Source organism: Strix uralensis, chromosome 1, assembly GCF_047716275.1.
Source record: "Strix uralensis isolate ZFMK-TIS-50842 chromosome 1, bStrUra1, whole genome shotgun sequence".
Lineage (NCBI taxonomy): Eukaryota > Metazoa > Chordata > Aves > Strigiformes > Strigidae > Strix > Strix uralensis.
The window spans coordinates 54934959-55063739 of NC_133972.1; the positions used below are offsets into that span (position 1 = coordinate 54934959).

Here is a 128781-nt window from a genome sequence, read left to right on the forward strand (position 1 = left end):
GTGTAATTACACACCTCATTTATCCAATTGTTAAGCCAAGAGTCTGATTAAATATTAACAACTGCTTGGTTCTCCTAGTGTCATTAGTTGGAAAGCAACCCTGTAATCTCAGGTAACACATGATGGTAATTATCCTTCACAGTCACACTTAGCTGAAAATCCAGCACAATCAGAGCAGATAAAGTTGCCCAGCAGAAAACACATTACCTCTGTTCCTCCTTACCTTAACGCTGCCCGAGCCACGTACTGCGTGCATGGACTTTCCACAACAGAAAAGCAAACAGGTACAGAATCACAGAATCATCTAGGTTGGAAAAAACCTTGAAGATCATCTAGGTACAGAGCACTGCAGAGGAGAGCACTGGCTGTTTTTGCTCTGCTAATCCCATGCTGCATGTTAAGAAACTGCAGCCTGGCTTCCAAAGTTATAATGTCATTTTTTACTTCAAGTCAAAGCAGGGTGAGTTTGGTTTTGCCCAACCATCCCTTCCCATAGAAAGCAAGGGGGAGAGCAGAGCAGCTCAGCTTGCGACCAGCATCGCGAAAGCTGGGAACGATGCTCTTGTGTCTGGCCTTGCATCAGAGGGGAGTGCACTCTGTGAACTTCACAAATTATTAGGCAACCTTAGCTGAAATACATAAACCAGAAGCAAGCTGCACTTCTGTTGCGCTCTGCGTGAGAGTATCACCAGGCTCCTTAAAATAAAATGTTGCAGAAGAGAGCATCAAAATGCTATAAACAACCCAAAGCAATGGCAAACAGATGTTTTGTTCAGCCCTCCAAGGAGCGCTGTGCGGTGCTGCCCACAGCCTTCACCAAAGACCTCAGGACCCAGGGGACCCTGAGCTGTGTGGGGGCACCTGCTGCCTCAGGGAGCGGGACCACGTCAGGGGAAAAGTGTGAATTGGAGACCCTGAGCTGTGGGCATGGGGGGGATGCATGGGGGTGGGCATTGTGGAAACTGATCCAGGAGATCCCCCTTTCCCAGCTGCTGTAGCAGCGTTAATAGAGGACTGCCTGGAGCAGCAGGGCTTTCCCCCCGTTAACATCTTATTACAATGAAAGGAGCAGTTTATATCTCCCAGAGTTATTGCTTCCAGACTGTCTGTAAACTCAGGTGAAACCTTGCATCTGGTTCAGGTTTTCAGGCTTTCCATTGCAGTGAAGAGGATGTGACCATAATTTGTGTGTGATGAGACTGGGGCTGGAGGTGGGCTGGGACAGGGGAGCTTGCCACCCACCAAGCTGGGGCCACCAAGCCACTGCCTGATGTCTGCTGTGCACAGCTCACAGAATCACAGAATCACAGAATCGTCTAGGTTGGAAAAGACTTTGAAGATCATCCAGTCCAACCATTAACCTAACATTGACAGTTCCCAACTACACCATATCCCTAAGCGCTAAGTCGACCCTACTCTTAAACACCTCCAGGGATGGGGACTCCACCACCTCCCTGGGCAGCCCATTCCAACACCTAACAACCCGTTCTGTGAAGAAATGCTTCCTAATATCTAGTCTAAACCTTCCTTGGAGCAACTTGAGGCCATTACCTCTTGTCCTATCGCTTATTACTTCATTAAAGAGACTCATCCCCAGCTCTCTGCAACCTCCTTTCAGGTAGTTGTAGAGGGCAATGAGGTCTCCCCTCAGCCTCCTCTTCTACAGACTAAACACCCCCAGTTCCCTCAGCCGCTCCTCGTACGACATGTGCTCCAGACCCTTCACCAGCTTCGTTGCCCTTCTCTGGACACACTTGAGTAATTCAATGTCCTTTTTGTAGTGAGGGGTCCAAAACTGAACACAGTAATCAAGGTGTGGCCTCACCAGGGCCGAGTACAGGGGTCACTTCCCTGTCCCTGCTGGCCACGCTATTTCTGATACAAGCCAGGATGCCATGGGCCTTCTTGGCCACCTGGGCACACTGCTGGCTCATGTTCAGCCAGCTGTCAATCAACACCCCCAGGTCCCTCTCTGACTGGCAGCTCTCCAGCCACTCCTCTCCAAGCCTGTAGCGCTGCTGGGGGTTGTTGTGGCTGAAGTGCAGCACCCGGCATTTGGCCTTATTGAAACTCCTACAGTTGGCCTTAGCCCATTGCTCCAGCCTGTCCAGGTCTCTCTGCAGAGCCTCCCTACCCTCGAGCAGATCAACACTCCCACCCAACTTGGTGTCATCTGCAAACTTACTGAGGGTGCACTCGATCCCCTCATCTAGATCATCAATAAAGATGTTTAACAGGAGTGGCCCCAAAACCGAGCCCTGGGGGACACCACTCGTGACTGGCCACCAACTGGATTTAACTCCGTTCACCACAACTCTCTGGGCCCGGCCATCCAGACGGTTTTTTACCCAGCGAAGCGTGTGCCCATCCAAGCCACGAGCAGCCAGTTTTGCCAGGAGAATGTTGTGGGAAACGGTGTCAAAGGCCTTACTGAAGTCAAGGTAAAGTACATCCACAGCCTTTCCCTCATCCAATAAGCAGGTCGCCCTGTCATAGAAGGAGATCAGGTTTGTCAAGCAGGACCTGCCTTTCATAAACCCACACTGACTGGGCTTGATCATCTGGTTGTCCCGCATGTGTTGTATGATGGTACTCAGGATGAGCTGCTCCATCAGCTTCCTGGGCATCAGCTCCTTGTCTTCCCTCTTCCACGGTGCCATGTGGCATGGCATGGCCAGTGTCGGGCACAGCCATGCATGGGGCTGCGGGAGGGGAAGGCGTCAAGGTTTGCTCTGAGACCTCTCAGAGCATCAGGATAGACTGCTCCAGAGCAGGGGATGCAGAGGAGCTTTGCAGCTGGTGGCACTAGAAAGACCATGAGAGAGCTCTCTCATCCATAATACACTGCAGTTCAGCTCAGGCTCCCAGTACAGCCTTGGCAGGTGATGAATTTGAAACACGATTTGCAAGATCAGAGTCAAAAATCAATAAACTCCATCAGCTAGGATCTAGCAGCTGTCTGCAACAACAGGTTACAGCAGCTGATGAATACTTTAAGGTGGGGGAAATGAATTAAAAATAAGACCAAAATATGATCAGAAAGCATGCTCTCCAGCTGCTAGCCCTATAGGAGAGCAAATCCCAAGAGAAATAATTACATTCTGGTATATTCCTTAACACAGCTAGAGCAATCTCTTCAAGGATGGATAATACCTTTATATGGTGGGTAGGGTATGCTACAAGTTACCAAATAGCTCCTTGTTCAAGTTTTAGCTGCCCAGTTTTGTGACTTGTAAAACTGAATTATCAATTCCTGTATTCTTTCTGAAATCCACTTTAAACAACCCTCAACCACCCCTCTCCAATAATCCTTCTGTAATACTTGCACCAGTTGTGTAAATAAAGGCTTCAGTGAAATTCTATCGATACTTATTACTCAACCCCACCAGGGGTTTTTTTGGAAGCTGAGTAAATGCTTGAGCTTGCCTCACCAGCATGCAGCTTGCAGGTGGCACATGCAATAGGACATGCTCTGGCCTGGGAAGCTGTGGGGAACCCCCACATGGTCTCTGACACATCAGCACGTGGCAGAGGCCTCCCTCTCCATCATTTTCTTTTCCAGCCAAAGCCATAAGAAATGGGATTTAAGCCAAAAAATGTTAAATAGGGACAAGAAAGGCAGCAGAACACCAACGCATCTGGGAGGCAGAGGTGGCAAGCCTGGGGAAATTGGAGTAACATCCATCCTCTGGGATCAGAGTGGGAGTTTCCCAACTTCTCCAGCATGGGCTGGGACACAGCACTGAGACCTGCAGAGCCAGCCTGTGTGGGGAAGCCACAGACTTCACTCTCACTGGAAGCGTTACCTCAAAGCCTGCGAGGGAGAGACCCAGCAGCCTGTGAGAAGAATTAATTTCTCATGAATTTGTAACACCAGCCAGGTACCTGCATGGCTGCATTTCCCCTCACATTGCACAGGTCACCCACAGAAGGAAACCTGTGGACAGTCACCTGTGGATGGCAAGTGTGGAGCTGCAAACTCATGCGCCTACGTCCCACCAGCGTCACAGAGTGAGTCGGAGTGGGTGGGAAATGAAGCCTTTGTGGTCAATGGATGAAGAACATATAAAATATTGGCAAGGACACCTGTTTCCAGCTTTAGCTTTAGTGGGCTCCTAATGACTAGAAAGATAATTTCAGGAAAGGAGGCACTGACATGGCCACTGTTCGTGGAGACATTTCTGGCTCACTACAATCTTTGTGTGTCACGTTAAATAAGCCACTTAAAATCACGCTGTTGCTATTTAAAGGGATTATAACAATTGATCATCAGAAAACATTTAATAGGCCTGTGATGAAAAGTCAAAAAGAATATACATAACAACTAGATTTTTGCAGCACAGCACTATCTTCTGTATTGTCACAAGGAGTTTCACTGAAAAATAAAACCACCTGTTCGGTTAAGGCTGACCTGAATACAAGGCTTTTTTTCTTTCTGGCCTTGCACAGATATTTCACAAACAATTGTTTTCCAAAACAGTGGCTTGATCTTCACCGGTTACTGATACTGATGCTATGTGCCAGGAGTCCCTCTGTCCTGGTGATGCAGAGGAGTCGAGAACGTGATCACCGCTCTGCAGCAAAATTCCCCATTTCCCCAGAAAGACGTAACTCGCTGTTCAGAAAGCCCAAGCAGCACCAGTTCCAGCAACAAGGCCATTCCAGCAAACAGAGATGTATGATCTCGGGGACCCACCTGCAAAAGCCCACACAAAAGTGCTCCCCAGAAACCTTCCGGCCTCATAAACCTCTCACGGGCCCCTGAAGGCCGTAAATTCTGCAGAGCCTCTCACAACTGTTTCAAAATACTTAATGTTTTCCTTCTGCTCTGCGGTTTCCCCGCCTATGGTGGGGATCTGTGCACCCACCTGATACTGAGCCTGGCTGAGTATTGCTCCATATGCCAAAAAAACTATGGAATTGAGCTAAATTGTCTTAGCTGATGTCTGTCTAGGTAAGACATCGATTCCACTTCATTATGACTTGATTTATTTTAAATTAAAAGGGAAGAAACAAGCAATAAAGGTAAGTATTTGAGTAAGATTTTCAATTTCTAATGTCAAGATTTAAGAAATCAGTGAAACAGGTTAATGACATCAGGTGAACTGAAGAATTCTAGCGTGGGACAAGCATGATATTTCTCTCCATAAACATAAAAATACTACTTAAAAAACAGCATTCCAAACAAGGAGAAAAAGCTTGTAAGGAAGATGCCTTATCTTGTCACCTCAGAGAGGGTAGCAGGAGTAAGCACTGAATGATTTACCGAAAACAGAACTGATTGGCAAAGCAAAGTTACTCATACAGGCAAGAAGGCGTAGGGATGTGGACAAACCCAGTTAGACTCTGCAAAGGGAATTAAATGGGAATGTGACTGTAAAACTGGAAGTGCTCATATCCCATTTGAAAAAGATTTTGTTGCACAGAAACTGGGAATGACCAGCCTGTCTCCATTGCAAAACACCTATCAAATGAAGAGCATCAATATGTGAGTCAAAAATACATCATAAAGAGGGAAAACCAAGCAATCTCAACAACTGTGGGCATTTTAGTCTGTCCTCAATATTGAACTATAATTTGGAAACATTTATGAAGTCAAAAGATAACAAAAGACATGAAGGTCTGTATATACTCCCCAAAGTTGTCTACTCTCAACCTAATCTCATACCATTCTTCAGTAAGATGAGCAACCTTTTGCACAGTGGGTGTGTTGGATGTAACCTACCTGCACCTCAGTTAAGAGGTGCCATACAGAAAGAAGTTATTTAACCAAGTACTTTTGTTGTAGGCAGAAGCTGGCCAAGAGGAAGACAACCATGGGCTGTGCTGAGATGGGAGACATCAGGTAAAGATGGTTACCACCATTTTTGAAGGCTCAGCATTTTGACCTATTCAATATTTTTTATTAACCAGGTAGGAGAATCCTAACGAAATCTGTGGATCTGGTAGAGTTAGTTGGTATTGTAAGGGTCATGGGAATACTGGAATATTATGTGTGAGACTTAGATGACTTTGTGGGTTGGAATATTAGAAATGGATTAAATTTGATTGTACCAACTCCACATCATGCACCTGGAGACACCTAAGCGGAACTGTAGCTTTCACATGGGGACTTGTTATTTGGCTTTGACAGCAAAAGAGAAGGGCTATTAGCTCACAAGATGATTACGACCTACCAGAACAATGAGGCAGTAAGGAAGGAGATCAAACTTTATGATCTAAGAAGTTTATTCCTATTGCTCTGAGCCTCACCCATGATCACTCAGGCTTTCTTCTACAGGGCGCTGAAACAGTCCCATTTTTCCCCACTGCCTGCAGCCGCCGTGGGAGCTGCCATAACCCTCCCGCTGGCAGTGGCAGAGCTCCTGGGGCTGTTTGCAGGGGCAGCCAGTCTCTCTTTGAGCACCAGCTTAGGGCACTGACACCTAACATGGAGAACGAGAGACAATAAAATAAAACCACGTGAACCCTTGTGCTGTCTCTGAAGCTTGGCCGAGTCTGTAAGCTATCCTTGCAGCTGGGCAGTGAAAGCAATGGGCTGCTCTTCCCAACCTGCCACTGTCTCTTAAAATCTTTCCCCACTATGCCACCAGCACCCCAAGGCCCAGAGGCGCAGGAGAGTGCTGCATACTGCCCACTCCCACTCATTAACCAAAAGCGCTTTGGCTGTTGAAGTATCAAAGTGAAGCACACTGAACTTTACATTGATTATTTCATTAGGAAAGCATTTCATATGGGATAAAAAGTATTCTATTCCCAGCAACAAGTCACGTTTTTCTTACCAGGACACTGATGGAGCCTGCAAACAGTGCCGGTGGTGGTAGTGCCATGCCTGGGAAGGCTGAGGCTCAGCAGTGATGGGAAACACTGAAATAGCAGTGGTAGGCTTGCTTGTACCTCTCAGTCTTTGCATGGGGAATGAGACCATGTGTGAAAGAGCAAATGGGAGGGAAGGAAAATCTCCCCAGTGAATTTAAACCATGATGAGGAACCAAATATTCTTTCCTTTTAATCCCTTGCAGTGACTTTGGCAGATATACAAAAAATATATATCTATAACTTTTTAGTTATCTTTATTTGCCTTCATTCTTACCAAACATCCAGCTCTTGAAATACTTTCGAGTTTCTTCAATGCCTTTCCAGCTGATATTGCCCTGGTTCAGTATCTTCTGCAAACTGCAATTTAGTGGCTGAGTTCAGACCAATTTATTTCAACTTGTATTGTAATGGCATACAGCAATTAACCTCTTTCTTTGTAACGAAGTAAAACTACTTCTTGGTTTTCCTCTGTCTCAGTTTAGGCTTCTTGACAGAACTTCACTCTTCATGCTGCAATTACTAATGCTTGCAGGATAATAACCTACCAGTGAGGACATTCACTGAAGTCCAAGTAAGGTCCTTGTACTGGGATTTCTTGACTTGTTTTTCGGATCGCTGTAATCAGCACAAGGAACAGGATTTTTCCTGTTACATACACAATTTTCTCATGAATTCATTAGAAGGCATAAGATACAGTGCTCTGTAATTCAAATTAATTCCCACTTTTCATTGTATGCTCGCATACACTCGCCCAGTGTATGCTGTTAGTCAACAGGCAACCACTACATGCCAGAAAGGGCTGGGCGTCAGAGATGTCACATCATGGGCATCAGTCCTGCAGAGGTTTGCAGTGAGAATGCTATTAACTGCCACAGAAATACCCAAACTATCTAAAAATTAAGTCTTTGCAGGATCTGCTCGAATCGCCTGCTGGGCACCTGATGCAGTGCACCACTCTATAGGCAGCTCCTCCTGGAAGCTCCTCTGCCTGGAGGGAGCACCACGGCCTCTGCTCACACTGCAACCTGGCACTGGCTGAAGAGCAGAGCACATAAGTCCTGAGCAGTTACAGTACTCTGTTATTGGGGAAACACAGAGGCTGGGACAGGGGACTGCAAGGCACGGGACTTGACACGCCTGGCTCTGTGCTTAGCTTACCTGGGAGCAGGCAAGCCGAGATGCATGGCGACCTTGGCCCCTCCTGAATGAATCTCACTCCTGAGACACATTAGCCTTTTGCAGTCTATGAAAATGTTTCCAATATATAATATTAATATTCCACCAGTTGAAATATGGAGCAGCTCAAAGTTCCCCCACCCAATTACAATTCTGGCCATTAGTACAGCAAGCTATTAAAACCAAGTTAAAGAAGGAAGGTGGCTGCATTTACCATGCTGCTTTATTTCTCAGAAGCTTGGCATTTAGAAATAAACTAATCACTTCCATTTGACAGTGAGCAAAGCACTATTTGCTGTGTTGTCTGAAAGCCTTGAGAAGGATTTGGATGCATTTAAAGGTTTATTAGAATAGTGACAGGGTTTGCCTGTACAGAGCAAGGATGCTGGATGTCTGTGCTGAACTGATACTGATGTGTATTAAATGTAACAGTGATATAATGAGGGGCAAGAAACTTGAAAGGTGAAAAGGTGAATGGTAAGAGACTTAAGGCTTCATTATAATAGCTCTTTAAAAAAAAAAAAAAAGACTGGAGACTTCTGCCACTGTAAACTGAAGATTCAGTCACTTTGCTGACTTAGCAGTGATTAAAGTTCTAGTATCTGTTCTCCACAGCAAAACACTACTATAGCACTAGGGCAAAGAAAAGCATATTGCAAACAAATGCTGCACAGAGAACTAAGCAATGATTCCAAGTGACCAACTTAGTACCTGCATCTCTCCCCTACCTCAGGGAGAACTTCTCAGTCTTCCAAAGCTAAAAGATCTAACGTTTTCTTCTGGTTCAACAGTTCTGCTTAATTATATTGCAGTTTCATCAGAGCAGCTGAACAGCAAGTCTACTCTACCATGAATTTTATACAAAACAAGTTATTTATACTCAGATAGCCTGCACATGTTGGGGAGTTTTTGTTGATTTTTTCTCGAGGCTTCATTATGCTGTGTTTACAGTTCACTCACTTTTTCCTTCTTTATTTTTTTCAGCCTGGTGTTTTTCAAAACCACTGCCACATTTCAGGTACTCCAAAAAGATTTTGACTAAGAACCAACCCCTAAATTTTCTTTTAAGTGAGAATGAATCCTAACAACTTCATGAGCTAGAAAGCTTTAAACCCAAGAATGCTTTCCCATGCCTCGCAGCAGCCATTATCTCCTAGAACAAAACCTTATTCAATGCTGAGTAAACAATAATGCACTTCTCCCCTCTTAAATCTAACTTGTGGATTTATCATCTTACTTTCCTTGGACACAACTGCAAAAGGGGAATTATTTTTCACAGCTGACAGTGGGAATGCGGAGCCCAGGAGGCAGAGAGCCCCAGAGACCTGACAGTCTGCTTGAACTGTGCCTGAAAAATGCAATTCATCTGAACACTGCAGAGAGAAGGGGGGAAAAAAAGGATGAGCCTAATTGGTTCTGACTATAAAAGTCAGATCTCAGTTTTCTCTAGAGATGCGCATTGCAGGAAATACTATTAGTGAACCTGGATCCCTTTTAAAAGGGCTAATTTAATCAAGCACTACAATAATTTAAGAATATGACACTTAGAAGATTTACATATAATACTTGACTATCAAAACTATCAAATATTTGTCATTAAATGACATCGAATGAATCATTTGGGAGAAAGATGATACGTATTTGCAGTAGCCAAAGGGAGTGGTCTTGCATACAATAAAGCTTCAGAATAGACAATCTGTTGAGTATTAATTCAAACAGAGATCTTACCTATTATGCATAAAATGCAAACATGAGACAAAAGCTCAAAGAATAAAGGATGCCTACCATGAAGATATGGGAACAATTTATCAAGTGACAGACGAAATGACTTTGGTGTCAAAATACCCTCTTGTACTGCACATGACTCTGAATGTTTCTAAATGCAAACTCTTGGCTGCAAAGAGGAGCTTTTGTTGAGCAGCGTCCCCAGGACGGCTGGCTGCGGCACGGCTGGGAAGCTCCCATCACACTTAAGGTGAGCAGGTATAGAAACTGCATCAGACCTACCCTGCGTTCCTCTGCCCGCCTGTGGAGCTTTCAGACAGATCCTCTCAGGGCTTCAGGCTTCTCATTTTTTTCAATCTCTCACCTTACATAAGCACTTCATTTATCAGAAAGAAAGGGGAAAAAATCCATTCTGCGTTGAAATAGACTGCCACCTGCATTGCTTCCTAATGTAAGCAAATCCCAGTGGAAAGGTTTAGCACCAGACTTTTCTGCTGGACCAATAAATCACTTTCAGAAATATCGTTTAAACCCTACATGTGGTGTTAACCAGCAGGAGTAGCACATTTTTTAAAAGAAATTCCAACAATTCAACAATTAATCCAATTTCCTGGAAGAACTCAGGTGACCACTGTGTATTTCAGGTTTCAGATCAGCCATAGATATTTTAGCAACATGATACTGTTACTGCACCTTAATAAAAGAAAAATAGCTGGAATACATGGTACAGTGTGACACTAACACACAAGTTTAAAATGTTCTACAGACTTAATCCTTTTATGATTTTGTGTGTTCGTGCGTGCATGCATGTATAAAGACACTGAAAATGCTGCTCCTGAAAGACACAAGACTATTAACCTGTGCAGACATCGCGGTTGTCTCCCGGAGTGCCGGTATCCCGTCCATTTATCAGCACAGCTGTCGCACAAGGTAAAAATAAAATGGTGCTTTGAGTTTAACAGGCTGCAATCGACTTACAAAGCATGGCTGGGCTCTGCTGGGCTGTACTTGGAAGGGTCTAAAATCTGGAATAGGAGAGCAGCACATAAAACAGCATAAACCCCCAAATTCTTCCCTGGAAAACTTCCTCTCCCAATTATTCATAAAAGAGAATAAAAGTAAGTGAGCTTTCAAATAATTTGTATCAGCTCTCTATTTTGTAGTTTGCTGTAATTTCTTTTAATTAACTTGCACAATTTAAATGGCTTGAATTCTAGAGCCAGTTCCCTTTAAAAAACATCTTCTTGCAAACTTTGATTAGCTCCAGAGAAAAGATGGCAGATGACTTTAAATGGCACAAAGGTGGATTTATTGGCAAGAGTGTCAGGTCTGCACTTAGCAAGGAATTGGCAGATAGCAGAAAAAGGCTGGACAGGATTCAAACTCCAAGGACTCAGAGCTGAAAAAGGATTTATTTGAATAGCAAAGTATAGCAGTGTATTTACTTCAGTTAAAATTAATAAAAGCTTTTAACTAAAAACATGAAGAAATAAAACTTCCAGTGGAAAGCAACTGCATTGCTTCAAAGATATGGTCACAGGGATATTTATTGCTTTCCTCCCTCACCGTGTCATTTATTGCTTTTAGCAATGGGAAGGTATATTGATCTCCTTGATCAGGTGTATGTTCAGAAGCCAAATTAAACCTGATGCTGCACAAAATTACTTAGCATATAGGAAATAAAATGCTTTATTTTTGTCCTATATCAACTGTAGAAAAAAGTAGTATATTCATTGCATGTGAAAGGCACAGAGCCTAAAGCCCCCAAAAAAGGCAGAGTAGTCAAAGGAGTGTAAGCTGCTTCTTGCAGGTAGACAAGAGGCTTGGCCATGGTCTGCAACCACAAAAACAACAGGGTTTTGTGCCAGAAGTTCTCACTACTAAAGAATCACCAGCTGAAACCATAAATTTATTTGGGTTTGGGGAGATTTTTTTGTCCCAAGTTTTGTGCTTTCTTTACAAATGTCATAAAATTGCTTATGACAGTGCTTAAAGTATCAGCTACCATACTGAAGCCTTGTTTACACTCGTGACTCCACCACTGGCGATGGACCCAGGGGAACATCAAGAGAAATGGTTTCCAAAAAGCCAAACACCGCTCTGTTTCTGGGCTGGTGCTAAGGCCTGCTTTCGGCCCGGCTGACCTGCAGGGTCTCTTGCAACCAATGTTTTTATGAAACATTCTGCAAAAGAGTGTTCCCAAATACTCAATCCCAGGCTTTGACTAGTAGCAAAGATACTACACACAATGCTGACTTTGTTGAGTCAGACATTTATAAATGGCATTCATCCAGAACATCTCACAGAGGATGCTGAAAACGTAGGGTGGCTAGGAAGAAGACGGGAAAAGGGGGGAAAAGAGGGGGAAAGAGGGGGAAGGAGGGGGAAGGAGGGGGGAAGAGGGGGAAAGAGGGGGAAAGAGGGGGAAAAGGGGGGAAAAGGGGGGAAAAGGGGGGAAAAGGGGGGGAAAGGGGGGGAAAGGGGGGGAAAGGGGGGGAAAGGGGGGGAAAGGGGGGGAAAGGGGGGGAAAGGGGGGAAAAGGGGGGAAAAGGGGGGAAAAGGGGGGAAAAGGGGGGAAAGGGGGGAAAAGGGGGGAAAAGGGGGGAAAAGGGGGGGAAGGGGGGAAAAGGGGGGAAAAGGGGGAAAAGGGGGGAAAAGGGGGGAAAGGGGGGAAAAGGGGGGAAAAGGGGGGAAAAGGGGGGGAAGGGGGGAAAAGGGGGGAAAAGGGGGAAAGAAAGAGGAAAGAGAAAATCTCAGTCACAGTGTCTCTGAATTGCTTTCTACTGTCACATCTGCATGAGATACTTTTATGGAACTTCTGTGATTCTGTTCTATGATTCTAACTAGATAATGGGACATTCTAGTCTTTTACAATGGCACATAAAGACCCCAAATCACATTTAGCAGCTTCTTATAGCAACAGGTCACTTTTTTTCCTACTACTTATCAGTGTTGTGTCTGCATGAAACCAAGTGAGCCATTTTCCTATTTTGCTAAGTACAGATGCAGCATTTGATTTCACTTTTATGGACTAAAGCTAAAAGATGCTTTCCTCAGAAAACTGAAAGACCTCATTTCAAGTCTGAAAGCAGCTGGTCTCAGCAGCTAGCATGTGGCTGACCTAACTACAAGCGTGTAACTGAGACACCAAAAGAAGACATTCACAAAGTCAGCTTTGCCATTTGGAAGAGCTCGTGCCCAAGGAAGCTGAGGGTGCTCCAGACTGACATACCTCATGTGGGAGCAGACTCTGGAACCATGTAACTACAGGGGCTGGAAGGGAGAAGTTCAGACTAAGGCTACAGGACACTTCCACATATGCAAACCATCACAGACCAGTCATACTGAAGCTTATATTCAACATGTTGTGCCAACCTTCATCTTCATTACTGCCTTCGTGTATTTCTTCCACTTGCCTCCATTGAATTATGCTCTAAGTCCCCCAGAAAGTGCTTGAGTATCTACATGCCTTGGACCATGATCTGGACTGGCACAAGAGCAGATCTATTTAACAAAATTCAAGTTAAAGAGAAGGTATGGACATTTTTTAATTCTTACTTCCCTTGGCCACTCTAAATAACTCTGGATAAGAACAAACTGCTTGTACCTACCAGTAGAAGACCTATCATCTATAAATTTCATCTACAGCAGTGTAATTGTGCAGAGAAATCCACATATGGGACAGTTTGCTTCCATATCTCCTTCCAAAAGAGTTTTCGTTTCACTGTTTTAATCTGTTATTCTGGATTAAAATCGGAAGTTTCTGCAAAATAACTTCAGAATAATGTTTCTGGATTTGCCAGCAGCAGAAATCATAATTCATCCCATCATTACAAATGCCTACATGGAAAAGTCAATGAGAAAAAAATGGAAAGGGAGAAAGCTTCCTTTGTACTCGACAGCACCAGACCTATCATATTTTAGAACACTACTGGTACTACCACATCAATAAAATTGTCAAGCAAAGCACAAGTAGGGAAGTATGCTATTGTAATTTTTTAGGATTTCTTGAAGGTTTGTCAATAAGGTATTAGAAATTCACTCTAGTCTGAAAACCAAGTTATTTTTACACTCAGATTTGCAATTTCTACTTTGGAACTGCAGAATGGTCAGCCACATAAAGCCATACACTGAACCCCAAATCTTGCATGTTGCCACACATTGTGCATGTATATATAAGGCCACCAAGACTATTTTGATTCCGTGGATGTGTCTGCCTGTACTGAGAAAGGAAGTAAACACATTTTTTTCTTGAAACTTGCTTGCAGGCTCAGGTCTTCTTCAGTATTCCTAAGCAAGAAAAATTATGGCAATTTAATAAAACGTGGAGAAAATCCTACAGTGTGACAGATCAGCTATAAAAGCACACACTGAAATGAGGACAACGTTTAAGCCATCAGAATCTTCTTCATGTGACCAGATTTTTCTGTGTCATACTCAGCACACAGACATTTTCATTTTTCAGAGCTGTAAGGAATTTGACAAGTAAACCTACTACGGTTAATAGCATTTTAATCTTTATGCATAATAATCACAAACCTACATTATACAGGTTTGATAATAACTGACAGCTGAATTTGAAGTATACATTTCGTTCTAAAATAGATGCGCATGTAGGTGGATGTGTTGTAGAAATATAATATACTACATGGCTGAGCCTAGATAAGCTGGTGATTCTCAAACGTCAGCATCATCCGCACAAAGTTAGGGTTGAAATCTGCTCTCTTAAATACCTGTTCATCCTTCTTATGGCACTTTCTCTAAAGAGCTCAGTGAATAGTAGATAAAATAAGTATCTAATGAGGTATGACAGAAACTCTGATGGAGCTAAACAGCAGAGATCTAAATTCTAATAAATAAATGAAGTCAAACATTTACTGCCAGCAACTATGTCAAGTTAGCCATAGGAAACTGTAGCTCCGCAGCTGGAGAAGGGCAATACTCTGCAAGCCAGAGAAGCGATGGAACTCCTCCAGCTTTGATTATTTATGGTGTGATGATGAAGGAACAACTTTCCATGTGAGGAACAGCTTTAAAGTTGAACAGTGAAGCTGAATCAGAGATTTAATGAAAAATCAGAGGGGAACAAAACTACAGCTACAAAAACAATAACATTCGTTTTAACAATTTAAAAATATAATTTATGTGCAAAACCAGATGTTAACTTGTCCAGCTTGAAGGTAAACAGCAAACTGTATTCCTAACAACCCTTCCGCTGAATAGCAAACATGCACTATTTAATGTTGCCGTAAATAGGGCTCACTTTGTACCTCCAAATGTTATCAAAATGAACACAAATGCAAAACAAACACATTTTAAACAAAGGGCACATCTGTATTTAATGCAAAGCTATTTTCAAAAATCCCAACCTTTCGTAATCTACCATAATCATAACAGCCTGAAACATAAGAATGCTTTCAGACTCGGAAAAAAAAGCTTCTAATTTTAAACATTTATGAGGACACCGAGAAGTGCCTTAGAACCATGCTTTAAAAAGATGTTTTCAGGCTTTAAATTGCTGAAAGCTGAGACCTCTTTACACATTTGGCCTGGACTAGAGAAGAGGAAGGGAAGCACAAAAATATGATGAAAAGACTATACATGAGAATTTCCATTTAAAAAAATTCAACCCACTCTCTCATCCCAAACCTTCTTCCTCCCATCATCATTGCAGCTCCCCTCCTTTTACCCAAAATGAAAGGGAGTGGCTCTTCTTGCATGATAACCGCCACTAAACAACTCACCAACATCACTAGGGCTGATGCACCACCATTTTTAACAAACACTTCTTGAAAATATTTTTGAAGGACAACTCTGCCATCATTGGTGCTGTTCCTGAACAGGAGGGACTCCATCTCAGAGCCGCATTCATTTCAGCTTATTTTAAACTGGTATAGTTTACAATATAATATAGTATAGGAACAGGTGATTTTGCAAGAAAGGTGATTTAACATCCGCTCTAAATAACGAACATGATCAAACCTTTTTATGTTTTTTGCCCAACTCTTTCAAATGCATGCTTTATGCTTGGAATGAACTTCCCTTTGATATATTGTAACTATGTGAAGCAGGGACTGTTCTCACATTTCTGTTTCAGGGAAAATACCAAGCTGTTTGATTTTCAAAGTTAAAGGATTAAGTTGGGGGGAAAAACACTTCTAAATGCAAACACACTCTACTAAGTTAAATATAGTCTCAGTCTGATATGAAACACTGACTTTAAAATTAGCTACTCCTTTCCAAATACGCCATACATTCTCCTCCATCTACCCAGTGACAATAAATACCTTAGGCATTAAAAGATGGGTGTGTCAAGAATAAGAACAAGTAGTATATTTAAAGTAGTTCAGCATACAAAAGTACTGTACGAAAGCAAAGAAACAACCACAAATATGTATTAATACCAACAGATAGTAGGAAGGAAGTTCTGAAAATCCATGGGGATTCTTCCAGCTTAACAAGCACCTGTACAGTTCTATGAGCATTTTCCTTTTGTCTTTTATTTTTCTTGGCTCCAGTGTTATAGTTCAACTCCAGGGCAAAGCACCATACAACAAGAAATTACATTCAAAACTATTAGCTCATCAAAATTGCCTTTACTGTTTAAAACCAAAACACATACACAAAATATTGCAACAGCTTCTGGAATCCCACTCAGAAAACCCAATATTTTTAGATCCCTTCTCATGTTCTCATCACCACAATTTTTGCCAAACAGCGAGAGGCGACCCAGGACATCTCAGGAATGACTCTTTCATCACTGCAATCCCTCAATTACAGTTTGACCGCAAGAAGAAATGAATAGAGTAGTACTGTAGAGACAGTACTGGTGTATTTTCCAGTTTGCCCTCTGATGTGCTCTGACTTCTGTTGAACAGTGATATAGTGATTTCTTACACTGTCTCCATTATTGCTCCCAAAATAATTCAGAGGTACATAAGGCTCTAAGTAACAGCAGTTTAAACACCAATTTCACACTAGATTCAATGGCTTCAATGACCTTTTCATCAAAACTGAGCTCCAGAACTCCATCTCCTTACAGCTTGAACTGACTTGCCCCCTTGGAGATGTGCTGAAACGGTCACTGTGCCTGCCCTGTAGCAGGGGTCACAGAATGCACTATTCCTGCACTTCAGGCTGCCACAGCTTTGCATCCTGGTAAGGTAACTGTTAACTGGCTCCTGACTGCAAGGTTAAGGTGCTGCATGCAATTCCTCTAGTACAGTAAATGTGGCAACACAAGTGAAGAAACCTCATTACCTGTACCAGAGACTTGTAAGTGAAGGAGGAACAATTTCCCTTTAAAGCCATAGACTGGGTCAACTGCAGAGGTACAAAAGCTATATACCAAGTGTGTTAAAGGCAGAGTGCTAACGGTGTTGGCAGCAGTAGTGCTGCTGTCACAGGAGGTGCAAGGAACATGCTACAAGTTCACTGTGAAACATGCAGTCTATTGCAGAATGTCAAACTTCCAAGGAGTAACCAATTCAGATTACTATTTTTAGAACAAGCTTGCTTTTTTTCATAAAGAGTCAAGCTTTGAGAGTTCCATTGTCATGGGTGGCAACTCCCTCATCTTCAAACCAAAAAGCTAGAGGCAAAAAAATACATGTAGATTTTTCACTTAAAAAATGCAAAGATCTTTGCTGTTACCAGGACAGAATATAACAACTAAAAGACCTGCCAATAACAAACCTGCAAGCAATGAACATGGTTGAAGATACTGAAATCAAGAAAATAAGAATTAAAAGCTCTTAAATTATAGATTATAAAGCTCCTGAATGCCGGCTGCATGTATGCACATTCAAATGATCCAGAGAACTGCACGGAAATATATATTTACCATAAAATATGGAAACATAGTTGAGACTGAAATTACACTTCCATTCTGGTTTGTCATTTCATTCAAGACTGAGATTACTTCATATAAACTGATTTACTTCTGTGTGTATAGTATAATTTAGCTTGAAAATCTTTTTCCTTGCTGTTAACCATTAGCATTGAGTATTTGCTGCTACTAAGTTCCTTAAGCGTGAATTTTAAGTCCAGTGTTTCATAATCAGCTTGCATGTACCCATCTGGAATGATACTGGATAAATACATTTTCTTTAAACAAAATAAAGGTTAGCGTAACTTAAAAACCCCCCAACAAACCCAAACAAAGTGATACAGCTCTTGAGTTAGTTTAGCAACACAGCAAAAAAACATAAACAATTTGGTAAGGTACTTGATGTTTTTCATGGTATTGTAGAATTGAGTTTCAATATTCACCATTATTAGAAAGTTCAATAATTCCTTGTTTTGATAACAAACTAAAAATTGTCCATAAAGTGGAAGGGTCTTCACAGTTATGATGACCCTGCCAATGATTACAAAGGTCCTCTTTTCTTCCAAATAACTGTTTGCATAAAATGCAGTTATATCCCACTTTAGACCAAATTTCTATTTTTTTGCTTGGTGTACCAAAACCTACATTTTGCATCTCCTTGGCTGCTTCACCGCTTCCTGACTGAGTCAGTTCACTTTTAGATAACATACCAACATTATTTTGATGGTGAAAGTATATCTGTCTTTTCAGTTTTGGAAAAGTATAAAACTCCTCTTCATGGGTACTGCATTTTGCTAAATGTCTTCTCTCATTGCGCTGTTTCCAGAAGTGGGTTGCATGTTTGATCAGTTCCCCCTTAGCTCCTCTATTTCCCTGCAAAACCCCTTCCTTTACTCTTCCCTGGATCTCTTCTCCATGAGAGCACAGTAAGTGAAACTTCATTTCACCAAAAGACTGTGCAATAAACTGGCATCGACCACATTTGATCTGTAATTTCACTTCTCCTGGGTTATGGAATAGGTCCTCAAAATTGCACTTATTTCCCCTGTTAAAAAAAGGAAACACAAACTATTTCAGTATTACCCATGCATAGAATAGAGAATGCAATTTCTGTCCTTGTAAGTTCCAAGAAGAGATGACATTCATGAAACATCCTTTTAATTAGAAACAGCCACTGTTGCTACAGTATCTAATTCATTTGGAACATAAAAAAAAGAAAAATAAAATAATAGTAAGGCTGATTAGGAAACAACTGAAACCAAATATTATTCAACACTGCTGAGTTTAAGAATTGCCTCCAAAACTAGCCTTGGTAGAAATAATCGTTTAACAACACTAACCTTTTAATAAAAGGTTAATAATGGTTTTTTAAGTTCCTGATTTAGTGAGGTCAATCCAAATATTTCTAGCTTTGTGCTAGAAAAGTGAAAATGAGTATTACTTGTAGCATACTCCTAAGAGAAACTAACTTGTTTACACTGAATGATCTAAGGTCAGTTTAAGGCAAAACCACATGTCCCACCTCCTACTCCAAGATGGAAACAATGAAACTTCAAAGTTTCTTTTCTTTCCCTAAAAGTCTGTAACACAGTTTTGGAGTTTAAATGACTAATTTACATTCAGACAGCCCCTCTCATTGATTTAGGACAGCTCTGCACTATAAAGGAAATATGTACACACAGAGCTAGCAAGTACCTTGTTTAAGTTAAGCCAATCAAAAGAAGATCTCCACAGAAACCTTCTCACAACATCTACAAAAAGGACCACATAATACTGTGTATTTATACACATTAGACAGATTACTCAAAAAAATAGATAAACTGAATGATTCATTGCATGACAGCTAGCAAGGCTGAAAGAAAAGCACTGCTGTTTCTTAGGTTCAGTACCTTAAAACCCTCTAACTGATGCCCCAGAGAGTGGAGCTATGCAAAGCAAAATGTGCAAAGTTGAACTGTAGTGTCATAGTAAGGCGCCAGGTTAAAGCCCTGAGCTTAATAAAGCGTACTTCAATGAAAGTAAATGCACAGTGGAACAAACAAAAAAGCCAACTTTTATACTGTGTCAGGAAATTTCACCTCAAAATCATAATGCAGAGATAAAAGAATGTTCTATCCATCTTAATATGGTAAATGTTAACTTTTCTACTTGGCTAAGTGATTGCAAAAGCAGCAGTAATCAACATACAAGATGGATTAGCTCACAGCACTCCAGAGAAGGAAATAGGATAATGATATTTAATAGGGTAAGCAAACTACAAGCTAATACTGAAATATGAATTGCTTTTCACTTATTGCAGTTGGTTCACTTACCTTCTGGGGAAAACCCCAAAATGAGCGTGAGAAATCAACTGACCAAAATAGCTCCACTGGCAGTATATTGGGTATTACTAGAACATATGCAAAATTGCTCTGGATATTCAAGTGTCAGTAATAATTTATATTCAATAAATCAGCTAAAATATCAGATGGTCTAATGGATTTATTAGATTCCTTAACAAAATATTTAAATCATTAGGAATCTTACTTAGGGGGGAAAAAAGCAATAATATTAATAAAGGTGCTATTTATGAATTTCCACTGACAACCTGAAATCCCCTTTTCATTAGCATTTAATTAGTGAAAACACTCACCTCTCTGTTGCTTCTTCTGCCTCTTTTATATTTGTGTCTCTCTTCTTTAAAGCATCTTGCAGCTGTTGCTCACTAGTAGAGGGCTCTGTGCTGATAACAACCCTATGAACTTCTCTGAGGTGGCCAAAATACACCTTTGCATGGCCAAAAACTTTAGCACAGAATTCACAGCACACAAGCTTTTTGGGTTTGCCTTCATTGTGATGAAGTTTCATATGCGTGCTCAGGCTTCCAGAATGAATATATGCTTTCCGGCAAATTCGACAACTGTAAGGCCGTTTGTTGGTATGTGTGTTCATATGGTCCTGAAGATGGTGTTTAAATTGGAAGATATGGTTACAAACATGACATTTATGCAATGGCTTAGGTACCACTGAACATGCATTTCTACTTAAATCACTTGATTTCACTGATGTAGCATCACTATGCTTGTAACTTAAATATTTATTGGGAAGTGAACTATTTAAAAAAATATCTTGGTCTAAATGGTCAGTAGACGGTGTCTCTACTATTGCTGCAGAAGTCAGTGGTGCAAAAGCCTGCACAACTACCACTGGTTTTGGTCTGATACTACGGTATTTTTTCACTGCCTCTGCTTTTTTGTCTTCAGGTGGCTGAAGATCAACTTTTGCCCTTTCTCTCCCTTCTCTGAACTTATTCATGATACATTTCCTTCGCTTGGTCTGAAAAGCCAATAAATCATCTGGGGCTCTTCTTTTCCTGCCTCTTCTTTTAGAGGCTGCACTGTTCAATTTTTTAAGACTGTCGACATCCACTTTACCGGATGGAGAGAAGGTATTTTCTCGAATGGCTTGTTTGGGGATTTGTGTAAATGATACAGCTAATCGCTTATCATATGCTTTAGTAGGAACATGAAAGGTTTTCGCCAAAGCTGGTATCTTTTCACATTCAGATCTTAGTGAAGGACCAGATACATCTGTAACATTAGTATTCTGCTTAGATTTACAGAACACTGAATTTTTAATCCTTGAGTAAGGCAAAATAGGAAGTTTTCCTTTTGGTGCTGATGGAGTCGTCTGTACTGTACTGCCAAAAACTGCTGGTGACAAGACAGCAACAGAATTTGCAGAATTTGTGGATTTTTCCTTTAGTTTCTCAGGCGTTATGAATGACTCTCTTGTGGTTTCAGATGCTGTCTTCACAGAGCGTAGACTCAGTTTCATGGGATTAATTGTACTTGCCGGCTTGGATAAAGAGTCTTTAACTACGGATCGTCCAGAAACATTACCGTTAGCAATTTCGGTTTTGTTCACTAAAGGAGATCCAGATTCCACACAATTGCTTTTATTTACTAATGTGGCAACTGTAATTTCAGCTGAGTCACGGTCTGTTAGCATCGCTTGTTCAGTTGAATCTGAACTAGAATGAGTTTCAGGACAGTCTTCAGTTAAAGCAGTCACGGGGGAAGTCTGTGATGAGATGGATGCTTTGGTAGGAATCTTGCTATGTGCATCCAAAACAGAGATTTGTGCTGGTTTTTTGTCACTTAGCAGTTTTTTTCTTACAGATTGGTACCTAGGAATAGGCAGCTTTAGGTTTTCAGAAGGGGCCACATTTGACTGCTGGACTTGCTGCATTAGGGCAGGGGCAACATACGGCAAGGCCAACAGAGAAAAAGTCCCCTCATGACCAGCGACCTGCATGACAGCATAGTTTTGAGTTGGTACCACCAGAGGTTTAGAAACTGAGGCTGAAATCGGTGTATTTTGCTCAGGCAAAGATGACTGAAGACAAGAAACCACTCCAGATGTTAAAATTTTTGGTACCATTTTTGGAGCAATGGTCCTAAACTGACTTTTCTTCTGAAAACTTCGTATTATATCCGAAGGGGATTTGTGCTTATCTGTAATAATAACATAACAAAGATGTAATATAATATATAATACTTCTTTTAAAAAAAATACTGTATCAACTATAAAACTGCTCACAAAGGATACTGTTACACACAAACTCTTTATTAAAAGTATTTACGTATTTAAGTGACCACTAACTTAAGTTTAGAAATGCAAAAATTTCATGGACAAAACAAAAACACTCCCTGAAGCAATGTGCTTGAACATACAGATGCAGAAAAACCCCTCTTAATCTAATCTTAAATGGATGTTTCATTCTAGTTAGAAACTACATGACATTTCAGAACAAATACACCTACAAGTCTCTTTTGCCCTGGAAAAGCTGCACTAGCAAGATGGCAATATTCAGCTGGAAGAACTAAGAGGGACAAGATTTAAACTCCATGATGCAGAACTTTTCTGCACACCTGCTCTGATCATCTCTCTCAACCAGAGCCATGGCATCTTTCAGAGTTTCTGTAACATTTAGTATTTGTGGGGTTTATCACAGACCAAAGCTTACCTGATGAAGTCTTTAAAAAATTACGGCTACATAACATGCAAATAAAATCAAAGAGGACTTGAGAGAAGGTGTACCATTCTTAAATACCCAATCACATACATTGCTTACGTGCCTTTAATGCACAGTAGAACTACTGTAGTAATTCAAATATTTTCTTGCAAGATGCGATTTATCAAGGTTATATCACAGTTTCTTCTTGTTTCTATTTGTGTTGGTAAATGTCATAAATATTTTTAGCAAAAAAGAATGTGATGATAAACAAGTAAAACAAGTAAAAGGCAAAAGGTAAAATGTAAAATATAATCTGCATTGAGCAGCAGAGATATATGCTGACCTTTCAGACACTCCATAAAAAAGGATTTGATATATAATTAATTATACCACTACCATTTCAGGTAACAGCCTCATTACTCACTCCCAAATTCAACTGCTAATGATTCCAGTTCTCAAAAACTGGGATAGGTTTCCTGAAAAAAAAAAAAAAATTCTCCACAATTTCAACCACTGAAAATTCAACTACAAAGATCCCAAGCAGAAAGGCAATTTGGGAAGGCAACAATGTAAGAAAAACTCATTTCAAGAGAGGAATCACATTTGAATAGAATATGTAAAAGTAAATGTTGGCACCCTGAAATACTACAGTAAAGTAATTCCACGTGGAAGTTTTCATTCTTTACCATTTTAAAGCCTTGTACTACAAATGCATTTATACATGGTTATGGACTTAAAGAGATAACTGTGAATTACTACCAACACTGGAAACTCCAGTAAGTTTATCTTAATCCTGGATGTTCTTCTCAGACATCACACACTTTGCAACATGCACTGCAAGTTACAGAGCTATCATATTTCATGACCAGAACTCCTGGACAGATATACGTGCATACTCATGGTATGCACATGTGCAGTAAATCCACTGCCTTCAGGACATGCTAGATTCACTGAGCAATCACATATAAACTGTACAGTTCATACATAGTAGGTCTGATGCTTCTCAAAACTCTTTGACCTACAGCAGGTTCATAGAGTAATAACTATGCAGGGTATAAACCTTTGATCCTTTTATTGCCATCTACAGCATCAAACTCCAAGTCTATTATGTACCTTCTTGATCCTCCAATTAAGTGAAAGTACTATGCACCACCCTAACTTTCTTTCTGCTCAATGTCTGTACAGATATTCTGTGCAGACTGGACTACTGTACATATGGAAATCCTACACAAAATAAGGAGAGATTCCTATACACAGGGATAAGTCTAGACCTACCAAGTTTGTGCAACCTGGAAAAACCAGAAACTTGGTAAGTTTAAAATTCTGTTTCCCTACAGAAAAGGACCTTTTTATTCTCCAAAAGCTAGAAGCATGTACTATTTCAACCTACAATCACGAAATATATAGACACTTTTGTCTTTTCAACTGCTAAGATTGCTAATAATACTCAGGTTATTTTTTGTTTCCTGCAGGGTATCTTCTTGTTGCTGCTTTTGAGGAAACACTGTTAAGAGCCTCTGAGAAGTACAATAAAATGATGAAAAGTCCTGTAATCATTAACTAAACTAGCCCTGAACTTCAATGCCAGTTAACAGGTCAAACTGTACAGTTTAAATACAGTAGAGGACAGAATAAGTGTACTTTTCTTTTAGGGTACAGTGTCTGCTCTTGTTTTTCCAGATTATGCTTGCCATATACTGACATTAAAGACTTCTTCCAAATCAGCAGTTACTCAGCTTGCCACAATTTTCAACACGAAGCAGTTTCCATTCTCTCTCACACTTGGCTTGTACCTCTCCCTTTTTATTTCAAAATCTCATTCATTGATTTGCATAAACTTTTTAGGAAAGCCTGCACTTCAGTAGACTGCTCCCTGTGCTACTTTACACTCCAAGTTATAAGGTACCTGCTCGCCAACCAACGGTAGCAAATGATGTGAGTTCAGGAAAAGACGGAAGTTTTGCTGTTGACGTGCCACCTCTACAAAAGTGCAGAAACGGCAGCCAAAGCACCACAAAAGAAAGTTTAATTTGAGATTAGGAGAAAATATTTGTAGAAATAATGCATGACACTAGCTTTAAAAATAAGTATATGCCTCTCAAATGCATTGACTTGCCTACTGCAAAATTAGGCAGTAAAATCACTTTTCTTTGAAGAAGGTCTCTCCACATACTTTCTCAGCATTCCACAAGAAAGTATCATTCTAGAAGCCAAGACCTTCATGAATATCAACCACAAAATGCTCTTTGAAACAAGGTCCATTTAGATTAATGTTGTTCTTATGCAGTTAACATAATACTAAGCATTGATATAACTGTTTGAGAAGGGATTTTTATACAAACATTCTTTTCCCAACTAGCGTAATATTATCATAAATACATCTTCCAGGCAAGCTATGTTTGGTATCAGCCTTCAGTGCAACCTTTTTTTTCTTTTTTTTCCCAAGTTTACATTAGACAGTTTAGTGCAGAAACATCCACTGCAGTGTCTCTGGTAAGCAAATGATACTCAGCTCTGTATTTCCCTCTCATCCAACACAGCTGCTGTAAGTTAAGCAGCTTAGCCAGTGTCTAAATATAGAGATAGGCTAGATGCAGACTAGCTGTCTCATGATCCTTCAGAATCAGTTAAGATTTTGCTTGTGGACTGGGAAAGCTAATTGGAAGAACTCGTGAAAGACTATTTAGCATCTTGGATCAGGAAAAAGCCACCAGTCAATTCACAGACTAGAGGTCCTCCTGACCGCATCCAGAGTGTGCAAGTATCATCAGTGGCCAAAACTACTTTTTCCATTTCTACTTGGTGAAAAGTTTCACCAATTTCCTTTGCACACAGAGATCGCTACAGTGATTCATGTCTTTGCCACCCTGACACTGAAGGACTTGAATATGCTCTGGCTGTCTGGCTACCAGAACGCCACCTGGAAACTTAATATGCATCTTTCAGGGACATTCCACTTCTATTCCACACCTTCTTCCAAATTATTTCTGTCTCTGATTCAAAGGACTCATTTTCACTTGTCAGTTGTGACCTGAGGAAAAGCCTTCATGACTATGCAAACTCATGAAGTCTTGCATCTAAGAAGGGGAATTTTCAGTTAAGGGAGACTATGCAATGGCATTTTTGAGGATGGCCCTTGGTTTTAGACAACACTCTTTCTACAAGCCAGTCTACAGGTCCTTCACTGGAAGGCAAAAACTTTTATGCTTTCTCTAAAATTTTCATTAAGAATAAAGGAAATTAATAAAAACATTAGATTTAATATCTGAATGATGTGAAGCTCATTTTTAACTGCTGTGTTCTCAGTCTTTCAAATAGGCATGGAGTTGGGGCAACATAGACACTTTTAACTAATTAAGCATAAGGTTAAATCAAATGCAATTCAATCAATTTACTTTAAAAGTCTCTGTTAAAAGATTGTTACCATGCTAGTACCTGCAAGTATCAAACCACTCAGAAACTTGCAGGATGTCATAAGCTTTCACCCCTTCTAAATAACAAAATTGTATAGGACTGGACAGTGATACCCCAATAAAAAAAAAATCAATGATGCATTAAAGTCTCCAATATAGTCATGCTGGGAAGAGTCCTCTGGAGGAAGTAAAGTCTTCCACAGGGCTGCTGTTCATTCATGGTTCCCATCCCTTCCTAACTCATTCAAGTCTGGTCTACTCCAGTCTGTTCCGCCTTCTCTTTGTACCTCTTTCAGTTTGTTCTCTATGTAAAGCACATAACATTGTTGAACTCAGACACTGTAGAAAGGACCAGAAGAAATTTAATTTTCCCCACTAATCTGGTCTACTTTGAACATTAACATAAACCACTAAAATACCATAAATCACTGTGCAATAGTGTTAATTTTTAAAATAATCCTTGTAGGACCACCTCACTTGTGTAGGTATGTATTTAATTTGCGTATGACTGGACAAGTGACAGAAAATAACACAAAAAAAGGATCACCTGGTTTGAAGGGAAAAGCAGAATAGAGATAAAAAATATGAAATATTTTATTAAGTGCATGTTTACGTTGCTGAGTCTTTTGCTGACTTTGAAAGGAAGAATATCTGTTCTATGGGAAAGAAAAAAAATGCACAACTTTCTAACAGGCAATACTAGATTTATTTCTGTCAATGATAGTTAATCATTCATTTTGCCAAATCTCCATACACACTAAATACCTGTGGATACCGTCTTTCCAGCACAAGTTTCTTGTTTTTGCTGACCCAGCATACTTTGTTGGACACAATGTTTCTCTGCAGGATTAGCATGCAAAAAAACACCACCTGCAAAAGTGCTTCAGTCAGTTATAAATAGATCCCAGGACAAAAAAACCCCAAACAATCCCCCAAACCAACAAAACCCAGAAAAAGACAATATAAAACTTTAACTTCCAGTTAATGCATTAAGAAAACTACTGCTTCTTGCTCTTTGCCATTTTTCTCTCCTCAAAAAATGCTTTTAAAATCTAATATATCACACACCAAATGCAAGGTGATAGCTTAATAACTGAGTAAAGCTGGTTAATGTTGTAAACAGATGGGATGCTTTAGCTTCAGTGTCATGGCAGACAGTCAACAGCACCAAAACAAACAGCTCAGAAAATAGGAGGTTTGGTAGCTTTAGTGAGACTTTTAAATATGGGGACTAAATTCTACGCTGATTTACACTTTCTGTAATCCCATGTAAATCAATGGAATTGCAGATATTCTAGAAAATAGAATCTGGCCTTTTACGTTAAAAACTAGGTTTGCCACACACCTATACGAAGTAAGGTTAGTAATAAAGCCTACAAATCAGGAGTGCCCAACCCTACATATTATAACAATTAATTTTCAGTTGTTTCTATCTTTGCCTAATAATAACTATTTGGGTGGAATGTTCTGTTCTGAGTATTTGCCTCAGATAATTTTCTAAAGTTAATTTCAACAGAAAATGCCAGCTATCCCCAGGTATGTCTGCATTAAAAAAAAAAAAAAAAAAAATCTAGTAACACATTTGTGCATTAGACAAAGACCTTGATATTTGACACAGCAATGTCCATTTTGACTGTGAAAACCTGCCCAAATTTGGCAATGTTGTAAACTCTCGGCAGGTGTTCAACAGGCACTTTAAGCAGCTAATTTTTCCAATGATTACATTTTATTGAACATGTTCCCCCTTCACGCTGGGCTAGATTTTTCCTAAAACTATATCTTTAGGTCTAAACACCCAAGTAAGAACAAAGAAATGTCCTCTCCTTATCTCTTAACTGCTGAGCTGACAGTGTGGAAGAGAAACTAGGATATATACAGGGCAAGCAGGAAAAGGACAAGAGAACTAGAAACGAGACTTGGGAAGTGTCTAGGCCAAAGAGTCAGGATGCGATATGGGAATCAAACACAGACTTAGGATGGGTAATGAACATTACTATTATATGTGATTTGGAAAGGAGAAGCATTTAAGCCACAGGGATGGCATATCTTGCATTTCTTACCTTTTTAGTACTTGGTTTTTAAAAGAGTAACATAATTATGTCTACATAGGAGTCCTTTTGTGCAATTTAAAATAGATTAGAAAATTAATCAATATAAGGAAGTATTCTAATGCAAGATTAGAAAATCACAGTACATCATTCACCCAAACACTAAAACACAGAATGTACAAATATGCTTAGAAAATGTGTTCTGGTATACCACAAAAGGAACAAGATCAAAACAGTTTGTTAAAACTCTAAAAGGGAATATTAGACGTCTTTAAAGCTACATATAATTAATTCTGATTTGAGCATCAATGTGATTTGCTAGCTGTGCACTAAGCATTTTATCATTTGGAAAGGTCGTCTTTGCTTTCAAGTCTGTGCAAGTTTATTATCTTAAGGGATTAGGATTAAAGTGCATTTCAAGAAATTCTGTGAGCAGAGGGACACTTCCTGGATGCCTTAAATAGTCTCCAAAAGACTCTTCTTAGCAGGAGAGAGCATTACAACAACAAAGTTACACAATAAAAATGTTTTTTTGACATTATCTGGACTCCATTAAAGCAGACATTCAACCTTAAAATTTCTAGTGACATTTTTCAGTGTGGGAATAAGCTAAAACTATTTTTGGCATAACCAGTCATTTTGGAGAGATAACTCACACAGTAATCCAAGATCATGTGTACATAGTTCATATTTAGGGAAGTTCTTCAGTTTCCTAAGTCAGTCTTTTTCTTTTTTCCTGAAACATCCTTATTGCACTGTCAACCATATATTAATATATGCCAAATTTATACAGATCTACTTTTCAGAAAATTGGTATGAATATTAGTTATATTAGAAAATTATGCAAAAAAAATAAGATGGAGAAAAAAATTAATAATCTCTATGGTTAGGTAACTCCACTTTCTCAATTTCCAAATCTGCTTTCCTCTGTTGTTTGAAAGTATCCATAGGAGTTGCTTTATTGTCATCTATCTGGACTTCTGTAAGGGCCTTGACACAGTCCCCTACAACATCCTTCTAAATTGGACAGAGATAGATCTGATTGAGGGACTATTCAGCGCATAAGGAATTGGCTGGATGGTTGCACCCAGAGTATGGCTCGATGTCCAGATGGAAGTTAGTGACAAGTGGTGTCTGTCAGAGTTCCATATTGGGAGCAGTACTGTTTAGTATCTTCATCAGTGACATAGCCAGTGGGATCAGGTGCACCCTTAGCAAATTTGTAGATGACACCAAGCTGAGCAGTGCAGCTGACACACCTGAGGGATGGGACGCCATTCAGAGGGATCTGGATGAACTCAAGAAGTGGGCCCATGTGAATCTCGTGAGGTTCAACAAGGCCAAGTGCAAGGTCCTGCACATGGGTTGGGGAAACCCCCGCTATCTATACAGGCTAGAGGATGAAGGGACTGAAAGCAGCCCTGCCGAAAAGGAGTTGGGACTACTGGTGGATGACAAGCTAGACGTGACCCAGCAATGTGCATCAGCAGCCCAGAAAGTCAACGATATCTGCATGAAAAGAAGTGTGGCCAGCAGGTTGAGGGAGGTGATTTTTCCCCCTCTACTCTGCTCTGGTGAAACCTCACCTGGAGTTCCCTGCCCAGCACTGGAGTCCTCAGCACAGGAAAAACATGGACCTGCTAGAGCGAGTCCAAAGGAGGGCCACAAAAATGATCAGAGGGCTGGAACACTTCTCCTATGAGGAAAGGCTGAGAGAGTTGGGGTTGTTCAGCCTGGAGAAGAGAAGGCTCCAGGGAGACCTTATTGCAGCCTTCCAGTACTTAAAGAGGGCTTACAAGAAAGATGGGGACAGACGACAGCGATAGTACAAGGCATAGTGGTTTTAAACTAAAAGAGATTGATTCAGACTAGATATAAGGAAGAAATTTTTTATGATGAGGGTGGTGAAACACTAGAACAGGTTGCCCAGAGAGACTGTAGATGTCCGTTCCCTGGAAACATTAAAGGCCAGGTTGGACGGGGCTCTGAGCAACCTGCTCTAGTTAAAGATGTCCCTGCTCGCTGCAGGAGGGTTGGACCAGATGACGTTTAAAGGTCCCTTCCAACCCAAACCATTCTATCATTCTATGATTCTATTTAAGGTTTCTTTCTGCAATTAAGGCTTCTTTCTGCCAATACAATCTTGCTAGCATCTTGGCTCCAGTATCTCTGTCCTCAGAGAAAAGTGTAACATAAAACAATACCCATGCAAAAGCAGACCTGTTAAACAAAAGTTAACACATCAAGAAATAAATCCATCTAGATACTATATTATCAGCATTAGCAACAGTAATAATCTAAGACATCATTCTGGGTTTCTCATAGATTTAGATTTCACATAACTCTGTACTGTCCCAACACAAGTAACTTTTAAAATATATATGAAATTCTATTTCTACAGGCAATAATGAGTGGCCAACAGCTTTGAGGTAATCTTTTTGAGTTGTAGTATCAAATGTACTAGCCACATGTGGGTAAATCAATATTCAAAAGCGACCTCTTATATAAAATGTGGGCAATGCAAGGCTTAAGACAAGCTCCTATAAAAAAAAGCCATTTCTGTGCTACTGTATAAAGGAATGAAGTCTTGGAAGTCTTTCCTAAAAGTCAGAACATATACACATAAGAGATTTTGAAACACTCTTTTGCAGTGAATTTAAAATGCATTTATTAGCAGATCCATATGTTCTCTTAACACCTCTCATGCAGTGTTTGTGAACTTTAAAGGCTTTCCATTTTTTTGAAGGCACAGTCTTTCAAGTTACAAGCTACTCATTTCATATTAAGGTTAACATAAATAATAGGTTTTAAGCAGATCAAAATATTTTCATATCAAGAAATGAAAACTGACATAAAGAGAGCTAGACATAAAGCATCTGTAATTATTAATACCTTTTTCCATCTTTACAGCTGAAGAAGTCACACAGCTTTTTCTCAGTATGGCAGTAAGAGAACTCAGCAGTAAGGTTTATGCAGACAGATCTATGGGCTCAAGATGGTGCCTGGCCTCTGCAACCACACAAATCACGATTAAAGATGAAAACACTGGTTCTTTTCTCTTGAAGCATGGAACGTCTGTCTGAGAGAGACTGCTAGATACATGAAAGACTGTGCTTCAGCTTCTATGTGCCTCTACTAGTTTCACCAACCAACCATGTCAAACTCCAAATGGGCCTTATCTAGAAACCATGCATCTCCAACAGGACTCAGTTGAGTAGAATAGAAATTATTTTGGTGTCACTGCAAATCCAGTGATTTATCTTTGTCGCTTTTGCCCAGTCACTCTGTTCCATATAGGATACCATCCCTGGAAATTTGCGAAGCAAAGCTTCAGTGACACAGCCACTTGGGGGAACTAATTGTTCAGAAAACAGCTGAAGGGAGGTGATGCAAGCACTGGTCATAAACTCATACTTCATAAGCCTTCAATGGCATTTCAAATATAAATTATGTACTTTAGAAGGTGGGGATAAACAGAAGATTCAAAAGAAACAGTTGTAATTAGATATTTAAAAATTATTTTCTGGGAGAACTGCCAGTTGAAATTTCTTTTAGCAAGCTTCAAGAAAGATATGGACCTAAACAGTAATTCGCTCACTGTAAAGTCAATGTAAGTCATTTTTAAAAGGTCTATCAAGATCACATCAACCTGGACAAAATCTTGATATGCCTTATGTAAGTGGTAATTAATAGACTTACATTTTCCTTAACTGCAGGGCACACAGCAAGCTCATTGCCCTGGATTTCAGGAGAGCAGAATTTGGCCTCTTCAGGAATCTTCTTGGCAGAGTACCATGCAATAAAACCCTGGAGGGAAGAGGGGCCCAAGAAAGCTGGTTAATAGTCAAGGATCGCCTCCTCCAAGCTCAGGAGCAATGCATCCCAACAAAGAGGAAGTCAGGCAAAAACACCGGGAAGCCTGCATGGATGAACAAGGAGCTCCTGGACAAACTCAAACACAAAAAAGAAGCCTACAGAGGATGGTAGCCAGGACAGGTAGCCTGGGAGGAATACAGAGAAATTGTCCAAGCAGCCAGGGATTGGGTTAGGAAACCTAAAGCTCTGATGGAATTAAATCTGGCCAGGGACATCAAGAGCAACAAGAAAAGCTTCTCTAGGACGTCAGTGATAAAAGGAAGACTAGGGAAAAGGTAGGCCCTCTCCAGAAGGAACCGGGACACCTGGTTACACGGGACATGGAGAAGGTTGAGGTACTCTATGGCTCTTTTGCCTCAGTCTTCACCAGCAAGTGCTCCAGCCACACCGTCCAAGTCACAGAAGGCAAAGGCAGGGACTGGGAGAATGAAGAACCACCCGCTGTAGGAGAAGATCAGGCTTGAGACCATCTAAGGAACCTGAAGGTGCACAAGTCCATGGGACCTGATGAGATGCATCCGCAAGTCCTGAGGCACCTGGCAGATGAAGTGGCTAAGCCACTATCCATTATATTTGAGAAACAGTGGCAGTCCAGTGAAGTTTCCACTGACTGGAAAAGGGCAAGCATAACCCCCATTTTTAAAAAGGGAAAAAAAAGAAGACCACAGGCCAGTCAGTCTCATCTCTGTGCCCAGTAAGATCATGGATCAGATCCTCTTGGAACCTGTGCTAGGGCCTATGGAAAATAAGGAGGTGATTGGTGACAGCCAACATGGCTTCACTAAGGGCAAATAGTGCCTAATTAATTTGGTGGCCTTCTACGTCAGGATTACAGCATTGATGGATAAGGGAAGAGCATCTGATGTCATCTATCTGGACTTGTGCGAAGCATTTGACACTGTCCCACATGACATCCTTATCTCTAAATTGAAGAGACATGGATTCGATGGACGGACCGCTCAGTGGATAAGGAAGTTGCTGGATGGTCACTCAGAGTTGTGGTCAACAGCTCAGTGTCTAAGTGGGGACCAGTGATGAGTGACGTTCCTCAGGGGTCAGTACTGGGACTAGCGCTGTTTGACATCTTTGTTGGTGACATGGACAGTGGGACTGAGTGCACCCTCTGAAAGTTTGCTGACGACAGCAAGCTGTGTGGTTTGGTTGACACACTGGAGGGAAGGGATGCCACCCAGAGGGACCCTGACAGGCTTGAGGTGGGCCCATGAGAACCTCATGGGGTTCAACAAGACCAAGCACAAGGTCCTGCACATGGCTCAGGGCAATCCCAAACACAAATACAGGCTGGGCAATGGGTGGATTGAGAGCATCTCTGACAAAAAGGACTTGGGCGTACTGGTGGATGACAAGCTGGACGTGACCCAGCAATGTGCATTTGCAGCCCAGAAAGCCAACCATATCTTAGGCTGCATCAAAAGATATGTGACCAGCAGGTTGAGGGAGTTGATTCTCTCTCTACTCTGCTCTCCTGAGACCCCACCTGGAGTTCTGTGTCCAGCTCTGGGGGCTCCAGTATAATGACATGGACCTGGTGGAGTGAGTCCAGAGGAGGGTTGTGAGGATGATGAGGGGGCTAGAGCACCTCCCCTATGAGGACAGGCTGAGAGAGTTGGGGTTGTTCAGCCTGAAGAAGGGAAGACTCTGGGGAAACTGTATAGCAGCCTTTCCAGTACCTAAAGAGGGCCTACAGGAACAATGGGGAGGGACTTTTTACGAAGGCATATAGTGATAGGACAAGGGGTAATGGCTTTACATTGAAAGAGGGTAGATATACAACAGATGTAAGGAAGAAATGCTTCACTGTGAGGGTGGTGAGGCACTGGAACAGGTTGCCCAGAGAAGTTGTGGCTGCCCCCTCCCTGGAAGTGTTCAAGGCCAGGTTGGACGGGGCTTTGAGCAACCTGGTCTAGTGGAAGGTGTCCCTGCCCATGGCAGGAGGCTTGGAACTAGATGGTATTTAAGGTTCCTTCCAACCCAAACCATTCCATGATTCTATGAATAATGACCAGGTCTGCTACAAAAGCAAAGGCAGAATTCTTCAAAAACCCTGCAGCACAAAAAGGTCATAGAGCCATTTTATTAATAAATCATAAAGTCTTTTCTGACTAGACTCTTGCTCCCCTATCTTCATCTTACTGAGAGTTCAACCTTCCTCCTTTCCTTCCAAGGGACAGAAAACACATATGTCTGATTGCAGTAAGCGAATTATGCCTCTTACTCCCAAAATTTATTTTTTGCAAACACTGATGTGCAATTAAAGAGCACAACAGAAGAGCAAAATTGTTATTCCTTTTATAGAGTATCACTTTTTTTGTGAAAATCATAGGACTTCTTTCTGAAGAGAGACTGTATGCAAGAGAAAACAAACAATTCACCACTTTGGTTCAATAGAGTAAATATATTTTACTTGAGGCATTAAAAACATCTGTATGGTGACTTCTGTAGTATAAACCTCGGAAAGTGCTCCCTCATGAAAGATGAGCAGAGAATCGGAAGACTGTCAGTCTTGGCCTGGCCTATTTTGAGTCTTCCAGTATGAACTATACACAGGGTTTATCACTCCCCAAAGAAAGGGCCAGAACACGTTGTTAAACTTAAGATGATAGCTGAAGAGTATTTTCTGAGGGATTTTGTAAATAGCTCATTTCTTTTGAAAATGACCTAAGTGATCTAACTTTTGAATGGGGAATCTCTATCCAGGGTTTTTGTTTGCTCCAGCTGTCCTCCCTTTTCTTTCTTCATGACCCAAATCTCTTCAGAAAAGGACTCTACAGCTCTGGCTGAAATATGCAAAGCATTGCCACCTGTAGTCAATTCCACTAAGGATTAAAACAAAAATAAAGATTAGAGGATCTCTACAGTACTTCAAACAGATACATATATTTTTTCAAGGACAGACACAGCCCTGCAGAGCATACGAAAACTAAAACATTGTCAAAAAGACTATGGTCCTGGCTAGGAAGACATTAGTTTTCAGAACACATAAAATTATCACTTGCTGCTGAACCTGAACATAGCTAGGCCTTTCTGGCAGTAGGATGTAGCAGAAAACTATTTAAATTACAGTATCGGAATGTTTTTTTCCTCCCCCTGTGCATAATTACAATTATTTGCAATGCTTATTGGCATTGTAAGCTTGCCCAGGCTAACCACTGCATTGTTTAAAGGCAGCACCAGTTCTCAGAAAACGGCACTGGATGTGCTGTAAAGGAATTGATGAATACACTGCTGATAAGTGATAATGTATCAGCAAACACTTGTGATGGGTGCCAACCTACGAGGGAATTAAACCAGGAATGCAGTCAACAGGAATGTAGGCCAAAGATGATATCCTTAACTCACCGTGTGCCGAATCATCAGCACATTTCTAATTAAATTCACGTGTATCTGGCGTGTGCTGGCAGACAAAGGAGCCCCTTGGCGCCGAGTCCAGCAGGGGGAGTCGGGCGGCCGTCACCGCTGCCTCCGGCCCAGGGCAAGCTGAGCTGCCGCCGGGAAGGCCGCACCGGGGCACTTTCTGCTCCTTAAGTGCCAGCTCAGCTTAGATCTGCCACTCACGTCGACCACCCTACAGTAATTTTCAAACAACAGAACGGACAAGCGACTTGTCTAGTAATTTTTGTAACACTAAATACGACTTCTACTGAAAAATCCCCAAAGTCACGAAATCTGTTACAGCACCGCACACACCCTCTGAACAACTTCATGATGAGTTGTTCATTTCAAAATATTCTACCTTTGCAAACTTTTCAGTCAATTCAATGTTTTCAATAACTTGAGAACATCTTGAAGCTCAGCAGTTGAGCCTTCCTGGTAAAAGTAATTACTTCTATTAAACTACTTAGTATCTGTAACTGCAGCACAGTATGTGTGAGAGAGATTTTTTTAAAAAAAATCCTTTACTGGTTTTGTGTTAATCTAGTTGATGTCCCAAATAACATCCATGTTACTAAAAACATCAGTATTTATAACAGATGTTCTTCTTTTGGCTGACATCTGAAAACGAAACCCTGTTACCAACATATTTTCCCACCCCAAGCAGTACCCTGAAATCTTTGTCAAACTTTCTTGCTTTCATCATTGCTCAGCTCATCACACAAACCATCTGCATAAATAAAGATGTAAGCATCTGCTGTATGGCAAATGGTCTCAGGGGCAGATGTTTTTATCCTTGCATTCATGTCACTGGCTTGGATACATTATCTGAACAGATGTACACAATCTGAAAGTGTCGTGTCCCACAGTGATATGTCTCCAACTGCTTTCTATCAAAGTACATAAATGCTATTTGCACCTGCATTTATGTTAATGATATAAAGGCAGCAGGGGTGCCAGCAAAGTGAGAGCTGATGCTAAGAAACACATTTACATGGCTAATTGAAGTTTTGAGATCTCCCCGCACCAAATGACCATACTAACATGGATACAAAATGTACTAAACTATACAATGGTTTTTTAAAAAACTGCATGATTTTATAAAAAATTAAAACAAACATACTCAAAGAGCAAAACTATGATTTCAGCCTCTAATATACTTTTCCAATGTATATTTAAAAAAGACAAACAAGTATTAAATAAATTCCTACATAAACCAGGGCAGCCTTATATTTTGCACAACTGTGTAAGATACACAATTATTTTATGTCAGAGTGATTTAACAAAAATGTTTTATAAATCTGACAATGCCAAAGGTATTTCAGTTCTCTAAGGCACGCTGGTATTTTATGTCATTATGAAGCACTATAAAAAAGCCCAGCACTTGCTCAACAGCAAATATTAACATGACTATGAGTGACAGAATATGATGCTTCAATGATAATTTCATAATTCCTAGGAAAAAATTAATATCTGAGAAGTTAAATATTTATCATTATTCAGAAAAGTACATGTTTGAACATGGAGTTACAACTGCTTGTTATATAAATTGTAATCACCTTTCTTATAAAATATTTTAAATTGAGAAAACTACAGAGGCCCTGAAGGAGTACGTATCAAATTACAGATCTCCTGCTATTACATGACAAATGGTAGCAGTGAAGGGTTTATGTTGTCACTCAAAGAACTTGCACTAACCATTACTTTCATACTGAACTGAAAAATAACAAGCACTTTCAAAGTATAGAAAGACTGACAAAAATGGTATATATACTGAATGTAACTGATGGATAGGTTCTACTTCCGATACCATTTGTTTTTAAACTTTCTATTTGTAAGAAATGTACCAATGTTACAGTTGTACATAAATCATTATAAATTGCTAATAGTCTCAACATTTTCAAGTGCCATAACACATTTAAGAAACAAAAGTGATGCTTGATACAAGGACAAAGAAGAGTGATAGTAAAAGAATACAAAAAAATACACTGAGACTAGTAGATCATGATTTCACACTGATATAGCTCTTGGTCAGGATCTGGTTATGATTTCAGATGTGAATCCTCACTTCCAAAGTTTACAACATGGCTGTTATAATTCACTCTGGGTGCAAGCTGATAATAGGATACTGACTGAAACTGATTTTTGTTTAGAAAAAAATAAAAAAAAGTCTTCCCAAAAATCTCAAAGCAAATGATTCATCATCGGTTTCAAGTTTGCAAATAGCTTCATAGTCTGTATTCTCCTCTTGTTATTCCGAAATGACTTTAACATAAAGATAACACATTTCATTTGACTATAACAGTGGTCAAATTCCTGTTATTTAAAGGAAAAATTGAATTAAGGCTTTTAAGTATTACAATTAAGTATATCAGTCATAACCATACAGATGTAGAGCACACCGCAGGGTGGATAGCTTTACACAACAGTAAGTACTGTCTCCCTTGAAAGAACAGTCCCATTAGACACAGAACTCATCAACTAAGATCAATTTGCATGACATCCTTCTGGAATAGCTTCCTCAGAATGATTACAGTACCATGAAAATACTCAGTCTTCACAAAACAGATAAAGTATAAACTTACATGACAGTAAAAGCTCAAGGCTTCAAGTTAAGTAATACACAGTGCTTTTCTTAATCAACATACGTACTAACAATGGAAACCTAACTGACAACCTGCAATGGTTCTGAAAGGTCCATTAGAGCTTATGTCATATCCATCAAACATTCACTCACGTTTAAGAAGTATCATTAAAAATGACATTCAAGTTAAAAATCATATTTAAACATTAGCATTGTGACACAGATCAAAAGGGAAAGGAAATTAAATTACGGCACATTTAGAGGCTTGGGAATACACAGTTGCAGCATGAATACCCTTACTAATAACAGAGGAAAAAAATTCAAGTCACTAAGCCTACTGAAAAGTAAATCAAAAGATGACTTCTGAAGAGACAAAACATAGAAGAAATGTAATTAAACACAAAAAAGTTAGTAAGGATAGGAATGCTGTAGAAAAGGCACTTAAAATCTAAAAATCTAAGTTTATAATTAGAAAATATTTATTTTCTTGTTTGTGCTAGTCTTGCAGCATAACTTGCAAATAGATTTGACCCCCAATTATAAGGGGGTGAAATATGACAATGATTGTTGAATATATGAGGATAAAAAATTGTAATAAACCCTGAACACGTAATTCTGCTGAATCAAACAAGAAGCAAATTTATATATTTAAAGTTTCAACTACATGTGTAACGGTAATTAGCAATGTCCTAAAGAAGAAAACATTCTTAGCTATTGCAATTGTTTAAAGTGATAAATGGTGCAGTATAATGGCTTCTTTTTTTTAAAACTGCATTAGGGTAGAATAGTAGACACGAGTTATACAGTGATTTATTAATGATGATGGTATTTCTTCCACATTTTGAACCACAAGCATCTAATATCTCAAAAAAAAGTATAGGAAGTATACTATACCTGCAGAAAAAGTTAAAGGATTCTGCATTATGCCTTTTAATAGTTACGACAATGTTCCTGGAAAGAAGAAATACAGATACTTAGAAATTCTGATAATTTTTCATAAACTAAAAAAAATAGGACATTGACAATAGTTTTCCAAAATTTTATTTCAGAATGGATCCCAGCATGCCCACACCTCCTGCAAAACACCACCAGAGTTTTAAACCAAGTGTTTCTCTGGATCACACATACCCTTATATGCACTCTCCATATTTCAACATTGGGTACAAGTTACTTAAGGCTTCTTGTAATTGAAAACCCCCGTTAAAGCCAGAAAAGAGGACATGTCACAAATTCCCATGTTGCAAAGCATTCTAAAGAATCACAGACAATGTAGGGTTTAGCAAACATTTTCCTTCAAACATCTGACTTCATGGGTCCCATACAACTGACTGACAAGAAGAATCTTCCATGGATGCTACAATGAAAATAATAGCTTGAATTTGTGAAGCTAACATTACACCACCATCTCTCCTGAATGTGACGTTGGCACTTATCGCAAAATTTGATGCATAATGTTTGATATAAAATAGCATTACATCAAGTGCCCACCCACTTGATGGCTGTAGTTGGTTATTTCTTTCCAGTGCAGTGTGTTGCTTAAGCTTTGGTCAAGTGTGATTCAACAGTCAAGTAAGAAAGACATAGTATAATATAATGACAATATAAAATTGTGTTATTATCTACTTAGATTTTCTTTATCATAAAATGGTCTAGCTTTTGGAATGGCTGCATAATAGTTTGGTTCAGCTGAACAACACTAACACGTTAAAAGTTACTCAGGGTATAAAACTCTTGTTCTTCTGAAGCAGTTGAAGGCTTTGGGAAGGTAACAAAGTCCATTGACCAACACAGATGGAATTCCAACTACTTGGGGCTTTACTTGGATCCAGGCTTTCATACCAGTGCATACCTATAACATTTCCCATATGCAGAGACAGCTGTGTAGATTTGGAGTTTGCTTACTTTCCTGGCCAATTTAACAGCCGGTAGAATCTTACATAAAGAACATTCCAGACATGCACTCAAGAGCCCTCTTCTGAGATTGTTTTTGGATAAATACAAAAATAGTTAGGGCAAATTCTGATGCAATTACCAAACACAAAAGTAAGTCTTGAATATGTTTCTTTACCATCATGCAATTAATTGACTCTCAAACAGCAATGGAGAGGTTCCAGGAAGGAGATGATTCTGTGGGCAGCAGTAAAGTATAAAGTGGCAAAACCAATTCCTTTTCCAGGAAGGTCAATACCAAAGCATGAAAAAACAATTGGTGTGGCTGCTGTGAGGAGACCTCTCACACAGCAACCAGGTGAGGCTCTCTGGTCCCTGCATCTTCTGTGCTGAGCCATATGTAATAAGAAGCAGCTCTTGTGTGTCAATCAGCACCTCTTGGCATAGGTTTGCCAATGGGGATCAGCAGATCCCAGGCTGCCTCAAAGAGCCTCTGTCCGTGGTACTTAAGCAGTCAACCTCTGATCTGTCAGGCCCAGTATACAAACGTATGTCGGCTCATCTATACGTAGTTTTACATTGTGGTAACATACAGACAACTCCCTCTTAACCTACAAGAATGGAACAGACCACAATGATGTAATTTTGGAATGGCAAAACACATCTAGGAACCAGCATGTATTTTCAACTTGTTACCCAGCATGTAAGGCATCCCTCTTTAAGGCCATATTGCTCAAGAAGATCTTTTTACAGGAACAAAATCAGAAATCTTTCTTCCACTTTAGGATTTCCAACACTCGAAAACACACTGAAATAGTTACAGCAGCACATATTCTTGAAAAAACAACGTAAGAAATGATGTTCAAATGAAGGTTCTCAAAATTATTATCCTAAAGTTACGTTTTTATAGGTTTTCATGATCCCTCCCAGTTGTAAGGAGTATTAAATCATTTAAAAGGGTGCCCCACTTACAGTTACTAATTTCTCCTGGAATTATAGCAAACAAACCAGACTTCAGGATACAGATCAATAATTCTTAGAATACCACATGGAAATACAAGCTCCACATCTTCTTCCAAACTTTCACAAACTCTTAACACTAGGACAGAAAATTGGACCATACAAATCCAAATATTTTGTACAGGCATCTCTGATTTGAATTCAACCCTAACTGCAGTAAGATAATGGTCCTGATCTAGAAAATCCTGTGCTTGTTTGACAGACTAGTACATTAATCAGCTACTGTTAATAAAAAAGTATAATTTCTCAAATTAACTTTCCATCTTCTATGATTCATGAATTTTTTTTATTATTGTTATACTGAAGAACCTTTCACTGTCCTTTATTTTTGCAGATATTTAATCAAGTAACCTCCCTTTTTGGAAAAACTGAACAGCTCCAGATTTTGAAGACAGGGCAAGCTTCTTAGCATCTTTTCAAATTTTTCTATCCATCATTCTATGTATGACTATATTAAAGCATGTTTTCTTTGAATACAAATCGAGTTTACAAAGCAAACCACATAACTCTGTGTGACTGTCCTGTCTGCATTTCACACAATTTTCAAATTTATCAACAGTGACAGTGTCATTTTGATCACCGCCTAGTGCTAGTCTTGGAATCAGTCCCACCACAACTTTACTGTAAGTATAATGATTCATGTTCCTTTCTCATTGACAGTTTCTGACATCTTTCAGCCAACTTGCAAGATGTTTAACAGATACTTAGTATCTAAATATATTTATGTTTAGGACATGCAAAGAGCAGTCTTATCAAAAAGTTCTGAAATTCTGAATCAATGCACAGTACAGAAGTTGAAGGATATAACATATATACAGCTATCTATACCTGCTCTCAGCAGAATTGATTTTTTTTTTTTTCATTTGACTATAAATCTGGCTTGGCATGACTACTTTCCAAAAAAACATGCTGATGTTCAAAAAAGAAACAACCTTAGAAATAAAATTATTAACTAAATTTTGTACCTGTTTTCCACTCTTATGCCCATAACAAATTTTTGGTTGAACACCACTAATAATTCAAGATGTCCTGTTGTTTTTAACTGAATGGCAAACAGGTGGCAAACATTTGTACAGTCTTGCATGGTTATATTTGAGTCCAGTATTAATTCTTTCCAAATACAAAGATGATATTGATTATTTCTATCTGACATTATCATCAATTTTTCTCCACCTAAGAGCCTATCCCAATGAAAAAACTTTTAAAATTCTATATAATCTTTAAATCTGTTTTGCTCACTTTGTAGCTCTTACCATAGGACAATAAATAAAATCATTCAATTCGCAGTACTCCAGAACGCAAAATAGTTCTCCTGAAATCTACTGCTAACTGGTCAGAGATGAAAAGAAATCTATTACAAGGTTCTCAAGTGAAGTGGAGTTGAAGTTGGACAGAATTCAAAAGTAAAATTTATCTTAATGACACAAAATAAGCTCAATCATGGCTATACTACTCCTTAAGTTACCACAGAATGAAAGGATAAATGAATTTTCAACCAGAAGAAGCAAAAATATCAAATAAACTGGAAAAAAACTACACTGTAAATTGGTCTTTAACAATCAAAGGAAGCAGAGCATATACATGTAATAATTTAAAAGCAATTTTCACAGAAGGATACCCACAGGTCTTTTATACAAAACTGGTGTCCTGATAGACAGACTGAATCTGAATATCAGGTGAACCCAATTAACCTAATTTGATGCTTGTCCATACCAAGACATTTATTTTAGATGTTACACAAAATCTTTTAGGATACTACACAGAAAACGATAAACAGGCTGTAAAGGTTATAACATTAATTTTACTGTCATTCTCATGCTTTAAGCAGGCATCAAAACTAAAAATCTCATCCTCTGGGAAGGAAGAACTATCTGAAAGTAATTATAGTACTCATTATCATAACAGTATTAAACTAAACCACTATGACCCTAACTGAATTTATTTTTGGTACCTTTTGTTAAAAGAATAAAGCTTCTCAATGATGACTGCACCTCCTAGTGCAGTGAACATAAGTTCAGGTACTGGAAGAAAGCATTAAATCAAATCTTATAATTTCATATTAAGCTTAATTATGAATTTTAATTTAAATCTAGGCATGTAAAGGAGTGTTAGTTAAATATTATTATGTAATTTCATTTCAGAAGGAAAACATTCAGCTAAAAAGAAAAATTAAATACTCAGTGCAGTTTAGAAAAGATGTTATCCTAACAGAAGCCCATGAAATGTCAATTTATATTTCAAAAGCAATTTTATTCACTTCATTTTTCACACCTGTTCTTTCACATACTGTGCCATCTTGTAAATGACAGTGCCATGCAACCAGTATTTCCCCAAATTTAGAAACTTTTCAACAGAAACCATGGTCCCCAAAAAGCACAAATGCATCATATCAGCATAACTTCCAGGAAAGTTAGCAAAATCTGTTGGTATTTAAAGGCCAAGTCAGACTTGAAATAAATGATTAAAACATTGGAGCTATGCAAAAATACTGAGGAAGGTAAAAATGACAGACATAAAGATTGACTAGTGTAACAAACAAAAGCGTTTGTTCAAACAAGTATATTTGCCAAAATCCTGCAGTGCTTGGCTACTTCATAAAATCAAGCACGAGGCATTAAGCCAATTTCTTTAAAAAATAAAAAACCCTCCAAAACCCCAAACCCCAATAACCAAGCAATAGCTGATTTGCATTTCTGAAAACCTGCAAAAATATTCTGCATTTCATCATCCAAATCTTCAGTCGCAGAAGTCTGATTTATTCTTATTCAAAATTTTCTATTTTAAATCATATTTTCACACTAGGATTTCATCCTACATCAGTAGATCCTCATCCTCCTATTCTATATCTGAAGAGATATGCATGTAGTCACAAACAACAGCTTTCTTACAAGAGAAATTACACACTGCTTATGCTTCCATACTTAGGTAATTAATCAGGGAGAAATGTGTGTCCGTGGCAGAATTCTTTTTGGCTGAGCCCATTAGGTGACTTCAGCAGACAGCCAAAAAGAAACAGAATCCTCATTGCAACTGGTCACTTTTGCCAGTACAAACCCAGCAGAACCTAAAAACCAGGCTATTTTTAAATTTTTGGTCATCCTATGAGATGGACCAGTCCAAGCACATTTCCTGAACTTCAAGCCTTACATGCACTGAATGCCACAGTGGCAATCCTGGACAAAAATTCTTCCCCTTCATACTCTGTTAGGTGATGTATAGAATGGTTGGCTGGCATGTCTACACTATGCCCATCTGTCAGAGTGGAACTGTGCCTACATGGCAGGTTCTATGCTACTTTCAATAATATGTTGTTGATACTAAAAGCTTATTTATGAAACAATATAGGGAACTTCAACATTTGGCTTAAAATAAAAAGCAAATGAAAAGTGATCACTTTTCTTGAGGAAATAAATCTTTCAAAATCAACTTCTAAGGTTTTTCAATTGTATGAATAGAGACTAGCACATACACTGCAAGAAATGAGGGTATTCCACATATTTTCTACTATTGCAGACAGCCCAGCATACAGTCTCAGTAATTCTTACTTTACAACTACAACTATGTCCAAGAGAGCAAATTCAAGGATCTGATAAAAAAAATTTATAAAAGCTAAGTTTCTCAAAAGGATGCCTGTGAGAAGAGAAGGCTAAAGAAGGAGTAATATCAATTCTTCATTTTATGAAATGTATATGTATTAAATAAATTGTAGTTGAACAGTTTTTATGACTGTAAATAACCCCAACTCTTTTCCATTTCAGAAAACAACTCCATTCTGAAAAACTAAAAAAGAACTGCAAGGAACAGCACAGTTGCTATTATGCCTAATATTAGAAAATTCATAGAATGCCAAAAAAGCACACCTTTTTTCCAAATTTCTAATTTAAAATGACAGATTGTCATTTTATCTTTTCCTTAGTAAGTACCTTCTTAGTAGTACTCCTTTGAATGCTGCGAACTGGAGTCCTGCATAAGTTCCACATTTGTATTAGACACTTTTGCCATTATTCTGTATTGAAAGGTCAAAGCTTTTGATTCGAAAATAGTCTTGAATCTTACCGTTGTGAAAGTAACTGTGAAATGATTTATCAGTACAAATTGCTACATTTTGTTCTGGATTCTGAGGGCAGCTGGAAACAACAGTTTGAGAAAATACAAACTACTCATTTCATTTTTATAAGATACTACACGAAATCGATACTGTCAATAGTTCTTACAATTTAAATTCAAATTAATTTAGTATTTTTAAAAAATCAAGAAACAGAAACATCTAGCGCTCTTACTTGGCAATGACTACTCTAGAATTTACTTTAAAATTCAAACTGTGCAATTCCTTTTACTCCTGGTCCCCCCCCACCATATTATTCTAGTACTAAACTGGGCATTAATTTATTGTTTGGGTCCAAACTGCTAAGAAGTTCTGCCAGGAATCTCAATAATGCAGTTTCATAAGACAGAATCTATATATCTTACAATTCTGTTAGCAATACGTAATGTTAATTCATAGCGGAACTGCAGTACACCATTACAGTTTTCAGTTTACAATGCCTGATTAAATTGTGAGACTTTTTGACTTTGTTGTTGTTCACAATTAATGATTGTTTTGGTCAAATAAGGAAGGAATACATAATTTATCTTTCACTGTGTATCTGCCGCAGTACACTAGCTTTCTTTTCAGATAAACAATATCACAAATACTAAACAGCAATTTCACTGCAATTATGATGAAACTTACATAGCTTTAGACAAAAAACTGCAGTTGTGCACACAGGTACTCACATAATCGTTCAGGTTGGCAGGGACTGTGCTAGGTCATCCCATCTAACTTCCCTGCTTAAAGCAGTGTCAACCCTGGGATTAGGGCTTTGTCTAGATGGGTCTTGAAAACCTCCAATCAAGAAAGGTAACCAACAGCTGACAAAAAGCAAAAAACACTCCAAACTTTGCAAAGTGAATTGTCTTTGCAATTCTGACTCAAATAATAGAATTATTTCTGACTTTACAGCTGCAAAATCGAGCGTTGTACTAAATTTTGCCATGGTACTAAGTAGTGAGAATCACCTACAGTTGTTTCTATAAGAATTTCCATTACAGAGTTTCTTAAAAAGTCAGCTAGATACATTCTGACATTTATGTATCCCCCATACAAAAAAACCACTGCATTTTAAAAAGTAACTTCAATGTGTCTTATACACAGATTGAAGCAAAACAAGCATTCAAGAACTGAAAAAAAATTAAAAAAATAAAAGGAGCTTACTATTACATGGTGTAGAGGACAAAGTGAGAAGGCAAACCTATGCCTGTGCCTGGTCAAGCAATAAATGAGCTAGGCCAAGATGGTATGGATTTCCAGGATGTTAAAATTCACACTGCCTATCGACTAACGACTTTTAAGAGAAAGTCCCTCCCAAAAGGGCTCACCTGTAACAGACACATTTCTAAGGCAGAAGTTAAGAAAAACAAGGTATTAGTGCCAAAAATAATAAAAAGTAACACTGCCCAATGTCTAAGACCAATCAAAGAATACTAGATTCTAAGGCCTGATTTCTCTCAAGCGAAAAAGCTCTTACTAAGAATTATGCACTGAAATACTTATTTCTTACATTGAAGGAAAGGGCCTATTTTCTTCAGCTGAACTCAGAAATAACCTCCAAATTCTACAAAAGAAGAATTCACTTGAGAACATGTGAACTGTTGTGAGGCACAGCTGGTCCTTGCAGATTGCCTTGTACTGAAAAATATACCAGATAACTGATCAGACGGGGATGATAATTATTTTCAGGGCTAAGGACCATTATTCTGGATAGCTGAGGGCCCAGTACACTTTAAGAACACATACACTTTTAAAACCAATGATGTAAATATAATAGTTGGATTTTCTTAATGATGCTGAACATTAAAACCACTGCCCAACTATGAATTATATCCTGTTTCCCAAACATGATCTTATTCACCAGAAAGAAATATATACTTAACAGGTCACACTTAAACTCATAAAAAAAATCTAATGACCGGTGTAAGCAACTTAAATCCTATACTACTCCCACCTTTACTGCCTCCTAAGCATATAATAAACTGTTCTACATTGGAAGAATCATCAAATATTAAATTTACAAATTAGAACATAATCTCACTGAAACATCCTCTTAAAACTCAGTGCCAAGTTTAGTGCAAAAATTGAAAGGTCACAATTTATGTAGGTTCTGTGAGAGTAAGAACCTTAAGTGTTAAAGAATATTGCATAAATTTCACACTTGTAGATAAAAAGAATTCTCAACACACAACCAATGTAGTCCAAATTATCTTGCAAAATTAAGGGCAGCTCAGCTTCCACAGCCGAAGAAGTGGACTACAGCTATAGAACTCTTGTGAAAACTGCAGCAAGAGAAGCAATCACCCAGCTGTGTGCTGAGCACATGCAGAGGATGTAGCATCCTCCCTCTCTGCTGCTGCTGTGCCCAAACTATTTCACACAGACCCCAGCAGAGAAGTTCAGCTGTTCACCCACATTCTTCGCTCAGTCATATGCCTCTCATTTTCTGGGAAAGGACCGTTAAAGCTTCAATGGATTCTCCTGCATGGAATGCCCAATTCCCTGGTTGGGAGTTCCTGGAGGTCTGACCCAACTGACAAAGCAACTGCTGGGCCAAAGTGACTGATACATCACTTATTTGAAGAACAATCAGAACGTAACCAAGTATATTTTCTAGTCAATCTGGTATAAACACATTTCTCAATACCAATCATAAAATTTAGATAAATAAGAATATCCCACAGACTTATCTTGATTTGGTGACATTGCTCAACTGTTTAGCATTCAGAAACAACATAAAAAAGCAGCAGCTGTTCAAACCATTCGAAGTGCAGTATACAGGGCAACATTTGCAAGACAAAGTGTGTACCAATATTCTATGATTTACTTAAATGATACCTTTTTTGCAGGATTTATTACTGTCTGTCAGCACAATGTTACTGATGAAACGTACCTTCTTATTACAAAAACCTTCACACGGATAAACATACAAAAAAGAATAAATCAAAGTCTAACCTGTCCTAGTTCACTGCCTTCACTCACTTATCTTGTGTTGCTTTCATTGTGCAAATAGGCCTTGCCAATATAATTTTCATTTTTGTATCCACCACCCCATTTGTTGTTTGAAAAATGTTAAAGGCACAGAGCTTCAAAGACTGTTGGATGTACTTAATGAAGTGTCCTCAAAACATGTTCATGGAGAAAAAATGTGAAATAAACATGTCAAAATTATTCCTGGCCACTGTCCAGCAACCAGCTGTGGTGCACAGACTATGCTAACCCTGGGAACATTCTTCTTTCTCTATGGGCCTCCAGCTTTGCCTTCTGTTCCTGGGGATATTTGTATTCTTAAGTCATTCAGTTAAATCTCAAACTACACAAGACCAAACTGAATTAGTACTTCAAGAGAAAAACAATTAAGCATAACCAAGCTTTTCAAGCAACTATGTTTTTGTGGTTTGACACACAGTACCTTTTCATTAATTTCCCATAAAAAACATGCTTTGGGACACCTATACTGCTTGAGTCAAGTCTTCAAATTCTACCACTGAAGTTCTGCTCACTTAGGGTAATCAAATAACCAAACACCTAATTTTTTTAATAGTGGCACTAAATCCTACATTATGGTCAAATTCAAACTTTGGTAGTCATATTCAGGGTCTCTAAATTTCAGTGGAGTTTTAACTATTTGAGACACTGCTAAAGCATGCACAGAGAGATAAGAAAGGCAAAGCTCACCTGGAGCTGCAACTAGCAAGGGATGAAAGGTGACAAGACTTCTGGCAACAAAAGAAAGGCTACAGAAAATGTGAGCCTAATACTTAATGGACAAGGGGACCAGGTGACAGAAGGCATGGAAAACGCTGAGGTACTAGCATCAACAGTAGATGAAGGTGCGGTTCAGTAAGAAAATACAACTGGGCATGTACAAATCCATAGCATCAGAAGGATGTATCCAAGAGTGCTGAGGGAGCTGATGAGTATCACTGCAAGGACACACTATCATCTTTTAAAAGTCATAGCATCAAGGGAGATTCCCAAAGACTGGAAAATGGCACATAGCACAACTGTCTTCAAGATAGGCAAGAAGGATGATCTGGGGAACTACAGGCTAGTTGGCCTAATCCCAGTCCACAGAAAGGTTATGGAGCAAAGCCTCTTTGAAGCCATTTTCAGCAATATGAGGGACAGGGAGAAGGCTGGGAACAGCCAGCACAGATTTATGAAGGGTGAATCATACCCAACTAAGTTAACTACTTTCTGTGATAAAGTGAAGGCAGTAGGTGTTGTGTTCATCTTGAGTTTATGAAGATCTTTGGTCTTTGACATGGTCTCCCACAGTATCGTCACAGACAAATTGGTGAGATATGTATTGGAAAGTGGGTGCTAAGGGGCATAAAAAAACAGCTGGACTGTCAGGCTAAAGGGTGGTTGTGATCAGTGGTAGAAAGTTAAACTGGCAACCAGTTACAAGTGGTGTGCCTCTGGGAGCAACCCTGGGGCCACCACTGTTTAACATCTATATTAATGACCTGGATAATGCAATAGAGTGGACTCCTAGCATGTGTGCAACTGATATGAAATTGGGAGCTGAAGGGCAGGGCCTCTGTTCAGAGGAAAGAGCTATCAGGAATCTGTGAAACCCAGCAAGGGCAAAGGCAAGCACCTTCCCATGGAGTAATCCCATGCAGCAGTACAAGGTAGGGTCTGACTTGCCCATTCTGCAATTCTTCTTTAAATCTTCACTGATGGCATACTACTATCTGCCTTTTCAAGGTGCTCATATTATACTTTCTAAATTTGGGCACATTAGTTCCCCTTCACCTCCAGCCTTCTAGAATTTCTCCGCTGTTCCATGATTTGTTATAACTCAAAATTAATAATTCATATAGCTTCTAAGCTTTTTTTTTTTTTTAGTATCTGTAGGTGTCAGTGCAGCAGATTTAAAAACATTTAATGTTAATAGTTGCTGGTACAGTGATAATATGTTCTTTCCATCAGTAATGATGGAGGTGGTGAGATGTAAAAGCATAATCCAGCCTCTTTCTGAATACAGAACATAATATTTATTGAATATTTATGCCTTTTTCTGCACAGCAGAAATTTATCATCCTTGCCCGTTATTGGACTTCTATCATTACTAAGCTTTTGTATCCTTCAAGAACAACCTCTATATTTAAAGAACTCTATTGTACTCTACTGCCCACAGATTTTTATTAATATCTTTACCTCCTTAACCAACTGCTTCCAAGTCATGTAAGTACTTGCCATCATCAGCTCCCCATACTTTAACCTTACTGCTAACTTCACTCCTCTTCTTACCTTGTTTTAACCAAACAAATCACGTTTCCTAAGAGAAGAATTGCTCTGAGAGTATCTAAATGAACAAACAATTGTCAAGGTAGTCAGATTCTTATGCTCAAGTATTCCTTGTTTTAAATTTGTTCTTCTTTTAATGATTAAAGTAGGAGATGTGTGCATATAGAACTTATTCTTGGCTCCTAAGATGCAAAGTTAGGTCACAGTTCATAACACACCTGCACTATTTATTCTACATGCATCAGAAAGAAAACCTGTACAGAATTAACCAGAATAATGTGGCCTTTATTTGTTAGAAAACCATCTCTCATATATATATATATTTATGTATGAACAAGTATTTTAGAAGCTTCAGAAATTGATCAGTGGCCACTTGATTTATCAGCACAAACCTTCCATACATGCAACGGGCTGAATTCTCCTAATTTTCCTTTATTCAATAGATTGAATTTTAAGAAACTACTCATGGTTCTAGATTCTGAATTACTTTTATAAAAAGCCTCCAATATTTTGTCAGTTAAAACATTGGCACAGTAACATTCTACTTGTCTTCTGAATTGTGAGAACTGTTAACGTAGGCAACAGAATGTTTAATATACAAAACCACAGAAAAGTCTATAAGGTTTTGCTGTGACATTTTAGTTTTCACAGAGGTTTTCCAGTAAATGCTCATTAAAAATGTTTTAACGTACAATTTATTTGGATCCACTATAATTTTCATTAGATAGCTGTGATTTTTTTTTAATTGATCATTTTGCTTTATCTCAAAATACTAACACTAAATAGCAGAAATATACAAGTCTGGACAACGAACATGATATTCCATAAGATTTAGATATGAGTTTTAATATGGAAAGAACATTAGCAAATGAATTTCTGTGAAAATAAAAATCAATGTTTCCCTTGCAGCAAAGCCGAAAACCCTTCATATTATTTCTATCACATTCATTTTCTTTCTGTAAAGGCCATTTGCTTTTCACTAATAGTGAAATAGCTTAAGACTTGTAAACTTCATATTTTTTACATGTGCATTGGGTGCATGCCAACAACCTGCATCATCTTCTACATCAAACATTCATACATCCAGCCCAATTACTTTTTTTTTTTTTTTTAGGGCACTGGAAGGGAGGAGGGGAGAGAAAAAATAATGGTAATAACTGTTAAGTACATTTCCCACTTTTCTTCTACAGGTATTTCTGATCTGTGTGAATTCACTTACTGCATGCAGGCCTCATGATCCATAGCATGTAAATGTCAATGATCATGCTACAAGTTTGAACTGAATTAACCTTAAAAAAAGAAACATGCAATGGCAATGACAAAGAGTTCCATTCAAACTTCTGATTAATCTAAAAGAACGGGTATTTCCATTGCTGACAGTTACCTTTAAAGATAAATAGGGAATTCGTTTTTTCAGTATTTCAGGCTACATACATACATAATTTGTAAGCATTTACGAAACTGTCCACTGCAAAAACTGTAACACCTACTGTATTTAAAGATGATGAAAATCCACAGACTGGAAACCAAATCCATTTCATACAGATGGAAGAATGAGCTTTAAGTTTCTGAACTGCAAAGTTTTGGATAGGATTTTTAAAAGAAGCCTCCAATAAGTAACAAATTTAGACACTATATATACATTTAGCAGATCACATAAAAAGCATAAAACTACTTTGGGCATCAAACCAGATGGCAAGAACAGAATTCTTTCTACACAGGAGAAACACATGTATCATAAAGATGCAGTGTACTCCTGTTTCCTAACCCTTTTCAAATAATAAAATACCTTTTACAGTTCTCTGTTTTCATGATGTTCATCTAAAACCATAGAATTAAAAAGCCTTAAAAATATAGACAGAACTTCAAAAAAATTCTGGGGGGTACTTAATCTCAAATGTTGAAAATGTCACGATGCTTCATTTTCTCTTGGCACAGAAAAAATGCCAGCATGTCTATCACTATACTTAATTAATCCACTTTTCTTTATTTGCTAAATAGTAGTCTCTAAATATGGTAAACTAGGCAGCAAAACTTAACATTAGCTAAGTCTATCAGGCATCTTTTATTCCTATATTTGTCTATGGGGCACAGAAAATGTTTTAACCAGTCAGCAAGAGATGCAAAAAAGCTATTTCCATCACTGAACTTGCATGTTTTCTGTACATGGTCAGAAATTAAAGACACCTGGGATCTTGTTTGTTACACTATTGTAAACATCAGTAAATTGCAGAGAGCAAGAGTATTTACAGGTTTTCTTCCTTTCAAAAATCACTGCTTATTTGTGCTGAGTTTGTGTGGTGGGGGTTTTTGGTAGCAGGGGAAGAGGCTACAGAAGTGCCCCCCTGAGAAGCTTCTGGAAAAACTCCCCCAGCTCCAAATCAGACCCGCCTCCAGTCAAGGCCGGGCCAATTAGCAACAGCGGCCACACCTCCTGTGATAACATATTTAAGAAGGGGGCTGGGACTTTGAGGATGAGTTAGGAGAAGTACACCTATGTGAACACCGAGGTCAGTGGAAGGACGGAGGAGGAAGGGGGGAAGGTGTGCTGGAGCAGAGATCCCCCCTGTATCCTGTGGTGAGATGGCAGGGCCACCCCCCTGCCACCCATGGACGTCACCTGAGGAACAGAGATTTGCCTGTGGAGGTCCCGTGGGATTCTGTGGGAAGAAGCAGCCCCCGCTGTTGTAGTTCGGTGCTGGAAGGACAGCAGGGGTGACCCACACCAAAGCATCTCAAGAATGCATCCCATGGGGAGGACTCATGATGGAGAAACTTCATGGAGGACTGTCTCCCATAAGAGGGATGCCACATGGAGCAGGGGAAAGAATGCAGAAGAGTACTTACCCCCCACCTTGGAGGAAGAAGTGGCAGACTGACTGCACCCCCCATCCCCTGTCCCTGCACTGCTGGGGGAGGAGGTAGAGATATCTGGAACAAAGTTGGGCCCAGGAAGAAGGGAGGGGTGAGGGGAGGTGTTTTTAAGATATAGTAACGCTTCTCACTGTCTCATTCTGTCTGTTAAGTGTCCTTAGCCTGGTTTTTCGCTTGTGACCAGTAAACAACCCCTCCCTGTTCTTATCTAGATTCCCAAGCCTTTTGATTCATTTTTCTCCCTCGCAGCACTGGAGGGAAAGGAGTGAGTGAACAGCTGAGTGGTGCTCAGTTGCCCTCTGGGCTCAAACTACAACACCATTTTATTTAGTAAAAATAAATAAATAAATAAATAAATAAAATCAATACAGTGAATAAGTATAAGCTGGATGCATGTTTTGTGAAATTTGAAAAGAGATACTTTCAAAAAAATATACGAATCATCCAGAAACAAAAAATGGAACTGTTAAATACTAGTTTAAGTGGGAAAATTATCACCCCAGTACCCCAATCTTTTTGCTTCTCATTCTGGAACAAAACAATGGCACCTGAAATTCATTAACAAATATGAACACATGCACTGGTTTCAATTATTTCAGACAAACAACAAGTTATTTTTTTCTCAATGGGTATGATTCAGAAACCAAAGAGTTTGTGCAGATCACCAGGTCCAAGACAACAGTCCACCAACTAACTTATTACAGTAGTAGAGATTCTCATCTAATCTGAAATTACTCTTTTCAGTGCCAAGTCTTTAATGCACAGTTGCTTTTGTCAGCTGAGTATTATCTAATTTTAAGCTACAGAAATCACGCCCATTTCAGTTTTTAAACAAAAGATGGCAGTTTTACCCAGGATACTTGCTTTTTCTCCTTATAAGCAGTGCTAAACCCAAGAAATTCTGAATGGGCAGTGTAACTGAAGAGAGATTTGTGTCTTAAGTAGCAACTATACAGTCTGACATACTGTCATATTCCTCTTTTCTTCCTCATACACATTTCTTACAAACTAAGAAATTTGTTTCCATTAACATTTCATGAACATTTTCAAGCTTTTATACAAAACATTTTCATTTTCAGGCAACAACAGGCAGGAGAGTATTTAATTCTTCTAACATTTGGGTCATTAAAACCTTATTTCCTACCAAGAATAGGAAACTGTAGCTGCATTGCCTCATTTTTCAATATTCTATCCTACTATATGTTGCCAGTATTTCACAATAAGGCTTAAGTGTTTTCAGAGGGAAAATACGGTGATGATTTAACACAGTCTTCCAAAGTGAATGGGGGAAGCTAAAGAAATAACTGGTCAGGAATGTGAAAGTCAATGGCAGCCTTCTGTGTAGGAGATTGTGAATCTTAAGATCCTGAGAAAAGCAATGAAGACTAATAGCAGAAGTGCAGTCCTGGACTTGAGAAAACATTTTTTGTTTGTTCAGAAAGCTAGTTGGTGTGATCCCTTTGAAAGGGGCACCCTGATACATAAGGGAGGCCCTGAAGAACTCTCCAAAGTACAAGAATAGTCCAGCATTTTGACATGCAGCAGGTGTGGAAGAAGCCAACACAGACTAACAGAGTATTCCTAACTGAACTCCAGGACAAAAGAAAAATACACAAACGAGAAGAGGAAGAAGCTAACAGGAAGAATACAGAAACATTGCCTGCGGGCATGTACACAGTATTAGCAAACCAAAGATCATTTGGAATTGCAACTACCAAGGGATGTGAAAGGCTTCCATAGATATACAAGAGCAAGCTGAGGAAACTAAATATTCTCATCTATTCTGCACTTACAGGGCTGTGTTCATGTTTGGGTTGCCCACAGACATACCTGAGTTCAACTGTAAAAAGAGAAAGGTAGGAATCTTACTGCTGTCTTCACCTACCTAAAATAGGAGGGTGTATGGAAGATGAGAGCACACAGGCTGCACAAGAGGACAGGAGGCTACTGACAAGTTGTCATGTGGGAAGTCAAGATATTAGAAAAAAAAAAATTCACAGTGAAAGTGGTCAAACACTGAAAAAGGGTGTCCAGAGGCTGTGTAGTATCCATCCACGGAGATGATCAAGACTCAACTAAGTAAGATCTTGGACAACCTCATCTAACTGTGAAGGTAGCCCTGTTCTGAGCTGGGCATTTGAGAGAATGTCCTGCAGTAGTCCTTTCCAAAAATAAATTTTTCTATAATTCCATAATGTGTACCCACAAGAGCACACTACTTTTGGCACACCCTTTTCAACTTACTAATGTTGCTATCCCACATATGTGTCTGTTAAATAATGAACTTTTCAAAATAAATGATGATTTAAATTAACTTTGATATTACCAACTTCTAAAACCTCTTACTGTGCCTACCACATTATCCTCACACCTTCTCCCTCTTCATCACTGGGATCTCTGCTCGGTATTTCACCTCTTTCTCCCTAAAGCATCAATATAGAACCCTAGGAATGAAAATATGTAAAAAAATTTAAGCATAAATAATAGCAAAAATATGTGCATCAAGTCAGTAAACATTACTAAATACACAGGAAGCAGACAATTAAAACGCAGTACATACATAGTGTACAAAGGACTGCCATAATTTAAAGATCTTATGCATGCTATAGCAAAGACTATAGCCAATTCCTATAAAAACATCTGTTAATATATTTACATATAAATATACGTATGTAATGTGTGTGTAAATACAAAGAACCAAAGATGAAATGTAGACAACAAAAAAGCTGATGTGAAACACAAATCTATTTTGAAGATATGTTGTGGAATTCTCATGTAAGTAGCCCACCAAATCCAGTATCAAGAAAAGAGATCCTGAAAGACAGTTGCACAAACATGTGTTCTGAGATCCTCTCATCAGTGGATACATGGCATCATCTGAACCAGGAGAAATCCAAGAAAACTTGAAGAGTCAATCATTCTTTTTGTGCACTAGTGTTAAGTAACATAATTCTATCAGAGTGCTAATCACCATTTTAACAGTACTTAATACTTTTTTATATATAGTTCAAGTCACTCAAGAAAGCCAGGGACATAAAAATTGCCCTTAAAAAAATCTAGTCAAGAGGTGGTCTGTGACTAAACTTCAGTTTGTGAACACTGAAAGTGAGAAACCACTGCATTTAAAAACAAAGCATCTGCAGTTCTATGAAATGTGCTATTACACCTGATGTGTGTTAAATTTGTTTACATGTTACTTTTTATAGCCAGTTTCAAACCGAGGCACTTAATCTTTCCTTAGATAAGTGAAATGAATTAATTACTATCAAATCCTAGACATATTTATGCATTTTGTCATAACAGTAATTTACATGTCTTCTGAAAGAGAGAACTTGTAGAACTCTGAATATAAAAATACAGTTGACTACATTGTCTTAAAGCTTAAAATCTCACCTAACTCAAATTATTCCTTAGTTCTATAGTAGCTCATTAAAACCAAACAGCTTCTTTCTCTGCACTAAATACACTTAAGATTAGGTCTAGTTCTTCCCTGCATCACAGCTACATGCATCACCTTGCCTCCAGTACATTAGAGACCTAAATCCAAGAGAGTTTTAAGTTAAACCACTACAAGATACACACACACACACAAGATCAACAGCACCAGTTTACATCCTGTAACATGCCTTCCACACAAAAAGCAGGAGGTAATTTGCACAGGACTCTGAAACCACATATTTTACATACAAGAAAATTAATTACCACTCAGGGTATTTTCCACTGCAAAGGTGAAATTTATAATGGAGAGTCAGGTCAGTTACACTTTAAGCACTTTACAAAGTACATTCAGAACAGGTTACCTTTAATTACAATATAACATATAAAACCTCACTGTCTTTGTCTGAGCAGAAACAAAATTAAACTGGAAAAGAGAAAGGTAAGATGATCTATACACCCTATTAGATGGAAAGCAGGCTTCAGTACCATTGTACTCACTTTCAACTAACTCTAAATTCATCAGTGTTTTCATATTATAAAGTCATAAGTAAGCTGTTTTGAAAAAAAGCTTTAACCAAAGCACTACCCTGCTGCACTTTGTTGCACATGAAGCCTAGAATGCTTGCAACGTGCTTCACGCATACCCAAGCGAATGTGTTTAGGGAAGTCCTCTTCATATGAAGTTTCCTACAAGATCTCAAGTACCTGGAGATCACATGCAGGCCATGACAAAATGACAAAGGAACAGTCTTACTTCAGGATGTCAGCAGTATCTTCTGTCTGTTCACTTATACTCACTTGGTGCTTTATGGGTTTTTTTCACAACTACTGTATAAATACTTTATACCAGGACCAGATTTCTGTGTGTTGAATAATATCCCAGTAGGAACCTCTGGGTTCAACAACAAAAATAGGCGTATCTGACAGCTATGTTCCCCATTATATGATAGAGTATGCAATTAAGAACTGGGCAGCATACTGAGTGCATTCCAATTATAACTAAGCCATCAAATTCTAGAAGACTTCCTGATTAAAATTAAGGACATTTTCATTAAAATACATTCTTCCTATCCTTCACTAACATAGCAGCACAGTTAACATCATGTACACCAACTGCTCTAACTTCTATTTATATAGTAAAGCACAGGCATTGGTATGCATGAGAATTAAAGTAAGAAAAGGGCTCGAACTGCTACAATTTATTACCTACATAAGGTTTTCTTCCAAATGTAATCCCACTGAGCTCACACACAGTTATGTATTCACAAGACTTCAGTCAGTCAGTTACTGGGAAGACTTCTGAGTATCTGATTTGCAAGCACAATACCAGGGCTAAACAAAACAGAATTACTTGGAGCCTGAGAATTTCATAAAGAAGCCAATGAAATGCATGAGGTAGTAAGACTAGAATTATGACCAAAAAAAATTATCTGTAATAAGCTAATGAGATCACCCTTGAATGAAGTATCAAAATTTGGGCTACTTCTTGAACCAACAGTGCACAGAACCTGCAGCTACTTACTCTGACACTGTCAGTAACAAAAAAAAAAGAACACCCACCCATGTCAATATATCAGCACATTACAACTCCTCACACCCTAAAAAAATCCCTGCCATCACCATCTTGCATCTCTCTTGGCACTGTGAGAAAACTGCATAAAGGTCATGGAAAGCAAACTTCACTTGCATTCTTACAGGTGGCTCCTCCAGATTAAAGCTGAAGAGCAGCTGAACAGTGGCACGTAAGACCTTTCAGTGCCTTTGCAGAACAGAACACTTCAGCTCCCACACCTCTGAAACCAACATTTTTCAGCAGTATGCAGTCACTTCTATTTAAAAACACAATACCACCTTGTGCTTACTGGTTATATACCACAAACTGAAAATCAGAAGAAATACAGGATAATTGAACTACGTGGGAAAGACAGAATTGAGTAATACCCTCTCGTTTTCTGTAAGATGTGCAGCTACTGCAAAGAATTCAAAAGGAAAAAAAATCATGAAAGCTCAACTAAGTAGTTCTACATTCAAGCAAGCTTAAAATGATTTGCCAATTATATGGTCAAAAGTAAGAAGCTACAGTCAAAATCTGTCTTTTTTTATATCATAACCTATTTTCCAAATGTATTAAGAAAAAATAATCTTTAATGTGAACTCGCAGTCATTCAACCAAGATTCAGCAAATTCTAAACCCACACACTTGATTTGTCATCTATGTGGCTGCTAAATCTGACTGAAAGACTGATGTGTTACCTTGTTATTATTTTTTGAAAGATTTCTCTTGGGATTGCACAGCAAAGGAATGAGTATGTAGCCTATCTTACACAGGAAGGAGAGATTTTTATCCTTAAAAACAGGAGGTTCGCCCACATGATCACCTGGGACAAACTTGGCCAGTGCAAGCAGGCTAGAAGGTTATAGGAGCCTGGGAATGTTTAACATCAAGAAAGTAATTACAGCCCAGCAAGATCAGAAGGAATTACACAGGAAATGTGAACAGTAACCCTTTCATGCCAAAAAAATCATGAAAAAGTGAGCTCTCGGCTGCCAAATTATGAGGCTGTACAAACCAACTGCAAAATGCAGGAATGGAAAAAACACTATATATTACTAGGCTATAAATTCCCAACGATGTGATAAAGCTATACTTCCAAGAAAAGAACAAAACCTCTGGTCTTTCTTCTTGCCATGTATACACAGTATAATTAAGGCCCAGAAGAAACATGAAAACATTTCAAACACCACGTAAGAACGGTCAGTTGTCTCTTCTGAATTTTTTCTTTTAATTTTGTGCTGACCAAAGAGTCTCCTCCCTAGAAGGTGGTCAAACATCTTGTTCTTATTTAGTTATGGGAAACTTCCTTCCAAAATAAATAGTACATTATCCAAGCAAGAATGCTAACTCTCAGTTATCTATTCCATAAAAATGAATCTCCCAAATTCTGAAATAAACCCCATAGCTCAACAGAATGGGCTCAAGCTACCCTATGTATTTGTTGGTGAAGCAATTTCTGTTCTCCAGGGAATCTGAGTAATCTGACTGTAGTTCAATCTAGTTACAAAGCCTCCAAGTGCCAATTTGGAAAGTGAACAGTGATCATACATGCATGCTCTTCACACAGACCTGGGAACCATCTTAATGAAGCAGGAAACTTTTTTTACACTCCCCACTAAGGAAAATTGTATTCCTTTATATCTACCAACATATAATGCTGCAAAGTATAAGCACATAACCCTGATCAGACAAGAAATGAGCAATAAAGCAATCAAACACTAGTGTTTTTATGAATTTGTTGATGAAGACTATGATGAATATATTCTCATTGTAGTAAACAAAATAGGCTCCCCTAAAATGAGTATTATTGCATATCTGATCTACTCAAAAATGAGAAAGACACTTTTATGATTAAAAAAATCAATACATTATCTTATTTATTTAAACAACATGCTTCTTTAGTTGTTCTTAAAATTACAAATCAGAACAGCATCATCACATGTTGCATTTGCAGTGCATCTCCATACCAGCATTTCAGCTTTTCTTCCACCTTGTCACTGAGGTGTTGCCCTCTACCTTTCTACCTTCCTTTACTACCAAAGTCTTTCTTTTCTCATCTTTCTGTTGGATTCTATTTTGTTTCCTTTTCCTTACCTTCACATCTTAAGGCAGGCCTTTGCCATCACTAATGCCACATGCACAACCGACTCCTGCATGACTTAAGTCTACTCAGCTACCTGCTCAGTGGAATCACTGATAAAATCACGGGGAAAAAAAAAAAGCAAACAACAAAATAAGCACATGAGAATTTCGAGCATGGTCATGCAAACAGGGCAGATACAGTGCAGTAAAGAAGTAGCAATGAAGAAGGCCAAAGAGTCATTGCTGACATTATGGCCTGCACAAGTAACTGTAACACCCATTCTTTGGGAAATAAAACTGAAATATGAAACAATTATATTTTCTATTATTTACTGAGATAGAGGCTGAAAAGAGACAAGCACCATGACCTCATTCTGGAGACAAAGGGGAAGTTACATTTTCTCCTGGGCTAAACTAAATCCCACTTCTAAGGGTTGGCGATTTGCAAAAACAAACTGAACTAACTCTCCCAGTCAATACACGTTCTTCTGAGATTAAAGTCACTTCTCCTAAATTTGCCCGTCTCCACAGCAGATTAAATATTCAGCAGTACAATATCCATACAAGATGTTAGCCAAAAAAACTGCAACTGTAGATGAGCTACTAAATTTTCAATGACTATAAGCTCAACACAAATCTATCCACAGCACATAGTTTGCTGATCAGTCAGAAAAACACTTCTCTATTGTTGCAAGTCATTCTGTGTTCAAAGGACTTGTACGTGTAGAGCAAAAATACCTCCAGAGATACTGCTATTACTTTTCTAGTGAGCTACAACAGTTCCAAAGTGCATAAAACTAAAGCCTTTCTTTCAGCAAGGTGAACTGACCTGTCTGAAGTCTGTTAGAAGCCACGAGCTAACTACAAGGACTCTTACCATGCAAACAAATTGATGGCAACAGCATTGGGAAGCGTTTCCCATACCTCCCAAGTGTAGGCAACACGTCAGAAGCTGAGCATTCCTTTCAATACGTAAATTCATAACTGATTCATCTGCCAGACCCTGAAGCAGTGCTGTGGCTCACAACAGTGTGCACCGCTAATATCAGATTCCTTTGTAAATTAACGTTTTCCACCGGACCACATCTGTTCTTTACGGAACCTCCTTAGAATTTATATTTGAAAACTAGTAATGTACCAGTACTAATGTTTTTTTAATGGAGAGGTTACTAGCATTCATCTTATTTCCAGAAAGAAATACAATTAACTTGAAACCTGAGAGTAAAGAATGTTATATTCTGGGCTTGTGAACCCACTTTATAATGCAAAAAATGAATACCAAAGATACTAGTTTTGAAAATTATTAAGCTTCTAAATACAATTATTTGTAATAAAACTAGATTTTGACAGAAAATTAAAACTTCTTCTTTTGGGGGCATCTACAGTCAGTCAATTTCACATGTGTGTTAATATTCTCACCCAGTCTCTTCCTAACTGCGAGTATACACACTAAACATTTTCTCCTTCTCAATATAAAGCAACTTTCTAAATATAGTTGCCAAAGACTGAATTATTAAATAACTACACCATTCACACATGAGTATTGAAGAGAGAGGCTGCTAAAGAAAACTTGAAACTCTTCTCTCTAAATATCCTCCAAGAAAGCATGCATGGTCATTCTGTGCCAACCAGCACTAACTAATACAAATTTTTGAAGTTTATCTATTAACTTTTCATTATTAATTAACATTTTGGAAAAGGTCTTTCCAGTGTTTCATGTGTGAAATGTTATAAAGTGACAATTCAAGCTCTTTTCATTACTGAACAGCACACACTTTAAAACATAATTCTACTTAGACAAAAAAAGGCTTATACTGCCCAAGATTATTATTTCTCCCATCACCAAAATCTCCAAGGGTTAAGTAAGACCTGGGATACTTAGCCTGTCCTATTTCCCTGATAAGACAGGGCAGTTGCAATAGTATATAGGTACAGCCCACTATTCAAATGATGATTTTTTTTTTTTAAACTTCTTTTCTAGGCAGAAGATGCTTTGCAAATTATTAGGTATCACAATCAAAACATCACTCTGTTTCCTTGGCTTGCATTTTTGATGGTCCAATTAAAGTCCACTACTCCACAACTTCTATTATCAACATTTTATAGTTCTTGATTTTTTTTGCTTTTTCCCAAAATGAACAGCTTCCTGAAACAGGAAGAGACATATGCAGAACAAACCAATTCTATAATCAGGAGTTTCCATCAACTTAGTTAGCAGTATTCTTTGTCTAAGGAATTTTTCTGCTTCTCAGAAGTTGATTAGCTAAATATCAAAGATATGTGCATTTCTGTAAGTGCAGTTTGATTTTAAAATCAAAATAAAAGTTTGTTCTACTTTAATCTTGACCATGAAAATAAGATTTGTTCTCAAAATTAAAAAAAAAAAAAAATCACTTTCCAGTGAACATCAATATTATATACCAATTGTTTGAAGATTTTTAGGTGCAAAAACACCTTCAAAAACATTTCAAAAGTTTACAGTGAATTTGATCAATTACACCTTAATAATGTTTCAGACCAGCTCTCCTTGCAATACAAAGCTACCTGCACAGCATGCTAGTACATAAATGTAGGTTTAATATATGCATGAAATCACAAAAAAAATAAATAAAATGGGTATGATCCTTGCAGATCTTGATCTAACCTAAATGGAACCTACAGTTTCATGCTTCTTTTAAAGTGAAATCTTACCATGTAAAAGAAACCTTACAAATACTTATGATTAAATGATCTAGAAAAAAAGTCTTAACACAGAATCCATAATTTATCAGTTTTTCTAACATTTTCTATGTGTTCACAAAGTCTTTCAGATGCTGCAGTAAACAAAGGAATTTGACAGCCAGGTGAAAAATACCTGGAAGAAATGAAGTACAGGACAGACCAAAACAATGCTAACCAAACACACCAAACTGTTACAGTGTCAGCATCTCACCTTAAGCAAAAGAACATGCTCTAAACTGGTCAGAAGTGCAAAATCCTGCACTGGACTGGAGTTACTCACTGTCTCAATAACCCTCACAGCAGCTGTTGATCAGACCTGGCTTCCTTTATATTTAGGAAATCAAAAAGGCTTCACTCAATCCTCCTGGAGCAGCTCTCACCACAGTTATTTCCAGACTTGTCACTTTCAAGCCACTGAAATTAGCTACCTCACCAAGCAACTCAACATGCTACAGCTAACAGGCAAGCTAGTTTGACCTGTTTTCTTTTAGCAATGCATTCACATTGTTCATCAGCAAAAAACTGGGGAAGATTTGTTCTCAAATCTGATGAGCATACTCCAGTCATGACTTTGTAACAAGCCCTGAGAACAGAACACGCGCATTACATATCTTATACATATGATGCTTTTGACAACTTACCCCATTATACTAATTGCTTTTTAAAAAATGTCAGACTTTTTCATTATATTCTGATTAAGTGCACAATAAGATATGTCCCTTCTATTTCAAATCCCATCTCTTCAGAAAACGGTAAGAGCTACTACAATCACCACTAGAATATGAAGACCCAAAGCAGGAGGCAAAATGGTTTTCTAAAACACTAATACAAGATTAAGAAGCATTGTCTCAAGAACAAGCAGAAGATTTATTACTATCCTCACCTGCAGATTATTATATAAGTAACACTTTTTCATCACAGGAAAAAAAAATTATTCCTCAGGCTCCACAAAGTATAAAGTAAATCATTATACATACAAGACAACAGAGAATTGGCACAACTTTCAAATACAGCAACCTGCAATCAAAACTACTGCAGATTACATCACATTTATGTTTTGATAATCTACAAACTATACTGTGGCAATATATATTCTTGAAGTGCAGGTAGATGATGAGTGAAAAAAAAAAGATGTGAGAAAGACAAACAAACCAGTAATCATTCTACTAACTAACAAATTACACAAGGTGTTTTCAGAAATGGCCCCTTAATCCAGGCAAAGATAAAATACTTCCAGCCTTAAAAAAAAAAAGTCAGCCACTAACTTTTGAAGCATTTTGCTCATTACAAAAGTGAAAAGAAATAAAGCAAAGCAACAAAATTCTCCAGAATTCCACATACATCTGGCACCCACCTGCTTATGCAAAGACTGGCAACATGTAGTGGTGGCTTTTAAATGCATATTTTTCAAATAGCAACAATCCCCAAATAGCAAAGCTTAGCTTTCAGATGTTCCAACCCCAAATAACATTTAAAAGTTGGCCATTATTTTACGCTTATCATCCCTGACAGAGTACCTCTCAGTTACTGAAGTTTTTGTGCCTTGACAGGGGAATTCCATTTTTCAGATTCACACAGAGAAAATGTTTCAGTATAAAATGTGGCTATTCTAAGCCAGGAACACATCCCGCAGGTCACTAAGCTACCATCTTTCAGGCAAGTTCTCCATAATTAAGGTATCAATTATAATTTCACATGCATATTTTATTTTATAAATAAACTCTGTTTTCAGAATTTGAGCTGTGGGAAAGAATGCCTGCGTCAATGTAGCAACCCCTGAAGCACAGCAATTTTTGAACTGAATGCCAACTCTAAATGTTATAATATGGATTCGAGCAGGGAAAAAATAGGAGGAAGATTTTCCCCCTCACTCCCCAAATTCCCACAAGCCTTCTGAATCTTTTTATTCCTGTCACGGCACCTCCCTGACATCTGCTCTTTGCCGCTCTAGAGCCAAATACAACAAATTTAAGTCAATCTGTTGCTAAACATACCAAAAGTAAAAACTGCAGCCTCCATTAAGTGGAGTGAAAAGGACGTTTCAGTGGAAATGAGCAAAAGCTGATTCCGTAGTCTTTTCCCGCTGAACACTGCTTTTGATGCTTTTATCACAGAGTTTTGTATTTGAGTTTGATAGAGACTGAAAGCAAACATAGTTTCTAGGACCTGAACCATGCCAAGAGAAAAGACTGGCAGAGCGACAAGCATGCTCATTTAATTAAGATACCCCCACTGCTATTTTTTTTATGACTTTTTACATACTTGCTGGAAGTTGGCTGGATGACATAGAAGGCCGGTATTAGCTCATCTCACCCTCCCTAAATATTCCATCACTCTAGGTACAGAACAAACTTGCGTACTGACTTGGATTAAATTACTGCAGGAACACCTACTTAATGCACGAACCCAGGCAACAGAAAAAACGAAGCTGAACAGAACAGTGTCTCACTAGGGGCAAGTCACAAAAACAACTGCCCTACATAATTCCTCTCCAAGTTGATGAGGACCCCAATGTTACTCCCCAAAACTTCTTCTTCAATGTCCCCACTTACAAGAAAAACAAAGTAAATCAGGGGATACTACCAAGAGAACTAGACATAGTACCTAGGGGGTATTTCACACCTAGACATAACCTAATATAGGGCTAGAGAGCAAACAAATTAGTGAGACACTGTAACTATTTCTCCTGTAAACAAACTAGGGACGAACTTAATTCTTTTACTCCCACCATCAATACATAGTTTTCAGATGAGCTTTACTAAAAATCATGACAGAAAAAATAATCCTATAAGTTACAAAAAGTTGAGGGACTATATTCTTGCAGGAAAAAAGGTAACCTGAGCCTGTGTAAATATTCTTGCACTCTAAATTACCCATTTTCTAATAGAATTTTCCTTAATTAAAATTATCCCTAAACTGCAAAGCTCACTGTCTTATCAATTTATTAAGAAATATATCCTTTCTCAAGTCTTTTTTCAGTTTGTCACCCTAATTTCACAAATGTTCCCTTACTCTTATAGCATGAACCAACAGAACAAAAGCTCTTGAATTACTTTTCTCAAACCATTCATCATTCTGTGTACTTGTGTTACACTTCATCATATTCATTGCCTTTCAAAGGCTAAGCAATCTTTTTTTTTTTCAATTTCTCTTTATACAAGCAAATTTCTATTCCCATAGATCACTCTTTTAGCCTTTTCTCTGAATCTCCTCTCCTCTACACCTTCCTTTTTAGAAGCAGCATCCAGAACTACATACACTGTGATGGCATGCTATATGACAGTAAGATATTGATTTTTACCACAGGATTTTATTCCCCATGCTATTCTCCATCACACTTTGTTTACTCTGATTGCAAGTACAAACACCGATATCAGAAGTTAACAGAGTTCTCAGAAACAAGATTCTTAACACACAGTCCCCTATTTTGAATATGTGACACTAGGAACATGTAAAGACTTACTATTTCAGGCCAGGTAGTCTTTGCTTTTTTGTCCTTTGGCATCATTTCTTCCTCATATCTCATCCATTACAGTCCACAAATCTTTGTCGTATGCTCATCAGGATATCCTTCCAGAAAAATCACTGGTTTACAAGAGAACATAACACAGACTGAGCAAACATAACTGCCCTAAACTGCAGATATGTGGACTTCTCACCTTTAGGCTTTCAACGAAGCACCAGGTATGTTTTGGTGCAAGAACAAGTCTACTGTAATGTAATGTAATACAGCAGACCTGTTCTTCGAAAAAGTAAAAGTCCAATAGAAAATATAAGACATGCGTATATGGAAGACAAGAACACTCTACATCTCACCCTACAAGAATTATGGAAAACATAACATCCCTGAATTAACCTACTAAAATAGCATAAAATATGATAGATACTATATCGACCCTTAGGGGGTACATATCTAGCCAAAACTAGACAAAAGTTTCCAAGAAAAGTACATTTGAAGATCTGAAATCACAACTTCCTATCATTATTTTTCTCTGGGAGCTAAAAAAACAGGAGAATCAAAAGTCTAAGATTTTTTTTTTCCCCTCTCAATCATGAACAGTATTGTAAAATTTGTTTAATACTGCCATTTAGGAAAAAACATAATAGAGTGATTGACCCAACTCTCTGTTCTTAAACACTCTGCTAAAAGAAGAAACTATTTGAGAAAATAACAAAACCCAGCTGAAGGCATTTGGGTGGTCTCAGTTTCAGTCCTGTAATACAGAACAGTCCCTTCTTTCCAAATCCCATACCAATCTGTTTTCCTTCTTTAGTAAAGCCTCAAAATATTTTGATGACAAAAGCAATAAAACCCATATTATTGATTTAGGACATTTTACTAGTAGACTGATAACTTCGAAGTGCTTGATTCACCATACACAGAGCACACTTACATACACAACAGAACTATGCAAGTTTTTATACACTGTTCCTTTTTGATTTCCTAGCAGTATTTGGGGGGTTCATATACTTTTACCTTTAGGACAGTGCATATCATTAGTGGTGACTGAATGCTGATATTTAAACTTTACTGCCTTGCTTCCTAAGTCATGGATCTATCTTATTTCTTCCCCACCTGTTCCGGTTTCACTGAGCTGAGCAAGACCAAGAACTGTCAGAAGCTCATGTCTTGGTGTGTGGAGCACTACTTCACTGAAACAGCAGCCTGATATAAATCTGAGATTATAGGCACTCACAAAAAATTGCCAGATTGTAACCTCACTCAGGGAGGCTAACCAGTCAAGGACAGCCAAAATTAAGTTTTGTATTGTTGCTATTTAAAAATCAATGACATGCAGAAGACTGAAGCGTGCTCAAAACTACACAAATCAGTAGCAGGAACATCCCGATTTTCTATGGTTCATCCAAAAGAACTGCAAATATATAAGCGAACTGGCAAAGAAGCATAGGTACAACAGAAATTGCATCGGTCTAAGATGCAATTTGTTGCCATGCATCATTTTCAGAATGCTGTCCCTAGGTAAAGGTCCTTAGAAGACAAGAGAAGAGAACAAAGAGTCCCTTTCAATTGTTCCTTACAATGGATGAATAATGCACCAAAAAGTAAGACAAGACACCTTTAAGGGTTTGTTTGGTTTGGTTTCTGCTTTTGGGTCACGTAGAACCATTAAATACTTCCTACTGACATTTCAACCTTCAGTTACTCATAGTATAGGGCTTCATGTGGAAGGCCGAGTATGGAAACACTGCTCTGACGGATCTGCCAGTAAAACCTCAAAGAAACAGCAAAACTTCTCCATGAAACCAGAACTCAGAAGCCACCTAATATCCCAAACCAATTTCACTGATAAGTCCTAGTAAGTCTGCCAGGAGTGGTTTCTTCCCCCCACCCTACATCTACTTGAATCAAACAAGTTTTCAGAGCTGCTTTTCCACCTCTTTTGCACCTGCTTCTCCTGGCAAATACCCAAGCAAGCCACAAGAATACTCCTACCTCCCTGCCTCCCCAGTGACTTGCTGGGACAGAGGCATTTCAGCAGGGCTGGAACAGCCCAGATCTGAAGCTCATCTCAGCACATGACCCCTTCTCGGCATTAGCCACGATACTTTTTCTAAACCACCAACCTTGGGCTTAGACTTTCTGAAAAACAATACAGGGCTAAGCCACAGAACGAAACTGCAGGACGCATACACAGAAATTAATATCCTATAGCAGTCTCTAAAAGTCCCACTTCAAAAATATATGTATTCATTACTCAATACTGCATAATTTTACTCTTTATATGATCCCGTGAAAAAAACCCTCAACATCCTGCAAAAAATAAATGAAGTGACCACAGAGCATTACAACTGTGGAAGATGCATCAAGCTACATATTATATGCTTTCCTTTCCATTTGTACAATAGTGTAAGTATACTGGCAGCTCAAGAACTAAGCCTGTTCTGGCATGCGGACATCAGCTAGCCTCCCGTCAGGCAAGGCTTTCAGTACTGAAAAAAAGATGCAAGGAAGAACTTAGTATCAAAACAGTGATACAAAGAATAGTTCAGTTTAGGTGAGGAAATAGTTCTTTCCTAAAATGGTAAAAGACTGAAGTGACAAACCTCTGCTTAATTTATGCACTTTCATGTGCTTAATACACACTACAGTTCTACCACAGTTAAGTTTTATGGTGTTTTGATTACATTTTTGATATTAATTAGGAAGAATTATCAGATTAAGATGTATTGCTCCACAAACCATAAGAACATTTCCTATAACATTTAATTACACTATAAATACCCATGAAATCCGTCCTTTAAAAAAAAAATAATACTTGACTACTACTTACACTAGGGTTAATCAGCTTATTAAGGACAAACCAATACCTGCAAATACAGTACTATAATAAGTCAAACCCACATTTAATTAGCAAATATCACATGAAGAACAGGATGGTTTCTATCCAACTGTTCTGGGTGTTTTCACGAATGGTGACAAGACCCATAGTAATACAGAGCAAATACAGTAGAAGACAGCATTCTCCAATGCCATTTCCTCTTTGTTATACCAGCAAGAGAAACAATGGAATTGAAAAATTATCACAACTTTTTATTTTCAAAGTTAAAAAAAATACTCATTAAAGATCTACACCATATATATTCTTTTTAACTGTTACATTGTGAAGAAGTTTGCATTTCATTCAACTTTGATAACAACAACATGGAAATACACTTCATGAGAAAGCGCTCAGCTATTATTTAAGGATCGCTCTTCTCCTATTTGTCAAAATTAGTCTTATAGAAATATATGTTCATGTTTAAAAAAAAAATCTTTTTAAGTAAAAACATGTTCTGGATCTCTGTAAGTGAATTATAATGATAAACATGAAGCATTAAGTCTAAGCAAATAAGGACAAAAATCTTAACTTGACTGCAGATGAAGATGAGTACCAAGACATCTTTTACTGCCGCTGAACCACTAATATCTTTTATAGAAATTCTGAAAACAATTTCATTGGAATACACTCCCACTGGAGTATACCCTCAATGACATTAAAGAATTTTAAAAAACCCAGACCAAAAACCGGTAACTCAACACAGAGACAAAAAACTGTCTACGTAAGAAAGGAAGTACGTAGATGGTGACCAAATCTTTTTCTTCCCTGATCACATTTAACCAGAACAGTGAAAAGAAGATTTCAAAACACTTTGTGGTATTTTCTCAGTCCAGTTTTACAAATGGAAAAGCATACAAACTTTAGGGAAAGAACACACTGAAAAATTTCTATTAAAGGATGCAAAATTAAAATGCATCCGCTACCTAAGGCTGTCTGAATCTACTCATATAACCATGCAGCAGCTTACCACAATTAAAAGCAGGTAAGCTACCTACATCTACCAGCGGAAAGAACCGCAGCTTACTATAGGTCATTTCTTTGTGTTCAGACAGACACAGAATATTAGAATATTCTGCAAGGATATTAACCATATTCTTTCAACACACTCACCTTATACATCCTGCTGCTGCTATGGCCAATAAAATATTTCATCCATCTCAATTCCTATTTCAAGGAAAACAAAAGACAGAAAGTCCCAATATCTCAGGAAAAGTATTTAGCAAAGGGCAGAAAATCATATTAAATAGAAAAAAACCCAGAGGCATACATTTTAGGAAGTGGTAAATAAACAAGAATTCTACTAAAACAATACTTACTCCCAACACAGTAGCATCTCCTCTGACGCTTACCATACATTAACAGTACTTCAGATTAGAAATTGCAATAATAAATATTTGAATAAACATCGCTAAAATAACTGATAAAGTTCACACATTCCTGATTTGACCGCATACTTTTAAAACTCTGTAAGCTTCTATAACTGTAACTGCAGTAATATTTTCAGCCAGCTTCAAAGTTGTACTTGCACCATTTGACCATTTCACTCTATCTACCTCATTAGGTGCAAGTAAACACATGAAACCATCAGCAGTTTCATATAGACATTTAAAACATTAAACCACTTCCATAAATATTACCTCTGCATATAAAAATCCTTGAAGCACCCCAAGTCATGGATGAAGAACACTCCTTCTGTCTAATGCAGCATAATCATTGAACCTGTATATCAGAAACATATATGTATGACAATCACTACATATATCTAAAGTTTTATGTGGGAAAGTCACAAAAAACCTCATCATATGCTGTCACTGTCATTACTAGTTCTGATATTCTGACAAATGAGATGTAGAGGATATACAGGAAACCAGTATTTCCTTCATGAATGCCTTGAAAAACACTTTAATTACAAAATCTATTACTTTAACAGCCTGCTCAAAAGTTAAAAACATTTGAACTATTCCATAGTGCTAGTTTTCTTCTGATATTCGTTACCATTACCCAAGAATATTTTTTAAACACTAAGAACATTATATCAGATCGTCACAAAAAATATTTTAAACACACACCGTAACTGTCATAAACTTCCTTTCTTCCTTTCCCTTTCTGATTTTTGACAAACTACATTTGAAAAAATCCAATTCTTCTAGCTACTGAAGCAGAAAAAAATATGCACTCATCCCTGAAACGTGTATGTTGCTTTGCTTAAAAATAACTTTTAAAAAGATTAACTTAAATGACCACTGAAAATAACTAGCTACAATAAGGTTAGACCAAAAAAAAAAGAAGAAAAAGAAGCAGCTGTGTTTTGGTTGCTGAATGGCCCTGTGAAAATACAAAAAAAGCTGCAAAAACTACTGTGATCCAAGGGAGCTGTACATTTACCTTATGTTATCCTCCTCTTTCCTTTTCATTATAGAGTAATATTTCTAATAGCATATTACAGGTTCAAATAAATCAGTACAAGCAAATTCAAGACTATAATTTCTAAACTAAGCCAGCTAAACTACACAGCATGTAAGGGCTAGGCTGTCAACTGAGACTTCAACACACACTAAAAATCTTCAACGAGATATAGCTAACATGGAGAAAAAGAAAGGAACTGAGCACAAGGCAGTATGACTTGGAAGATAAAAAGACTGCCAATAAAAGGTAATATTTATCACATCAATTTTAATTCAGGCATAGAACTAGGCAAGTCTTTTAACAAAGCATGACTTTTGGACATAAGACATTTAAACAAGCCAATCTCTCACATTGTTTCAAATCCACCACACTGCAGACATTACTGCAGTCTTTCCACAACTCTCTTATGCTGCTTTCAAACACCTGTCTCCTTATTTTACCAATGCCAGCCACATCAGATCTCTGAGAACTTGGGCCATATTATTTCACTGTTGGCAATATGAAAAATTCTAATGGATTCATAAGCCAGCAGGCCTCAGCACCAGTTAAGCACACACCCCCATTAACTGCATCTATTTCTGCAGCCACTGAGCAAACGAGAACCCTTCCGCTCTCAGGTTCCTTCCCAAACCTAAGGAGGCCGAGAGGACTGCATGTAATATTTGTACTTTTATAGAAGCAGCGGCAAGGTTTACGAAGCAGCGCTCAGGTCTGAGAGTCCGGAGCGCAGCTCTGACTCCGGAGGGTGGGGGATTCCACGGGAGCCAAACACTTCCACGTCTCCGCGCCACAAAACCTGAGGGCATCTACTGCCATCCCTCGCCTACGCAACGTTTTATGTCCACGTGGCCTAAAAAAAACTGTAAGTGAACCGCAGAAGTAACTTTCGCGACTTGCAGAAACCTTTCTGCAGATCTTTATTATCTCATCCGATAACTACAGTCACACCCGCTCGCTGCTCCCGTGTTCGCAGGGGTCAGACACCACCCAAAACAGGAGTCCCCGCTCCCAGCCCCGCGCTCACCCAGCGCCGGGCGGCAGCCGCCACCGCAACGGCCGCCCCGGCCCAGCGCTGCAGAGGCCCCGCAGGCCGCGCAACGGGGCTCCGGCGGGGCGGGGGGTGGGGAAAGGACGGGCGCGGCCAGCGGGCCCGCAGCACCCCGGCGGCCCGCGGGCGCGCTGCCGGCCGGCGCCGCTGCAGGGGGCGAGCCCTCACTCCGCCGGCCGGAGGCACGGCTCAACCGCCGGCGCGGGACCCGCCTCCCGTCACTGGGCGACTCAAGGGCCCCGGCGGCGCGGGGCCACAGCGGCAGGGCCCAGCGAGGGACCCCCTCGGGCTCGCCGAGGGCCGGGCCGGGGAAAGGCGCCCACCTCCTCCCGGCGCTGCCGCCGGGAGCCGCTGCCCCGCCGCCTTCTACTTCCCGGCCGCCAGCGGGGCGGCCTCCCCAGCCCCGCACCGCCGCCCGGCTCCACGGCGCGGGGGGAGGGAGCGGCTACCGCAGCCGCGCCCCGCGGCCGTCCCCGGCGTCGTCCGCCCGCCCCCACCCACCCCGAGCCGCGGCCCCCGCCGCCGCGGGGGGAAGGGAACTTACAAACGCGGCCCTCTTGCGTGCCTGCGTCACGCCTCCGCGACGTCACGGCAATGGCGCGGTGTGGCGTCACACCCCGCGGGAAGGCCGGACGGGCGGCTGGCCCCCCCCGCCCGCGGCGCAGGCGCAGCGTCGCCGCTGGGTGAGGGGTGTTGGCGGGAAAGCAGCGGGGGGGGGAAGAGGCGGCGGCGGGAGCGCGGGCCGGGGGAAGAGGCGGCGGCGGGAGCGCGGGCCCCGGGGCTGCGCTTGTTGCTGCGCCTGGGCCTCAGCCCCGCCGCGCCGGGGACGCTGGGTTACGTGGCTGACCCCTCTGGCACCGCTGCGCTTGGAGTGAGGCCTTCCCTTCCCAACCAGCCGTCAGTGTGGGGGGAGCCATGCTCCCAGCCGCCCCCCACACAGACTGTCATCTGCTGTGGGTTAGGGGAGGTGGGATTGGGGATTTCGGGGAGGCAGGTTAGAAAAAGTTGTTTCTGGAAGGTATGGGACTTGTTCTGAGAAGTGGGTGTGAGTGACCTTCAAGCACTGGGTCAGAGGGGAGCACAGTCAGTGGAATATGAGCCGGCAGCATGGCCACAAAGCCCAATGGCATCCTGGCTTGTATCAGAAATAGCGTGGCCAGCAGGGAAAGGGAAGTGATCTTACCCCTGTACTCGGCACTGGTGAGGCCGCACCTCGATTACTGTGTTCAGTTTTGGGCCCCTCGCTACAAGAAAGATATTGAGGTGCTGGAGCATGTCCAAAGAAGGGCAACAAAGCTGGTGAAGGGTCTAGAGAACAAGTCCTGTGAGAAGCAGCTGAGAGAGCTGGGGTTGTTTAGTCTGGAGAAAAGGAGGCTTGTGGGAGACCTTATCACTCTCTACAACTACCTGAAAGGAGATTGTAATGTGGTGGTGTCTCCCAAGTAAAAGGAAATGGCCTCAAGTTGAGCCAGGGAATGTTTAGATTGGATATCATGGACAGGCTGGAGCGATGGGCTGAGGCCAATTGTATGAGGTTCAGCAAGGCTGAGTGCTGAGTCACAACAACCCCTTGCAACACTACAGGCCTGGGGAAGAGTGGCTGGAAAGCTGCCTGGCAGAAAAGGACCTGGGGGTGTTGGTTGACAGCCGGCTGAGTATGAGCCAGCAGTGTGCCCAGGTGGGTGTTGGTCTCTTTTGCCCAAGTAACAAGCGATAGGACAAGATGAAACAACCTCAAGTTGCTCCAGGGGAGGTTTAGATTGGGTATTAGGAGAAATTTCTTCACCAAAAGGGTTGTTAATCATTGGAACAGGCTGTCCAGGGAAGTGATTGAGTCACCATCCGCTTAGGGATGATTTAGTGGTGGACCTGGCAATGTTAGGTTAATGGTTGTACTCAATGATCTTAAAGGTCTTTTCCAATCTCAATGATTCTATGATTCCATGGAAGTGGAAAAATGAGAAAGTGTCACAGAAATAGGATAATACGGGATTTAAGGGAAGGCTGAAGGGAGAAGCGAATTGGGCAGGAGGGAGGTGAGAAGGTGCAGAAGAAAGAAGGGAAGTGTGGAATATGTGGGTGAGAAAAAAGAAGGGAAACATAAGATTGTAACATTCTAACCATCTGTTCTTCAGCAAAGATGATCCTTGTGGGGAAGAAAAGGACTTCTGCCTGCACGACTTCAGAGATTATGGGGCATTGGGGCCACCTTTTCCAGTATCATCCTGTGATGCAGGACTGTCTCCATCTTCACAACCTCCTGTCTCGCATGTGCCCTGCCAGGGCACCCCCATCTCCTGTAAGCCTGCACTCAGCACAGCTGCTCTGTTGTGCCACTGCCCTTTGCTGGAAAAAGGGGATGACAGGGACCGTCCCAGCCACTGCTGGAACAACGAATCTGTGAAGTAGCATTGACACAGCTCCTGGGAAGTGGGAGTAAGGGAAAAGGGGAAAATGGGGTTAGGCTAAGCATTTAATTCTGGTGTCTTTTGCTATCATGCTTAGAATCATGATGCTACTGTGGTATTAAGTCCAAAAGCACCAAGAATGGCAAAAGTAGGGGTCAGTGTGGAAGAAGATACAAGGAATATGGAATGCCTTCCAAATATCCATGTTTCTCTACGTGTACCTAAGGCTGAAATTTCAACTGTGTGATTTACACACTATGCTAACAATTAGAAATATATTTAAAATATATGTGCAGTTTTCTGAAAATCTGTTTCTGCAGCTCACTGCAAAGCGACAGCTAAGGAAGCAGGTATCCTGAGTCTTTGGCCCTGAAAACTCTTTCCAGTGTGGCCAAAAAATAGTAAGAAATTAAAAGTTTAGCCTCATTCTGAACTCAGATTTCATGAAAATATATGTGAATTAGAATTAGGTATTTTGAACATAAACACAATTTTATGAATACAGTAACTTCATCCTGGCAAATGAAATGTGAGGTGATAAAACAGGCAGGCTGGCTCAAAGTCATTTCAGAACCAAGGTACATTTATGATACGATACTGTCCTTCAGTCGTGTGTTCCACTTGGAGGCTCTGTATCTGAAATAACTGTTCCTGTGCTCGGAATACTTCATTTAAAAGTCATTTACAATTTCAGCAGGAACTGAAGTTTAAAAATCAACATACTAATTCTTCATCTTTTTGTGCCTACTAAAGCTGAAGTGTTTTGCAGCTACAGAACCTATAAAACACAATGAATTTGAAGGTGAATCCTCCAAGTGGTTTTAAATAATTATAATTCCTTTTGAAGTTGTACAACTCTTTAACTGTTGCTTAAGCAAAACCATTACTATATTCAGTATGTGTACTGCCTTTCTGAACCACAAATAAGGCATAATTAGCATATGACAGTTCTTGATGTATTACATGCCACTTGGAGGGACACAAAATATTCATTCTAATGTGCAAATGTGTTTGTGCCTTTACCAGCTATTAGTTTTCATTTAAAAATATAATAAAATACTATGATGGATTTATCTGTTGCTGGTGAAAAAGAAAAGAGATCTGATTACAATATAAACTTCCATTCTTGACTGTTTTCAGTATTCACAGGAAAGATTGGTTATTTCTAATAGAGAGTATATTAGTTTTCCTCAAACCTCATTCATGATAAACTATAGAAACTTTGTAGCAGCAGTAATTAATGTCAATCTGGAATATCGAGTTTTAAAATAATACTGAGAATAATAATTCATTGTAACTTGTTGAAGATAATATTTTGTGTGTAGTAGCATCTCAACATCCTAGGTTATGATACTCTGAAGTACTGTTTCTTGAATGTTTTATGGAAAAGTATATCAGCCATCTCAATTCTATTTTACAGGCTTGTGTGAATGAGTTTTTCTTAAAAGCAAAGTGATAGAATGAGTTTATACTTAGAATTGAAAGTAAACAGTAACCAATGAACAATCAATACAATAGAATAAAACGAAAGCTACGATACCAGATGAAGATATTAGTTTCTATTTTTACAACCTACAATGGACAAAGAGATACTGTGTCGGTAATAATTTAAAATAAAAATTATGTAGAGAGCTTTCTTCCTCCACCATCTGTACATTATGAGTGGTAGTGGACAGTCATATAGAGTAAACTGAAGAGTATACCTACATGATTAAGAATTTTATGGTGTACAGTATTAACATGCACTGTTTAGTAGTTTAGGGTAATAAACTGGCTAAAAAAATGACATAGTATTAAAGCCCACATTAATTTTTTCATATTTAGCAACGTAGTATATTTTCAGAATGAAATCAATAGAGATGTTTGCACAGTAATGCTTTTGCCATATATCAGTGCAAGTGGAAATGCCGATACATTGTAATAAAGGGGTGTCTTCCGTAGTGCTTTGAACTGAAGCCTATATGGGGAGAGCAGTTTGAACAGACAACAGTAATACTTCCCTCTCTCACGTAATCCGTGAAGTTTTAGAACGTTAGTCGTTAGTCTGCTATTCTCTCTTGCACTTTAGTGTACGTGGGGAAATTTTATATCACATTTAGAGAAAATCCACCTACATGCAGTAAGGTATTACTGCATAGTACTAGTTTTGTTTAGAACAAGTAGAGAATGGTTTAGGTTAGTTTTGATCTAGATAGTTACTTTTGGAGTACTACAGCAGCCTTTGAGAATACTATGTTTTTTAAAAGATGATTAATGTATTTAAATTCACTCCACGGGAGCACAGACTCGAGTTTGGGGAACTTGGACAACACCAAACACAAGCTTTGAAAAACCTCTAAGTACCAGACTTCTGCTTCCCACAGATTAGGCCTCCTGCTGGCTATTTGTACCTGTTAAATATGTAAGATGGTTAGGTTTTAATGTCTGCACCTCAGTTCCCCTAGCTTTGAAACAGCGGTAATAATTCTGACTTAAATATTGTGAAGATACATTAATAAATATGAAGAAAACTCTTTGAAGTTGAAAAATATAATGAGGTTTAAGTATATTCTTTTTTGTCATCATTAACCTGTCAAACCTTTAAATGCTGAAACACTGCTTTTGGGAAAAAAAAAAAAAAAAAAAAAAAAAAAGAGAGAAATGCCAATTAAGATAATAAAGAAGCCAAGATCCAGATCAACTAAGCAGAACAAGCAAGTAAAATAAATATGGGGAAAAAATCCAAGGAACAGAGTAGACCTATAAAGATACAGCTCAGAAAAATGAGAAGAAAATCTGAAACAAATGCTGCCGGCAATTGGAAGGACATGTAGTATGTTACTAAGAAACACCTTTGCATAAAATTCAGAGTGAATGGGTGTTAAGACAATGTGTCAGAGAAGTCTGGGCAACAATTTATCTCCTAAAGTCTCAAATGGATCAGTCGTGTCCTATAAGTTCCTGTTTCTTCTACTCTGACTGTAAGAGGAGCCTACGGCAACTACCTCAAATCCCAGCTCTTCAGAGTTCAAGTACCTCCAGTGTTAGGGGATGGCTGAGTGGAGGTTTTCAGATAATGATTTTGATCTTAAAACTGACTGCACAAGACTGAGACTGGGCAGAGGTCCCTAAGTGAAGTAGATGATAGACTTCAGTCTGCTGAAGTGGGAGAAAATAGATTCGCAGGAGTAGGTAGAAGGAGGAAGGATCGAATTTAGGGACATGAAGCAGAGTAGTCTTTCACACAAGAACACATCCCATTCCAAATCCTGGAATGGATCGAAGATGCTTAATTTTCATATTTCCCCTTACAATAACATATATTTGCAGACTAAAGGTCAAAACCATGCAACTTCATTTGCACAGAAGATGCGAATCCATCATGGCTAGTGACCAGCCCAGCAGCCAAAACAGAGATCTCTATGGTGGATCGCCCACCTAGACATAAAGGGAAAGCAAATACATGGTAATTGCTTGCTTAGTGAACCTTTTGTTCTGTTTTCAAAAAAAAAAAAAAAGGTGGACACACATAACTAAGAACTGTATCATCATGCATAAGTGCACGAAAGCCAAAATAATGCTGGTTGGCATTTCCTAACTTCTCAGGATGTGATTTCTCAACCCCCTAATATTCTTTCAACATAGCTTTTGTGTTGTGATATGTGGAAGACCAGAATTTATATCCATTATTGTTGCTTCATAGAAGAGAGTAGGAACATATTTTAAGTATTTATTATCCTTCTTTTGAGGTGACACTTTCAAAAGCTTCTAAGAAATCATAAAATAAGAAAAATCTCTCTTTGAACTGATTTTGTACCAGCTTAGGATGACTGATTTTTCAAAGACAGCAATAGATTTCAGCAACATGAAAGGCTTGACTGGTGATGCCAAATAAAAATTATTTAAAAAAACTCACAAGCAGCTTGTTCTAAAGTTTTCGTTTTATGCCCAACAAGTTGATCTCTGTCCTTCAAGGTAATAAAATACTGCGACAAGCCAAGAACACATAGTTCTTGTCTCTTTTTTTGTTTTTCTTAATGAGAAGCCAAGGAAACCCACATGACTGAGAGGAAACCTGTGGGCTTGCAAGCAGGAAGAAGCAAACTCACTTCTCTCAGCATCACGAAATATTTTTTACTACTGCTGTAGACTAAAAAGCCTCTACAAAGAACTATAACAATGAGAAACAAAATTTTTAAAAAAGAAGAACTTCTTGGAAATTGAAAGATAAGAGATATAAATACATAAATAAAAATATTTTTAAAATGGGAGGATAGAAAAAATGAGATGATACTTAAAAATATGGGAAAAATAAACTTTTGTGAACAGAATAAAGACGAGGAAGGGAAAATGAAAATAAACACAAGATTAAATGGGAAGGACAGAAATGAATGATTCTGAAGAGACTGTTTTGTATTCATTTGGAAAGAAATTTCCATAAAGGTTGGACAACTTAGAAGTAACAAAAGGTTTATAAAAATAGCTGTTCCTAAAAAGCAGTTAAGGAAACATTTGAAAAATGTGCAGAGTTGTAAGTCCGTCAGCCGGCCCAGCTGCTACGCATCCTAGGCAATAGAGGGTATTTTCTACAAAACTTCCTGTAGCATTGACCATGAAGCCTGAAAAGAGGGACAAATACTAGAAGACTGAAAAAATTAAAATATGGCCTCTTTTTCCAAAGAAAGCATAGAATGCCCTTTATAACTGCAATCCAGGAAATAATACTTTACCACTATGTATCTTATTCTAGAAATGCTGTATAGCAATAGAGGATGCTGTGCTTCAGAGACTGAAGGATTAAATTAGTTTTGCTTAGAATTTTGAGTTAATTCCTGAAGCTGTTACACTGACGATGATGAGCTGCTTCATAAAAATAAACCCTTGAATGAAGATTACAGCTCACAGAGAGACCTTTCAAGGCAGTGACTAGAGCAGGAACCCTGCACAGATAGCCCTCCTTTTAACACTTGATGATCTGTGGCAAGGCTACATTACTAGCTTTCTAGATGGTTTATTACACGTTCTCATAAAAATCTTCATTTGTGTTTTTGCAATATGTCCATGCTGTAATACAAGGAAATGCCTCTCTGTGTTTCAGTTTCATAATGCAGAAGTCTCGCTCATTGGGTCTGCACTTCTTGCAGATAATTTCCCAGGACAGAGTTTGCACAGGATGTCCTTAGAGTGCAAAGGTAGCATACACCCAGCTCTGTCTAGCAGAGCTGCAGAGTTGAGGGTGAGCGAATTACTCTTGAATCACAAGATAGACCAATGGTTTTAATGAAAATTGCAATCTCCTGTGTTGCTTCTGGATTTGTTTTACATCATCCTATAGGTCTCTGCAAAATGTATGGGAATGGGATATGTGGGAGACTGGACTGTGAAGAATTTTCTTCATTTTAAACTCAAGAAATTTAAAATAGATCTTTAATACCTCTTAAGGCAGTAACCAGTGAGCAAGAAAACTATATTCTCCTTTTCCAGTTAGGCACTGAGGCAAGGAAGCCTTGATGTTATTGCAAGGTTTCTCGGAGGACCCCAGCCAATCTGTCTGCCCATACTGTTAAATAAGATGGAGGCTCCTCTTAGAGGCAAACCAGATAGGAAAAGGACCCTGATATGGAAAAGCTGAGTTTCACTGAGCTATTAGCAGTCTTCTTTGGAAACTTTTTTTTTTCCTTGTCTGTTTTATAGAATATATATTTAAAGTTGTGTTTGTTGTTGTTTTCTTTTACCATTACTGGCAATCTGTAATTTCTACATCCCTTGTCTTCAGTGTAATTCACTACACAAGAGAGTTATAAATACATCTAAATTTATTTGGTCAACTTCTGTGTTTATACAGTTCCCACTGAAGTGAGGTCACTGAACTGGAGAACTGACTCTCTGACTGGTTCTCAAACCCCTGTAGCATCACACTGTCATTCTTGGCACGTGAAGCATGACCTCTTGTCCCACAGTGGCCAGGCATATTACCAAGAGGTTTTATCGTACTCACTTACTCCACATTTAATTAGTAATATTTTTTTCACAGCAGTGCATCTACATGGCAGTTTTATTTTTCATTTCCATGAATAACTCTGTCCTACAGATAGAATTGAGAAATCAAAGGTCCTCATAAATGCTTGCATTTCTGGAAAAATATACATGGAATAAAAACTTGAAGATTATACTCAGATTTTATGTACTCCTATTCCCCATCTAAATTAAAAAATCATGGGAACCAGCTTCGGTCACTATGAAGTATCATGTGCTGAAACCTCATCACATCGACACATCACCAGCTAAGTTTAGAGTAAACTTCTGGATGCAATCAAGTGACCCATGGCCTTGGCAAAGATCTAACTTGAAGTCTCATGGGGAAGTATTTTCAGGCTCTTAATTTAAGACAAGGCCAAAGGAATTGAGCCTTGCAAGTCCTACAGTTAAAACCCAGAAATCCCATTTTGTTTTGAATAGTGAGCCTCTCCATTGTTAGGGGGTATGTGTGTAACTTTGAGAGGCACAGATCTCCTGCTATTTTGCCCTTAATGTGGAAAAATCAATCAGCCTTTTTAAACAGCAGACTTCAGAGAAAACATGCAGTGCCTCGGTGGTCGTGAAAAGGCTCTCTTTTTCCAAGACTTTGATAAGAAGAGGAAGTTAAACAGAAATTTAACCTTTTTTGTGAGTACATTTGAAGTAACTGAGGACCTGATTTTCATTTGTATCAAGGCTTCTGCATTAAGGTTAAAGAACCTTAAATGGGCATGAGCTGTAATTTGGCCCAAGTCCCCTGTCCCTCCTAGTGTAAGGTACATAACAACTCTGAATCTTTAATGTCTATAGATGCAGCTCCACGGGAGGACGTCTGATGTCCAGAGATTCAGCTCTAGGGAGTACTGACAGCCTGGCAACAGCCCAGAAATATGATTAAACAGAAGTCTGTCCTCTGAAACCCCCAGAAAATCAGTAAGTTTAAAAGCTTTCCAAATTTATTCTTTATACTTGCCCTTTTCAGGATTAACATCATACATATGAATCCAACTAGTATCATACTATATATATCATACATATGAATCCAACTAATATCATACATATGAATCCAACTAGTATAGTTTTTAATCAATGGTGAAGAAGACTAATAATTTTCGTAGTTTATTCTCTGGGTATTTTACACTGTTGGTACATTTACTATTATTTTATTTTTCCTATTTATTACTTGTACATAGGTATATTAAAAAAGTATTAGTGAATAAGGTCCACCAAGAAAAAGCTTGGGCTGTACTTTAAATGGGCAAGGCCAATTTACATGTTTTGCTTATGAATACAGTGAGTGACTAACTTCAGAACGGGTGTGTGTGAAAATAACCTAATGCTCATATAGTACATTGTGATCCTCAAACAGAAGAGTTATACAAACACAAAACCTGATTTTAGTTTTAAAATCATAAACAGTATGTTCTTAAAAGGGTAGCATAAGGCAATAAAAGAAGTTGTTCCAACAGTCTTAAAATTCCTGCACCTTGATTTCCTATACATTTGTCCACCTCAGTCTCATTCAGGACCACCCTGATGCTCCCAGTTTTGAAAGGGGCACCAGTACTACATCGAGCATGCTCTAAGCTTGCTGCCTCATCAGCCAGCCACTGCCACCTAAAATATGTCACAATTTACATACAATAATCCCCCGCAACAGCTTGCTGTTCTCCCCTACCTGCTTATTGCCACAAACCCAGTAAGAACATAATTTTCTTCAAGACTCTACCTCTTTCAGATGTAGCTGAAGTTTCTCAGTGGATTCCTGTGTTACTACCAGGGCACTGACAGGCAGGAAAAAACACAGATGAAAAGCAGTATTGCAAATGTCTCATTTCCTTAAGCAGCCAGGTTAAGAAAAGAAGCTTATAAGGCCTATGACAGTCCAGCTTTTGGCCATGAGGAGCCTAGCAGTGAGAGGCAGGCAAAGACAGTAATACTGAGTTGTGATCCTTCAGTGCAAATCCTGTGCCAAGACATCTCTGTCCTGAACAGAAAGAAATGGAAACATTTTGGTAATTTGTCTCCTGGGTTAAGGGCAAAATATGTCACAAGAAGGATGCAGGATATTCTAGGGAATTCCTACCAATTATAGTCCACATAGTAAGGAGAACACAAATGAAGGGAGATTTAATAAATTCACTTAATTACTTAACAGATGTAAGAGAGAAGAAAGGAGATGCCTGGATTCTCAGGAATCTTGTGATATGTCTGGTACATAGGACAGCAAAGGAGTAGGACAGATCCTGGTCATTATGCAGTGGATGCATCCGAGGTGTGAGAAGGATCCATTCAGTTTGAAAGCTACTGGGATTGTTTCCATGCTGAGAGCTTGTTGGGACGTGAAGTCTCCATGGCTGCTTCCCCCCATGTCAGGTTCCAGAGCAGCAGGGCCAGTCAGGAAATAAGAGGGGAGAGCGCTTTTGTTTGGCACAAACAATATAGCTAGAATTTCGAGCTCATGGAGTAAAGCTAAAGAGAGGTGCTAGCCTAATAATGACAAGTATACTATATAGAATACATATAATAATAGCTATAGTACATAGATTTAATAATAATATCATATTAATATATACAATAATAATATAATAATATGTCAAATATATTAACTGTCGCTAAATTTCTCTGTAGAAACATAAGGCGTATGAGAAACAGACAAGAATGGAGTACTGAGCAGATGCAAAAGCTGATGTATTTCAATCAAGGTGAACAGAAGCAACCTTCTTTCAGTTAGCGTGCAAGGAAGGAGTGCAGAAAAGCAGTATCAGTTAAGAACTACAATTAATGTGTAAAGCAATCTTACCAAGAGCATTCAATGGGCTGCCAGTTCATTTGGCTCACTGTATGCCTTCTATTGATTATGCTTTCAGATGCATTCAGCTGTTTACCTGGCTTCAAAGAGCAAGTGGAAAAAATCTTGGTAGAAAAATCCACAGAGGGCTAGTACGTGCAAGAAAATGACTCTGGGTTACGTAGCCCCAGAGCCGCAGATTATGGAAGGTGGAGAGTATTCCAAAGAAGTACTAATATATGCTTTTCTCCTAAACATCTTCCCTACGTATCTGCTAGGTGATAGGACACTGGAATAGATTAAACTTTGGTCAGAAAAGCATTGTATTAGTCCATTTGTTCATATTTGAGTTATTGGGATTTGAAGTTGGATGTTTCATACTATAGTGAAAGGAATAATTCAGTAAAGCTCTCTTTGATAACGATAATAACGTATACCCTGCTGTTTATTTCCTTTAAAAAAAGCAACAAGTATCTTTTAATTCATGAGCATGCATATTCCATAATTTAAGTTACATGAAACTGAGAGTCCGAGCACTATATCTAGAGATGAAATCTGAATGATATAAATTACACATCTGAAAGAGAGGCTGAGTATAAGGGAATCAAAATTTGATTTACACCTAGAAGGAAGAAGGAGAAAATATAAGTTTTGCTATTCCCAGGTTTTTCCCAAATGTCACACAAAAAAGTTATTTAAATCATCACCAATTAATTGATATTGACACTCAGTACAAAATTTTCAAGCTTTTAAGACATCAGTGTAGTCCTAGAGAGATTAAATGCGTGAATCTGAGAAGAAAACAAAGGTTCTAATGTATGTGAATGACTTAATAGTTTTATGAATTATATGCTTTAGGCTTGAAAATGTAGTCAGAATTATGTTGAAATAATAATAAAAAACCCACATAAAACTAGGAACAGGAGGTAAAAGTTGACGTTTACTTACTGTCACTTAATGATTCTAGATCTGATGTTTTCATGCACAGCGTACTAAGCCAAATGAAAAATGCACAATGAAAAATGTCACTGAATTGAGAATGTTAATTTTTCAGGAGTTGTTGAGTTGGTAATTGTCTTTTTTATATATATATTTAGCAAGGAACACATACCAAATCGTGTTCTATGTTGTGTATAAATAACTACATCTTTCCCCCATGCAGAGAGATCACATCTTTGAATTTGCATTGGTAAAATTCAAGATGCCACAATACAAAACCAGAATATGGGAGAAGGGTTGCTTTGATTTTTAACAGAAAAGATTTTCTCTCTACAGAAGAGAGAATGAAACAAAGTTATTGTACTCCTAATTGGAACAGGCTGAAGAATAAAGTGTAAAAAATTAGAAGTCGTTTTTACTAATTGATGGACAGGAAAGATGCAAAGAGTGCGTATGCTGTGGGGGACATCAGTGGGAAATTCCTGGATACATCTACTTGGGGTTGTTCCATTGGATTAGTTCATTCATTAAAAGTGCAGTAATTAAACTATATTAAATGGAAGTGCATCCATACCACCTTTTTTTTTCCACAGTCAAGGTGCCTTTCTTGTTAATCATACGGTCTCTACAGCTCTACGTCTATATGAATAAAACCTTCAGTATTCCATGAAGCTGTTCTATAGTGATTTTTCTAATGGTGAGTTCTAGGACGCCTACCAGAAACTACAGGAATTTGGAGACTGGACTTAAAACTAACAGCTCCTATGATTCTTCTGCTGGCCTCTAATGATTTTGCCAGTGCCTCTTTTGACCTGCTGACAGGCAGCATAGGGGATGCTGCAGAGTGCCATGAGCACATCTATCAGAGTATGCATGCATTGGCAGGCATGCAGGCAGACACAGGGCTTCTGAGGACATGGGAATATGCTTAATGGAGAAGGAGCAGGAGGATGAAGACTCAAGAGCTATTTTGCTGGAATCACTGCACATGATACGAGATGCTTGTGCACTCAGACAGCTACCAGGGCTCCTGGGATAGGTGGTGAAGCAAAACTCAGGTGACTGGGGGTCACAGCAGATTGTCAGAAAGACAGAGGGCATTTCCTAGAAATCTGTGTGCCAAAAGTCACCTAAGAGTTGCAGCACCAGAGCAGCAGTATGAAAGTTGTCCACAACGCAGAAGAAATAGTTTGCTCTTACTCTTTGGCTACCCTCACTTACTGCCTGCTAGTAGTTAACCAGGTTGGGGCTGACAGATCAGCTTCTGGGCTTGTTGCCATGGGAGATTGAGATGTTTCTTTGAGCAGTGCTGCTCTGCCAGGTGTATACACAGGAGGAACTGGCATCTCTTCAGAAAGCAGAGGGGAGATATTTGTGTCCACTGATTTTTGGGAGCACCTTTTCTGCTTCATTTACTCTGACAGTGCCTTCTAGATGTTCATGTTCAGTGACTCCTAGATGGAACTAAACGTACCACTTCTGAAGGACAGGAGTGAGCCCAGGACCTCTGCAGCAGTCTACACACATGCATGGCAGGGCATTAACGATTACTGCCTGGCACCTATGGCTAAATTTGCCTCAGACAGCAGTAGAGTTTAAAAGAAATAAAAGGAGTTCACATCTAGCTGTCTTACACAGATGCCACTTGCACACATTAAAATGCTGCCAACCCTTTCAAGAGCTAAAAAGGACTAGAAAACCTGCTTGATGATATTCTAGGTGAGCAAAGTAATGTAAGAAAAGGCAAAAACTTCCTTGATGAGGCTTTTGGAAAAGAAACATAAGAATGACATTAGCTATACAGGCTGGCAGAGGCAGTGGCAACAGAAGCTGCTCCCTGGTAGGCTGGACACTTTAGAGAACTTCACTGTAATTCTCCTTTCTCCCCATATCTACTCTTGTTTTTACATCCTCATTCAGATGTATATAAGAACCTTTAGTTTCACTTCTTCCACTTAAATTAATAAAAAAATCTTTGGGACAAATCCTGATCCCAGTCCCACATATGTAAAACAAGATTAACATGGTTGACTTTAATGGCATCAGTTGGGATTTATATTACTGAAATTCATCAAAAGTTAGATCACTTGGCTTAAGTCAAATGTGTAAATAACAAAGGTATTTCCAATGCTTTCTCTGTAAGGTGATTTCATTTGGCCATTCTTGGAGTCAGTCTTTGCCCTGAGTTCAAAAAGACCTGGATTTCACCTGGAGGTGTTCCATCAGCATAAATCTGGTTTAAATGATACCCAAATAACCTCTACCAGCTTGTAGTGAACTGTGCAAGCATCCCTTCAATTGCAAGTTTCAATACACCTGCCCAGTTCTCTGCTAAGGTTGAAAGGGAACACATTTCATCAGTGGTGGGAAAACAAGAGAAGAAAAAAATACTTGCAATTCAAAAAGAACAAAATGGAAATGCATTGCTTAGAAAAAAACCCCACACATCCTTGCATAAATATCCTTTGTCTGTGGGTCAGGGCTAACTTGTACTGTTCTCTTTGATGTGGGATTTTATTTTCATACCACTGCAGACACAGACCTTTTCAAAGCAACAACTGTACTATTTACTGCATGCCAGAGCCATTTTTAGAAAGAATTGCCACAAAATGTAATTTTGAAAGAACTTTCGTGTGAGACCCACAAAGTTCTAAGTCTCCTTACCGAACAGTACATATTTCTATCAAAAAAGAAGCTATATTTTATTTTTCTCAATTAATAACATAATTACAGAATTCTTTACCTCAGTAGAAATCAATGCTTCATCACTTTCCTATATGTTATGGAAGGGAATGAGAGGTTGCTTTGATTCTGCACTACCTTGTCTTTATGTGTTATACTTATGCAAAATAGATGCAGGCTACTATCAGGTATTTGAGCGGCTTTCTATGCACAGTTTGCAACTGGTTTGCCCAGATAGTCACATACAAATGAATGCATGGAAGAATCAGGGCCCCACACTCAACTGAAGACATACCTGGACTGAGGGCCATACCTCTATATGATATAAGTCAACATCATTCTATACTTAATGGAGCCAATTTTCTGTAGCTAAGGATGTGGCCATAGGGGTCCTTGAACTGGCAAAGCTGAGAAATTGCAGATGGAAACTAGAATGGGAGAAAGAGTTTCATGTCCACCTTTTCATTTGATTATACTGAAAATTAGTTGTCTCCATTAAATATGATTCTAAAAAGCTGATGTAAAATAATAATTGCTGTGTCTCTTTTTTCCTACTCATGAGCATCCCTCTGTCCAGAATCCTGGGCTAGAAATCTGTCTTTCCATAGAAAGTTTTGCATAAGACATGCTTACCCAGTCTTGTAGCAAATCTGCTGTAGTCTCTGCACATAGGAAGAATATACTTCTTCTTAGTCTTTGTTTTGGCCATAAAGAAAAAAAGAAATTATGCATTTAGACACACAACATCCCTTTTGACCCTCATCTAACTGGAATCCCTGCTTATTCAATAACCTCATACATGTGCATACAGCTTCTAATGGGTAAATTTATACCAATGCCATATTGAGCAGCACTGCATTACTCGGATGAATAGCTATGTCAATTTACAGCAGTTGAAAGGATAGCCTTTGAGGTCGAGCATTTTCAGCGTCTGCCTGTGTGGGATGCCCAGAACTGTATTTTTTCTAATGTGCTTTTCATGTTGAAGTATGGGCAGGCCACTGATTGTAAGAAAGTCCCCTAATTTTGTTCTCCAGTGCTGTTGTATCCAAACTAGTGACAAAACACAGAGGAATGTAACTAAGTCAGATGCCCCTGCCTTCAGCTAATTAAAGCTTGGCTTCCTTCATCTTGTTTTGTGCAGCTGTCCTCACCACTTTTTTTTTTTTTTAGATAAATACAAGCAAATATATATGCATATTATCCACAAAGTTATTTTATATAACTCCAGATTTACCTGCTATTTATATACTATCTATAAGCACAAGGAGAATTTTCTAACAGAAAATTTAAGATGACAACTGAAAAGCTACTTCTAGAAGAAATACATATTTTCAAAGATGTGAAAGCACTGCCTGCTGAGGAGCAAAGCTCTAAGCAATGTATGTCATTTTCTCCCAGACCCCTATCTTCTTGTACTCCCTTCTCTGCCTTTATTGATGCCACTGCACTATAAAAACCCAGTGCTCTAGGGTAGACCTCGGAGCCACAGTTTCTACCAACCTCTTCATTCCTTATTCTCAGTAGCAGAAGCTACTGCAAGGTTACTTTGCAATCAAGAAAAGAAGTTTGTACAATGCCCCAACTCTGCAGCTTTCAACTGTTCCTCATTTTTCCAGATTAGTGCCTTAATTAAGTCCAAATGTTTTTCATTTTCTCCCTTATGGTCCCTACTCTGAAACCTGATGCTGGCTATGGACACTGTCCTCTTGTGACCTTTTCTCTTCCTGTTCCTGCTGCTGACTGGCTTTTAAATTGTGAGCAATTGTAAAAGGGTGACAGTTGCACGCTTTCTCAGTCTCTGCATGCACCTGGGGGGCTGTTCTCTGTGTTACTGAAGTCAGAACCAGTCAGGAATCTAATTTGCTTTTTTCCCCCTCTCTACAAGGCAGAAGAGAACAGATTTTTAGCTGGTGGATAAAGCAGTTCATACCATCCACCTGAGTCACTCTCAGTATAAACTCTTAATACAGTGCAGCAGTAATTTATCACATCACATAAAATGTATAAACCAGGTTTCTTAAGATCGGCCATTGATTTCAAGGTGATTATTTTTAGGGAGCTATCTTGCAAGTTGGGTCTGCAGTTTCACACAAATTATTTTAGCAGATCCCATGGGTGCCTATAAGAGCAGGAAGAGAGCTCAAAATGTTTAACCTGGAGGAAAGACTTCAGTAAAGCAGAACAGCAGAAATTTTAACTGAGTCATTTCAAAGTTAACTTGCAATGATGAAGGACAAATTTTGCCAATACAATAAGTCAACAGAGCTGGACTGAAGACAACAGAGAAAAATTAAATCAGCTAAAAATCTGGCCCAAGAACTTTAGGAAAGAAAACTAAAGGAAATAAAAAAGGCTTGCTTGGTGCTTTTCTTATGGCATGAGTAGCCCCAGTTACTGGAACTACACTGATGTAAAATTGGTTTATGTAGCAGAAAAATCAAATCATATGTCAATTGGAATTGCATGACTGATGGTAAACATAAAAATTAAGCATGAAAAGCATGGTCAGTGGAGAAACTGTTACAATATGAAAAAGATGACATTAGTATCTTGAAGAGCATTTGCATGACATTACAAATAAGTTATTTTTTATATCTGCAGGAAATAAAAAGAGAACTTGTTACACTTATATGTGTATTTTATCTTAATACAGACAAACAGCACGTCTTGCATCTCAAATAAAACTTTGTATCACTAACCTCATTTCTCTATATGAAGAGTAATAGGATTTGTAGAAATCATGCAGATGTGTCCATAACAATTGCAAGTACCAGAAGATCAATGATATACAGGAAAGGTAATTGTTTATTTTTTGCCATGCAGGGTTTGTTTATTGTTCCCCTTAGGGAGACAGATGTGCCGACAGTATGCACTGAGTGAAATGAGTACCCCTTCCTTTTTGACACCTTTAAAATTATTAGAATTAAATCTATACTTTGATAAGTGAAATGTTTCAATTTAATCAGACTGTGCTGTCATGACCATACGTACATTAAGAGTTTAAAAGCCCTACTTTGCCCTCAGCTAATCCCTCACATATGAGGTTTTCATGGTTAAATTGTCTCCTGTGTAAGTAATCAAGTACATATGAACACTGCTGCTAGGAAAATTGAGCACAAGTCAAAATCTTTAAGAATGAATTGCTAAGAAGAGTGGGGTTAAGAAAAAGAGGAGGAGCTGGCCTCAGCCATCAGGTCCTTCTGATTCTCTTTCTTACCTTGCAACTTACTCCAGTGAAAACCTTAAAGATGAACAAAATCTGCCCCTGTACCATGAATTTACATTCAAGCCATGTGCTCATCCCACCACCCTTCACTCTTCTAATCATTCTCCTCTTTGTATTTTGAAGGGCAAACACCCATCATCTTAAAATTTTGAATGTGCTTACCATTAATCTAGTCTCAAAATATTCTTTTTTTCAAGTACCTGTTCAATATAATCTATCCAGGAACAATAGTATAGATAGGGATAGAAACAGTGAGCTGGTTCACCCTTCCTAATTTTATTTACCACAGTTAGAATAGGTTTGACCATGTAAAAGGAAATACATAGTCTTGACTGATGCTAAGAATTAATGTCCCTCAAAACAGTCTATGGAGCTGTATTCTGTGGAAACATAGGGAAAATAATGCTGACCCATGGAATAAGATGCAAGACCTAAAGGACAGCATCACTGTGTAAGAGTTTCCAAGTGGCAAGAAAGCATGCCCAGCAGGAATGAAAAGGACAATAACAGAACATCCAGTTCAGAGGATTTTTTTTTGTAGAATCACTGGAAAATGTTGTCGTCAAAGATGCAGGGACTATAAACCTGAAAGCAAGTGGGACAGTTCCAAATTTTAAGGAGGACAGAGGTATACTAGCCAAAGCAGAACCATCATGAATTTTAGCACTAAAAATCCATGGAAAGGAAGTGATAAACAAGTAGGATTTAGGCCTCTATGTAATGAACTCCCCCCAAAGGTGACATGTGAACAAATTGCAAAATTGAATGATAAATGTAGCACAGGTCCGTAAAACTGAATATATGGCTAGAAAGATAATGAAGAGATCATGCAGTCCACCACTTTACCCACTAATAGGAAAAACTATTTCTAGGTGAATTTTGACAGTTGTCTGTCTCACCTGTTCCTAAAAACCTCCAGTGATAGAAATTCTGTGATTTCCCTACTCACAAAAAATCTAATCTAGCTCCCTACTAGTTTACCACTAGAAAGTTCTACCTAATGCTGAAATTAAAAGTTTTGCTATAATCTAAGCCTGTGGTTTTGCAAAAGAGAATTACTGATTTTTTTATGGGACCTTTTATCTATTTGAGAATCGTGTATAAGCTCCTTTTCCCTCCATCTTCTGTCTGTGTTGTTTAGGCTGTGCGAGCACGTTTCTCTCAGGCTTTCCTCCCATGTCATGTTTCCAATTGCTAATCATTCATGCTGGTCTCCATTCGATTGTCCTGAACTAGTTTCCATGCTTTTTGAAGGGCACTGGTTAAAACTGATGCTCCGTCTGATGCCCTATCAATGCTCACTAGAGAAGGTGAAAAACTCCTGTGCCTTCTAACCTATACTCCTGTTTGCACAGTCTTGTATTGAGTCTGCCTTTTTGAAACAGCATGACTGTGTTGAGTCCTGCTCAGCTCATGACCAACTGCAACTCCAGATTTCTTTCTGAAGAGCTGACAGGTACCAAGGTGGCTCCGCAACCCATATTTGTTCAGGTGATCATTCTTGCACAGGTGTAGCTCTTTAAACTTGTTCCTACTCATTTTCATTCTGTTTTTTGCAGTTCATTTCTTCAATAAATTTCTTCAAGATAATTTTGAATTTTAATCCCATTGTGCAGTCCATCTGCAGTCCCTTCAGCTCCATGTCATCTGCAAACTTATTAAATGTATTACATTATTCAGGTCCTCAGGAAAGACATCAAGCAGAAAATGTTCTATAACAGATTACTGTGGAAGCCCTCAGAAGTATCCCTGTACTGTAACAGACAACTGCTGATAGATTTTTTCTGGATAGAGTTTTCTAACCAAGGTTTTGTGCCATCCACAGATGGAGTTTATCAAACAGGTGCAACTGATCTGAAAGCACCTAACCTTGTCTAAGAATTCCTTAACCTATTATCTGTTCTAAGCCCTGCAACTGTTAGTCTTAATTGTGCTAGACAGCTGGTTAGAGCTGATCATTTGAGTGAAAACTGATGCAAAATTATCTACTTCAGCCTTCTTGGCTTTATAGTTTTCCTTCATTTTTAAGTAGAAACAATCATTGCTGGCCTCATGTCTCTTGCTCTTTGCATCTAATTTTGGATCAGAGAAAAACAGAATCAGAAAAGACAAAGCACAGATTTTGGTCCTGCATGATCAGGCTACTTTTTTTCAGTGCCCTGAGTAAGCTAACTTGGTTTCATTTTAATTCCTTTGGGCATGTATTATGAATGATCATAGCTTAACCAGTTTGGTCTCTTTTTACACTGTCTATAGTTTCTCTGATGTGAAACAATGTATACTACTGTCCTTAGAAACATTTATTTGAGGAATTTACAGCTGACTTTAATGCTTATGTTCACTTAGCTACTAGCTATCTAGTAGTTTATCGAAGCCTCTGCACTTCTAGTCCATCACCTTTTTTCTGCTTTTCTTCATTTCCTTTCTGACAATCATATACCCTGGGACTCCAAGGTTACTCTTACACACGTTATCTTTCACCTTCACACTTTCACATAACTCTTTACTGCTTAATATCAAATCTGGAAAAGTCCGCTTTCTGACCTTTTCCTCCACTTTTTTAAACAACATTGCCAGTAATTCCAGGAACTCACTGGACGTTGGCATTCTGTTGCGTTCTTTCACCAGTGAATACCTGACTTGTTAAAATCCCTCATTAATATAAAATCTTGTCCTTTGGCTGATTTTGTGTTTTGGACACAAAACCCTCAGGTCTTCCTTGATTGATATTTTGCAATCCTGGCAATCAAAGCCCTCTTTTTCCCTTTTACCTTCTCAGAGATTGTAGCTTCCTCTGCATTCTGTATCTCCCAGCACACATATCTTCCCCTGAATGCAAAGCAGTAGATCTCATTCCATCTAATCTTGCCTGTCCTTCCTGAGCAAGCTAATGCTTTGTTTATTAATATTCTAGTCATGCCACCACCTTAGCACAATTTGTGAGCATACCAGTGAAAGCAGTACCCATTAATGGGTTAAAAAAATCTTAGTGCCATTAAGAAGGTGCGTTTGTTGGAAAGTCCAAGGACTTAAAAAAAAACTGAAAAAGAAAGTCTTTTGGGGAAAAAGGAAACTCTTAGAAGCACAGGACAGAGCAGAGGGAGTGCAGCCTGACATCAGTTAACACCACTCACCTTGAGGCAGGAGCTAAAATGGGACTGGATAAGTGCTCTGAGAGATCTGAGAAACTGCGAGTGGCTGTGCTTATTGGACCCTACTGCAGGGAAAGGCAGGACCATTCACTTGTGTAGAGAGAACCAAAAAAATGGAATAAGTATGTTAAAAAAGGAATATTTTCCACTACCTACAAGGAGAGAAATCTTCGGAGACATGGCTTGTGCCAGATATTTTCCTATGCCTGATGCATCAGCAGGATTCTGGCAGGTGTCCTTAGGAAAACAGAGCACATGTTTGTGCACATTCTGCACCTCCTCTGGGAGACACTGTTTCTGCAGACGGCTGTTTGGGTTGTGTTTGGCACCCACAGTATTTCACAGGAAAACATAGAAAAAAAGCAATGATGGTGGTGAGGGTACTAAAGTAATAGGTGATATTTTTACCTGCGGAAAACAGTAGAAGGGCATGACCAGGAGCTCTGAGCATCCAGAGCCAGAGCTTTACCTCAATACCAACATTAAATACTGTTTGGCAGAAATAACACATCTGGGAGAAACATTAGACAGGATGCAAGATAGGCCGCTATAAGTCCATCCCCAACACATTTGCTTCAGTAGGCAAGAAGGGTAAAGACTGCATTCCCCAGCTGTCCCTGGCAGGCAGGGGAAGCACTGGCTGCTCGAGCCATCCAACCCCAAACCCGGAGTGTGCTCCTGGACAGAGGAATCCTGTGACTGTGGCCACAGTGACTCATGGGGGGCAGCTCATGGTGGCTTATCAGGAGCTGTGGCAGCTTGCAGAACAGCTGGATGTTATTAGGCAGTGGCTTTGGTTGGAGCGCAGTTCTACTCCAGAATATGGGAAGCCAGAAACCAGCAACTTATACATACCATGTACGAATAGAAACAGCATCACTGCACTCACGTAGAGAAGGAGTCTTCAGCCTGAATTCATGGGTGAAAAATAAATATGTTCTGTAGAAAGCTGAGGCTGTGTTGGCTGACCATAAGCCATTATCTGTAAGAACCTAGTAAACTTCCTACAAGGATTTGAAACTTATTTTTACAGCTACAGATATCTGATTTAAAATCAAATGCAAAGCTCAGAAAGATTTATAGCTGCAAATACATTTTCTATACCGCAAAAATGCAGAGAGCAAAAACCAGAAGTAAATTTCTCCTAGGTCAGTCTGATAAAACAAAACAGTGTAGCCTTGGGCAAAACGATTGCCATAAGCTCAAGTACATATTAGGCAGAGCACCACTATACTTTTTTTTACACTCTTCTCTAAGTAATCACAACTGATCTTTGTTGGTGGCAAGGTAGTTGGCTAGGTAGCCCTCTGGTCTGGCAGTTATTTTGTTCCTCTGAACTACCCATGAGAACAGGGTGTGCAGAAAGTAGTGAAATCCATGAGCAATGGTGTGGCTGGTACAGCTTATTTCCTTGCCCTGCTAACATGGAGTTCTCGTTTGGAAGTATTTCATTTAAAGGCACTGGGTAGTGATTCCAAAGGCACCACAAAAAATGTGCTTAAAAGGATACATGAAAGTCAACCAAGGGACTGAAAAATCTAAGAGAAGGGCCAGGGATGTTTTATGTTGGCTTAAATAAACAATGCCATTGTGGGAAGTTAAATATGGTAGCATCTGCCAAAAATACTATTCAAGCAAAAGAGCCTATGTTGGTAGCAAAAGAAATATCACCCTCTCTCTCCTCCCCTGGCATGAAGCAGGCGTAGGTTTGTTTATGTTGGCTATGTAAACTTTGTTGCTCCAAGAGAATTCTTCTCAATTCCTGAAATAGCCTCATCTGAAGATATTAGAATAAAAAGATGATCTTGTGTAGCAACTTTGTTTCACTGCAGCTGAGTTTTCTCCATTATCAGGCTTAAGCACACATAGGGATTTGGATATGTGACTGACACAGAACTAAGACTGAATCACTCATATTTTTCAAGAGAGTCTCGTACAGGCAGCGACCCCAGGAGGGTGAGAAATTTGAGTCCCAGAACATAGTATAAGCAAAACAAAAAGGTTTACAACCAACCTGAGAATATGAGACCTGTGGAGCACGATTTGTCCTTCAACTGAGTAAACACAGTAGCTGCATTTTACAGCTCCAAATTCAAGAGGTCATTCCTGCCTGAAAAAGTACCAGCATGTGCTTAATGTCCATTGAAAACCACTGTAATCTGAGCCTTAGCCAGTCCAATAGGCAGGTCACAGAGGAAAAGTTATCTTCAAAACACACAGAGATTTACATGCAGAAAGATAACGCTCGTGTCTAGAGAACCACAAAGGGCAGAAGAGGTACAAAGACTTTGCCTAATGCAACTGCATCTGAACAATGACTGGGAATCTGCTTCTTGCATAAAGCAAAATTGCACAAACCACAATTTCTTCTCTCTGGGAAGTAACAGAGCAGTTGATCTAACCTCCTGCGTGCAGCTGAGTTAGCCATTTTCTGCAAGGAGAACATTACATTTAATCCAGCAGGGACGTCCCCATTCAGATCTCTTCCGAATGCTGCCTTCAGCTTAACGTTTAATGTTCAAGCTGCCCTCATACCTTTATGAATATAATATGAAAGGGCTGGAAAAAGAACTATTTGCCTCTAAGATTCATGACCATCAGATAAAACTATGATATTTATGCGGTGTATGATAGTAAAGAAAATTACTCTACTGGGGCATAGCTCAGTGCTGGCAGAAATCATGAAAGAGACTCTTAATTTCTGGAACTGCTGTGAAAGACTGAAGAAATTTGTTACTTTAATATCATAATAAACAATATCTACATTTAAATTTTATTCCACAATAGACCATATACTAACGTTCAATCAATAAGACCTTTTGTTTTGGTTTGGTTTTTTGTTTTTCCCAAGGATTTTATTCAGGCCACACCTCGGAAATGAACAACGAGAACATAAAAATTAAACTTTTACATTACGTTACTCAAGATCTGAGTACACTGAGTGCATGGGGAGAAAAATGCAAAGGATCTTCTTTTCTCCACTTAATCATGCTAGTTACATTTTTCTGTTGTTCTGATTTGGAGATATGCAGGAAGCAAACGGTATTTATAGCATAAAGTAAATTTCACTTGCCATCCTTTATGCTTTCAAATGGAAGATGTTGTGAAAATGCCACAGGCTGAGATTTTTATTCATGTAAATATGTATCGTTATGCTTCAAGTGTTTTTTCATGCCAGGAGAGTATAAAGAATTGAATTTGACAGTTAATTTCTAATCACCTCCTTTATCATCCATTGCAGTGCAGTAATAAATCCTACTTCACCTCTCCCTTGGACTCTTCATTCTGGTCACTGCATTTCCATGGCTGTTGTTTTCATACCTCAACCTCCTTTTCTAGGCTCTAATGTGTGCTTCAGGATCCATCATCAGAACTCCACTGTCTTGCAAAGCCCACAAGCACCTAACATTTAGAAATATTACATTAAAGAAGGGAAGGAGGTTTATAATTGGATTTTTCTCAATGTATTTAGTACACTTGGTGATGTATATCATTTTAGCATGTCATCTTCTGGCATGATTCACATGAGAAAATGGTTAGCAACTAATAAAATAAGTTGGTGAGACATTATCTGGAACACTGTGTCCAGCAATAACCCCCTGGGCCAAAGATGAACTGGGAACAAGGGCATCAAAAAGGTACTGTGATGATAGGGAATGGAAAGCCTACTTTGCATAAAGAGGCCAGAAGAGCGTGACTTATTTAGTGTAGCAAAACAAAAGCTGATATGGAATGTCATTGCTCTCTATAAATATAACAGGAGGTTAAACATCAAGGAAATAAAAGATCTTCTGAAAGATAAAGTACAGTGTTGGCAGAAGAACAAATGGGCATAAACTGCCCATGAATGCATTTTAACTGGAAACTGAAAGACGTTATCCAGCCAGTTGAGCAATCAACGCTGGAGAGAGCAGGCTTCCAGTGCAAGTATAGGGGCACAAGAGAGGTTGTAAGACAGAGTTCGAACAGCTGATGAAAGGCATCGTGTGATGTGGCCTGGAACTAGCAGGGGACTGGGCTCAGAGACACAGGGGGTCCCTTCCAGCCCTCTGTTCCTTTGTTTTAATTCTCCTCAGAGGTATTTGGAGATTCTGCATGGTGATGCCTCACAGCTGGTAAAGGATATGGCTCAGAGAAGAAAAAGAAATAAGCAACATGTCTTAGCTCACCAGATGTATGTTATTACTTTATTCCCAATTCACAGGAAATGAACAATCATTTAGTACTGACAGGTACATACTGGAACTTACTATCTTTCTTTTAAGCCTTAAAATAATGTACTACAGAAGTTTAGCATTAACCTTAAAGTAGACTTCACATTTTTGCCAAGGTTACTGTGATATCTTGTGAAACCTTTTGGGGAAAACAGAAGAAGAAGGAGGCAGCAGGCAGAAACTATATAAATTGCAGCCAGCATGGCTCAAATGTTAGCAAGGTTAAAAAAAAAACAGCCAAAGCTCTTCTTCTCATAGAGATACCTTAGTGAAAGGTCTCTTGGGAGCTGCAGAAGGTTAGATATGTCTGACTTTAATTGGGGTGTAACCCAAATTACCTTCTTAATAGACAATTAGACTTAACACAAAAGTAATGGTAAAAGCAGCAAGTGTCTCTGAATCAAAGGACTACAGTTTGTTAACTGGATGAAATGGAGTGGGTTACAACTATATAAGGGTAGGTCATTACAGGTCTAAGAAAGGGTCAATATGTTTCACATTTGTTTACTGGGATGATTCAGTTTGGCTTTTTACATACCTTTTTACTGTTCGCCTCTGAAGAGGTGAAGGTTAGGTATGATATCAACTAAAGAAAAAGTCAGGCCAATACTTTCTAATGTTGCTAGAGAGTTCAACATGCCTTTCTTTAAAAATAGAGAAGGCTGGGCTCTCAGAAGCAGGCAAGTATCCAGCTCCATCAGCAGCCAGTTTGTCTAAAGGAGGAATCTGAATGGCATCTGAAACCCAGCAGGCTGCTGCTCAGAGGGCCACTGTCCCACTTGCTCCTTTTCCACTGAGCAAGTAAATGCCAGAAATGACATTGGGAACTTTTGGGTTCCCCGCCCAGCTCTTGAACTGGCAAGTCAGGATGGTTTCTAAATAGCAAATAGAAACAGAAGCATTCAGGTTGAAAAGATCATCTGGAGATCACCTTGCCCAAGTTTCTCTTCAAAGCCGGGTTAACTTTGAGTATCTCTAAGGATAGAGTTATCACAGCCTCTCTGGGCAACCTGGCCATTGTTCAACTATTCTCACTGCGATTTTTTCTCCCCTATCTACAACTGAAATTCCCCATGCTGATGTTTGTCTTACCTCTTATCTTTCTGCTGTGCAGCTTCAGGAAGAGTCAGTCCCATCTTCTCTCCAACCACTCCTTAGGTAATAGAAGAACAATAAGATTTCTCCTTATCCTTCTCTTACCTGGGCTCAGCAAAGCCAGTTCTCTCAACCTCACCTTCTGTGCCTTGTGCTCCAGCCCCCTGAGCACCTTACTGGCCTTCTTCTGGACTGTCTTCCATTTATCAATGTCTCTCTTGTACCAGGAGATGCAAAACTAGACACATTGTTTCATACAAGGTCTCATGAGTTTCGAAGGGAGAGTAGTCACTTCCTTTGACCTGCTGGCTTTACTCTTCCTAATACAACCAGGTATGCAGATGGACCTTTGTTGCCACAGGGCACACTACTGACATGTTCAACATGTTGTTCACCAGGACTGCCAGCTCCTTTCCTGACAAGCCACCACCAAGCCAGCTGACTCCAGCCTGTTCTGCTTCATGGGGTTAACTCAGCCCAGGTGCAGGACTTGCATTTCCCTTTGTTGAGCTTCAAGAGTTTCCTCATGGCCCATTTCTCCAGCTTGTCAGGGTCCCCCTGAATGCCAGCTCTGTCCTCCAGCATACTGACCACTCTTCCCAATTTGATATCATCTACAAATTTGCTTAGAGTCCATTATAGATTATCATTCAGGTAACTAAGGAAGACATTAAACATTATCAGCCTCACTGTTAAATCCAGAAAACCACTCAACTGTTTACTAGTTAGACTGTGAACCACTGGCTGCTATCCTTTGAGCCTGATGATTCAGCCAGTTTACCACATATCTTCAAGTCCAACCATCCAGTCCATGTCTCCCCAGTTTGGCTACAAAAGTGCTATGGGAAATAATCTTCAAATTCTTGCTAAAATCAAGATAAATGCCATCCATTGTACTCGCCTCATGTACAGAGCCAGTCATCTCATTGCAGAAGGCAATCAAGCTGGTTCAGCGCAATTTTCCTTAAACAATATAATTTCTTTTTCATGCTGAATTTCATTTCAAGTTCTGAGATTACTCTAACACCTCTTGCAACACCCTCCCTCCAACAGTATCTCACTATATATCACTTCCAGTATATCACTAACATGATCAGTTTTTATTCTAGAGGCAGGATCATCTATCCAAGACTTTCAGATCTCTTTCACCAAGACTCAGAAGCTGTCCTGACAATCATCCTGATCTTACTTGGCTCATGAATCCCAGCAAACACCTTTAAAAAGAAGGCTAAGCAGAGGCCCCAGCCCTTCCTTTATTAATTCATTTTGGGTGAGCCAGACTTTAAAGATACAGGTAGGAAAGCTAATTTCACTTTTCACTTTCCATCTTTGTATTTTTCCCCTGTGTGTACTTACATTTGTTTCACTAGAATCTATAAAGTCTATTTTCCTCTTTTTATGTTGTGCTAGGAAGGATATAAATGGACTAGCACCCTTTTTAAGCTTATGCACATTCTCATTTTCTTTTCAGCATTTTTAATAGATATTCACGTGGCTTTGACCAAACTGAAGTCTTGCAAGTAACTGTAAGGCTGAACTACCTGCAGGTAATTTTTAGTACCCTCAGAGGAATGCAGTTAACTTCAACTCATCTCCAGTCTGAGTTGGTGCTTTTTGAAGTAGGTCTTCATGGGGTGAACAGGAAGACTATGAGGGTTTTATTATAGTTGGCTTCCTTTACTGTATTAGCGTTTATATTTTCCCAGTAGAAATCCCCAAATTGAAAATATAGAGGTGTCAGCTAGCACCACTTTAGTTAAGGTTGTGTCAACATTTCCTATAAACGTTGTTTTTCTAGGGTTTATAACTAGACCGTAAAAATGTGCTCAGCACAGAAACTTGGCATAGAAGAGTTCAGCCTGGGAGAGAATTTTCACAATTAAAAAATAAAAAGTCCATTCAGCTGTTTTTAACTAATATCCATGTAATTAAATGGGAATTAGTTGATTTAAAGGTGCATTCTTCTTCAGCATAATTCAAGGCAAGCTTTTATTTAAAAGAATAAATACATCAAGGGGTTACTCCATTATTGTTGTCTTGTTGCACTTAGTAGTTTTGAAAAAGTCAAAATTACTGAGCTATTGCACACTAGGAAATTGTGACTACATCTGCAAATGCTGGTTTGTATAAACCTCTTTGCTACACATAAGGAAATATTTTTAATAGGCGGAGCTAATAATGCATAATATGAAGTTTGCCCAATATTTCCTATTATAAAACCACATTTTGAGACTTTGTCAAACTTTAACCATTTGGGCTGATATTTTATATTCCAGGTGTATGCCTAAGGCTGAATTTTTGGAAAAATTTTTGTCAAAACAGTTTAGCTGATTCTGGGAACAGGAACTGAGAAAACATTTTGTTTTGTTCGTATTACAAAAAAATGCTAACAACCTGCTTTTCAAAAATGCCTAATTTCGCGGGTGTTTGTAGAAGTGACTCAAAATGCAGGAATGGAAGCAAAGTGGTCTTTTCAGTTGTGAAATGCCTGTTGCTGTTTTTATAGAAGTCTCTCATTTAGGTCCAGTTAGAAACTTTTGAAGTAACCTACTTTGCCCTTGCTAAGTAGAGATATTTTTATTTTAGAAACTAATATCTCCATACCTCCCACCCTTAAGGCACATGTGCAAGTTTCTCAGGGCTGCTGGAGTGGAGCAGAGAAGATGCTGTTCGTCTACATGTTCTGTCCCCTCACAGACCCTGCCTGGCACCAAGCTAATGTGTGCACCATCTTCATCCTGAGCTGAATGTACACCATCCAAAGTCAAAGAAAGTGAATTTCTCCAGTAATGGTTGCTTCAGGTAAAAGTCAGGTATGGGAGCTCTCAGAAACGTCCTTCCTGGCACTGAGGCAGTGTAAACAAGGAATTCTTCAGAGCAACTGGAAAGGAGGAAAATCTTGACTAAAGGAAGAACACAAATAGGTGGTGGCACCAAGAAGTAGAAACTGATTAGGAATGGGAATTCACTGACCAAAGATAAAGGGAGGTGACAGTGGTGGGGTCTGGACTGCTCGGTTAAGAAGACTGAGGCTGAGAACCAGAATCTGGAACTGTGGATCTTGTGAGAGAACTGGGCAAGAAACAAATATTATTTCTTTAGAAGTCATTTGTTCTCTCTGACATTTCCCTCGTGCAACATCACTGTTGTCTTCCCCAAGACTTTTCTTTCAGATGTCAAAGCCTGTCCCCTAACGCGACACAAAAGGTGAAAGAGTGTGGAGAGAACCATGCTGATCCATGGTCCTGCATTTGGCTTGTGCCCTACCCATCTTACAAACCCTGCTCCATGTCCAGCATCTAAGGGCATGGTGTTGAGAGTAGAGAAGACCACACCCCAAATGAGTTGGCTTCACCCCAAACCTGTATGCACCATGTTTAGTACGTAGCACTTAGCAGGCAAGGTTTCCCTTGTTTTCCCTGAGGTGGAAACAGATCCTGCTGCCTGAAAGATTTCCCTTCCATTCTCTCTAACTGCTGCAGAGATCTCTTGAACGAAAGGTCCCTAAAGAAATCTCTCAACCCTTAATCCCAGGTTGAGGGTTAGAGCAGTTCAGATCCAGCTGGCATCCTTCAGACATAGCTTATATCTCCAATGGTAAGGCCAAAGTTTTAGGCACACATCTGAATTTCAGAGAGTGAGTTGTGGACTTTGATTATGGAGCCAAGCACTGGTCCAGACTCTAGCAAGTTCTGAATGGTGACTGGTAGAGTCTGGGTTAGTAATTCCAAAAATTCATTGTCTGGATGGTTTTCTCCTTCTCTGTTGTAATATTTTAAAGACACAAAAAACTACATTATGGTGTACTGTGTCACTTTTTTACATACGCAATTGATGTGACTGAAGTACAGGTGTTCAGTCACCATGGGGGAAGAGCTGCTTCACATAGCTGTGAGGAGGAGGGCATGGTCTTCTGAGTGGAAACAGCAGATGAGTGCTCACAGTGCAACCTCCTATAAAGTTCACAGTGATGGTATGGGTAGTCCAAGAGTCCTTGTTTCAGATGAAACACCAAAACTTGGTGTCCTAGATGTCTTTCTTCTGAGCAAATAGCAGAACAATGGCAGAGTGAAAAATCTAAGAGAAACCCTCTCTGGTGCTGAGCTCTCTGAGTTGGAAATACTGTATATCCCAATTAAATACAGCCAGGCTGTTTGAACTGCTGTGTTTTAGTAAGCACGCAGGATATCACAGCAACACCTGAGGGTGCTGCTTTGATCACAGCCTGTCATCATTTCCGCTGTGAACTTTGTTTATTAGAGGTTGGCTGCAAAAGATCCCTCTATGCTGAAATTTCAGCACAAAGCCTGTGCCAGTCACTAGTTAAGTGAATCAGGAGGATAGAAGCTCACATAATGCTATCATACTCCTATGTGGGATTTTCTTTTTAAGCTGAGGATTTTTTTCTTTTCCGAAAACTAAAGTTTCTATATCATCTCCAAAGTGCATTAATCCTTACTGCATACTGAAGAAGAAAATCAAACATCTGAATTATTAAGACAGGCACTTGAATGGCTGATAAACTTCTCATCAAATTTTCATCCATTCATTTTGTACAGTTTTCAGGACACAGATGAAGTATTCCTCATCCTGTCTTCCTGCTGGACTCCAAGGTGGTTAAACCACATCTAACTGGCATAACAGAGGGGGTGAGGGAGAGAAGAGAAAGGAAGTGTCACATCCTCCGTTGTGAATAGCTAACACGCTCGCAGCCATGCTGAGCTGAATGCTTAAATCCTTCATCTGCCTGCTTTGGAGCAGGGGCCTGGGATCGTGTCCCTCTGCAGTGTACCATGATCAGTGGGTCTCACTGCCCGGGTCTCTCCCAGGCTCCCCTGCTGAAGCCGCTCTGCTTTGTATAAGCTGATTAAATATTCAGAGGATGGGAGTGAAAAGGGCTCTGCGGCTTGGGGTGGGGGTGCTCATGCAGGAGACTGGCTCCTAGTCCCCGCGCCAATGAATATTTAATCGCTTTGTACGAAGTGGAAGACTTTCAAAAGGAATCCCTGAAATCTGTAGCTTGGCAGCTTAGGTATTTAACCGAGGAGAGTCTTGGGTCGGAGCCCCTTTTCAGTATTATGCAGCAGAAGGGATTTAGAAGTAAAACCCTGAGAAGTGCTTTGGCCACTGCAGTCTTCTGGACACAGCTTCAGGGTCGGTGTGTGAGAGCTGGCTTAGGTACTCAGCTGAGTGGAAGGAGCAATGTCCTTCGCACCCCAGATTAGCCATCCAGCGTGTCTGCCACAGGCCGGCACGGGCAGTGCAGTGGGTGCTTCACTGGTCTCTGAGCACTGTGATCACCCCCAGATGACACGCAAGGATAGCAAGACACCCGCATTGCACAGCCTGTGGCGGGGAGCTAAAACTTCACCACTGCAATACTGCTACCGCTAAGTCCCTCTGTGACTTCTGCATGGGGGCTGTCATTTTGTGATATTGTTTTTCACCTGTCGGACGAGCATTTAGCTATTTCATTTGACAGCGGTGAGGTTGCATGCTTGCTGCAGGTGAGGCACTGCCTGCTGAGAGGACTGAGTCTGAGCGGGTCCTCTCAGATTGGAATGGAAACATAGTGTTGGTCAGCTTGTACTGCTGCATCCTTGGTCTGTGCTTGTCCTTAGGAAAAGAGGAGACTCTGGAGAGCCCAGCATCTTTCATTGCTACAGTGTTCATGGGAAAATGAAGGAGTTTAATTGCAGATGTTTGGCTTCCTGATTTGTGATCACGACAACCTTCCCTGTATATTTTTGTAACTGCATAGGAAAAGGTAACTGTGTTATTATAGACTGGGTCAATTTGTATCTACATCTTTATCTATATAACCTATAGATACAAGTATACATACAAGTAACATATACATGCAGGTGTATACATACATCTGTATCAATAAAGCTTTGATGTTTGCACAGTCTGGAAGTGATCATACCTGGATATTAACAAAGCTGTCCTCCCTCGCTCCCTATCAAACATTGCCATAACTTATCATATCTCTTCAGCAATCAAACAGCAAGTTCATTAGGGATGAAACTCCAGCCTGGATTCAGAGAAATGCTTATATATGTGCTTAACCTTCCATGAGTGAAATTGCACCCCTATTTAGTAACACACTTGATTTCGGGAAGATCCAGCTGCTGAGCCAGGGCTCCCATCCCTGGATGTGCTGGTCCTCCTCTGAACAAGCATAGGCATATCAGTATTACTTGCAGGTTATTGGGTTTTTATGGGAACTTGATGAGAAGTGGACTAGTTATTCTGTTTCAGATTTTGTGCTGTGAGAGATAGAAGCAGCAAGGACTGAATAAAGGACCCCAAAAGGGAGTCTCTCCATCCTGCCACTAGAGCCCGCAGGACCCTGCCCTGCTCTACCCTGCCCGCAGCACCAGCCCTTCGGGCCGTGCTCCCTCTGTAGCTGGGGCATACATTGGTCACAGCTACAGGTGGGTCCCTCCGGTCCCCGGGGGGCTGCACTCGTGTCCCACACCCCAGCTGAAAGGACTTGCCTCGATCCCTTTTTGCAGGGCTGATGCTCCCTGCCCCCAGAAATGTGACACTCAGGGAGCATCCTCATCTGCTTTCACCCCATCTCTGCCAGGTTATAATCTCAATGTGGAGAAACTACCCTGGCTTTCAAGTGAAATCAGACCTCACGCTCCCAGTGAACGTGACCAGATGTCACGGTTTCACTAGCAGCGTCAACCCTGGGAGGGGAATCATCAGGCCACCGAAACACCCCACTCTGCCAGTCCCCCCTGTGCAGATGGCCAGCTTGGAAATCCCACCCCAGTGCTGTCGCGTGGGAGATGCCAGTCGGCCAAATCTGCTGCCGTCAGAGACAGACAAAACCTCTCGCAAGCCATGCGGCTGGTGATAAAAGGGAGCGGGCGCGGGAGCAGCCCTGTGGAGGCCCCTCAGGAACAATGGCAATCCTTTTGGGAGCTGGCGATGGGAGGCTGGATAAAAGCGCACGCTGCCCCCAAACTCCAGCTGCTGCCTCAGCACAAAAAAGGGGGGTGCAAATTTGATTTCTTTCATCTAAATCCTCTTAGGCAGCGCGAATGCGCAGAGAGGGTGCACACCCTCGCGTGTCACACTCCCTCCTTCTGCCATCAATGCGTGCAGCCTCGAGGGCCAGGCGACAATTTATTGTGGGTTTATTTGACTTTATAGGAACGAGGCACTTTCCGTGGTGGGAGCAGAGTGGGGAAACAGGCAGTGGAGGGGCACGTAGAGTATCGACCTGAGAAATTGTGCCTGCCCTGCACTGTTCTGCCTGCAAGAGACTGAACTTTTCATGTTCTGAAAAGCCAGATGAGCAGCACAAGTCATTAGTCACCCAGGTATTTACAGTGTTTTTCCTATTTCCTTTCTCCCATGGCCTCTGTGGTCAGCAGTATAAAATTCCTAGGCACTCCCACCTAAACACAAGTTTCCTGTTTATGCTCTCAGTGGCTTTTATGTTTAGCTGTTAAAACCCGTTGTCTAAAGTACCATAAAACAATATGAACAGAGACTGCAGGTGAGCAAGGGGTGGAAAAAAAAAGCAAAGCCACGTCCAGGCTGCGCAGAGGTTGGTCTGGACGGGGAAGCAGGGCCGGGGGGAACAAAGGAACAAAGATCGCCGGCAGCCAGCCTGCTGCTGCCCGAGTGGCACCGCCGCCTTTCTGCCGCAGCGACCTCAGCTGAAGAGCTGGGGGGGCTGAGCTTCCTCATCTCGAATCAGCTGAAAGCACCTGATATTAAAGATTAAATATGTCAATGGGTACTGTACATTAATCAAGGTTTGTGGTATTAAATAATGTACAGTTATAACAGTTCTTTTAAGGATTTTCATTACAGTAACTACTCATGCTATTCCTGTTTGATCTCTGTCAGCATTTACAACCGTGTAAGTTCCTCTTTTCGTGTCGGTAATGTCTGATTCGTCCTGAAACCTAGGATAAAAGTTGTCAGCAAGAGAAACGCTGAGATTCTCTGGAGCTGCAGGAAGGGAGAAGCTCCAGCTGATCATCAAACTTGTCCGTGGAGCCACTGCAAATTCCTGCTTTGCCGCAGGCTTTTGTACACCTTGGTCAGACTGCATGATCGTTTTCAAGCCATACTGATATCAAGAACATACAATTTAAGGCATTTTATTGTGATCACGACGTCAAAATTGCTGAAGACACAAAACTTGGTAGCAGTCACACTACATATTTAGATAGTTCTCCCCAGAGCCCTTAGGTAACCTTATATCTATATCTAAATATAGGTGATATTATACATTGATCAACTCATTTTTATCCCCCCTCAAATATGCTGAATGTTCAATATAACATTCTCATTGGCTTTTATTACCATAGAAATAAAAATTAATAACCATAAAAATACAAGATAAACCTTAACCTGCCACAATATTCATAATTAAAACTAATATGATTTCTGTGACAAACTTTTATTCACAGCAGAGTGATATAAGGACCTTTGTCGATATTGTCTTTGAATTTTTTGATTGATTTGCTTTAGACAGACACTTACAGCTATTTAAACATAGTTTTGTGTATTTAATTATATCATACATGATGTCAGTTTTTACTACAGACGCCCTTGACATTTAATTTATTTCAGCCAGTAATTAGTAAAGAATAATTAATCTTTCACTACTATGACTGCTTTTCATGATCCTTGTATCCTGTAGAGCAAGAAGCAGCAGTAGCAGCAAAGTTTATGTTTCAAATATTAAGATTTATTTGCTTTCAGGTTACACATCAGTAATTTTACAGAGTTTCTGTATACAAAGGAAAGACTGGGACAAAACAACATGTTAAAGAACTTATGTATTCCCTTACAGATTAGTGTGGGTGAAGAATAGATCCACTGTGTTGAAAATCATAACATATGCAGGGAGACTATTTTCTGCATATATATAATATATAAATACATATTATCTATATATTACATAGATGTAAATATATGTTTTTTCAGGGAGACTACAAGGGTTCTAAAATGTGTAAAAGGGCTTCATATGCAATATATGTAGCATCTTTTAGATGGCTCTGTACTGATAACTCTCTCATGAGTGACATGTCACTTCACAAACCTTTTTTTAAACAGTTATTGAACATAGATGGTCTTATTCCCAAATATCATTAGATTTTCTGTGTATGATGCACAATGGAGCACTGGCCACTGTTCCTTTGTTCATGCTGAAGGTTTGATTCTTCATTATTCTAAGCCTAAAATTCAGGCTCCTCAGCAGCTGCCCCATGGGAATGACATGGTACCTGAAGCATGTGTTTGTACATCAAGTGCACCAGGTGGGCTCCTGGAGCATGTTTTCAAGTGTGCGTTTCATCTGAAAGGCATTGGGTTCATCTCTTCCAGATACACTCCACAAGTCAAAAGGAAGCACAGGAGCGGGGACAGCTGGGAGACCGGCTTTGGAAGTTGGCTCCTGGTTCAAACCAAGATGCTGATGTAGATGCACCAGTGTCCAAGTTTGGACCTTTCTGTCACAGTTCCTTTGGATCCTCCATTTAAAGTGCACAGACTTCACAACAGCATGTTTCCTAATCTCATCTTTTGATAACCTCTTCATATCCCCAATTAAATGAACTCCTTCCCTGTCTTCCCTGCAGAAGTTTACTCCTCTTAGTCCCCAGCTGACATCACTCCCTCTCACTGCAGAGAGGGGAAGAAAACCTATTTGAAAGCACCTCTCTTTGGCCTGCAGACCAAGCTAATTTGTAGATGCGATGAAGCGTTACAATAAGACAGAGATGAAAAAAAAAAAAAAAAAAAAAGAGAGATGGGAAATCTTTGAAAAAGTCAACAAAAAGGAAATACTTTAATGTAGTCTTGATTCAGCAAATCATTTTGGTTTCATGCTCAACATCCCAGAGAAGCCGTCAGCACCTGGACTCTGTGTAGGCAGAAGGTAGACAGGAAAATGACTCACTGGTGCAGGAATACAGAGGGGAAGCCACTAGAATCAGCCGTGGGAAACTCTGAAGGGAAAAGAAAGTGTCTCAGCTCACAGAAGGTTACAAACTTTCGTGCTTGTTTCAATGTACATATCCTACCAATAGCACCATTCTAAGAGCAGCTACGAAAGTATGAAGGGAAAAAACTACTTTAAGAAAAGCAATCTGAAACCTATGTTTAATTCTACAAGCAATAAAGCTCTTCTTTGTACCAAGGTAAAACCAGACCTGGCAGACTGATCTTTGCCTTGCTGCTAGTTCTCAAGTGAAAGCAAACAGGAGTTTCCAGCAGAGTGCATTTTGTTTCCTCCACAAGCTACAGAGATGCTACGTAGTGAGTGAGGACCCTTCTTGTGGCCATCTTCCGCCATTACCAGTGATGGATATACGAGTATGTCCTTCACTTCTCAGTCTCTTAGAAAGTATGACCTTCCCTTTCTCCTGTCACAGAAGTTCTAGTGCCAATAAAAACATAAAACAGGTGTAACAAATTTGTTGTTTCTTTGTCAGGTCACTCAACAGCTGCAGGTGGCACAGGTGGGGAGCATGGCCACAGCAGGGACACGATCACCTAGGTGGGACACCGTTGGGGCAGCCTCAAGTCACCTGGGATCATTCTGCTCTGGAGCTGCAGCTTGGCAGACACAGCCCTACCTGCAAGAGCCACCAAAGGCAGCAGCAGCACCATCACAGGGAACAGGATCCCCATCATTGCTACTTGTGTGAGCACTCAAGAAGCAAGCCCATGCAGTCTTTCTTCTTCTTCTGCCCCAACTCACCCCCCTGCCCTTCCAGCCTGAAGACCACCTGGCTCCCTCGGGGTCACCAAGAGCCCTACAGCTTTCAGGAGTACAGCTCCAGAGCAGAATGATCCCAGGTGATTTGAGGCTGCCCCAACGGTGTCCCACCTAGGTGATCGTGTCCCTACTGTAGCCATGCTCCCCACCTGTGCCACCTGCATTTCCAGGAGCATCTCCTACCAGTCACTGCACTGCGAGGGGCTGTGCTGCTCCATGCAGCAGGCAGGGTAGAGGGAGAGCAGCATCTTCTCTCTAGCCTATATTCCCTACTGGGCTAGAGGTCATCCCAGGTGAGAGGTTTGTGTGGGTAGGCAGGAAGAAGGTGAGGGGCAACTCTTAAGAAGCAGTTCAGCTAATGCTGCAGTTGAGACAGCCCCTGCACCCACAGAGGGGAAGCCAATTTCCCTATGCCCAGGCACCTTTATAAAGGGAGCATTCATCCGCTTCCTCCCTGCGCTGCATGATAATCCACAGCAACTCAAGAGACTTCCTCTCTCTTCTCTTGTTCACCACAGCGTTGCTCCTCACAGCACCACAGCTAGAAATTCAACTTTTAAAGAAAAATATTGTTTTCTGTTCCACTGACATTCAAAAGTGGAATACTAACATGGGTCTGGACACAAATCTGATCCTCCCTAGAGATGCTTGGGCTGGGCCCATTTGTAACTGCAAAAAGTAAAAGGAGTAAATATGTGTTCCCTACATCATGTAGACATATTACTTTTATCCCCATGAATTTCACACATCTCTTATTAAAGAGGAAAGCAGAAGTTCCACTATTTGCTGTGATTATGGCTATTATTTTTGCATTTTGACTCAACCGATATCACGGGTGATTCAGCTGATACCCAAAGCCTGACTTGTTCTACCCTTGAGCTACAGCTGGGTGGATCTTCTGTTATGAGACATGAAGCCAGGTGGACACAGATATGGATGCCAGGCCAGGTTTGACTTAAGTTTGCAGAGTCACAAGCCTTTCATCAGATGTGGACCAATTTCTGCCTCCAAGTGGGAGGCAGACAAAACTCTGGCTTTGCCTGTTTTCCTGAAAATACCCAAAAAACCCATGGTTCAGCAGTTTGAGAGAAGTTTGGCTCCATCCTTATGAATTTCATCATAGAATCATAGAATGGTTTGGGTTGGAAGGAACCTTAAAGACCATCTAGTTCCAACCCCCACTGCCATGGGCAGGGACACCTTCCACTAGACCAGGTTGCTCAAAGCCCCATCCAACCTGGCCTTGAACACTTCCAGGGAGGGGGCAGCCACAACTTCTCTGGGCAACCTGTTCCAGTGCCTCACCACCCTCACAGTGAAGAATTTCTTCCTTACATCTAATCTAAATCTACCCTCTTTCAGTTTCAAGCCATTACCCCTTGTTCTATCACTATGTGGCCTTGTAAAAAATCCCTCTCCAACTTTCTTGTAGGCCCCCTTTAGGTACTGGAAGACCACTGTAAGGTCTTCCTGGATCCTTCTCTTCTCCAGGCTGAACAACCGAACTCTCTCAGCCTGTCCTCATAAGGGAGGTGATCATCCTCGTGGCCCTCCTCTGGACTCACTCCAGCAGGTCCATGTCCTTCTTTAACAGTCAGTGTTAGGTTAATGGTTGGACTAAATGATCTTCAAGGTCTTTTCCAACCTAGATGATTATGTGATTCTGTGATTCTGTGATTCTTATACTGGTGTCCTCAGAGGTGGACACAGAACTCCAGGTAGGGTCTCAGGAGAGCAGAGTAAAGGGGAAGAATCACCTCCCTCGACCTGCTGGTCACACTTCCCTTGATGCAGCCCAGGATACAGCTGTCTTTCTGGGATGCAAATGTACATTACTGGGTCATGTTGAGCTTCTTGTCAACCAACACCTCTAAGTCCTTCTCTGCAGGGCTGCTCTCAATCCACTCTTTGCCCAGCCTGTATTTGTGCTTGGGACTGCCTTGACCCACATGCAGGACATTGCACTTGGCCTTGTTGAACCCCATGAGGTTCTCACGGGCCCACCTCAAGCCTGCCAAGGTCCCTCTGGATGGCATCCCTTCTCTCCAGCATGTTGACCACACCACACAGTTCGGTGTCATTGGCAAACTTGCTGAGGGTGCACTTGATCCTACTGTTCATGTTGGCGACAAAGATGTCAAACAGCACCAGTCCCAACACCGACTCCTGAGAAACACCACTTGTCACTGGTCTCCACGTGGACACTGAGCTGTTGACCACAACTCTGAGTGTGACCATCCAGCTACTTCCTTATCCACTGAGCAGTCCATCCATCAAATCCATGTCTCTTCAATTTAGAGACAAGGATGTCCTGTGGGACAATGTCAAATGCTTCGCACAAGTCCAGATAGATGACATCAGATGCTCTTCCCTTATCCATCAATGCTGTAATCCTGACGTAGAAGGCCACCAAATTAATTAGGCACTATTTGCCCTTAGTGAAGCCATGTTGGCTGTCACCAATCACCTCCTTATTTTCCATAGGCCCTAGCACAGGTTCCAAGAGGATCTGATCCATGATCTTACTGGGCACAGAGATGAGACTGACTGGCCTGTGGTCTTCTTTTTTTTCCCTTTTTAAAAATGGGGGTTATGCTTGCCCTTTTCCAGTCAGTGGAAACTTCACTGGACTGCCACTGTTTCTCAAATATAATGGATAGTGGCTTAGCCACTTCATCTGCCAGGTGCCTCAGGACTTGCGGATGCATCTCATCAGGTCCCATGGACTTGTGCACCTTCAGGTTCCTTAGATGGTCTCAAGCCTGATCTTCTCCTACAGCGGGTGGTTCTTCATTCTCCCAGTCCCTGCCTTTGCCTTCTGTGACTTGGACGGTGTGGCTGGAGCACTTACTGGTGAAGACTGAGGCAAAAGAGCCATAGAGTACCTCAACCTTCTCCATGTCCCGTGTAACCAGGTGTCCCGGTTCCTTCTGGAGAGGGCCTACCTTTTCCCTAGTCTTCCTTTTATCACTGACGTCCTAGAGAAGCTTTTCTTGTTGCTCTTGATGTCCCTGGCCAGATTTAATTCCATCAGAGCTTTAGGTTTCCTAACCCAACCCCTGTCTGCTTGGACAATTTCTCTGTATTCCTCCCAGGCTACCTGTCCTGGCTGCCACCCTCTGTAGGCTTCTTTTTTGTGTTTGAGTTTGTCCAGGAGCTCCTTGTTCATCCATGCAGGCTTCCCGGTGTTTTTGCCTGACTTCCTCTTTGTTGGGATGCATTGCTCCTGAGCTTGGAGGAGGCGATCCTTGACTATTAACCAGCTTTCTTGGGCCCCTCTTCCCTCCAGGGTTTTATCGCATGGTACTCTGCCAAGAAGATTCCTGAAGAGTCCAAATTCTGCTCTCCTGAAATCCAGGGCAATGAGCTTGCTGTGTGCCCTCCTTGCTGCCCTAAGGATCTTGAACTCCACCATTTCATGGTCACTGCAGCCAAATCTGCCTTTGACCTTTGCATTCCCCACTCACCCCTCCTTGTTGGTGAGAACAAGGTCCAGCTCAACACATCTCACTGGCTCCTCTATCACTTGGAGAAGGAAGTTATCATCAATGCATTCTAGGAACCTCCTGGATTACTTATGCTCTGCTGTGTTGTCCCTCCAACAGATATCAGGGTCGTTGAAATACCCCATGAGGACCAGGGTTTGTGAACGTGAGGCTGCTCCTATCTGTCTATAAAGGGCCTCATCTGCTCCGTCTTCTTGGTTGAGTGGCCTGTAGCAGATGCCTGCTATAATGTCACCTGTCCCTATTGTCCCTTTAATCTTGACCCATAAGATCTCTGTCAGCTCCTCATCCATCCCCAGGCAGACCTCCATGCACTCCAGCTGGTCACTGACATAGAGGGTAACACCCCCTCCTCATCTTCCCTGCCTGTCCTTAAAGAGCCTGTATTCTTCCATTCCAACACTCTAATCATAGGTGTCATCCCACCATGTCTCCATGATGCCAACAGGATCGTTGCCCTGCAGGCACATGCATGTCTCTAACTCCTCCTGTTTATTCCCCATGCTGCATGTGTTTGCATAGAGGCATTTAAGTTGGGCCCCCATTGAAGCTGACTTACTGGCTGGAATTCCTTTGTGCTGCTCTTCAGCTGCTCTCCTGCTGACCTGTGACCCCCCTTCAGGCTCTGGGCATCTATTGCTGGCACTGACATCAAACTGATAGGGGTGGGATGGATTGAGGTTCCCCTCCCCCAGCAACTTTAGTTTAAATCCCTCTTCACCAGCTTGGCAATTTAATAGGGAACAAATCCATGCAAACCAAAACTCCACAAAATAGCTTCAAGAACCCCTGAAGCTAGGACTGCTGAGATTAATTTACCATCCCAGATTACTTCCCTAGTGTAAGTACACAGTGATTTCTGCCGGCCAGCTCCCATGAAGTCAATAGGAGTTTTGTAACACGTTCCATTGCTACAGTCACTTTCCATTATCCATGGGTGGCTTCTCCGTTAGCAGATAAGCTGCATCCTGGGCCTGAGCCAGCTAAGCCAGCTCCGTGCAGCTCAGCCAAGCCAGGGCTCTTAGCTGAGCCCTGGCCCTGCACACCTCTGGGTGACCACGGAGCAGACACTGGAGCTGGCCGTTTCACTCTGCTGTGAAGTTGGGAGAAACTTTCAGAGGATTGGGAAGGGAAAGGGAGGGTAACAGAAAGCAGTAACAGGGTTGGGAATAAATAGTTTTAAGTCCTCAGAGAAGTTAGATGTGAGATGTGTACACTGAGAATTCACTCTTCGCTCAGTTCACTCTTGGCTGCATTTTTTAACTGGAAGGAAAAGATCTCTTAGGTGCAAATTGTTCTTGATACTTGTGAGCCCCAAGGCACAGGGGAGTTATTGCCCAGTTGTACCTCCCTGTGGGAACCAGCCAAGCCTCATCCTCCCCGGGGGAGGATGCTGCCTGCTCTCATGCCCATAGGCAGACATCGCACCACTCCTCCACCCATTGCTGGGTGCTGGCCGGGCACAGCCACAGACTCTGCTCCTGCGTGGTCCTTGCCTGCAGCTCACCCTCCCAGGCAGTGTTCAGCCACTGATACTGCCAGTACAGTTCCGTGTACACTCTCAGCCAAATTTCTCTACTTCTGCCAGAGCTCACCACCCAGATCTGCTGGCCTGGTATTTCGGCTGTCTTTCACTCGCCTAATTTACACAAATGCAGCAACCTCAGGTCTGAGGTTACACTTGCAGTTCAGGCAGCCCCAGAGTAAAGAATTGGTCCAACAGGGATGAACTGTGCTCAAATGAGAAATTTCCACTTAGTCTCTTTTCAGTGAAAAGGGGAGAGAGAAAATTAAATGCAAAAAGCATATGTTGCCCAAGTTCATGCTGATGCCAAACAGCTCTAATGTACACAGTCCTGCCTTTATAGAGGATGCCACATATGTACATTTATATACACACAGCCACATGTTGCATGACACGTTATCTGCAGGATGACATCTTGGAGCTCTGTCAAGGAAGAATGCACTACATAGATTTTGGGGGAAAAATCAGAGAAGAGGTTTTATTGTTAGCTAATCCAAAGGAAAGAGTGTTAACAAATACTTGGAGTGCATGTCATGAAGGTTAAAAAAATAATAAGCATGGAAAAAAGAGGAACTTAACCTGCCAAAAACATATAAAATATGTCCCTTTAATCAGCAGTCTTTTTATTTCCAAGCAATGAAACTGGTGTTCATGGAGCTCTACACCTCCTAGCCTAAGTCCCCTTGTTTTCAGAGAGTTTGTGAAGAGAGGGAGCTCTCCGTAGCAGCATAGCATGGGCATGTCTTTCATGACTGTCACAAGCAGCCTTACCCCAATGGCCCAACAATAACAGCACAGTATTTTCTTCCCTCTGGACTTTTATATCACAAAAGATTTTCCAAAGGTGTACAACTGCTCTGAAAGATATCAAGCCCCTACTAGCCAGTTTTCAAATGGGACAGACACACAAAGTTGCCTGGGCTAGGACACCTTCTCTCGTACTGTATTTCACTGAGCATAGAGAAGCCCTGAATTGTTCCCCACTGAATTGAGAGCTGAAATGCCAGGTCTGCACAGAGGTCCATTTTAGGGCCTGATCTGGCACTTTTTGTCCCTCAGTGACAGACAGCTGCTGACACTGGCTCCTTCTCAAAGTGAACTGTGTGGTAAAAGAGGAAGTCTGCTCCGGTTAGTTCAAAATAGAAAGGGCAAAGTGCCTTTAACAGTAATCTGCAGATACCTTTGGCTCCTCCAGGTGACACTGAAAGCAGCTCTCTCCTTCCAACACTGTGCAGTTTCTCACCCTCAGGGCTGTCACTCTAGAACTGTGAGGCGGGTCAGAGGAAGGGTTGGGACATGTCCTACAGTCAGGCACTCATCTGTAGGCATGAGCCTTGTGAGGGTTTTCTCTGGTCAGTGCTCCAGGCTTCACTCCACAAAGTTGCAAGAAACGTCAGTAGAAATTCTGAAACTATATGTGAGGTCCATGTTCCTAATCAAAAATACCCAAGATAAGTCAGAGAAGGTGGCCTGGGGCTCTGTAGGTCCTGGGAGCATGTGCTGCAAAGTGCTGTTGAGCTACATTGCTCTTCTGCTTTCTGTGTGGGAATGCAGGGACACCAAATCCTAAGAACAAGGGTGAGCCAGGTGTCCCCAAATCACAACAGCAAACATTATCTTAACACAACTACTCCAAATTGAATGGTCACACAAAAGAAAGCTGTAAATCTTGAGTAACCTGACATGGCTGAGAGTGCATGACTAATGTTAGATTTTTTGAACATAACGACTTAAATCACCTCAACCCGAAAACTTCATTAAGGATCAGAGAACAGTCAGAATCCTTGTTCTCTCCTCCCAAGCAGGTCTATCCTTGATACATGGCTCCCAAAGTATCAAGAGCAAGAGATTGAACAAGTAACAGTCAGCTCAAGGTGTGTGGGATGAGAGGAAAAAGAGCCTCAGACACAGATACTGCTGGAGATTTGGCAGTGTCTCATATCAAGCAGAGTGAAAATTTCAGACATCAGCAGTTTGGTCTAAACCCACTGTTTTTCATGTGGGTTTTACAAACCCAAGCTTGCACAACAGATGTCACAAAACGTCCCCAGACACGTCTAAGAGACAATTCACAGGCAGCTCCCTCCTTCCTACACATTCTGTGGATTTAATTCATAATCCAAGAGTTTGATCTCAGGCATGTAAATGTTTGAACTAAATGCTTGATTTGGACCTGGCTCCCCATCCTGTCTTATTTCTGCTTGGGTTTGTTGGGAATACAAACCTTCAGACTGTGGATGTGTCATCTATTTTGTTTCTGCTGACTTTGGCATGTGAACATATCCTGCTTGTAAGGACGACAAGGCTGGCCCCCGCTGTGGCCAGCTGGATGTATCTCATAAGGGACTACCTCCTGTTGAAGTAAATTGTTTTTTTCTCAAACAGAAGCCAGGAGACTTTTACAATAAATGGCCCAAAACATTGGAATGCCTGAAATCTCAAAGAAAACAGGTTGTCAGAGCACTATGCCTTGAGTCTGGGGAGTGGTGGCCTGTTGAATTAGCCCTCCCAAACTATGGAGGACCCAGAACTTTGTACTGCAGGTTCACACTAACTATTAGTGATAAATTTGACAAAACCCACAAAAAGTAAATAAAATGTAGTAAACTGTCTGCTGTTTTGTATGTAAGGTGCTGGATCTGCATAGATGCCTTGCAGAAATAGAGTACACTGGGTACCGGAGAACCGCTGCTTTGGGTATGGTAAATGATACCTACATCTGAGCAGTCCTGCACAAACCCTATGTGCCCAGAGATAGCAATGAATATTAAATGCATTTATTAGTGTTATTTCTAAATGTAAAGTTATTGTTCTATCTTTACAAAACCCACTGTTGTGCATTCCATACTTGGGTGTTTGATACCTCTGCCCATAGGAACATGTCTCTACCTTTCAGGGCAAACACAGCCCAGCTCTGAATGAGGTTTTGGAGATGCAGTAGTGTGGTCATTTCACATGATAAGGGGGGACAGGCCACTTCAACCAAGCATGTGGGGAGAAGTAGGAAAAGGGTGAAGCTCCGGCACAGTTAGGTACCGCTGATTCTCAAAAGACTCATATTCACAGAGGGAACTTGCATGATCATCTCAGAGGGGTGCCCATGTGCTGTAACCCAGTCGGTGAGTATTGCCCAAAAACCCACAGAGGTACTTGGGGCAGAAGCAGCTACCCAGCTGTGCATCCCTGACCATGTCACAGCTCTAGTTAGGCCTGTCCTATACGAATTTATGGTGCACTGAAAGTGGAGAAAGCTGTTCCGCCTTAGTGTGGCTTCCAGGTCTGGAAAGGGAGCTAGTGTAGCTACTGTAGCATAGATCTACACCACAGCTCACTGTGCCTTAACATCCCCAAGTTGAAAGAAGTATAGTCACCCATCAAATCAACAGAGTAGTCAATATTTTCACATGGTCTCCTATTTCATTTTTTTTGTGCTAGATAGATACAAAATGTACTTGGCCCCAAGGGTAATGGCCTGGAGAAAAGGCAGATGCTTAAACCCATGTGCATGTCAACTCCATCATCACTCTGTTGCATGGTGACTACATTACCAGTTAGAGGAGCTCAAAGAAGGTCTGAGATAGTACAAAGGATCCAGATGAAATTTTACTTACCACATATTTGAATAATTATTTCTACAGCAACATGATTCACTTTTCATTCTTTGTAAATTCCTCCATGATGTACTCCTAGGAGTCCACTGTCTGTTCCAAAAGCTGTTGTATCCTCTTTTTAACGAGTATCAGATGCATCCTTGTAATTTGGACCAGCTTATTCAAGTTCGGGCTGCTGCAACCCAACTCCTAGAAATATTCACATTCAGTTGGAAAGAAAATCACACTGAAATCAAAAACACAAAAAGAACCGGGCCCAGTGGTCCAGTGCTGTGTTTGGAATAAGATGATGTTCAACCTAAAAGCAGCTGAACAGAACCCTAAATGTTTTTGTTTGATGTTAAGTGAGAAAGTACCTGCCAGAGTCGCATGTTTCAACATGTGCCCATATACTGAATTAGTCCCACCACTTTCTAATCTGCTAGATCCCACCTCCTCTTTGTCTTGTAGTTTCCTCTCCCTGGAGTGGAGGTGTTCAGCCCTACATACTGGGATCTTGGAAGTCCAGACACATCTGAAAACAAACAAGCCTTTCTTATCTGCCATTTTGCCTCTAAATTCCACTTCTACATTGAAGACCTGCTGTGAATACAGACATATGTTTTTAAAGAGACACAGTTTTGTCTTGCTGATCGCAATGTAATTAGAAAGCTATTTGGCACATACAGGAACTTCTGTACTAATTTGGCACTATCCCATCCTGCTACTGGCAGTATTGGTTTTGTTCCCCGTTGGCGATTCTCCTAGATGTCTTACAGCTTCTGGAAACATCAGCCATGCCTATTCAGGAAATAAGTCTGGCAGGATGCTGACACCTTGTGCAGTACATCCAGCAGCAATGTGGCTGTGTGATGTTGGCTCATTATCAGACCCCACCACTGTATCTTCTGATGGGGTATGGCATTATAGAGACAGGTGCATGGTTTGCATTATGAAAGCCAGCGTGACATTTCCCATTGACTCAACTGCGATTACAGCATTTTTGCTGAGTTATGCTTCAAAATGGTGTCCTATGTCAATTCTTCATTAACTTTTTGCTGAAGAACTTCTGATGAAGGAAAAAGCAAGCATTTTCCCCTTGGTCCTCACTTGCTTTAATAGGAAAATTCGGACATATCCAGCTCCTGAATTACGATGCTTCAGATTTCAGAGGTCTCAGATATCCTTGTTGATGATCCATGGGGACTGATCCATGGGGACATGGGTCCCCCTAATGTAACACACTGTCTCCAGCATTCTCCTCTCACTTACTCAAGTAATGAAAAAACACGTATTGCTGGTTCCTATGTGGTAATTCTGGAAGAGGAGAGCTCATAACCTTGACAGAAGAATGTTCTCACCATAATAATTTGGCCAATAACTACTTTCTTCCCGCTATTTGGATATTATAGTTGTCCCACTAAATCAGAAACTCCATGCCCTCCAGGGAACACACATTCAAAACATGAAGGTGAAGCCTTCACCTGCTCTTCTGCAGAACTGAGCCATCCTTGGGACTATTGATCTTCATTCTCAGCAATCCTTTGAAATCCAGCCTCCCTTGTTTGCTGGATTATTTGAGCTTCTTCCAGAGCCTTTTCACTGCCTTCTTCAGAGAATTTTAGGATAGGGAGATGTAGAGCTATTTTGTCTTTCCTAGCACTTCCCTCCATTTTCTCAGTCTCTCCTTGCTGTGAGCAGCTATTTGTACCTCCTCATGCCTGTTGAAACACTCCTTGCAACTCCCGTCAGCTCCAGGAGTTATTCTCAGTATTGCTGACACAAACCACTCACATACCATGACCCATCAAACTAAATACATGCAGATTTCATTAGTTTTTTTCTTTTTGCTTTTTTGAAACTTCAGGAGTCAGATTTTCAAGTTTGTTTCTACAGGTATGAAAGCAAACAATTAATTTCTTTTAATGAAAACTTTGATTTTCACACAGTATTACCACCACTGGGAAAGGCCACAACAAACAACACTGGGATGAAGTTCATAATAGGTGACAAGGGTCACACAGCAGAAGAGTATACCTCCTGGTGCCCCCTCAGCTTGAACTGAACACAACCCACTACACCAGGCCAGGCCTGTGCTGCCTCCAAGGGAAAATGTTTTTGCTCTTAACATCATTTGCATCCACTGTAACTACTGCAGCTGCAAACATTACTTGTATAAAAGGCTGGTGCTTTTTTAATCCTGCAGAATCCAGTAAAAACTTTCATCAGTGAATTCTACAGGTTTGCTCTACACTGCTTATTCATGGTTCTCTTTATCTGCTTTAAACATGTTGCCTTGTAAATGAAAGCATCCCCTTTTCCTTGTTTTCTGGGACAGGCAAATCAAAAGCGTTTGACTGGCAAAGATGTTGATCCTCTGTGCTCATGAAAATGTGGGAGGAATTAGGTCCTTCCTCCAGATTTGACTGAGTTCTCCAGAACCTAAGCTTTCATTTAAAAAGCTAATGAAGTTTTAGTCCTTCTGGTTGTAAAGATAACCATGGTTCAGTTTGCATTTTGCAGAGGTTATCTTGTTGTATCAAAGTCAGAGAAACTGCAACTAAACCACAGAGTTATGAGCTTCCTCTATTTAACTTTAAAAGGAGCTAACTGTAAGACAATGCATCAGGGATGTTGGTGCACCACAGACCTGGAGACAGAGAAAACTTTGCTGAAGAGAGGCCATCTGGGAGGTTGATCCAGCTGGATGGGGGTTCCTGTGTGGTTCTGCCATCTCCTGCCTCCTCTCCACTTCTTGTTGCTCACTGGCATCACTGTCCTCCAGCTTCCTCATTCAGCCCTTCCTTGCATGGTTCCTTCATGAGTCCTGACTGACACCTGAGTGCTCAGACACCCCTTATGCCAACCCAAATCTTTCCAGGCTCCCATCTTCTGGGGCATTGCCAGAGGGATTGGCTGTCTCCTAGATGCAAGTGACCACTTTCATCATCCTCAGCCCATCTACTCACTTGAGAAATGTGAATTATTCAAATATTCTTTTATTGAGTTCACATTTTAAACACAGCATCTAAAGTCACATGCAGTAATGAGGCTGATGAGCCACCCCTCTGTGTGCACATGTAGCTACACGTGCAGCCACATCTGCACACCAGGGTTGGTACATTCTTATTCTCTTCTTAATGCATCCCCCCACTTCAGCATCTCAGGCACATTTTTCTGCTTCTGCTGCTTAGTATCTTCACTGAGCTGTTCACAATAATGCTTAGTTCTTTTCCCTGGAGATTACAGTTAATTCAGAAGCCATCAGTGTGTCAGAATAGTTTAAATTATTTCTTTCAAATGCATTACCTTTTAGTTCAAGTTCATCTGCCATCATGTTAGGACAACCACTGGTGGTATTAGAGTTGTCTGGTGTTTCAAACAATCCGTTACAGCTTTTCCTTTCTGATCAAGCTTTTATCAGCAGCATTTTTTGACAATGCATTGTTCATCTAATTCTTAGTGTTATTAGGATATGCAGTATTTAACAAATCCACTGAAACTATGATCAGTCTTAAGACATAGGAAATAATTCTTAAAATCTCTAAAAAACCTAATGGGTACATTCCTTATCTAAAAGTCCATATTTGTCTCCTATCTGTTGTACACATATCCTCATAGCAACTGAAGAAAATCAGTATAATATATGTACAACATAGTCACCTGCACATGGATAGATAAAAAGTAGTCCTTATAGACATCCTTAGGGCACTTCAGTCTTAATATTTTTCAACCTTAGGCTTCAGACATGTATTCCCACTGCCAGCTTGTCTCTTCGTCAGTTGTTAATCCAGGACAAGATTTTACCTCACCTTCTTGTTGCTGGACTTCTTTCATAGTGTCATGGGCAGAATCCTATTGAAAGCTTTTCAACACTCTAAATAAATTATCTCCATCATCTTGCCTTAATGTACTATTTTTTTAACTCAGAAAATTCTAGGAGTTTAGGAGAAGCATAATTTACTTCTATGTATGTCACGCCAGTATATCCTTATCAAATTATAAAGATTCTTGTGCTTTATTACTCTAATGATTTTCTCAATTTTCTATGTGCTGAAGTATTTGATTCAAAAATTATCCTTAGCTCCTCTTTTAAATGTGAGCTCCATATTGAGTGCTTGTACTTGTTTTTGTGCCTCAGCTTCTGCTTCATGTGGGGGAAAATTCTCTAAGCTTTTTAATCACAAACTACTTTCAGATATTACAGTAACTTGGTCAGCTCTTGGAACTGACTGCAGCATAGAAAGCAGCATAGCTTAAAATGAGAGCTTTCAACAACTTTTTTTTTTTTTAAAGATCATTTACAGTATCTTACTACAAATGTCCTCCACAGTTTTAACAAACCTTGTTATAATAATTCACTGGGTGTTATGCACAGGCTGCTGTGGCACAGTCTTTTTCATGAATGGCTTTATTGGGAATATTATTGCAAACTGAGGAAAACAAAAGCTCTGTGGTAACTTTAACACTACCAGCTAGACTACTGTACTTAGCTATGATGACTATTATTAACCCAGTTACAGAAACAGTTACTTGAATAATGAATGAGCTATTACTGCATGCTGTAGGCTGTGAGATTTAAAAAGGAAAGCCGAAAGTGTTCACTCAGAGCAGTGAAGGAAAAATAAGGAAAAAGGAAGTCTGGCGTTTTCTTTTGTCAAATATTTGATTTGTCTTTTGGGTTAGGTTCGGAAAGGTATTGATCAACATCTGAGGACAGTGATCTTCTTCCCAAAGACTATGATGAAAACCAGTCCATGTGAGAAACTGCACCTTTGAGAGGCTGGAATATAAATTAGCACTTGGACACAAAACTCCTTATTTTTTCTTTCCTGCAGAAATGGACCTTATTCCTCTCCCTCAATTTTATCTCACACAACACAGAGCATTTTTTTATCAAATCTCCAAAAATGCCACACCTGGGCAGTACCATGGCAGTTGCTGGGCAGTCCTGACCCCGACCTGGGGTCTGGATTCTCACTGCCTAGAAGGATGCCCAACAGCACCGTATTATACCATATTATACTGTATAGTGTACTGTATATTAGTATAGTATACTGTATGTTATACTGTATTGTACTGTAATTTATCCCTTCCTTAATCACATGGGAATAAGCTATCCTGTTTGCTTCCCAATGAATTCACTGAATCCCTTGAAGGCAGCCTGTTGCCAACACACTGAAAAAAACCTTTTCTCTTCTTTTTTCTATGTTTTTTAAAATTATTGTTATTTCTAGTGCTACTTTTGCTGCAAACACATCCTACGATCATTTAATATTTACTGTATTTTTTAAATGAGAGTGTTTATATTTCTTGTGGATACACAAAGGAGGGTTTTCCATTTTCTAAAGGATACCCGGATGGTTCCAACAACCTGTTCAGTCTTTCTGCTTAGCCATCTGGCAGAGGGAGCTGCAGGGACCCAGCCCTGGACTGTGTGTTCATACTCTGCCAAATACGGTGCCTGCTCGTCTCACAGTGGGAATCACCCTGCTGTGTCCCAGGGCCAACTTGAGCTTCCTATTTAAACTCTCATAACTCATTCATGTGATGAGGCAGAGATAAACATTCACCAAACAGGATGTGTTAGAGAGCAACTCTAGATCAGATGAAATGTGCCATAGAGAGCGGCGGACCTGCATTGCACATCACTTCGAAGACCTTATTGCTTTGAAACTTCTGGCTTTAATACACATTTTTATTGGCTTTGCTTGCTAGGTTTTTTTTCTCCTGCCTTGACTCATCTTGCCACCCAGAAAAGAATTCAGAGTTTGTACAGTGACACAGAAGTCATCTGAAGTAAGCCTAGATTAATTTCTATATTGTAGTCATTCCAAGAAACAGCATAGCTAATATTATGCCTGAGGGTAAAACATATTTGGACTGCTTTCATATTTTAATGAAAAGTATATTCCACTGAGTATTAACACTAAACAACATTACCTAGAGATATGTTAATAATAGTTTTGTAGCTTACTGGAAGATTAAGATTTGACAATTCCCACAGAAGCACAGCATTCTATGTAAATTCCTCTTAAACCTTGACAACAGTACTACAGAACTGATAATTTATTTATTTTAAAAATGTCAGCAGGGTATGACCACTGAGATGAAACATCTCATTTTCAAGAACATCTTCAGGGATGATGGCAAATTACAGGCACTCACAGCGATGCACTTGGCATTAAAGAATACAGTGTATGATCAGCTATGACAAGTAGAGGTCTTGGGGTTTTTTATAAACAGAACAATAAATTTGCTTAAAAGGTAGATAAATTGTGATAGAATGTAATATTCTGTACTATGATGTTCTAGTCCAATGGCTTTAAATAACTAAAGAATTTTATTTGGTTTTTATTTCAGAGAATTTAAACTCTGTCATCTTCACAGCTCTCAGTCTGTGTTAGTTATCAAACAGGGCCTGGTTTTGCATTAGACAAAGAAATAATAACCTAATAAACAGCAAAACAGTTTTATGCAACTGGATTTTTTTTCACTTCTTCCTCCCAGGGAAATTGTCATGGAATTTCCTGCTGCTACTTTATATAAGACACTGCTGTGGGGTTTATGTTTTCTCTCTTTTATAAAGTACTTTAAAAAATCGTTTTTATCATTCATTCTTCTCTGAGATTTTTTTTTTCACATTAAAAAATCTCAGACTTTCCACTGTGTTACAAAAATGATCCTGTGATCAAAACATACCAATGACACACAGGAAGTTTCATTTGCTGAAATAGAAACACAGATGCTTTAATAAAAAAAATACACTTTTCATCAGAGCAACAATGGTCTGGGAATTACTCTATCAGTAAATATGCATCCAAAGATCACAGAAGATACGAGAACGTTTTAAGGGCTCAGTGTAAGATTTTCCTGGTGAAGAATGGCATGCTGTACTTTTTTATTCCTTTTGGCAATACTGGCTTTGTAGAAAGATACCTTTTTGAAAAAAAAATAGATACAAAGAAAGAAGCGCTCAGTGCTGCAAAGCTCCCAGATACAGACATTATCACATGCTGTATAAGTCAGCATGGCCCCACTGACTTCAGTGACAGTTCATATCAGTTGGGACTTCAGCTTTCATGACTTTAATGAAGTCTCTGTACTGTACAGTAGGTTACAGATTAGAAATATTTTTAGTTTTATTGAGTACATGAATGTTTCCAAAGTGCCTGATGTTGAAACACAGATGTGTTGTCTACTGTGGTGACCACTGACACCCCACCACAGGGCTGCACAGACAGAGTAGTTTTGCTTTCTCAAGACTCACTTATCTGAGAGTATCTAAGCCTCATACTCTGGGCCTGGGCATTGCCTGCCTTGCTCCCTGCATATGCATTTTTCCCATGCTCGCTCAGGTGTAGCTCTTCTGTGGGTGTGGAGGACCAGGGCACACTAGGCAGAACTGACAGTGCAGGACCAGGGCACACGGACCAGCACCTACAGCAACCCTATCTGTGGCACAAGGATAACCCAACAAGACATGTAAGACCTAGTAAAGCTGTGCTTACACCAAGTGACACAACCAGCAATTCTGCAGAAACTTCTGAGTACTCAAGTGTCACTCCTGCAATGGGAAATTATTTTTCATTTCTAAACTAACAAGGGCTGCATTGATGGAATGGCAGGTGCTGACTGCAGAGTGTCTGAGCCCAGCACGGTGCCGGGTACCTGCCATTGCCACAGCACAGCCTGCCTTCCGCCTCCATTCATTTACCATAAAGTGCTAGACACCCAGACAGACCAAAACCCCAGAATTAAAGTCATCCCAGCCCTCACCTGTGGCATAAATGACTCAAATGCTGGAACAAAAATCCAGGAAGGGATCAGATACATCACACTGATGGGATACTTTGTGGTGCTTTACTGGTAGAAACCTTTCTTCAGTCTCCCCAGGACTCCATTCAGTAGGGGAGTAGTAAAAGCTGCTTCTTTACCATCTCCACTCTCAGTCCCAAAACAGGGATGATGATTAAGGACAAAAGGTCTTGAGAATGTATTTATAATCCCTCCAGTGTCTTGCCCCTGCCACAGACCTTGGGACATACAAAGCAGCAGTAAGACAATCTCAGGATTACTTTTACATACATCAAGAATGGAACCAGTCCATTATTTTCCTCCTCATCCTGAGCTACACTGGATGCACCTTGGCCATTGCTGAGCTTTGGCCTGCAGCCTTCTGAGTGCTGATTCAGCATGAACTCCTGCTGTTTTCTCTGTCTGGAAGCTTGAGATGATCAGCTCCAATAATCCTTGCAGACAGCGTGGATTAAAAGCCTGGTTCATGACTATTTTGTGTCTTGTGCCTACCCCACACCTAGGTGAATCTTGTGTTCTTTGCCCAGTTCTCACTTTCTGTCTTGTTCAAACACAGAGCACCAATGGCTGAAAAAGTACTCCGCCAGGGCTTCCCCCTTCATTTCAAAGCAAAGGACTGACTGGGATAGTGCATATGCACCTGGGAGCGCAGCAGGATCACAGTGAGGGCTGATTCCTCTAGCAGGCACCTGCAGTAATTGCCTCGTCCTCCAGTTATTGCAGCTTGCAACCCTGACAGAGAAATTTGGGTACTCAATAGAGCTAAAACACACACCACTATCTGCTGCAGCTGCATCCCCCATCCTCCAGCAGTCTGGTGCGATGGGCTTTAAGACTGAGTCCTGAACATGCAGGTGAAGGAAATAATTTCAGGACAAGCATGTCACAAATTGGATCAGAAATCTGTATCCCACACAGGGTAAAATGCGAGAAGACAGATTTCCACTCAAGACTAGACTGAAGGGAGAGTTGTAAGAAAGAGAATAAATCTGTACAAAGATTGGAAAGAGGACTGATATGCAAACAGAGCTAATCTTAGTACTGCCAAAGGAAAACTGAGATTGATCTCACAAAGCTTGAGGCAAAAGAGCAAAAGTTCTTCAGCAGCATAAAACACAAGGAAAATAGAAGTGAGGCACTATGGATCCAGACTTTGCCTCAGTTTCCCACAAGGGTGATGAGCTCAATCGTAAGAGGAAAAGACAGATGATGGGAACAAGAGCTGGAAATCATGGTGGAAACAAAACTCAAGGAGTTCAGTGCACTTGGTTCAGAGAAACTGGATGATCTCATCCCTGTGCTCTGAAAAAAACTGGCACAAAACATGGCAAGACGGGTGCTTCAGAAGGAAAACAAAGTGCTCAGATCAAGTCTAGACTCATTAGTCTGTCTCAGCGGTATTCAGGGTTTAAAACAGATTCTGAAGAAAATCGTAATTAAAGACATGAATGTGAAAGGAAAACGTGATAAAACACAACAGGAGTGATTTTAAGGTAGCTTCTGCCAGATAGCCTTTGATAAGACATTAGATTTATCTAATAAAGAAAATGTTCCAGTAAAACTCTCTGGACTTTAGTAGGATATTTTGCTATAGGTTATATGGAAATCCTTTCTTTAAACTGGAAAAGCTGGGGTCAACTGGGAAAGTGAAAGGTGAGTAAGAAGCTGGCTTAGAGATAGGAGTGTGGAAGGAAAAGGAGGCAATGAGTAATCCTGCAAGAAGTATGTCGCTGGAGGGAGGTTACTAGGCGAGACTCCAAAGTTTTAATATTTTGATAATGACCTTGTCAAAACCATTAGAACTGTGCTGATAAATTAGCTGGTGACCTAATGTTAAGGAACATTATGAATACAGAGGAACAGCAGAATACTATGCAAGAAAGAAGTAAATGCCCTCAGGGCTAGAGTAAAGGAAAGGGATGAAATCCTATAGTACCAAAAATGAGCTCATGCACTTGGGAACAAAAGGTCTTCATACAGACCCAGTGCTAGCTTCAAACTAAGGAATTTGCTCCATCATGCAGCCTAACACAAGACTTATCTAATTCTCATTGATTGGAGTGGGAAGGAGTCTCCAAAACACCCTTAAATTACGGAACATAAAGCAGATAGACATCAAATACCAGTCCTTTTCCTCATGTTGCATGGGCAAAGCAAGAAGAGGTAACACTTGACACTGCTCTAGGGTGAATGGGTGCCTCCTGTGAATCACAGCCTCAAACAGCAGACCAGTATGGCCACTGGAGCTCCCTGCATTGGCAGGTGCCCTGCTACTGGCTACTGACTACCCAAATAGCACAGCCTGTCACCACTCGCCAGCTGGGCACCAGGCAGCGTGGGGTCATGGGAGACTTGAGGGTGTCCAGACTGCAGGACTGTCTTACCACAAGTTTCTCGACAGTCATACTCAGGAACAGGGGGTTTGTAACAGGTTCAGTAACAACAGATGGTCAACCTCAAGGGACAGGTTTTGGAGCCGAGCACTCCCAAGTCT

The 128781-nt window shown here is 40.1% G+C and overlaps 1 protein-coding gene and 1 long non-coding RNA gene across 15 annotated transcripts; one reads left to right on the top strand and one right to left on the bottom strand.

The window, feature by feature from the left end:
- Positions 1-16024: 16024 nt before the first annotated feature.
- On the bottom strand, positions 16025-73199 carry ZNF438 (zinc finger protein 438). 13 transcript variants are annotated; one of them, XM_074867170.1, is made up of 10 exons: positions 73130-73199; positions 70769-70850; positions 70242-70295; positions 66254-66375; positions 38756-38812; positions 31708-31815; positions 30901-31382; positions 26726-26830; positions 20181-22044; positions 16025-18593 (listed from the first exon to the last, which is right to left on the bottom strand). In XM_074867170.1, the coding sequence occupies exons 7-10, from the start codon at positions 30908-30910 to the stop codon at positions 17981-17983; spliced, it is 2592 nt and encodes an 863-aa protein (XP_074723271.1). In that variant the 5' UTR covers positions 30911-31382; positions 31708-31815; positions 38756-38812; positions 66254-66375; positions 70242-70295; positions 70769-70850; positions 73130-73199; the 3' UTR covers positions 16025-17980. The 13 variants fall into 13 exon arrangements, 12 of the variants coding, with proteins under 12 accessions (XP_074723271.1, XP_074723226.1, XP_074723215.1 ...); XM_074867125.1 differs by lacking the exons at positions 30901-31382; positions 31708-31815 and having other exon boundaries at positions 66254-66360; XM_074867114.1 differs by lacking the exons at positions 30901-31382; positions 31708-31815.
- Positions 72349-77512, top strand: LOC141942964 (uncharacterized). 2 transcript variants are annotated; one of them, XR_012628793.1, is made up of 2 exons: positions 72349-72399; positions 74721-77512. It is a non-coding gene; the product is annotated as an uncharacterized LOC141942964 (long non-coding RNA). The 2 variants fall into 2 exon arrangements; XR_012628792.1 differs by lacking the exon at positions 72349-72399 and adding an exon at positions 73631-74263.
- The last annotated feature ends 51269 nt before the right edge of the window (positions 77513-128781 follow it).

Bases quoted from the DNA above. Each gene is read 5' to 3' on its own strand.
- ZNF438 (XM_074867147.1), bottom strand. From the start codon at position 38,783: ATGCAGAATCCTTTAACTTTTTCTGCAG. The intron at 26,831-38,755 runs GTATAGTATACT...GCACTTTTGCAG, and splicing joins TCCTTTAACTTTTTCTGCAG to GTGGTGTTTTTTTGCATGCT. The intron at 18,594-20,180 runs GTGAGTGTTTTC...TTTTTTTAACAG, and splicing joins GCAGAAGAAGCAACAGAGAG to GGGAAATAAGTGCAATTTTG.